The sequence below is a fragment of the Girardinichthys multiradiatus genome, chromosome 8 (genome assembly GCF_021462225.1).
Source record: "Girardinichthys multiradiatus isolate DD_20200921_A chromosome 8, DD_fGirMul_XY1, whole genome shotgun sequence".
Taxonomy (NCBI): domain Eukaryota; kingdom Metazoa; phylum Chordata; class Actinopteri; order Cyprinodontiformes; family Goodeidae; genus Girardinichthys; species Girardinichthys multiradiatus.
Window position 1 is genome coordinate 18280452 of NC_061801.1, and position 113420 is coordinate 18393871.

At 39.1% G+C, this 113420-nt stretch overlaps 6 protein-coding genes across 12 annotated transcripts in view; 4 read left to right on the forward strand and 2 right to left on the reverse strand.

Moving 5' to 3' along the window:
* Nucleotides 1-4647, forward strand: part of LOC124872045 (lysosome membrane protein 2-like) — a 38574-nt gene extending 33927 nt beyond the window's left edge. The window contains exons 9-13 of one of the 2 annotated variants that reach the window (XM_047371695.1): nt 310-383; nt 484-535; nt 1678-1830; nt 1983-2024; nt 4339-4647. In XM_047371695.1, the coding sequence (XP_047227651.1) occupies nt 310-383; nt 484-535; nt 1678-1830; nt 1983-2024; nt 4339-4449 (432 nt within the window). In that variant the 3' untranslated portion in view covers nt 4450-4647. The remainder of the gene's footprint in view (nt 1-309; nt 384-483; nt 536-1677; nt 1831-1982; nt 2025-4338) is intronic. The other variant, XM_047371696.1, reaches the window with a different exon arrangement.
* A 6770-nt stretch (nt 4648-11417) lies between these two features.
* nup54 (nucleoporin 54) lies at nt 11418-23294 on the forward strand. Of its 5 annotated transcripts, none has more exons than XM_047373361.1 (15): nt 11418-11548; nt 11970-12068; nt 13404-13484; nt 13658-13822; nt 14172-14255; nt 19029-19187; nt 19374-19603; nt 20106-20293; nt 20409-20605; nt 20687-20741; nt 20977-21070; nt 21667-21774; nt 22069-22188; nt 22511-22621; nt 22795-23294. In XM_047373361.1, the coding sequence occupies exons 1-15, from the start codon at nt 11506-11508 to the stop codon at nt 22921-22923; spliced, it is 1863 nt and encodes a 620-aa protein (XP_047229317.1). In that variant the 5' UTR covers nt 11418-11505; the 3' UTR covers nt 22924-23294. The 5 variants fall into 5 exon arrangements, with proteins under 5 accessions (XP_047229317.1, XP_047229318.1, XP_047229320.1 ...); XM_047373362.1 differs by having other exon boundaries at nt 19377-19603; XM_047373364.1 differs by lacking the exon at nt 13658-13822.
* Nucleotides 23295-24717: 1423 nt separating this feature from the next.
* LOC124872263 (serine/threonine-protein phosphatase with EF-hands 2-like) lies at nt 24718-35474 on the reverse strand. The gene is made up of 19 exons (XM_047372042.1): nt 35245-35474; nt 34874-34943; nt 34751-34768; nt 34629-34637; nt 34259-34386; nt 33237-33291; nt 32894-33069; nt 32657-32771; nt 32498-32544; nt 32257-32423; nt 30589-30625; nt 30359-30508; nt 29920-30267; nt 27506-27691; nt 27257-27399; nt 26655-26761; nt 26404-26567; nt 26207-26294; nt 24718-25196 (listed from the first exon to the last, which is right to left on the reverse strand). Exons 2-19 carry the CDS (start codon nt 34923-34925, stop codon nt 25012-25014), a joined length of 2175 nt encoding a protein of 724 aa, XP_047227998.1. The 5' UTR covers nt 34926-34943; nt 35245-35474; the 3' UTR covers nt 24718-25011.
* Nucleotides 35475-47911: 12437 nt separating this feature from the next.
* Nucleotides 47912-49848, forward strand: gsdf (gonadal somatic cell derived factor). The gene is made up of 5 exons (XM_047371983.1): nt 47912-48165; nt 48511-48668; nt 48772-48858; nt 48934-49064; nt 49337-49848. The coding sequence occupies exons 1-5, from the start codon at nt 48044-48046 to the stop codon at nt 49484-49486; spliced, it is 648 nt and encodes a 215-aa protein (XP_047227939.1). The 5' UTR covers nt 47912-48043; the 3' UTR covers nt 49487-49848.
* A 6176-nt stretch (nt 49849-56024) lies between these two features.
* On the forward strand, nt 56025-80655 carry aff1 (AF4/FMR2 family, member 1). Of its 2 annotated transcripts, none has more exons than XM_047373055.1 (19): nt 56025-56378; nt 61905-62025; nt 65254-66069; nt 67043-67084; nt 67924-68007; nt 68597-68630; nt 69036-69093; nt 69711-69828; nt 69929-70831; nt 70923-71011; nt 71097-71307; nt 71397-71491; nt 72591-72654; nt 72738-72874; nt 73077-73148; nt 73300-73393; nt 73469-73509; nt 73595-73815; nt 78393-80655. In XM_047373055.1, the coding sequence occupies exons 1-19, from the start codon at nt 56362-56364 to the stop codon at nt 78512-78514; spliced, it is 3339 nt and encodes a 1112-aa protein (XP_047229011.1). In that variant the 5' UTR covers nt 56025-56361; the 3' UTR covers nt 78515-80655. The 2 variants fall into 2 exon arrangements, with proteins under 2 accessions (XP_047229011.1, XP_047229012.1); XM_047373056.1 differs by lacking the exon at nt 56025-56378 and adding an exon at nt 56658-56885.
* A 2289-nt stretch (nt 80656-82944) lies between these two features.
* LOC124872068 (macrophage mannose receptor 1) lies at nt 82945-111053 on the reverse strand. The gene is made up of 50 exons (XM_047371728.1): nt 110806-111053; nt 107222-107367; nt 107027-107139; nt 106773-106906; nt 105003-105226; nt 104802-104905; nt 104600-104718; nt 104353-104488; nt 101688-101770; nt 101447-101566; nt 101264-101365; nt 101029-101187; nt 99517-99599; nt 99264-99405; nt 99139-99183; nt 98878-99045; nt 97281-97400; nt 97091-97201; nt 96984-97016; nt 96754-96888; nt 96477-96623; nt 96179-96313; nt 95879-96036; nt 95379-95523; nt 95224-95278; nt 95073-95139; nt 94838-94971; nt 94711-94754; nt 94448-94621; nt 94218-94372; nt 94030-94143; nt 93791-93906; nt 93500-93654; nt 93210-93415; nt 92948-93125; nt 92643-92867; nt 92366-92535; nt 92205-92275; nt 90559-90659; nt 90349-90468; nt 89935-90072; nt 89696-89850; nt 89516-89615; nt 89193-89428; nt 87595-87778; nt 87261-87509; nt 86974-87156; nt 86797-86853; nt 83340-83485; nt 82945-83240 (listed from the first exon to the last, which is right to left on the reverse strand). The coding sequence occupies exons 1-50, from the start codon at nt 110858-110860 to the stop codon at nt 83196-83198; spliced, it is 6495 nt and encodes a 2164-aa protein (XP_047227684.1). The 5' UTR covers nt 110861-111053; the 3' UTR covers nt 82945-83195.
* Between the last annotated feature and the right edge of the window lie 2367 nt (nt 111054-113420).

Genomic DNA, 113420 nt, shown 5'->3' on the forward strand with positions numbered 1-113420 from the left:
CAAGTCAGCAGTCTTCCCCAAGAATTATACAAATCCATTTTTTAGTCTGGTTTTTATGTTAGAATGAAATTTTCTGAGAAACTGTATATTGGGATTTCAGTAAACCGCAATAATCTAAATTAACAAAAAAAAAACACTTCAGTCTATGATTGTGTGTAATGACTCCAAATAACATATAGTTTTAGAAATTTTACTTTTTGAATTACTGAAATATTTTCACTTTTGTTTAATTTTCTAATTTATTGAGATGTCCCTCAGCATTTGTTGGACATAATATATTGGTTCTAAATGTAAATATCTTTCTGACAGACAACTGGAGTGATTGTGCGTGCAAACAAAAGAGCACAGGTTAACATCTTGATTGGCAAAGTTGGTGGATACCCGTGAGTGTCTGCATTCCATCACAGGCTAAACGCTACAATCTTTTTGCCCCTTTGTATTATTTATGTGATATGATGATATGTTTACTTTTTTATCAAACAGAGACACTAGAACCCTGAATGAAACAGTCTTCCCTGTTATGTTCCTGAACGAGGTGAGAAATAATACATACACAAGCACAGTCATTTTGGATTTAGTACATATCAGCATAGAGGATCTAGTTGTGGGATCTGGTGCTTTTGTGTGTTTTTTCTACTTTCACAGTCCAATAAAACAGTGACTCTTATTTGACCAGAATCAGGGAATGGGTCTTATTATTTTGTTTGTCTCTGTGTTAAGCAGTCCTTTTTAACTTGATTTTATACTAGTGCCTCCAAAAATATTTGCTCTGCTTGAACTTTTTTCAAATTTTTTCACATAACAACCACAAATTTCAAAACATTTTATTGGGTAGCCCAACACAAAATTGTAATAATTTTGAAGTGGAAGAATACTTAAAAATATTTAGCAAATAAAATTTAAAAGTTGTAGCATGCATTTGTATTCAGTCCCCTTTACTCTGAGACCCCTTAAATTTGGGCACAGCAAACACATGGAAAGAAGGTTCTCTGGTCAAAAGATATCTTGCAAAATGCAATGTGTAGCGAAAACACTGACACTGCATATCATCCTGAACAGAAAATCCTATGTTGAAAAGTGGAGGTGGTAGTATCATGTGGGGATACTTTTCATCAGCACGGAGAGGGAAGCTCGTCAGAGGTGATGCATAAATAGATAAAACCAAACACAGGGCAATCATAGAAGAAATCAGGTTAGAAGCTGCAAAATCTCGAGAGTGTGGTTGCGGCTCAACTTTTAGCAAAACAACAACCCTAAACAAAAAGCCCGAGCTAATACATTCGGATTTTTTTATTTTGAAATATGCGTATATTGGAAAAAATGAAACTCTGCATACTTGCAAAAATGTTTATCCTAAACTAGGTAATGGTGTTATTATACTTTGGGACCTTTTAGCTACATGGATGGGCTCCTGACACTAATAAAACTGTGTATTCTGAATTATCAAAAGATTTTGCAAAAAAAGTAGTAAACTTTTATGCTCATCTGACTCTTGGTTTAAAAAGGTCGTAGGGCAAAGCCACAACCAAACGATCTCAAATCATTCTTGAATATAAAACAATTGTTATTTATTGCAAAGAGATTTTCTATGAATAACCAATAATTTTGCTTCCACTGTTACTTTTACCATATTTGACTTGTCATCTAAATACGGTTTAATGCTGTGCCTTGACTCAGAGTGTGGTGATTGATGATGCATCTGCAGCGAGAGTGCACAAGCTGCTGATGATTGTCAATGTGGTATCCAACTTCCCGCTTATTATCGTGGGACTGGGCGGGATCATGCTCATTGTCTTCATCATCCTTCTGATCAGGGCCCATCAACAGAAGGTACAACTCCTCTTCCTTAACCAAGCTTCATTCTAACTTCTTACAGTTTGCCTGATCCTAAAAGTAATTTGTGGTAATTCTTGTTAATTTCATTTCTTAACCCTTCACCAATGCCACTGCGCATGTGTTTATCACCATGCATCTCTATGCAGAAGGAAGTTAAGCAGAATGTGTTTACCAAGGCTGCCTATGCTGTAAGTCTTGCTGCTTTGTTTTAATTAATTAAATTCTCTGTCTTATTACTTATTCCCTAAATCACAGGTGTCAAACTTCAGTCCTCGAGGGCCGGTAATCTGCAACTTTTAGATGTTCCTCTGCTTCAACACGCCTCACTCAAATAATTAGGTCATTAGCGGGACTCTGGAGAACTTGACTGCATACTGAGGAGGAAATGCAGCCATTTGTTTAAGGTGTGTTGGACTGGGGACACATCTAAAAGTTGCAGGACACTGGCCCTCGAGGACTGGAGTTTGACACCCCTGGCCTAAATGCATCACTTACAGTTCAAGTGAGAAGTTGGCCTGTACTCACTGTCGGAATGAATTTCCTATTAATTTTATGCTTTAAATTTTTCGTGAAGCCTTTTATGTTTTTCAAACTAAACTGATAAAAAAACATGCAACATCAATGAGTTTTAGAAACAAGAAATGGCTACACAGGTTTGAATTCTTTGGTGGATTTTCCTCACAGGTTCAAAATTATAAATACAGGCTCAAATATATACATACACCCATGCTAACATTTTGTGAAATATCCCTTAGCAACTTGCACTTTGACTGCACTCTTTTTAAGCTTCTGACATATTTCTGACTGGATATTTGAACAATCATCTTGGCAGAATTGATAGAGATACGTTTAAATGATGGGATCCCTGGCCCTCGACCAAGCATTTAAGCATAGGTTGCATGATAGTGGTTGTTATGGCTTTCCAAAAGCTTAATGTTAATGTGTTTTATCCTGCTGGCAGACCGTTGTCAATTGCCACAGGAAAGTTTAACATTAACATAGACCAAGAAGCCCCTGCTCTAAAATCTTCAGGCTCCACTTCAGCTTGTTGCTGCCCACATGGGTAAACCTATTGAGTTAGGGTTAGTGTGTGTTGGCAGTCAAGTTGAGACTTTGGATCTTAAGAACACTGGGAAGCATAGTGGTAGTAGCATTATGATGCAGGGCTATTTTGTTGCCAGTAGAGCTGGTGCATTGCTGAAGTGGGTGGACTAATGAAGACTGGGGACTACCTCCAACTTTCTTAATTTCACTTCAGATCAACAACTGGCCAGTTAAAATAATGATAAAGATCTCACATCAAAACTGGTTTTGGAATGAATAAAGCAGACTAACAATTAGTATTTCAAATGTTCTGTCCTCAAATTAATCGTTAATTAATTAAAACGCTTAATCGTTTTTATTATGCTTAATAGCTCCTTGCTTGTCACTAAACAAAGCGAATTAAAGTAAATCTACCAATTGTACTTACAATGTTGGAGTAAAACACCAAAAACAAGAAAAACTTCAGGAAATTGTTTCTCTATACCGCTCACACGGACACACTCAGGACACACAACCATGCATGCACACTGTAAAAACTGACAGCCCCCGTAGGATAAATGCATTTATTTTATCTCTTAAACTCCACTCGTTTTCATGAGGTTTTCGCACAGAACGTAAGATTATGTGTTTTACAATGTTAACTTATAGTTGTGATTGTCCTGACTGTTCTTAAGCATGTCAGAGTTGAGACTAAGCAAATCTAACAGTTGACTTTGCTTTATGGTTTAAGGCAGCTTTCGAACTTTCATTTCTAAGTTAAGAGACATTAAATTACTTGTAAGGGCAATTTAGACAGATTAATTAACCTAGCTGGCATATCTGTGGACAAGGAGAACATGCAATATCCATAAATAAAGAACCCAGGCTGAGATTCAACCCCTTTCTACAAAGCGACAGTGCTAAAAACTATGCCAGCATACAGCCGTATAATTATACAAATAAATGAAACAAATGAAACTTTTTTAAAGATACTAAAGTCATTGGGGTCCAGTGAGGTGGCCAGCAAATTTATAAGGGTAATGATTGTCTCCCGGGGTCCCCTTGGTGGTGCCATTATTAGACTTATGCAAAAAGTTTGCTAATAGCCACAAAAAGCATGTGGTCAAGGTGCAAAACGCTGAGGGACTTAATCAAATAATAGTTAAAATTGGTTATTTGAGCCTATATGTAAATAGAGAAAATCCAGGAAAAAAAAAGTTTTAAATAAACAGAACAGAATTCTAATAAGATTTCTGGCCATGACGAGTGATCATAAACTCCTCAGTGGAACTGCATTTCATTCTTCATTACACAGCACAGTCCTGGTTTTAACACTTTAACACAGCTTGGTTGTGCTGAAACTTTACAAGAACTGTTAAATGCTTATCAGTGCCAATGTAAAGGGGAAAATCAACACTCCTATTCACAGACATAAAAACCTAAAAACAAAAGAACATTTTTTTTTCATCCCTAATGCAGACCTCAACTGAAGACAGCTCCCTTTATACACCAGTCAACGTCACGGAGAAGGACGATGGACAAAATGGAAACTACATTGGTCTGATGGCTAAAACAGACCAACAAGCTTGAGGAGGAAGGATGGGATGGGGCTGTGTGGCATCCTTTAATTTTAAGCACAATCTATACAATTTTCTTGGTTAAACACATGCCACCTACAGTGCCTTGCGAAAGTATTCGGCCCCCTTGAACTTTTCAACCTCTTGCCACATTTCAAGCTTCGAACATAAAGATAAAAAATTAAAATTTTTTGTGAACAATCAACAACAAGTGGGACACAATCGTGAAGTGGAATGAAATTTATTGGATGTGTCAAACTTTTTTAACAAATAAAAAACTGAAAAGTGCGGCGTGCAATATTATTTGGCCCCTTTGCGTTAATACTTTGTAGCGCCACCCTTTGCTGCAATTACAGCTGCAAGTCGCTTGGGGTATGTCTCTTATCAGTTTTGTACATCGAGAGACTGAAATTCTTGCCCATTCTTCCTTGCAAAACAGCTCGAGCTCAGTGAGGTTGGATGGAGAGCTTTCATGAACAGCAGTCTTCAGCTCTTTCCACAGATTCTCGATTGGATTCAGGTCTGGACTTTGACTTGGCCATACCAACACCTGGATACGTTTATTTGTGAACCATTCCATTGTAGATTTGGCTTTATGTTTTGGATCATTGTCTTGTTGAAAGATAAATCTCCATCCCAGTCTCAGGTCTCTTGCAGACTCCAACAGGTTTTCTTCCAGAATGGTCCTGTATTTGGCCCCATCCATCTTTCCATCAATTTTGACCATCTTCTCTGTCCCTCCTGACAAAAAGCAGGCCCAAACCATGATGCTGCCACCACCATGTTTGACAATGGGGATGGTGTGTTCAGGGTGATGAGCTGTGTTGCTTTTACGCCAAACATATCATTTTGCATTGTGGCCAAACAGTTTAATTTTGGTTTCATCTGACCAGAGCACCTTCTTCCACATGTTTGGTGTGTCTCCCAGGTGGCTTGTGGCAAACTTTAAACAAGACTTTTTATGGATATCTTTGAGAAATGGCTTTCTTATTGCCACTCTTCCATAAAGGCCAGATTTGTGCAGTGTACGGCTGATTGTTGTCCTATGGACAGACTCTCCCACCTCAGCTGTAGATCTCTGACGTTCATCCAGAGTGATCATGGGCCTCTTGGCTGCATCTCTGATCAGTCTTCTCCTTGTTCAAGATGAAAGTTTAGAGGGACAGCCGGGGTCTTGGTAGATTTGCAGTGGTCTGATACTCCTTCCATTTCAATATGATTGCTTGCACAGTGCTCCTTGGAATGTTTAAAGCTTGGGAAATCTTTTTGTATCCAAATCCGGTTTTAAACTTCTCCACAACAGTATCTCGGACCTGCCTGGTGTGTTCCTTGGTCTTCATGATGCTCTCTGCGCTTTGAACAGAACCCTGAGACTATCACAGAGCAGGTGCATTTATACGGAGACTTGATTAGACACAGGTGGATTCTATTTATCATCATCAGTCATTTGGGACAACATTGGATCATTCAGAGATCCTCACTGAACTTCTGGAGTGAGTTTGCTGCACTGAAAGTAAAGGAGCCAAATAATATTGCACGCCCAACTTTTCAGTTTTTTATTTGTTAAAAACGTTTGACACATCCAATAAATTTCATTCCACTTCACGATTGTGTCCCACTTGTTGATTCTTCACAAAAAATTAGAATTTTATATCTTTATGTTTGAAGCCTGAAATGTTTAAAGAGGTTGAAAAGTTCAAGGGGGCCGAATACTTTTGCAAGGCACTGTATAGTCCAGGTATAGCTGTCAGAGTCATTAAATTACCTTTCTAGGTTATGTGCCACCAATCTGGTTTTAACGGGCTGGTTTCTTGTCTTGCTCTGAGCTCAGTGTTGTGAGATTATAAAGTACTCATGATCTGAGCACCAGGTGTTATTTAGGCAAACAGTGCATTGGCATCTATAAATATAGTATTTGTAAGTCAGAGTCATCACTCTCAGGGGGTCTCCTGCCAAGACGCTGTCAAACATTCTTAAAGCAGGACAGAGCAGAAGTAAGCTCTCTTTTTTAAGACATTTCAATCATTTCAGTATTATTTTGTCTAATCTGCCTTTCAGCCCTAACTCAGTGTTGGAAAACGTATTATTTTGCATGTAAGCTATCCATTAAGGACCACATCATGATGTGAAATCTTCGGAGTTTTATGTATAGATTGTGGGAGTTGAAAAAAAGTATCTGTTGTTAGCGTGTGAAATGGTATAACGCTTAAACAAAATATTTTGTATTTGGATAGTTACGTTTGGCAAAATTAGGCATTTGTTGCAGTTTTCTAGTAAATGTTAATGTAGAAATCTTTGAATTTAGAATACCTTAAGCACTTAAAGTGATAGGTCAGGATTTTTGCAGCAACATTTTGCCTAAAGGTCACAGCCAATATCTTATCTACAGTACGTTACCCCCCTTAGGTCTTTTTTTAGTATAAATCCAGACTAGTTCATACCAGAAACAGAAGGTAGCAGTTAGTCCAATAAACTCCCATCTCAGAAATGTCATAGCAGGTTATGTACACTGTTTCTTGTTTGGATAAGAACATTTTTTACAGAAAAATGTATCATTAGTGTTTGACAACAAATGGACATAGGAGTCTGTGCGCCACCAATGATCTTCTTGTGTGAAACAAGATGTAAGAACAGAACATGTAGAGCTTTTTTGACAAAGTAACTGTGAATAGAAAAGTCAGGCAGTTTGAAAATCAATAAAATAGGGTTCACCTAAATCCTAAATATATTTTTGATTTGAACAGTTCTTTTATACTTTTATAAGAGATGGTTTATCTGAACCTTTACATAGTACATGTTTTATGCAGAAAGATCATTGTTGCCAGAGTGCCTCTGACCTCTTTTATTCCTCTTATTATCGTCCTGTCAAGACAGACAGGATTTGGCATGTGCGTTTTGCTTTGTCTTTTAAACTGTCACTGTCAAATGCAAAGTCATACTAAATAACTGCCAGATACTAAAAGTTGAAGCCATCTTGAAAAAACTAGCATTGCACTTTTTTGGCAGTTCTGCCTCCATTAAATCTGAATAAATATAGGTTACATTTTGAGTTTTTTAAGGCAGTAGAAATCGCTCTGGTCTTGGCCCCTCTCAAGCTAGCTGTTAGCTTCACCCTCCAGTACCTCTAAACTGGAGTACTAAATGACAACGCAGTGAGAGTTATCTACTGCTAGAACTTCTCTTCAAACATCCTGAACTATATCTTTAATATGAAAGGATTTATATAACCCACACAATTGCTTTCACTAACCAATATGTTACTCAGAAAATGTTAACTGCTGTAGTTGTGCGTTTTAAAAGATCAGGATTGATGCATGCCTTCAATTGTATTTTTTATAAATGGAGTGTTACGCCATATTAATTTATCATCTTCTTCCAGCAACCAACACAAACAGAACAAATGACTTTTTGTATTGAAATCAGAGACACAATGTTGTTTTTATCTAATGTGATTTTTGATGCAATCTTGAAAATGCTGTGGAATGATTCAAGTGAAACTGTGATGAGCCCCAGCTGTGATGACTGCTCCTAAAACATGTCAGGAAGTATTTTCACTGCAGTTCCTTATGCACACAAATTAAAAATCTCAATGTACATATCACACAACAGAAGAGAGATCATGCCTTCTACATTAGATTTTATTATTTATCTTTAAAGTATAGATTAACGCAGTTACACACAATAAAAAAGATAAATCGAGCTTTAATGCTATTGTGATTTTTATTTCATGAGAGCAATACATTTGTAGATAGAAATGTTGTTGTTTTTTGAATGAAAAATAAGCAATATTTTACAATAGAAATCTGGCAGAAGTCTTAAAGAGGGTGAATTATTTTTGTTACACTTACCAAACCAAAACACTAACACTGTAGATGTTACACTGGGATATGCTGTGCCAAATGTTGATGAAGTTCTGTTCTGTGAAATTATTGTTACTGCTGCAACCACATATTCTTCTGATTGTCAGCTTTTGAAATGTTGACTGTTAGTAATGTTTTTACTGTGTTCACAATAATAAAGAGTAGTTTCAGTAGATATGTCTCCTTTCTTTACATCACTCATGTAAACTCACAGTTTAGCAACGTTTCAAACATCATGAGTTTTCCATATTTGAAGGGCGATACTGAGAGAGAAATTGAATGGATGGATGGATGGATGGATGGATGGATGGATGGATAGCCCTATAGCTGCAAGAACATGGTTTTTAATTACTACCTATATCCTATTCAGCTACATGAAGATGGACGTTACAACTAGGCAAAGCTAGACCTGAGGCCCCAAAAACTCATACTCTTACTGGATGATTTTCTTATCTTAATTGGTGCGGACCCTGGGTCGCTGGAACCAGATTCCGGGCTTGGCCTGCGAGACTGGAGATGGCAGTGTGGCTGAGTCGCAGAGCTAGGTGCCCTACGTCTCACCCTGTGCTTCTTTGACTTGGGCACTGACCTAATTTAGTCGGGCTTTGTCAGCCTTCCAGAGCAGAGTTCACCTGTCCTTTGCTGCTCTTAGGTGCTCTGTGTTGCAGGCTTTCTACCGTTCTCGCCACTCTCACAACTGTGGACCTTCAGGTGACAAACTCGCTCACATACATCCACACAACACAAACACACTTATTTCTACACATACGCATACCTACCTATGCACAAACATACACACACCCATGCATCGACACACAAATAATCCAAATGGTTGAAGGTCATACAAACACAACTTACTTACAGCAATGTGGCCTTCCTTCTTCGATGCTGGATCCATTCTTGATTTAACAAAGTCAATCATGCAAGTAGTATTCCGACTTGAGATATGCTTTTGTAGAGCAACACAGCCCTCGAACAGGTAGGCAGTGAGCTTTTCTTTATGGTATGCCTGAAAGGCCAAGACACGACACTCTGGGTTTTACCTTGGGATGCTGTATAAATGAATCTCTCTGATGACAGTGCATTGGCTTTGGTTGTATTTTCATAATTATATTCTAATGTACACTGCTCAAAACATTTAAGGAACAGTCAGAGTATAACATCAAGTCAGTTAAACTTCTGGAATATTGATCTGGTCTGTTTAGTAGAGGGGGTTGTAAATCAGTGTCAGATGTTTTGGTGTTAATAAAATTACCAACAGGTGCACTAAATGGGCAAAAATGTGACAGACCCAAAAACAGAAATGATTTTGCAGTTGGAATGACACATACATTTTTCAATCCTTTTTTTGTTGAGTGCTTTTTCTGTAGTTTTGCATTTGACAGGATCAGTGTCACTACCTCTAGCATTCGGTGATACCTAGACCATACAGAGGTTTCACAGGCAGTCCAACTTCACCAGGTTGACTCGTCAATTCATGCCATTGCCTGCTGAACATTGTAGACGGAGGTCATTAACCCATCAGCAGGACTGGTAATCTGCTCCTTTGTTCCAGGAGGGACAGGGTGAGTACTGCCAGAGCCCTACAAAGTGACCTCCAGCCACTGGTGTGAATGTCTCTAGCCAAACCATCGGAAGCAGACTTCACGAGGGTGGCCTGAGGGCCCAACTTTTTTTACCAGGGACTGTGCTCAATGCCCAGCACCATGGAGCTCGACTAGCATTTTCCAGAGAACACCAGAATTGGCAGGTTCAGCACTGTTCTATTCAGAGATGAAAGCAGGTTCACTCTAAGCTCATGTGACATGAAAGGGTCTGGTGAAGCTGCAGTTAACATTATGCTGTCTGCAATATTATTTTGCATGATCAGTTTGGTGGTGGGTGAGTGTTGGTCTGGGGAGGCATATAAATGGATGCACAGACCGGTAAAGAATAAATGATGGCACCCTGACTGCCATTAGGTATTGGGACAAAATCCTGAGATCCATTCTTTGACCCACCTTCACTGGAGCAGTGGGCCCTGGGTTCCTCCTGGTGCATGATAACGCACAACCTCAAGTGGCAAGGCTATGCAGGCAGTTCCTGGAGGGTGAAGCAATTGATACCATTGACTGTCCTCCACTGTCCCTTGATCTAAATCCAATGGAACATCTGTGGGACATCATGTTTAGGTCCATCTGATGCCACCAGGTTGCATCTCAGACTGTCCAGGAGCTCACTGATGCACTGGTCAGGATCTGGGAGTAGTTAACACACGACACCATCCATTATCTCAGTAGAATCCCCCAACGTTTTCAGGCATGCATACAAGCATACATACAAACCAAGGCTTGTGCAAACTCCTTAGTACCATTTACAGGTGCTGCAAAGACATTTCAGCAAATTGGGCTAGCTTGCTGCATCAGTTTTTCAATTAAAATTTCTCTGTAACCACAGATTAAGCCCTCTGTGGGTTGATAATTAGCATTTTTAACAATTTATGTGGCATCCTTTTATTCCTAATACATTACCCATTCCATCTTAGTATAGATATCAACCAGGATTTTTTTTCCAATTGAGTTTTCCTTCCTAATTCTTTTGAGCAGTGTGTTTTAAGAATCAAACAAAAGAGATGTATCAGAAATCAGCAAACACAAAAATATAATGATGAATTTTACAATACCTTAACAAATACTGACTCACAAATAAGAGATAATAAATTGTCCCCAACACAACTATGACTTTTATTAAGAAATATTTTGCAGTATCTATGTAATAATTGTAGTGAGTCACAGGATTTTGTGGACTGTTGTCAGTGGAACCACCTCCAAATCAGTGTTGCAAACCCACCGCATTAACCCTGGTGAATATCCAGGAAATGGACACAGTGAGATGGTGGACATTCAGGAGTACATTGACATTTGACATTACTCCTCATTAAATTACATTACATTGATGTCTCTATTTTAATTTATTGTTACTTATTTTATGTGCTTTGTGTCCTTAAATTTGCCTGTCACTTTGTTGCTATTACAATGAGCTTCCCCACTCAGGGATAAATAAAGGATTATTCTATTCTATTCTATTCTTGCTTGTCTAGTCAAATCCTATTTGTAAAGCAGTAGCAACCAGAATTCTGAACACCAGGTGGCGGTATTGTCCCGCTGTGCCGCGTAGTTGCTGACTGGAGAAGAAGGCGAAGAAGAGCGCTTGCGGTGACAGTCGTCAACATGGCGTTCAGTTTTGGCGGTGCTGCGCCTAATACAGTAGCAGGTACGAGTGATATTTACCTAGGTATTGAGTTTCAGTGAAAATAAATATATGACACACATGTGTTACCAAATGAGGTTTGCTGTGATATGAATTTATAACTTATATGTAACTGGTTGGCAGAACGTCTCAGCTAACTTGCCGCTAACTCGGTCTCTAGCAGTGTGGTAATCGAGCTAACGAAGAACTTACTGGGGTTGGCTTGTAGCTTTTACACGCAGGACATGGGAAAGGTATAATGTGTAATTAAACATATAATAACATCTACTGCTGCTTAAGCAGGTTCCGATAAGCCTCCGTTGTAATTAGATACGTACTAAGCTTTCCCTCTTTTGCTAGTTTTCCAGGCAAGGTCTTTTTCGTAAAATTAAGCTAATCAGAAGGTACTTAACTCTAACTATGAGCTCTATACGTTCTTCTGAAGGAACGTCCGGGTTTTCTTTTGGTGCCAAAATGACAGCTTCGACGGCGTTTGGTTTTAACCCGACAGCTACCACCACCACCGCCTCTTCAGGGTTTGGCAGTAAGTCCTCACAGCTCCTGAATTTTATTCAGAGATCATCTTTCTCAACACTGAAAACCACAACGCATTGGTTCTGGGTTGCATTAGCTCAGCCAGGCCATCCATCAGCTTTCCAAGTACAGTGTCTTGCTAATGTATACATACCTCTTAAACTTCTTTATGTTTTGTCATGTTACAAACACCGTGTTCAATGCATTTTTATGTTACCGCTGCTTTAAGGTGAACCTCAGTCCCAGTGTTAAGTCTTTTTCAGTCAACAGCTTTGCCTTCTGAATTCCTCTTTTTTAACTCCATATATTTTCTCATTAACTTTGAACAGCTTTTCTGTCTGTGGTTAAAGACAAACATGCCCACAGCATGATGCTGCCACCACCATGGTTCATTATGGGAATAATATGTTCAGGGCGATGCACATTGTCAGTTTTCCACCAAACGTGCATTCAGGCTTTAGTTTTATGTAACCAGATCACGTTTTTCATAACTGTAAACAGGAGTTCTTATGGTTTTCTTCTTTTTACTCTTTCATATAGGCCAGATTTATGGATTTCAAAACCAATAGCTGTGCTTTTAATAGATTCTTCTACCTGAAATGCGGATCTCTACAGCTCCTCAAGACTTACCATGGGCCTCTTGGCTGCTTCACTGGTTAATGCTCTTCTTGCCTGGTCTGTCAGTTTTAGTGTCTTAATCTGGCAGTTATTCTACGCTCTTTCCATTTTCAGAGACTAGATTGTGACATGTTTTTAAAACTAGATCCTGCTTTTAATTACTCCACAACATTATCTCTGACTGTCTGCTGTGCTCCTAGGGCTTTGTGATGTTGTTTCCTCACCAATATTCTCCAACAAACCTCTGAGGCCTTTACAAAACATCTTGGTTGATACTGAGATTAGAATTACATAACGGTGCAGTCTATGTGATCATTAGGTTACTTCTAACAGCAGTTAGTTTCACTGGATCTTTTAGGGTTTGCTAAGTAGAACTGGCTGAATAAAAATGTTTTTTTTGCAGATTGTTGTATCTATTACTTGTTCTACTTCACAATTAGACACTGCCTTGTGTTGGTCTTTCACAAAATCGTAATAAAATACATTAAAACATATGCTTCTGACGTGGCAAAACGTGTAAAAGTTTAAATGGTGTGACTACTTTTGCAAAGCACTGTACTTCATGTTAGTCCAGTCAGGCCAACTAACAGGTTGTCACACAGTGACTGGAGCTGCCAATGTTTGTTATCCTGACGGAACATTAACAGGAAGTAATTAATCTTTGTCTTATTGTTTTGTATTTACATCTGTGTCTCATTTTAAGCAACGACCTGTTTGAACCTTACAGGTCTGACAGCTCCTGCTTTTGGCGCTGCCACGACCACAGCTGCACCAGCCACAGGATTTAGTTTTGGCGCCTCCAACACTGGTAAGAAAAATATTCTATTTAAAGCATGTAACGTGTATTGTTTCTTTAGATCACCCTCCTTATAGGCATATGGAGGATGTTAATAATACAGAGCGATTGCAAGCTCTGGCATTGTCATTTATTTCCTCCATGTTACTCTCTCTTTCTTCGCTGCCTGCCTGCTTTGGCTGCAGGATTTGGGGGGCTTGGAGCTGGAAACACAACAGCTGGTGGGTTTAGTTTTGGGGGGTTTGGTTTAAATGCAAACCCAGCAACAATCAGCTTGAGTGCAGGTTGCTTTGGTCCAGCAACCACAACTGGCTCTTTTTTCAATTTTGGTAATAGCCTGGCTAGTACAGGTAGAGGATTTTTATGATTCAGTTTATTTTGTGCCTGTAAATCATGCATTACTGTTTAGTTTTTCCACCTTGGTGTGGTGCTGTGATTTTTTTTTTCTTAACTCATCTCACTTTCAGATTCTCAATTGTAATATTTGCATGAAAAGTGTTGAATTAATCACCCATCCTTGTTTTATGGAAATAATTAAATGGGAATCATTTGTCAAATTCTTTTCCAATTATTTTCAAAGGTTTGTCATGATTATGCTTTTCTGCTATAAATCAAACACATACAGATTTTGTTATCTTTTATTTCATCCCCTTTCCCTTATTTCTTTCATCAAACGTCGTCATTCACGTTGTTTCACAGGTGCCTTTGGTGGCTTTGGGACAACTACTACAACTGCTGCTGCACCGGGATCCAGTTTCAACTTTGCCACCTCCAACACAACAGGTCAATCACAGAGTTCAAACCATCCAGTTTTATATTTTCCAAATGTACATTTGTAAGTTTTTAAATACAGTTTTCTTTAATCGTTATCGATCCTTGCAAATTGTGTCAGGATTGCCATGGTCACTGCTGTTTGTTGAGCATATAACCGTGATCAGTACATTTAGGTTGTTGAGAAAAGTTTCCTACAATGCCTTATACAAAGTGGTCACTGCAGAGCCAGTTGAAAGTAATGTGTTGTATTTTAACCTGCAGGGGTCCCACTGAGCAATAAATATGATTTCACTGTTTAGGCCACACATAAACTTCATTTTGTTGTGATGCTGTGGGCCTGTTTGTCTTCTGAAGGCCCTGGAACCTTAGTCAAACTGTTAGGCAGCATTAACTCGTGGAAATAATTGGAGATTTTAAATATAGATCATGGCATTTGAAAATGGGTCATAACTGGATATTACAGCAGGATAACAATCTAAAACACTGAATCTACACAGGAATGGTGCACCTGGCACAAAATTCAACCTTCTTCCAAGGCTATCTCAGCCTACACACCTAAATCCTGTAAAGACCTGTGGGAGTTTTCAACAGAGTGCCTAAGAGACAAACCAGGGCTCTGGATGATTGCACAAAGATCCCCCTCTACATATGCTCCAACCTTGTAAAATGACATAGGAGAAGGCTGTGTTGATCATCCCTAGCCGCTATTACATAATTAGAACTGTATAATCAAATGAAAAACAGATGTTTGACACTAACCTACCAGAGGATGGCGCCCAGTGTCTCCCAGAACATAAGACTGAACGTAAAGTTATGCATATAACTACTGTTCCCTGAAGGAGAGTAACGAAGTACAACACATAAGTATGGGATATCACGCCCCGCGTGTCCTGGCTGAAGCCACCTCTAATCACTCCTCCTAGGCAAATGATGTGATGACGACAGGTGACAGGCCCCGCCTGCACTATATACCTGTTCGCCATCGTCGTCATTACTCAGTTCGATAGCCGCTATTCACCGAGCCCTGCTGAGCAGCGGGGCAGCAATGTGTTGTACTTTGTTACTCTCCTTCAGGGAACAGTAGTTATATGCATAACTTTACGTTCCCTGAAGGAGAGTAACGAAGTACAACACATGAGTATGGGACAGACCCAGCAGAAAGAACAGAGTGAGCCACAGAAGGGGTTGTCACATCCAAACGATAAAACTTTACAAATGTGTGCAGCGAAGACCAGCTGGCTGCAGCACAAATGTCACTCATGGGCACCCCTCTAAATAGGGCCCAGGAGGTCGCTATGCCCCTGGTGGAGTGAGCCCTCACACCACGTGGCATTGGAAGACCCCTGTTGCTGTAAGCTAGAGAAATAGCCTCCACAATCCAGTGAGAGAGTCTTTGTCTGGACAGAACTTTCCCCCTTGCTGGGTTAGCAATACACACAAACAGCTGATCACACAACCTCACAGTCTGAGTACGGTCAACGTAACTGCGCAGTGCATGTAAAGGGCACAGGAAGTGTAACCTCCTTTGTTCCTCAGATGCAAAAGGATGTGGACAAAAACTAGAAAGCTCCATTGTCATGGAGCTGTAGTCCGAAGGTATAACCTTAGGAAGATAAGCTGCATTGGGTCGCAAGGTGACCTTGGAACCATCAGGCGAAAAGTGTATGCAGGTAAGATTTACAGACAAAGCATGGAGGTCTCCAACCCGCTTTGCAGTTGTCAGAGCAAGAAGCAGAGCAACCTTATATGAAAGGAACTTCACATCTACTGACTCCAAAGGTTCAAATGGAGGGTCACAAAGAGCTTCTAGTACCAATGTGAGATCCCAGGAAGGAAAACTGGGTTTCAGGTCTGAGTCTACGAACCCCCTTTAAGAAGCGTACAGCCAGAGGATGAGCACCTGGTGTGACTCCATTAAAACCAATATGGTAGGCAGAAATGGCAGCCAAGTAGACCTTAATTGTGGAAAAGGAAAGACCTTTATCCAGCAGATCCTGCAAAAACACCATTGAGCACTGAAATGGAACAATGTGCTTGTCCTCACACCACTGCTCAAAAGCCCGCCATTTATAAGCGTATAAGCCTCTAGTGGAGGATGCTCTTGCATTCTGGATTGGTGCCACCACATCAGGGGGGAGGGCTTTGGCTAATAAGCTGGACCTCTCAGCAGGTAGGCATGCAGCTTCCACAGCTCTGGGTGTGGATGAAATATCTTCCCCCTTGCCTGAGTGAGGAGATCCCGGCAAACGGGGAGTTGCCACGGCTCTGCTGCCAGCAGGCTGATTATCTCGGAATACCATGATTTTGCAGGACAACGGGGTGCTACCAAAATTAGGGACACACCCTGTTTGAACAGCCTCTAGTACAGGTAGTATTATTTCCACTAGGTGGAATGCATACAGGAGATAGGAATTTTGGGTTTTCATGAACTGTATGCCAAAATCATCCATATTAAGACAATAAAAGACCTGAAATATTTCAGTTAGTGTGCAATGAATCTAAAATATATGACTGTTAAATTTTCATCATTACATTATAGAAAATAATGAACTTTATCACAATATGCTAATTTTTTGAGAAGGACCTGTAGAACAACTGCAGTGCTCAGAAAAACATTCAACGCTCCCAAACTGGGGGCTTTTAGTGCAAATGCATTTGTGGGGAAATTGTGCCTGGGAGACTGTGTGGGGGAAACGCAAAACATCTTTTGGGTGGCAGCCGCCAACAACTGACAAACATGTCTCCCTGCTCCTGAAACCCCTGAATCTCGAGTCCCACAGCTAGGAGGACTGTCTTCTTCTTCCGGGACGTCGAGGACCCCTGCTCCATGTCGTCTTTCGGGGTACTTGGCCGTGGTTCTGTGGTTGTCTGAGGGCTCAAGCTCACAGGCTGCATCATCCTCTTTGGTGGGGGTGGCGGTACAGCTGGTTTGTGAGTGCCCGAGCTGGATTTGGGTTTCACATCTCGCCTGGGGATGATACTGCGCAGTGGTTCGGTCTGCTTTTTCTTCAGCTCGAATTTCACCTGTATAGTGTCTAGAGATTACCCAAACAGCCCGTTGGCTACCACCGGTTCATCCAGGTAGACTGCTCTATCCCTATCCGGGATGTCGGAGAGCATCAGCCACAGGTGCCTTTGTTCAACCACCATCAATGCCATCCCTCTGCCCAGGGGCAGCGATGCACAGTGGGAGACACGGAGGATGTAGTCAGCGGTGATTCTCACCTCAATCAAGAGCAGCATCACAGGGCTCTCCGACGGTGTTGCGGCTCCAAGCTCCGCCAAGCGCATAGCTTGGTATGTTTGCAGCATGGTAATGTAGCTCAAGGCACGAGCAGTGGTCGCTTGAGCCCTGTAGATTTTTTCCAATTGAGCAGCGGAGAACCTACAGTGCTTAGACGGAACCAATGTTGGACCACCGACACCATGATTTTGGGACGGGGCCAGATATGCTGCCAAAGACGGTTCCATAAGCGGAATATTCACCAGTCCAGCTTTTGTGGCACCTTCCAGTTCCAGATACTGTCCATAACCCGGTACCGTGACGGGGTGGACAGTGGTTTGTTCCATGAAGACGTCAACTCAGAGACAAAGTCTGGGAACATGATGGTAGATGATGCTTGACTGCGGCCGGCTTGACTGCGGCTTGACTGCGGCCGGCTCCGAGGGGAGATAAATCCCCGCGAATTGCGATGGCTTCTCCGCAGGAGGTGGGGATGGCCATTCCACGTCCAGGGTATCAGCTGCACGGCGGCAAAGAGAGAAAAAAGACGTGTCGCCCGGGTCTGCTGGCGCAGCAGCGGCAGCCTGACTCGGTAGAGACTCATCCTCATCATCGGACAGACCATGAACATCCAAACCGATGTCCAGTACGTCCTCCTCTCTCTGAATGGGTTCTAGTTGAAGCTGAGACCGAGCAGCTGCTTTATCGGCTAACCCATCAACATACTCCATATGGTCTGCCCAGCTGGAAGCGGGGACTTTGACCGAAAAGCTGTCCCCGTCAGAATCGGACGAAACTGGGTTTCCCGACTCTGAGAGCAATGGGTCTCGCCATAAGACAGCAGCCTCTCCCAGCACCTTCTCGAGGAACTTAACCCGCCTCTCCAGGGTCGAGCGACGAAGCTGGCGACAGAATGCACATGCTTCAGGCTCTGCCAACGCTCTGCGAGCGTGAACGATCCCGAGACAGACGGGACAAGCCTCATGCTGGTCCTTCTCATGAAGCAAGAAGCCGCACCCCTGAGGACAGGGACGAATAGAAGACTTCTGCTTCGCTTGCGTTAGCTTTGTGCTCATCCCGAACCACAAAGTAAGACTGGACTGCTTAAAATAACGCTTTGTGGGCAGACACACTTACCAGCAGGCAGCAGTGATTGACTCCAACAAAAGCAGTTGAACTAATTCCAAGTAGCCTTTAGAAAGAGACACAGAGCTAACCAGCAGCAGCTAGCTAGTCTGACCCAAAGAGGTGTTCTTCGCGAGGTGATGAGCGTAAGAACTGAGTAATGACGACGATGACTGACAGGTTTATAGTGCAGGCGGGGCCTGTCACTTGTCGTCATCACATCATTTACCGAGGAGGCGTGATTAGAGGTGGCTTCAGCCAGGACATGCGGGCGTGATATCCCATACTCATGTGTTGTACTGAGTGAATCGACTGAAAGGGAACCTTAACTTCGGGAGTGGTCCTTCTGCAAAACTGGCGTCATGTTTTCTAAATACTCTGAACTTAATAGGTTGTTTTCTTGCAGGTCATAATGTCTTAATATTCTTTATCAGGAGGCCTATTTGGTAACACACAGAACAAAGCATTTGGGTTCCCTTCTGGACTTGGAACTGGTACCACTACTGGAGCAACAGGCTTTGGAGCTGGATTAGGAACAACTGGCCTTGGTGGATTTGGAGGTTTTAATATCCAGCCGACACAGCAGCAACAAGGTCAGCAAATGTTTTTTTGTTTTTTTATTGGTTATATGCAAAGTTTGGAGAATAAATAAAATGATTTTTTTTTTTTTTACTAAATAAATATAAAATAAATATAGTTGCTTAGCACATAAATGTCACCATGACGATCTGTTTAATTCCACTTTTCGTAAAAATATTCCTGTTTTTCTTGACTGTAAGCAGGAGGCTTGTTTGGCCAGCCGGCCCAGCAGCAGGGTCAGACTCAGCCGACCCAACTTTACCAGCAGGTCACCGCTCTGTCAGCCCCCACCCTTTTAGGAGATGAACGGGACTCCATACTTGCTAAGTGGAACCAGTTGCAGGCCTTCTGGGGAACAGGGAAGGGCTACTATGCTAACAACAACCCATCTGTGGATTTCACTCAGGAGAACCCTTTCTGCAGGTTCAAGGTAAATGGGGATAGTTGGTTCTTTCAGTTGGCACATTTATTTTTAATATTAAAGTAAATTTTTATATTCATACACAGTTTGGAAAAATCTAAGATTTAAATATTTTCCAGGTCTGGATAAGTATGAAAAAAATACTTGAATTTCCAGCCTCATTCGATAGTCTAAAAAGTTTTATCCATCTATTCATTCTTCCCCCACCCAAATATTCATCCATCTATCAGTCTATGGATCCATCCATACTGGTCCATCCATCCAAGCATCCATTCATATTGGTCCGTCCATCTATTCATGTTTGTCCAGCCATCCATCCTACTGTCTGGTGTTTTGGAGCTCCCATATTTAACCTCTGACCTCTGTAGAAATATCTTCCTTTCATTCATAGCAAACTTCTGTATTTCTGCTAAAATATGCTAAAATTATTGTGAGCTCTTAAAATCTAATTCTAATGTTGACATGAAAAATATGCTAGAAGGCTGAATTCATCTGTGTTTTCCTATTGCAGGCAGTAGGATATAGCTGTGTCCCAGTAAGCAAGGATGAAGATGGGTTAGTGGTGCTGATTCTGAATAGGAAGGAACCTGATGTACGTGCTCAGCAGCAGCAGCTGGTTGAGTCACTGCACAGGGTTCTGGGTAGCAACCAAACTCTGACCGTCAATGTAGAGGGTGTTAAAGCTCTGCCCAATGATCAGTAAGTTTCCTTAACTTTACATTCAAACACAGTTTCCCAATTCTTTCTAAGCAGATGGTTTGAAGGCTACAAAACAACTCTTGAGTAATTCATTCTTGCTTTATGTGTTGTTCAGGACAGAGGTGATCATTTATGTCGTCGAACGTTCCCCCAATGGCACCTCCAAGAAGATCCCAGCTTCCACCCTCTTCAGCTTTCTGGAGCAGGCTAACATTAAGATTCAGGTCACCCAGATTGGAGTGGTCATGTCAGTGACACGCACAGAGCTGTCCCCAGCACAGCTGAAGCAGCTGCTGCAAAACGCTCCTGCAGGTAAATATGTTTCCCAGCAGCTCAGTTATTTTGCTGTTAAAGTCAGCTAACAATGTTTTTCCCCCCACTCACCATCACCAGGAGTGGATCCCATCATTTGGGAACAAGCTAAGGTGGACAACCCTGACCCAGAGAAGTAAGCTGGAATGTGTTTTTTTTTTTTTTACTTTTTTCTTGCTTCTATCTTCTAAAGAGCCCATAAATCTTCCTAGACTATGCCCCTTTGTAATATTTAGAGTCTAATCTATCTAGTTTGGCCTTAACTGTCCCTTTTTTAGAGCCATCACACCACTTATAATCACAGTTAACAGCAATACAAAATAATTGATGCATTACATTTCCTTCTAGGGCTAATTCTTGTTTTCCTCCAGGTTAATCCCTGTACCCATGGTTGGTTTTAAGGAGCTGCTCCGCAGATTGCAGATCCAGGAGCAGATGACCAAGCAACATCAGACCAGAGTGGATGTGAATAAAAATTATATTCAGCTTTTGTTTCTACATTTAGCAAATTTTAGGGAAATGGAGACAGGGCCACCTGGTTATCAGAGAAGGAATTCGGAGGCAGATATTTGTGGGTGTCAAGGACGGTGTGCAGATGTCTGGTCAATGCTCACTGCCAAAAACTTGTTTTCATCTGGAATTATTAGAAATACCTGAGCAATCAGCAGGAGAAAAAGTATTTCAGAAAATGTTTCATATTGAAGACTTTAAATGAAAGACTTGATTAACCTTGACTCTTCCATTTGTAACAAAAGTGGTTTAATTTGAAAGTGACTTTATGGGAAGACCTGTGAAGTTAGGTTTGGTTAAAGAAGATTAGGAGTTTTTTCTCATCTAGAAACATGATTTGGAACTGAACAACATTCAGAAACAGCTGCATGGACATTACTAAAAACATTTAGGGCTTTTAGCCAAATCTAAGGGCTTTTCGCTCTACACAACCAACATCTTACCATGGTTTATTAGTGTAGTAGTCAACATGGATCAAGACCAAAAAAAGCGCTTTATATATTTATATATGTAATCCTTGTTCTTCTTTTATCCATTTTGTGCACTTTTAGATAATCTCCAATGACATCAGTGAGCTGCAGAAGAACCAGGCAACAACTGTAGCCAAGATAGCTCAATACAAGAGGAAGCTGATGGATCTGTCTCACAGGGTGCTGCAGGTATTTCAATTTAATTAGCCGGTATGTCTCAGTTGTCCCATAAAGAATAACAGAGCTGTGAATGACACAAGGCCAACGTTTAAACAGCTCAACTCCACTGCTGCATATTCTGTCTGCGTTCACTGGGATTTCATATCTCTGTTCTTTTTCTTCCACGAATAGCAAAACAGTGCAGAGTACCATGTGTATATTTAATCAGGTTCGAATGTGCTGGCGCCGTCCGCACCTCTCCCTGCTCTGTAAATTCCTCTCGGTAATCCTGCCATATTAATCATTGCCGTGTTTTCCTGAAAGGTACTGATTAAACAGGAGATTCAAAGAAAAAGCGGCTACGCGATCCAAGTGGATGAGGAGCATCTCAGGGTGCAGCTGGACACGATTCAGTCAGAACTCAATGCACCCACACAGTTCAAGGCAAGTGTTTACATGAACTGGATCAGCCTGTCAAGAAAAAGGCCTTATTTTTTTCATGTATTTCACCTAAACTTAACAGAACACTGTTGATTTGTACCTGGATATTTGAAGGTTTTAGTTTATAAATGAAACATTTTTTAACTAGTTGAATAGATCAAATGAATGTTAAGTAGTGTGTTACTCTTTCTAACTTTGGGATCAAACTTTTATTGTAATTTTTGTCATACCAGAGCCCTGGTTTCGTTCTTAGGCGTTTCCCCCACACTCCCACAGGTTTTTATTTTCAGTGTTTGATTTCAGTGTTTTCTTTTATCCTATTCAGGGTCGATTGAATGAACTGATGTCCCAAATTCGAATGCAGAACCACTTTGGAGCCGTGAGATCAGAAGAGCGCTACAATGTTGATGCAGACCTCCTCAGAGAGATCAAACAAGTAAGATTCAATATTATCTCTATATTTATAAATCTATGGTTTTTACTCATCAGATTTGTAAGCATTATTCAGGAATCATTTTGGTTTTCTCTCACTGACTGCATTATAGCAGGAGAAAACACTAGATAGGATGTTTTTTTCTAACAAACTGTTTTCTTGCTTCACGCTTTCAGCACTTAAAGCAGCAACAAGATGGTTTAAGTCACCTGATCAGCGTCATCAAAGATGATTTGGAAGACATCAAACTCATAGAACATGGACTAAATGACGGCAGCCACATGAGAGGGGGCATCCTGAGCTGAGGGCACCCCTCCAACCTCAACATTGGAAGTTTTCAGTCTGAAAAGGGACAGACCTACCCAGACCACATGATTTCATCATCGGAGGATATTATAATCTCATGTCTTTTGCAGGTTTGACTATTAAATGTTTGGATCAGAGGTTCTTCTCTGTTGTCTGGACTGATTTAGACAGCTTAAAGGAAACTCAACGTTGTCTAATAAAAGCCGGCTACCCTCATGTTCAATCAGATTATGTATATGGGGCCATAAATGTGTCTGACAAGTAAACAAGCTGCGGGCGTGTGCACCATGATTTAAAACGCTGTAAATACATCTTTGTATTTCTTTTTTTTATGCTAGTAGAATATTAATAAATTTCGTTTGAATTTAAAGAACTATATCTCCTTGTATTTATGCATGCAGTAGAAGCAGTTTTTTGGGGGGTTGTGGGGCGGGTCATTTCTAGGCTGCTTTCCTGTCTTGTATGTTTGCATCTTACTATTTGCATTGGTATTGTAATAATATGGGTCATTTCCTGTTTACCTTTTTAGATTAGTGCTTTCCTACATCTCATCAAAGCAGGGCTTCAGTTGATAGGATTTATCTCCTGGATTTGCATCCCTTACTGGAATGAAAAGGCTGATTGGCAGTTGAACTTACTAGGCAGCTTCAAACCGATTAGATCCCCTCGTGCAACAGGGTCACCCAAATCCCAAGGGTCTGTAGTGGTACCCAGAGCACAGGTAGAAGTAAACATCTTTGCACATGTGTAGAAGAAGTAAGAAATAACTATAGAAAGCCTTTGACCTTAATGAGTAGAAACAAGAAATATAAATATTTACAGAAATAGATTAATAATGAATACCTCCATGGACAAAATGACCCTAAGAAAATGGATATTTCCAACAAAAAGCTTTTGCCTATGAAAATTACATTACAGATGAGAAAAGGGTGAATTCTGCAGGGTTTTGTTTTAATGATTTGTCATTGAAAAGTTTTACAGGTAGCAGATTTGATATTCCAATAGTGATGAGGTAGTCTGTTCTGGTCCTTGAGGGTCAGAGTCCTGGACGTTATGTTGGATATACACTGCACAGCACTGATGCTGGAAAATCCAAAATGGCAGAAAATTCCATAAAGTCTACAATTTATCAATCCTGAAATTCTTAGGATATGGCAAAAAGTATTACATGTGTTTGATACCCATAATAAGGTTTTGAAAATAACCTTGGGTCCTTCCTATGCCCTTCGTCCCAATATATTTAATGGGACTTAAGATCAGATAGTAAGATGGTCATGGAGGGTTAACTTTGTTGAACCATTTCTGTGTTGATTTGATAAAATGTTCTGGAATGTTGCCTTACTGAGAGACGCACTAACAACCCATCTTCCAGTTTTCTAGCAGAGACGACTGATTTTTATTTAAATTTCCCTTGTATTTTAAAGAGTTAATGATGCCACGCACCCTAATAAGGTTCCCAGGGGTATTTGGAGGAAAAACAAGCCCATAGCATTACAGATCCTCCACTGTGCTTAATGATTGGTCAGAGATGTTTCTTTTTTTACTTTATGAATAACTATGTGAGCAGCTATTTTCTTGTCATTTCCTGACTTATAAAGCTCAACACACCAGCATAAAGAGAATGGCATGTTCTCTTGTCATAGACCTCTGTGTTATGTCCCATTTTTACTCCAGGGAAACAGGGAATTATGGATTATTAATCAAATATTTGTAGAAAGCATGTACAACCTAAAGAAAGTATTTCATTTGGAACAACTGCAGTAATTGAGTCATATTAGGCATCAAGCATTATATGATGGTTGATCAGAGAATTTTTTTATTTTCTTTCACCAACTAAATAGGTTAAGTATAAAATTGTGGTAGAAAATCACAATAAAACTATAGAAGGTAGGAAAAACCTGTGAAACATCTGAATAAATAATAATGCACTCGGATAATCTATCCACACAATGCAGTCAGTTTAGAAAGTGTGGGTCCAGATGACCTAACCAGACTAAGACTATTAAATGTCCAGTTTATTTATGTAGCACATTTAAAAACAAACTAAGGTTGACGATCCAACCTGCTGCAACTTCTGCTCCAGTCCATTAGGCATGTGTGGAGAGGTCCACCAGGCGAAAGGCCTCCATGAACTCATTGATATCTATACTGCCGTCCTTGTTGAAGTCCATGCTCTGGGCCAGGTCCGTGATGGCCTTGTCCCCAATTTCCATTTTAAGATGAGAGCTCAGGAGTTTCCAAGTCTGACGGAACTCCTCAAAAGAGATCAAGCCTGTAAGAATGGGATAATTTAACTTTTGTTCTGAACATGCTGGTGTTGTTAATTTGTATGAGTTTACCAGATGCTCCGTAAAAAGAACATCACCCATTAGCAGAGGTTGAGGCTGAATAGTGACACCTCGTTGAAAAGGGATTCAGTTAAAGTCCTAGATGATGACTATTGTGGGCAAAACGTACCACAATCTAAACAATAGTTTTTTGGAAACACAGGGCGCAATAGTTTAATGATAATATAAATATGTCAGAATTTAAGTAAACACCAATCTATCTACATATTTTCAGTATCCTGGTATTTAATCATTTCATGGTTCTTTTTCTGCAGGGAGGAGAATTTAAAACGTGCCACAATTCAGTAAATAAATGCAAAATTAAATGGTAACTTTAATTCATTATTAAAATTTTTTTTAGAATTGGAAACGAATACACAATTCGTTACATTTATAATTGAATATGTCATAAAAGGAAATTTATAATCAACAATTATTTCACTCATTTCATTAAGAATTTTATTCTCATGGCTAGTTATAGATGATCTTAAATTATAATGAATTCAGAATGTCAATGATTTAAGTATAAAATTGCGTATTCAATATATTTATTCATTTAAATAACTTTATATACATTGTCAACATCATGTGGTCAGGATCTGGACCGAGGACCTCTTGCTACAGAGCGACAGTACTTCAACTGTGTCACTGTGCAGCCGTCAAGGTTTATATATAGTTCACACAATTTCATAGGGCCTTGCAGCACAGAAACCACTGAATAATTAGTTAAACATGATTTGAATGACCCTTACATTTTAATTAATTAACTTTAATATTAAATTTTGGATTCAGTAAACTGACAGATGTAAATTAATAATTATACATTTATTTATTTAATACATTTATTTCCTATTTCTTTTAGTTATGAAAAATCTAAGAATTTTATTATTTATTTACTTCTTACATTGTAGCCCCTTTGGCCCTCCATGACGGGTATGTTAGCTGTGTCACCCACCTGAGTGATCCGTGTCTATAATGCGGAAGATGGTTTCCAGGTTAGAGTGGTTTTTGTACATCGTCTCCATGATACTGGTGTCTGACACCTGCCAGGGATTCGTAATTATTTTTTTAGGTTTCAGATAATGATGATGTTCAAACATTTAGAACAGAGTGAGTGAGCAGCAGGTGGAAGATGTTAAAAAAAAGGTCCACCTCTGGTTTGGGTTCAGTGATGGAGAGCTCTCTAATCCACTGCTGGTAGTCCACCATACCATGCTGGGCTCTGCTGACAAGCTGAGGGCGCAGCATCCTCCAAGGCAGACCCAGCTGCAGTACACTCTCTGTAGCTGTCGCCCAGTGGCGTAGAGAGATCACCCCTGAGATCAAAGGCACACAAGAGTTGCTTTTTTGGGGGGCTACTTTCACATTAATAGATGTTAAGAGGCGTCCTACTCTTCCTGTACCTGTGTTGTTTGGGTCAAACTCCTGGAAGGCACCGATGAGATCCGACTTGTGTACAAACAGTTGCTGCCTTAGAGCTCGCAGGGCAGATCTCTCTGTCCAGCCGATACTGGTGGAAAAACAGCCGAAATCCATCAAAATACTATTTCAGTTTAAAAACAACATTTTCAACCTAAAATAGCAATTTAAGCAAAAATAATTGGGTTGGACTCGTGATCCATTTGCTCCAGATATTGTAATGCGTTTATACCGAAGAAATCATGTTAAATCTCAAATCCATGGATACTGCCTTGCTGTCAGTCAAGAGGATTGTACCGCTGATATTTATTAGTAATATTATAATTAAACACAGAATTTCAGTTGAACCCTTTTTGCTTTTACATACAATTTTACCAAGCAACTTTATTTTATCACAGCAAGTCAACAGTTTTTCAAACTTAGATAATGAAATAAAAAGTAGGCCGATCTTTTTTAACTATAAAATTCTCTCTCTAAATTCATTTTTGTCTTTACTCTCTGTTCAGCATATTCACAAATTTAACTGTGGTGAGCCTGATTGGTGTTCTCTGGCTAATAATTGCTTTGTAACTTTCAAACTGTGCACCTTTGTCTCAGGGTCAACTCCCTGCTTGTGCTGCTGGCCTGGTACTGAACAAAGTGAGGGACCAGATCAGGGCCCATTCTGATGTAGGCTCCTCTGTTGCTGCCCATCTCGTAATAATTAGAGGCTGAAAATATGGTCAGCACCTGTTTGTAACATTTGAGAAAAATATCCCCACTGTGAACACTTTTTTTTTTTTTGCCCTTCAGGAGTTGTGCTTTTTTATTTTACTATGTATCATTCTGAGCTCACCCTGCGATTGTGGCAGAACTCATAGCCATCCTGTTTGCACTCGTGGGATCGGATGAGGAGCTGGAGGTTGTGTCTTCTCAGCACCTCCTCGGTTACATCTGAACCCCAGTAGCAGCCTCCACCTCGCACCTCGTTGGGAATGCAGCCATTCTGTGGCATTGGATCGCTCCATAGAAGGTCCACTATCTGAGGAATTCATTACTTGTTAGGACAAACACAGTCATATTAAAAAATGTTAGGACACCCTATGTCTATTTTTCTGACCTAATAAGATTAAACAATAAAAACGGAAGAAAATACCTTTTGAAATTTTCTGTAAAATTAAGTAAAATACATTTTCTGGTAAGGAATAGATTAGGAGACCACCACAGTTAATAGTGTCAATATTAATTAAAATGGCTACAATTAAACACAGGCATTTTATATCAAGTGCAAATGATGAGAACCTCATCACTTAGGATTTTGATGCAGGTTTGACCTGTCAAAACCTCAGGTTGGTGTCCTCCTGAGTGTTAAAGTGAGAGTAAACACCATGGTGGATTTGTAAGGCCTTTAGAAAGAAGATTGTAAAAGATTAAGGAGGCTGGAAAATAACACTCGATTGTATAGAAAATAATGAACGATTGAATCACATTGAAAACAACTGCCAACATACCCAGGTCTAGCTGTCCAAGCAAGTTCACTCTAAAAGCTGACTGCAAGATGATAAAAGTTTATCATGGGACCTGCAGAACGGTCACGCTACTGTTGATTGAAAGTGCATAAGTGCATAAGTATACAATCAGAAATAGACTGTCCACGTTTAATTTCAATTTGAGGTGTGCAAGGAGGAAACCTTTGCACCTGAGAAACACATAAAGGCCAGACATAAAGTTTCCCACAGAGGGTAAAGACGAAGACAAGGACATCTGGGAAAATGTTCTTTTCACATTTAAGTCTAAAACTGAATTATTTGGATACCAAAACTGAAGGCATGTTTGGCATATAGTAAACAATATTCCAGGTAAAAAGCCTCATAATAAATGTAAGCATGGAGGTGGAAGAGTCATGGTTTGGGGACCTATGTTGCAGCAGGACCGTGCCAGCTCACCATCAAATGATTTGTACCACGTATCAAAGCAGAATATTATCTTGTCCTTTGTGACTAAAACAATGTTAATCTTTGGTTTAAGTGCAATTAAATCACTTTTCTTTCCATAGAAATGAATAGATGTTTAACATGACTGTCATACATTTAGAAAGAGGTTGTACAGGGAAGGGAACAACATTCAAAACTTTTCACATCATATATTGTACTTAAATCTTACATTTATAATTAAAAGGTCCAGTGATGCAAGTTTTTAAATATATATATATATATAATAATTATAAATACTCTCAGAAAAGTTAGGGATGGGATTGTTTTAAAAATGATGAAATTCCTCTCTACAAGGAAACCAATCCTTAAAGTAAAGGCCATACTTACTGGTCATCATTATAAAACCTACAAAGTCAACCAAGAAATTGAAGCCTATTAAAATAAACCTGGTGCATTTTAAAAATTGAGATCACCTCCAGATAGGGATGAGGATTTGCTACTTTAGTACACTAGTTACAAAAAGTAGTGTAACTGGTTTTAAAATGTGATAATTTAAAACCTTCCCTCAAATGGTTTGATTTCCTTTCAATCAGACCTCAGAGAAAGTACCTGAGTCACAGGAGTTGCTCACCTGCTATATAGAGCTTAAAGAAACAGGTACCCCTCTCCTGCATGTTTCTGTGCACTGCCAGTCAGCGCACTGGAATAATGTTTACTTTCCATTTGGTTACAAGAAAGAGAAGTTGGGAAACATTTCTAATCGCAATTAATATAGAAAGTCATAGTCTGGAAACTAACGGGACTGTAACCCATCACTTTCATTAAGATAACGCTCTTTTAAAGCTACAGTTGGCAAGCTGCAAGTGTAATGTCTGTTAAGTAGGCGCAGACTGGCTGCCTGAGCAGATAGCCTCACTAATTGACCAGCTAATATCAGCCTGTTAGGCTCCTGGTATTACTACAGAAGCCATGAAAGGCAGATGAGCACAATGAAAAGAAGAGGATAATATTCTTTACAACAAAAACGTGAAGAAACAAAATATAAAACAATAATTTAATATTTGAGATTATTTTAACTAATAAATCATGTTTTACCAGCGGTTTTAGCTTTTCAGTTTTAAATAAAAGCAATCACATCATACTTTTCATTTTTTTATAAAAGAAAAATGCTGTGTAAATTTGATACAGTAAAATTGTGGTGTTTTTACTATACTACTAGTACTATACTTTACTACTCTCACATTTCTTTTAAGATGCAGAGTGTTTGAACACACACATTTGCTTAATGATCGCTTGATCTCTTTGTAGTTTAAACTATAAAACCACCTTCACTTACTTGTTTCCACTCATGGCCATGTGTTTCTGTGGGTTCTCCAAACTCTGGGTCCGAATCAGAGTCCAGTGTCTTCATTTCTCTGTAGGTCTGATCAAACCCGGCCAGCCTGCGCCTCTTCTTCAGCTCCTCCTCCACCGAGCAGTTCATCTGGTTACCGGTGGTGGGCAGGTTGTGGAGGGAACGACGTGGGACGTTGTGCCTCTGAGCCAGGGTGGAGGTGTTGGTCAGGGAGCGTACCCGGCGACGGGCTTCAGCTGGTCCTGTTGCATCTTCGTTCTTGCTGATCACTGTCCTGTTGCCATTGAGTGTGTGACGGATCATTTTAGGTGGCCGCAGGACCGACACATACTGCACAATCATAAGTTCGACAGTTTTAGCTTTTCTAGATTTGCATTGTACAAAACACACTAAGCTGTCTAAAGTTGAAGGTCTCTCTTACTCTGTGTCTGTCCATTCTGGCGACCATGTCGAGGTCTGTTGAGTCAGAGATCCCTCCATGTACAACCAGGACCTTATGGTTAATCACTGTGGCCAGGGGAAGCCAGCTGAAGATCTTTTGAAGCAGCTTTAGAATTTTCTTGCCGTGCACCTGAAATTAAGTCAAGATAAATGTAATGAAATCCACAGTTTTATCATGCTGCTAGTAAATATATAAATTTTCATACTCACCCTGTATTTTCCCAAGACTTCTTTGGTAAAACCATATCTAAAAAGAACACATTATTAATACCACACAAATATTATCAACACTAATTTTGTGTAAATTCTATATGCAACATATTCATTTGAAATATTTCAAGGAATCAATCAGATATCTTTTTTTAGGTTTATATCAGTTTTTACAGGAAGTGGGAGGCTGGCCAGGCTGCATTCCCAGTGCCCCCGCTACAAACAAGGTAGGACAATTCACAGCCCTTGTGAACAAAGGACAATGATAAATGGTTTTCAAAATGTTTTTTACAGATCAAAGTCTGAGAGTGTGCATTGTGCCTTCCTGGGTCAAAATTGTTTAGAATCAACGTTTGCTACAAATTCTGTTGTAATTTCTTTTTGGATGTGACTCAACCAACATTGCAGATCTACAGATTGCAATTTTCACAATTTGTTTTTTACTATTTTTGCCACTGATTCAAACCTTTTCAGGAGATTAACTGACCATTTTTTACACAAGAATATACTTTGATCTGGACATTTCCATTGTAGCTCTAGCTGTATGTTTAGGGTCATCTTTCTGCTGGAAGTTGAACCTCCATCTAGTCTAGGACTTTGTAGCTTCCAACAGGTTTCTCCATATGATTCTGCCATCTGGCTTCATATCAACTCTGACCACCTTCCCTGCCCCTGCTGAAGAAAGGCATCCACACACCATAATGCTGCCACTACCATGTTTTACAGTGAGGATTATGTGTTCAGGTAATGTTTTATTTTTCCACCACTAATGTTATATATTGACGTAAAAAGTTCAGTTTTAGTCTTATCTGACCAGAATACCATCTTCCACATGTTTGCTGTTTCCCCTACATGACTTGTGGTGAACTGCAAACAGGACTTGCTTTTTTCAACCATGACTTTATTCTTGCCACTCTTTAATAAAGGACAGATTTGTGAAGTATGTGATTAATATTTGTCCCATTTACAAGCTTTTTCACCAGAGCTGTGGACCTCTGTAGCTCCTCCATAGAAATCATGGGATTCATGGCTATTTTTCTGATTAATGCTTTACTTGTCCAGCCTTCAAGCTTAGGTGGATGGGCATATTCTTTCCATTTTTGAATGAGATATTGAACAGTTCTTTATGATATATTCAAAGCTTAGGCTATTGCTTTATAGTAAAACTTTATACCTGACAGGTCTTCTGTGTTTCTTAGTCTTTATGATGCTGTTTGTTCACTAATGTTCTCTAAAGCACCTCTGAGGCCTTCACAGAACAGCTTGATTAACATTAAGCAAACTCTGTTGTTTCAATCGGTGAACTTTGGAGGCTTTCAGTTGAGCTAGATTGTATTTGTGCAAATCAGAGTAAAAAGTGCTTAATACAAATGCATGCTCCACTTTTCAGAGTTTTATTTGTATAAAACCAAATTAAATATGTCATTCTTTTTCTTCCACTTCACAAATATGCATGACTTTGTGGTTGTAACATGACAAACATGAAAGGTTTAAGTGCTGTGAAGGCTTTTGCAAGGCAAAATATTATAGTATGTGTTGTATATAAAGGTGTCAGCAAGACAGTAGCAAAGCAGATCTATGTGTGTTACAAGATCACAATTAAATGTTTAAAAAGGAATGAGAATAAATACAGAAACAGCTTTTGAAAATGTAAAGTGAAGATTTTACCTCAAGTTCACAATGTGATCTTCATGGTTCCCTCTGTTCAGATGCACATCATTGGGGTAAACAAGCAGGAACCCGAACAGGATGAGCAAAATCTCTAAAGAATTCTTGCCCCGATCCACAAAGTCTCCATTGAAGATGTATGGTTTCTCACATGATGGTAAACCATTCTGGATGAATGAAAAACTAAAATAAAATGGACATCCTAATTGAAGATATGAGGACCTACATTATGTTTATATACCTTATAGAATATTAATAGCAGATCTTCAAGCTGCCCATGCAAATCTCCTGAGAATGACAAATCTTGCTTATAGCAAAATACCAAATGTTGCATAAGCAGTAAAAAGAATCTATGATAAAACATTAATGGTAAATCCAAGAAAGGCCTGCTTCAGGGTACCACATATTGTTATCTCTTTGGTGTGGCAGACAGAGATGTGATTGATATTTGGAAGGATTCGTAGAAGTCTCCAAGTTTCCCCAAGAATCTGTAGAACGTAACGAGCGTGGAGCTGCTACTGGGAGAAAAACACCTATAAATATACCGAGAAAATATTGCCAGCAACCACTTTCATCTTTTTTTCCTATCTGGGCATTTTTTTATCTACTATCTGAGTTCGTGTACTAGTGCACATACTTGTTTCAGCTTAAAAGCCTCCATTAGCTTTGACAGCCCACAGAATGTCATGGGGAAGGTTAGGTGGGGGCCACTGTAACTCTCGGGTACCTCTATGTCTTTGTAGCAAAAATACCTTTCCCAATCTGCATCATGGCAGATCTCATTCTCGCGAAAGATGTGGGATATTAGGTTTCCTTCATTGAAGACAGAGGAGAAGTCAAAAGGAAATAGATCAACAAGTAGGGAATATGAAAGCTGGTATAAATCTCTGAATGAAGAGCAGAATGTAGCCTCAGTTTAGCAGATAGATGATAAACATTAAAAGGTATAGCACAGAAGAGTTAAAGAAATATTGTCTTACTTTCACTGCTAGCTGGGGTGAAGTGGTCCATTAGGAAGCCAAAAAATTTGTACAGCTGTGAGAAAAAAACTATTTTAAATAAAAAAGACTTTTTCATTGAAGACAATATCAAAACTAAGAGTTTACTAACAAAAAGATAGTGCTAAATGTAAAGTGCAGCTTAGGCTGATTGAATTATATCTGAATTGTTGTGCTTAACAGTAAATATCAGGGGAACCAACATGTTTGCTGTGTCACCTACATGGTTCATGGCATGCAGCAAATTTTACCTTTTTATTGCCATTTTGTTTTCATAAAGGTTAGATTTCTGGAGTGGACAAACTCTAGTTGTTCTCAAAATGGATTCTTCTACCTAAGCTTTGGATCTCTGCACCTCCTCCAGAGTTACTATGGGCCTTTTGGCAGCTTCTCCCATTAATGCTTTCCTTGCCCAGGCTGTCAACTTATGTGGACAGCTATATCTTGGTAGTTTTGCAGCTGTGTCATATTCTTTCTGTTTTCTGAGGATGGACTGAACATAGTTCTGTGAGATGTTCCATGCTTGGATATTGTTTTAGAACCATATTCTGCTCTTCTACTCAACTTTATCACTGACCTGTTTGCAGTCTGTCTTAGTGTACATGATGCTCTTTGTTCAGCATTTTTCTCTACCATCCCTCTGAGGCCTTCCTAGAAGAGCTGTATTTCTCCTGGGATTACCATGTAGACAGGTGGAAACTATGATTTCTAAAGGTAACTGGGTGAGCTGGACTTTTTTAGTGAAATCCAAGTAAAAGTAGTTAATTACAAATGCAGGCCAAACATTTCAGATTTTTTGAAAACCATATATAATTTTTCTTCCACTGCACAATTCGGCATTTTGTGTTGGTCAATCATGTGAGATTTTAATAAAATAAATAAAAATGTGTGGTTGTACAGTGAAAGTGTGAAAAGGTTCACGGGGTAAATTGTTTTGCAAAGAGCTGCAGGAATATTTTAACAATACATTTTAGACTAATGTCTGTGCAAACCTTTAACCACACCTTTATCTGATCCTGCTCCCCTGCGTATTCAATAGACTGAAAGATGTTCCACGTGCACCTGCGTCTCATTTCCAGCCGAGCAACATACTGTCGATACCAACGCTGGATCAATAGAGCTGCTCTAATTGCTGTAAAGAAGAAAACGGAAAAATCGGGAACTTTACTAAATGGAATGGTTTCACAGTATTTCAGCCAAGAGGTCTTTCTTGTCCAACCAGTCGTTTAAGATATCTAAGCTCTCAGGACTGAAAAAAGTCTCTTAAATCATAATGAAGCGCCTTCAAGAGCCAAGAAGTGTTTTCTTTCCAAATACCTGGACTACTAAAACGTACAGAGTAGTAAATGTCATTCTGGATAGAAAATGACTTACCTGTGGCAGCTTTCCAGCATGCATTGAATATGGGGTTAGATTACAGCAATTAAACACAAATTGACAGGCCTAACTATGGATTTTAAGTTTTAGTAGGTTTTGGTAAAGCTAAATAAAGTTACCTGGAACTGAGATGCTCACTGAAAATGACCAAAAAACAGATATTGAGGTTTTGCATTAAAAAGAGGACTTATCTATAGTTGTGTTCAACAAATATATATATATATATTTTTTAAACTCTGCACCTCTGTCACATTTGTTCTGCTGGATTCTGGATTTTCCCATGCCGCAACCCATGACCCTTTGCTGCTTTCCCTGTTGGAAACAACGTGAGTGAGTCTCAGATATGTGACCTTGTGTTCTGCAACCTGGGAATGGTTCTGTAATAAAATATCTACATACAAAGTAGCACATTTCTCTACTATCCTTTCTTTTCTTCCAACTCATTAAACAGCTGTTGAATGAAATTTCTAAGCATGTAAGGGACAAAGATAAATGTATTCTTTAAAAATGTATTTAGTAGTATGCAGCATATTTAGAAAATTACTAATTCAGTGGGCACATTATTTCTTAATTGTATGCTTAAAACAGCCAATATGACTGACAAGAAACTCACCTGTTGTCACCCGTCTTTCATTACCTCCTCGCCCTTCCTCAGCTTTTAAACACATTCATTTTGTCAAAAACTCCCCAGCTGCACGGATACAGCCAGCAAAAATTTTTGATTAAAACGCGTTATCTCATTGTTCACATCCTCTGCAGGATCGGTGGCTGTGATATTGTACCTTTTCTCTGTTATACAGCCAAGCTGTATAATATCAGAGCCAGGTGCCTCGCACAGGCTACTGTAATCGCTCATTCAAAACAAGATGCAAATGGATTAGGATTAAACTTTACTACAGCTCACATCTACGCTGAATAAACAGATGAGGGCTCTATTAAAGGGCAGCAAGCTTTTCAAAAGGATCTTAAGTGGTCTCACGTAAGGCTGAGAGTTGTTGTGACTCATTGGACAGATCTAGGCATTGATCCCTGACTTGTCTGATATCTAAATAAAATGAATATCCTTTCCATTTGATATTTTATTAAAAAAGAACAATGCAAATGAAGTATTAGTTTTCAGTCATAAATTATGAAAATGTGCATCTTGAAGTTTAAAGTTCCATTAAATACATTTGTTTTTTTTAAATGTAATGCACTTGCGAATGGCTACATTTTCCCACATAATTGCATTGCACTGATGAAGATGAACCATCCTACAACAGGAGCAATTAATGCTCTTCTCATTGTGAATGCGCTGAAATACATTTTGAAAATGTCCTCTGTTCAACGTATACCTATATTTATTCTGTAAAACACTCATCTGCCCAAAAAGGCTCTCTGTGATCCCAGACAACAGCAGCTGGCAGTGCTGAGACTCCCGGCTACAACAACGTTTTGGTGGGAGGCGTCTGGCCCTCAAGGACTTCTTTCATTCATGGAAGGTTGCAACAGGCCCAAAGGTGCATTATTCCACAAAGACATGCAGTGAGCTGGTGTCTATTTGTGTGTGGGCGCTCGTTTCCCAACTCTGAAGAGGCTGATGTATTGCGGATGGCTTGTTTTCCTTATGTGGTCAAAAAAGCAAATACTAAGTAGACAATAATCAAGACTAATTCAAAGTTTATTGTAGCAAATTAAAAAAAGTAATGTATGAAATATATAGTGCCAGAATTATTTGTGCACCTTGAACCTTTCACATTTTATCACATTACAACAGACCTCAGTTTATTTTATTAGGATGTTAAGTGGTAGACGACACAAAGTAGTGCAGAATTGTGAAATGGAAGGAAACAGATAGATTGTTTTAAAAATATTTTACTAATTAAAAGTGTAGGGTGCTTTTTTATTGAAACCCCTCCAACCTGGTGCCCCTAAGAAATACGAAGTGCAAACAGATCGCTTCAGAAGTTGCCTAATTAAAGGCAGCTATGTATAAATTAATGTTTGTATAACAAATGCTTTTCTGTGAAGGCTTAAGATGTTTGTTGAATAATATAAGTGAACAACCAGCTTGTGAAGACCAAGGAGCAAAGCAGACAGGGACAAAGTTGTGAGTTTAAGGCAAGGTTTGATTATAAAACAATATCCCAAGCTTTGAATGCCTCACAGAGCTCTGTTCAATCCATCATCTTAAAATGAAAACAGTGTTGCGGCAGTGGCACAGGAGTGCGAGTAAACGTGCGACCCATGTATGGAGGCCTTGGTCTTTGACGCACTTGTCACGGATTTGAGTCCTGGCCAGTTGACGTTTGCTGCATGTCTTTCCTCTCTCTCCGACACATTTCCTGTCAGTTAACTTTTAAACATTTTGTGAAAAATAAAGAACTATAATATGAAATACAGTACGACACAATCAAAAACCAATTAAGACCGAGGCCATCTATCAAGGAAAGCTGAGAAGCAGCAAAGAGGCCCATTGTAACTCTAGGACGGCTGCAGAGATCCCTCTCTGAGGTGTCTTTTGACAGATAATTATTCAATGTATGAACTTTTCAGTAATATTCTAATTTACAGAGATGCACCTGGACAAAGTGCACTGAGTGGAGCAAAACTAATGCTCCTCATCATCCTGAACACACCATCCTCGCCTATCAAGATGTGGAAACTCCTTTCTTCAGCATGGACAAAGAAGCTGGTCAGAGTTGATGGGAAAATGGATGAAGCTAAATCCTGGAAGAAAATCTGTTTTGCAAAAAACTAAACATACAGCCAGAGCTACAATGGAGTGGTTTAGATCAAATCATATTCACGAGTTAGAATGGCTCAGTCAAAGTCCAGACATAAATCCAAAAGAGACTCTGTTGCAGATTTGAAAACTGCTGTTCCCAGAAGCTCTAAATCTAGATTGCGCTTGAACTTTTCTGCCAAGAAGAATGTGAAAAATTTCTATCTCTGAATATGCAAAGCTGATAGAGACGTAGCTGGAAGCACTTGCAGCGAGAGGTGGTTATACAAAATAATGGCTCAGGGGGTCTGAAGAGTAATTCACACCACATTTTTATAGTTTTATTTTTTTTTAAACGTGATTTTCCTTCGACCTTACAATTATGCATAATTTTGTGTTGGTCTATCACATAAAATCCGAGTGAAGTACACTGTTTGTGGTTGTAAGATGACAACATTAAAAAATAAGCTACAGAATATTATATTGTATGGCACCAATAGCCCATTACCGGTTAAATAATTACCCGTGCTTGTCAGAAGGCTGGCTGCTGGATTTTGAACATCTTGCAGGCACCAAAGTGACTACAGGTCAAGAACAGGATAGAAAGACCAATAACAATCTGAACAAGATGTAATACAGGCATGAATTACTGTCTTAAAGTCATGCAATGGAATGTGGGCCTTAACCTTACTAAAGAGAGTTATATAAAAAGTTCATCTTGACAACATCTTGTCAACCAAAAATGATTTCAAGGTTCATGCAAACTGGTAAAAAAAGAAGAGGAATTAAATGGGCCTGGGTTGGACTGGTTAAACAAAATCCGTTTTGTTTTTGTTCCCATTAATGATGTTTATGTGCATCCATATTTGTTCATGTACTCCAAACAATCTAACAAAGCCTGTAGAAGAATCTCTGTTATCTCTGAATCTCTGTTCTAAATAAGCAAATAAATCTATAGACTAGTTAATAACAAAAGCTAATATTATGCTTTTTAAAAATACATCTTAAATGACATAAAATAGAAGAGAAGGAGACCTAATATGAAGCCTTAAAGTACCCCCATGGCTAAGTGGGCACTACAGTTTAATGTGTGGCAAAATAAGTTTTTACTGTTACAAAGTTTATTACATTTTAAAATAAACTCTAATTATTATTACTTTATCATAAAATATAGAACTGATGATTTTTAGGATTGTTTAATGTATGTCAAGAGTGTTCAAGAGTGCCACTATATTGATCTAAGAAACATGAGTGTTACATCAGTGTTACAGACAAAAGTTGTGAGAAACACGTTGCACTTAAAATGGACATTGACCACCCCTGTGCCTACAGACATGCAAATTCAATGCAGAAATGTCCATGTACGGGTTTCGAACCCAGCACCTTCTCGCTGCAAAACAAAGGTGCAAATAACCGCTTGGACAAGCTCAGAACATGCATAATTATTGCAGGAGCCGGTTATAATTTATCACTTGTAGAATCAGTTTTCAGCCTTCAGGGTTTCTTATCCAAAAACATTCACAGTTCAAGAAGCACATGTAAACACAGAAGAACATTGGAGTCAGCCAGGTGAAAAACAAAACAAACGTTAATTACTACCTCACAGAACTGAACGAAAGACGCTGCAAGGCAGGAACTTTAGAAGCATAGGTCCGTCAGGAAGAGTAGCACGAACTTACATTATTACCATATCATTTATTAATAATACTGCAAAACCTCACATTGAAGCTTTGAAAAATATAGGAATAACACAGACAGGGCCACACAAAACAAAGATCAATGGAGGCCTCAGTTGATGGAAGGACATACTGCACTGGTAAAGAGTATTTTAGCGCTTTTGATATAAATGAAATACAAATCACAAATGCTTATTTGTAGCATTATTCATTTAGAGTTTGGGGGTTACTATGAAGTAGATTGGCAATGCAGATTAGGTCAAATACATATTTTTACGTGTGTGTGTGTTAACATACATAGAGCGTTAATCGTGTCAGACAGTCATGCCACCACCAAGAAAAGCTCAGACCTGCAGATAATGGGACATAATAGGACCTGTGATTGAGATCTCAGCAGTGTTGCTGAGATATGTCAAACATCTCCTGCATAACCCCACAAAATATGTTTATTATAGCTCCAAAACCATGCAAAAAATGTAGCATGATAAAAGATAAAACAGCCCTTACAGAAGGATTTAAGCCCTTTAGATGTGAGAAATGGCAATACAGCAACTTACAAAATATTTTTCTCAAGGTAAACACCAAAAACTGAACTGCAGTAAATACATATGTGTAGGTAATAGATCATATGACAGATATCTCAACTGTTCCAAGCTTTACAAATTACAAAATTTGATTTAATATATACTTTTTATATATGAAAATATTTTATATAAAACATCTTTTGTCTTCATATTTATATTTATAATTATGAATATTTTGTCATGATTTGAATGTGTTTGAGGTTTTTTTCTATCATGATTGTTTATGTTTTTCAGATTTAGTGATTTAGTTCATTCCTTTAGGCTTAGTTTCTTGCTTGTTCTGGTTATAGTTCTGGCATTTTAGTTCAGTTACTGCAAGATTTATCCTTTGGTTTCATTGTCATAGTTTCTGTGTTCGGTTCCAATCATGTTTTGTTCCCCTTTCAGCCACTGCCACCATTATCAGCCTTGTTTAATCCACCTGTTTCATGTCAATCAGTCTTCTTGTTTTCATGATCTGCTGTCTATCGTCTGCTGTTCTGTTTACTCCTCGCTGGTTCATACTGTTTGTCATGCCAAGCCTGTCCATGACTGTTTGTTTATGCCAAGCCAAGCCTGTTCATGTCCTCAACTGTTGCCATGCCAAGCCTATATATGTTCATGCCTCCATCTGCTACATTCAGCCAGCTGTGTTTTTGTTGGTTTTTAATTAAAACCTTTTTTCATCTCATTGTGCTTCTCCTGCCCGCATTTGGGTCCACTCCAAGAACCACACCACTGACATATTTGCAATAAAAGTGCATCAATACATTTATGTTAATACTTCAATTGTCATGATCCCATTGAGTTTTCTGATTACTTTTGCTTGAGTTCTGTGTTTTGGGATGTTCCTGTATTTTCTATTTTTAGCTTTTTGTAATGGATTCTTATTCTTGTTATTCCATGTTTCTGTGTCATTAGCCTAATCTTCTCAGTCTCTTGGCCTTGCTCCCCACTCAGCTGCCATTAATACTCACCTGGTTTCCATGTCACATTCACACCTCCACAGTATTTACGTTTCCTGGTTTTCATTGTTCTTTGCAGGTTTCTACAGTTGTTTTTGCCCTGATTCTTGCATTGTTTTTTCTTGTGTCTTTTAATAAGTTCCTACGTTTTCCAGTATTCAATCCATCACTCCACACGGCATGGTGCGTCCTGTTTGCATTTGGGTCCTCATCAGCAACCTCCAAACATGACATCAATGTCTTTTATTGGGATTTTATTTAATAGACCAACACAAGGTAGTCCATATATTTGTGAAGTGTGGTAGAATGATATGTTTCATATATATTTGTTTTATAAAAAACAGTTCAAAAAAGTGTGGCACGCATATAAAACTGGCACCACCTTTGTAGAACCACTTTTGTACTGCAGTTACATCTGCAATTATTTGGAGATATGTCTCAATCAGCTTTGCATCTCTAAACACTGATTTTTATTTTTTTTTTACTTGTTCCTCTTTGCAGATTAGTTCAAGCTTCTGCTCCAGACATAGAAGACAAATAAAAGTTTATGTTTGTAACTTCACAAAATCTGTACGTTTACAGATTATGAACACTTGAACTATTGCACAAATGTTAAAGGTTTTGCTGGTTTTATTTCTGTAGGTCCGTAAATCACATGTAACAGACTACATTGAGCATGATCTTCACAAAATTCCTCTGATCGTTTTAGTTGTAGACTGAAAGAAAACAGGATGGCAGGTCTTGTTTCTGCTTGTAGTAGACATTCCTCTGGCTTGCTGGATGAAATATGGTTTGATATCCAGTGCACCTGATAAGATGCCCCGTTTCAAGCCTCATGAGAAAGTTTTTGCTTTTGCTCAGTTTTTGGCAAGAGGATCCTATTTGAGGGCACCAAAGGACAAAGAGCTACTTTGTATGGAAACTTCATGAAGCATTTTTTCCAACCATCTGGCTTCCAGATAGCAACATTATCTGAAGCATTTTTTTGGATTTGTTGTTACATTTCTACAGTGTCCTTGGTAAACAACTGCAGAGGAACTACGCCCTTATTGTGTTTTTCAGGGTAGATAACTCGCTGTTATGCCAAGCCAATAAATGACAGATGCATGAAAGCTGATAATAAACCATATGCAAAAATGAATGGTCTCTTTATGGCCTACAGCTTGGTGGTCTGGCAGTCCTTTACAAAATATAAATCTAGATTGCATCCATTACAACATTATTTCTTACTATTGCTTTAAACCAAAAAATATACTAGGAGAATAAATCTGTATTTTTATACTGATCCATTAAAAATAAGAGTACCCTGCAGACAACCCCACTGATGGAGGTACAGCTGCTCCTTAGCCTCCATAACCTGTTGTCTCCTGTCCAAGTCTTGCTCAAGTTTGACCCTGGTTAAACTCTGAGATAACACAAGCTTAAACATGTTCTGAGTGGTGTGGCTATCATCAACACAACATGGTAGATCTCAGACTGGAAAATTATAGAAAAACAGAACAAAGCAGTTTTGCTCACCGCATAGTCGCTGATATTTCCTTCCAGTTGTTTTTTTTTTTTTTTTATAAAATTGTGTTTTTATATATTATTAACCTGACAGCCTGACAGCTCGTAATGACATAGGCAATACATAATCCTACATTATGTATTCTTTATTATATGCATTGCATGTACAGATAGCAGTGATTTATTCCTCTTTTAGGTACAATTTCACTGAAAGTACTTGGACTAATCTCACATTATATTCTCTTGCAAAGTCACTTGCGTACGGGTCTGTACATTTTAAGAAGTAATTTTTATCCCCACTATCCCAAAAGCCATTTATGCCTCTTTCATATGGACTATATTGATTCTCTGATCTAACTTTGTAATCCAAACATTTCTCTTTGATGGTAAAAGTTATTGGCATGACACGGGACTCTATTGGCAAGTGAAAGAGTTTAATATAATATAAGCTGGGCTATAAATGTTGCATGGATTTAGTGTCTTTTGAGTCAACAAGATCGCTGGCTTGGAAATTTGTAGAGTGCCTTGCAAAAGGATGTGTACTTCTTGACTCTTCCACATTTTGTCAAGTTATCACAAACAGCAGTTTATTTTATAGTGCAGATCCATTTCCCTCCTGAAGAAAAGCATCACCATGCTTTACCATAGGGGTGGTGTTTACAGCAAGATGTGCAGAATACATGTATAATCTCTCTTCCACTTCACAATTATGCTTTACTTTGTGTAAACCTGTCACATAAGATTTAAATGAAAATATTTTACATGTATGTCTCTATGTTAATTAAATGTGAAAACATTAAGGGGTGTGAATGATTTTAAAAGGCAAAATGTTTCTGGCAATAAGTCAAAGTAACTGAGAATGAAGAATAAGCTAAATATTTATTTTACAATAAAAAAAACATAGCAGCCTTTTCAATTGTAAATTTACAGAAAAGTCTGAGGTGAGGAGGTTAACATGGCACCCAACAATCTGTCCATTCTTCTGCCCAGCTTTCTTCCCACTTTGATTTTTATACCAGTCAAGTTTGTATTTTCCACATTGAAATTCTGACTTCTGTCGAAATATCTACTTGAACGTTATAGAGAACCTTTTGTGTTTATACTTATACTATATACCATCAGTAAAAATGTATGCAAAAATGTGCAGGGACACCGGTTCAAGGTTCAGGTTTCAGAATCAGAATGTGCTTTATTGCCAAGGAATTTGGCTCCGGTGCACTTTGCTCTCAGTGAAGAATTTTATTTTTATAATACTGAAGAGCAATTTTTAAAAGATAGAAAACATAGGAACAGTTGACCAAATTCAGACTATTTCATTTGATTCATTTCATTTATTGATTCACACACTGTTTTAAAACATCCAAACAAGAAGACCAAATTGCATAACAATAAAATCATAAAAACACTCAAATGGATCACATAAAACAAAATTATTCAGCTAAAAAGGAATGTACTAAGGAACTTGAAAGCCATTCTGAGCAAATGTCTCTTCAATGTGCTTTTGAAAAGGCCAGATTCGGTGATTTCACAGAGGTCCAAAGGAAGTTGGTTCCAGAGCGTGGGTGCCACCACCGGTCTGGTCACCTCAGCGTTTAAGCTTAGTGCTTGAAACTTCCAATAAAAACTGACCTCAAGGACCTACCACACACACAAATACTTAATGGTTCAGATACATAAGGGGGTGCAAAGCCATTAGATTTAAAAAAGGAATAATAAAAGAACGGGAAGCCACTGTAAAGAATATAAAACAGGGATAATGTGCACACATTGGGAGGCATTAGTTAAAAGGTGGGAGGCTGCATTCTGGACAAGCTGGCAGCAATTTAGGCTCAACAGGGAGACACTGACATAAAGAGCATTACAATAGTCAAGTCTGGAACTAATTAACGCATAAATTGCCTTTTCCAGGTCAAGATTTAAAAATGGCTTAACTTTAGCCAAAAGGCGCTGCTGAAAAAAGCTTATCCTGACTGCAGAGTCAATTTGATTTTTATGTAAAAGCCTTTCTCAAATATTACTCCTAAATTTCAAGTTTTCTTTTGATTAAAAGTCAAAGTACTGACATCTGTAGTCATGTTGCCACCAAATAAAATACATTCAGTCTTTTGTTAATTTTAAAGAAGATGATCTGGCCAAACCACTCTTTAACAGCAGTAATGCAATCCAGTAGAGAGTAGAGAGCATTACGGGAACCTGGCTTCAGGGACAAGTAGATCTGCATGGCATCTGTATAGCAGTGGAAAGATAACTGGTACTGAGTAATAAAAGCTTCAAGGGGCAACATATAAAAGAAAATGGAAGAGGGACAAGAATTGAGCCTTGTGGGATCCCACATGAAAAAGGAGCATTAAAGGGGGTAATTGTTAATTATGACAGAAAAGGTTCTATCTGTCAGTTAAGACATGACCCACTTCACTGCTGTTTCACAGATAATGATATGGTGTCAAAATAATGATCCACTTTGTCAAAGGCTGCTGTGAGGTCCAACAAAACCTGAACCACAGGGGACTTTTGACAGAGCTATATCATTATGAACTTTGACTAACAGGGTCTCTGTACTATGCCCTGATCTAAAGCCAGACCGGAATTGTTCGAAGATGCCATTGCACTTTAAAAAAGGTTGAGTTGAATAAAAACATTTTTTCCAAGAAAAGACAAATTAGAAATTGGTCTACAATTTAATAAAACCAAGGGATCAAGCTGTTTTAAGAAGTGGGCCTAACAACAGCATGTTTAATTAAAACCAATTGGCATAGTTCCTAACCTGAAACAAAAGTTATTTAATTGAGGAAAACAGGCCAACAGTAATAAAAAAACTCAAGGTAGGAAAATACTGGGTTAAACGTCTGGTCAGATGAGGCCAAACTCTTTTGTTGTCATCTCACAACATGTTTGGGGAAATAACTATTCTGTACATTACCCTAAAACACCATGCAAAAAAGTGATGTTTGGAGGTGGGAACATCATGGTTTGTACTGTCTTACAAAAAACACAAACCTACCAAGACAAAACCATACACCTAAACTGACAGGCCTCCATTAAAGATTAGCAGGAAGAGAGGCATTGTTGAAACAAAGACATAAGAAGTCCAGTTTGCCACAACTCCAGTCGAGGGCACAGCAAACATATGGAAGTAGATGCTTTGTTTAGATGAGACCAAAATTAAACTGTCTGTGCTAAATGCAAAACTGTATGAGCGCTGGAAAATCCTGCATATCCCTATTCCTGCATTGAAACTTGGTGATATCAGTGCCCTGCTGCAGGGATGCTTGTTATCAGCATGGACAGTGAGACAGGTCAAAGTTGATAGGAAGATGGATAGAGGGCAGTGACCCTGAACATACAGCCAGAACTATAATGGAATGGTTCAGATTCAATTCAATTCAGTTTATTTATATAGCGCCAATTCACAACACATGTTGTCTCAAGGCACTTCACAACAGTCAGGTACATACATTCCAATTAATCTTAATCATTGAACAGTGCAGTCAGATTCTGTTATTTATTCAAATTGGATAAAACGTTTTTCTGTCTAAGGAAACCCAGCAGATTGCATCCAGTCAGTGACTTGTAGCATTCACTCCTCCTGGATGAGCATGTAGAGACAGTGGACAGTCACTGGCGTTGACTTTGCAGCAATCCCTCATACTGAGCATGCATGTGGCGACAGTGGAGAGGAAAAACTCCCTTTTAACAGGAAGAAACCTCCAGCAGAACCAGGCTCAGTGTGAGCGGCCATCTGCCACGACCGACTGGGGGTTTGAGAGAACAGAGCAGAGACACAAAAAGAACACAGAAGCACTGATTCAGGAGTCCTTTCTATGGGAAGGAAAAGTAAATGTTAATGGATGTAGCTCCTTTAGTCGTTTCACCTAGAAAGAAAGAACAGATAAACTCTGAGCCAGTTTTCAAGGTTAGAGTCTGAAAGAGAGCACATAGAGTTAGTTACAGTAAAAGCTCAGTCAATCGCCATGTCTAGGAGAGAGAAAGGGTTAAACACTAAAAGACAGGGCTATGTGGATCATCTGTAGAAGGTGAGCATTAACTTGTTGCCAGCAGAAGCTCGGACGATTCCCCTCTCCAGAAAGGTGTCACAGGTAGACACAGAGTCAGGCCAGGTGTAGCTTCTAGGAAGAGAAAACAGAGAACAAGGTTAAAAGCTGAAATAACAGCAAATAATGCAAAATTGGAGAGTAGTGTGAGAATGTAGCGAAGAGGGTGAAAGTGGTCGTTATGTCCTCCAGCAGCCTAAGCCTATAGCAGCATAACTACACAGATAGTTTCAGTTCAGATTATTTAGTTAAACGGCGCTTATTTACAACAATGTTGTCTCAAGGAACCCCACAAAGGGTCCCACTGATGGTCATTGTTTTACTAAAAACCACAATGATTGGGATACCTCTCTCTGTCAGACTGATTATAACCATTGGAAAAGAGAAGGGGTCATACAGGTAGCAGAAATGGAGGGTGTGTTTGCACCTCAACCATAACTGAGCCAGTTTAGGCTGAACCTGACTACCCCTTACTCCATCCAACAGGGAGGGAGAAAGACGGAGGTAAAAAATAAGGAAGATACCTCAGGATAACCTAAGCCACTCTAACTATAAGCTTTATCAAAAAGGAAAGTTTTAAGCCTAGCCTTAAAAGTAGACAGGGTGTCTGCCTCACGGACTAAAGCTGGGAGCTGGTTCCACAGGAGAGGAGCCTGATAACTAAAGGATCTGCCTCCCATTCTACTTTTAGAGACTCTAGGAACCACCAGTAAACTACTTTTAGAGACTCTAGGAACCACCAGTAAACCTGCAGTCTGAGAACGAAGTGCTCTGTTAGGAACATATGGAACAATCAGATCTCTGATGTATGATGGAGTTAGATCATTAAGGGCTTCATATGTGAGGAGGAGAATTTTAAATTCTATTCTGGATTTAACAGAGAGCCAATGAAGGGAAGCTAAAATAGGAGAAATATGATCTCTCTTTTTAATTTTCATCAACTCTTGCTGCAGCATTTTGAATCAGCTGAAGGTTTTAACTGCATTTTGTGGACATTCTGATAGTAAAGAATTACAATAGTCCAGCCTTGAAGTAACAAATGCATGGAATGCATCAAAGTATAATCATTTGTTAGAATGGCATAGTCAAAGTCCAGACCTAAAATCCAGTTTGTAATCCTGGCAAGACTTAAAGTTTCCTGTTTACAGAAGCTCTCCACCCAGTCAGATGTAGCTTGAGTTATTTTGCAAAGAGCAAAAGCCTCTAGATGTGCTAAGTTAGTAGAGATATACCAACGGGACCTGGAACTGTGATTGCAGCAAAGGTGGTTCTACAAAGTGTTAAAAACAAAATCGCCCCACACATTTTTATTTTTTAAATAAAAACAATGTAGTATTATTCTTTCGCTTTATAATCATGTGCTACTTTGTGTTGGGGTGTAGCATAGAATGAAGCTTGTGGTTGTATTATGACAAATGGTTTTTTAAAAAAGGCTCAAAGGGTGTGAATACTTTTGAAAGGCACTGTAATTACACTCTAGTTTTAGCAAAATGACCTCCAAAATAACATCAAAAGAGCATTGCCTTTAAACTTGGATTCTGGAGGTCAGCTTGTACTAAGTCACTAAAGTCTCTACAGTCTGTGCTCTGTCCTGTGTAATTTTTGTACTTTTCAGCTAATATTGCAGCATGTGTGGCTTTGTTAATTTTGTCTCCATCCCACCTTTCATTCCGGACTGTTTGTCTTGAGTCTATTAGTCTTCCTCTATTGGACCATCCTCCTTGCACTTTTTCACACAAAGCAGGGGACAAGACAACAATGTTAAGTATCTCAAGGCCACACTAGGTTGTAAGAAGATAAAAACTCAGGTTCCCAGGCCCTGACTAACAGTCCCTTGTATCGCATCTTCATCTCCACACTGTGATAGCCTCTTCCAAGAAGACGTACGTGAAGAACTGCCATCTTTGTTGTTTTGGAACCTTTCTTGGCCTCACTGTTCATCCACCATGTCTTTTACATTCATTGGTATAATGATGCTTCTTCAATCTTCAGTGGCAATTGCATTTGTCTTGCATTCATCCAATGAGGAGCCTGCAGCCTCTGCTGATTCTCAGTTTGCCCATCAAAGGTCAGTTTCTGCACATTTTTTGCATCCAATACGTCTTTGTGGTAGTACTTCTTAGTGCATGTGTGTAGTCTTTCTGTAATTTGTGTGCAGGAAACATTTTGTAAATGTTTACCATAATAGATTATGGCGGAATAATAGATTCTCTGTGTGATTTAGGGTAATTTTTTATATCTGTGCAAACACTTTCTCTTTAAGCATCAGCCCTCTATCACAAAACCCTTCACCACGCCTCTGTCAACCATCTGTGCAGTGCCATTTTGTTTGATTTATAGCATAAACACAATACAGTTCACACAGTGGATACATTAATTTCAATCAAATATAATGTGAACGATTGTGATTCAGGTGCCAGAATGAGTCATTGCAATCTATCAGGAAGGGTCTCCTGAGGGCTCTCAACATGCAGACTGAGCCACAGCTGCCTGCTGGTGCAATAGAGAGTGTCCGTGAGCAATGGCAGAGAACATTCAGCATCTTTCCTCAAAGTGTCAAGAATACAGCTGGTAAATTGGATCTATAATACAAAGAATCAAGTCAAGATGTTCAGATCTAATCCTGTGTGACAGTAGCTTGTACCCAAAGCTGACAATGTCCCTCTTTCTCCAGCACCCACTGACTATTCTGTATTGCATGACAGTGGAAACAAAACAGGCCTGAAGTGTTGCTCTGCATCCTTTGAGATCTTCATGAAAGGTACCAAACAATGAGTAAAAAGTACTTTTTTTTTTCTGTAATTTGATTGTAAAAATCCCATTTTGTGCCTTCCAGATCTGGGCTGGGACAGCTGGGTGATTCATCCTTTGAGCCTGACCATTGTTCAGTGTGCTCTGTGCAATCCTGCATATGGCACCATGCAATGTCCATCATACTCCTCCAGCGTCCAGGAAGCCAACTCGCAAGTATGCATCCTAAAGAAATTTATAAAGCTGCTGATTGTCTGTTCAGTTTAAATGTTTTAATTGTGCGTTGTAATGAAATCTTAGGACACCTTTTTTAACCCCGAATTGTCTTTATTTTCCTTTTTGTGGATACCTTTTTTATTTTAGTGCACCATTATTATTGCAAGTTTTCCTGACATGTTGTAAAATCAAATTGTAACTTCTATAAAACTGTATTAAGTATTATGTGCTCCAAGGGCATTGACTGACTTTTGATCCCCTTGCACATTTAGGACCATTTGCCATGTTGCCAGCCCTCCTTGCAGGAAACACTGAATCTCGTCTACATGGATGAAACTGGCACAATTCTCATCTCCGCAGTGGAGCTGACCCGCAGCTGTGGCTGTGGACCTGGGAATGCCCAGCAGCCCAGCCCAAAGTAGGCTGAGTTCTGTCCTGCAGTCTCTGGCATAACATCCGAGCCACCTGGCATATCCAAAATATCTTTATACACAGGCCCGTCTTCTCAGATGTTAAATAACCCACCTGTACTGCTGTCTGTTTCTCTATCTTAAATTGTTATGCAGTGTACTCAGCTCTGATCATGGGAACCAAAGCAATGTCTCAGTTTTGAATTCCTGCTGCTTCCTTGTACCAAAAACAGATTTGTTGAGCCTGCAAGTCATGAAAATTAGGCTCTGCTTCTGCACACCATATATATATATATAAATCAGGGTCCATCACGTGGACCCTGATTTCTTTTTTAATTAACATATATATATATATACATATATATATATGCATATATATATATATATATATATATATATATATATATATATATATATATATATATATGCATATATATATATATATATATGTATATGTATATATATATGTATATATATGTTAATCAAAAAAGATTAGCTTAGACGGGCTTAGAAGAAATAATTTCTTTTTTATTTTTTTTTATTTTAAATTAGATAATTAGCTGGAAAAGAACTTAGGCTCAGATGACAACTATGTGGTTAATGCCCTGGGGTACAGATCATTTATTTATAGCTGCTAGCAGTTACTCAGTGTTCCCTCTAAAAATGTGAGAGCGGGTCATGCCAAATAGTCGACAGGCCAGTTTTTTTCCCTCACTGATTTGTGAGGCCACCATGTACTCTTATGGGAAAGATTTCAGTTTGTTCTCAGCAGGAAAACCAGGGTCAGAAAAATAAGAATGTAAATTTTATAATGCCTTGTAGTCATTTAAAGTGAAGGCTGAATTTAAAGTCTCCAGGACCCCAAAGCTTCCAGATGCATTCATCTCGAAACCTCATGAAATGAAGAGTCTTGGTCTTTTTGGAGACACTTGGAAATAAAATAACTGAATTTGTATCAACAGCACACAATAATGGGTTAAAAATTAAATTAAATAAAAACAAATGTAATTTCTTAACAACTAAACCCATAAAGATTACGGATTAAATAAATGCACTATAAAATGAACCACAATTATCTTGTTTTTCTAGTTAAGTTGCAGCTTTTTTAATCCTAATGACAACAAAAGCAAATTATCCCTTTTTTCAGTAAGTTACTGGTGATCTCTTCAAGGCATGCAGCTTTTAAGGAGTTCACCACTTATATTTTTAGAATAATTATAGTGAGGTGACGGTACTTCCAGGATCTTTACAGACCCTGCAATTAAAACCTGGTGTAAGTTTCACTTGGATCCTAACATGTAAGACAGTCTCTCCACTGGCAATGCACCATTCCAGGTCTAAACTACCTAAAGAACACCTCGCAGCAAATCCAAGGGACTTTAAATCCAGTTAAGTGTGCTGTTAAACAGCTCATTAGTCAGTTAGACGTCTTGACCATTGTTGCATGAGTTAGGATTTGGTTTCATTTTTAATTATTAAAACCTCTGAGCATGTCAGAACTGGAAAGTCAGTCCTTTCCCTGTTTTCAGATATATTAAAAACACTTGTTTTAATTTGTAGTATATATTCGGTGTTTTTAGATGAATTTGGAGTTTTCTTCTGTGTATTTTAAATAATTTCTTGAGTGATGACAGTTCTCAATTCTGAATCTGTATTATTATTTTTTTTTTAATACTTTTATAGTATTTTTGTACTAACTTCACCAAGTTACCTCAAGTTTAAGTTTTAACGTTTTTTTTTCCAAGGTGTGCACTCACTCAGCTTAAAAACACATTTAGATCCTAGGTTTAGGACACTGCTTTGCTCTTGTAATCATTTGTATCAATTCTTTAATTTCTTGCTCTTAATTATTTGAATAAAGATGATTGAAATGCTTTTAAACTGCTCTCGGTTTTTATTTCTTGAGTTTTATTATATATGGCTTTAATTTCCTTTTTTTTTAAATATAGGATTTATGTTATGAAAGCCTTCCTCAAGCCTGCATGCTTGACGAGCAGAAATTTTTAAAGTAAAGCCAAGAGGGAGGGAAATCTGAGCTGAAGAAATGTTGGCTGTGTGTTTCAAAATATCAGGTGCTGTTGAGAGGACAAGTGATACGCTGCAGTCCTTTTGAGAAGCTACTGATGTTTTCACTTGTGCTGCAGGCATTTGTACATAGTTTCTGAATATTACGGTCCATTAGGACCCGGGCCCACAGCTACTGCCAGCTGTATTCTTTTAAGATAGCTGGTGAAGAGAATGACAGGATATTTCACCATATGGGTGTCCTTTGGCTTGCTGTCCCAGTTTTTGCTATCTATTGGGGCAGCTAAGTGCTCAGAGAAAGAAACGCTGCTGATGCCGAAGCCTAGCTCCATGAAACTACCAACGGACTGCTTGATAGAGTGCAGTTCAATGACATATGATAAAAAACTGCAACTTCAGGACAATCACAACATACGGATAACAGACTCCACAGAAGGTAAGAAGCCACAAAGTGATTCCAGCAGAGTTTGACACCAAAATAGATCTCAAGCTGATTCATTAACCTCAATTAAATGCAGAAACAATATGAAACTAACACCTGTCAATACATCTCTTTCTGATATATATATATATACTTTCTTCTTAATCTGCAAGAAATCTAATTTTAGCTGGCATTTTAAAATATTGTTGTTGAATAATGCCAATTTATTTCATTCGTTTTACTGTGATCCATATGGTTATGCACCTATAATTATCCATAGTAAACCATAAAATTGATAAAAAGCTAAAGCTTCTGCAAGCCAACATTGTATACTGACTTCTCTAACATTATTAAATTTCATTATTTTGATTAATTCAACAGTAATTGATCATGGTTGTATAAATCTGGACTTCATTATCCCTGGAGCTGAAATGTTTCTGCTGTCCCACCTAGTGAGGTTTCTGGTTTATCTTAAATAAACTAATTGACCAAGTTGTTTTTTTTTTGTCTCTCTTTTTTTTTTTACAGAGATATTGTTTAAAAAATCACAGTATATAACTAATTTGTTAGCTACCTACATCAGGTGTTAATATTTACAACCTTTGCATTTAAATTGAGTTATGCAAAGATTTCAATCCTTCATCATCTCATTCCTCCATAAACAGGAGATCCCGGGGAATACTGCTGGTCTTCCAAACTGAAGTGCCTCACAGGAGAGAGCTTCACGAATGCATATGTGGTGTTGCCTGTGGACGCATCAGCAGTGGGCAATGAGCAGCTGGAAGTCAAAACCACAGGTCCCATTGTCACACCGCTGCACACGAACAACAGCCCAACCACAATCGCAGAGAGCTGTGGACTTATTTACGAAGTAACGTCACATTTCACCATGCCGAGCACACAGACATCGTTCTGTGTGCAAGTTGTTACCCAAGAAAATGAACTGGGGGACAGGTTTCTCACTTGTCCTCCCTTTATGATCACCTTTTGGCAGAGAAATCCAAACCAACCCAGCCAACAAGATCTTGGATAAAACTTAACAAACAAAAACAACTTTTCACTTGCATAGTGATGATAATGTTGTCCAATTTAACTGTACAAACAATATGTAAATATTTAATTAAGACATTATTATGAAGGTAGTAAGGAGAAATCGTCAAATATAGCACAGACAGCTTCATTTTGTAAATAAAATATATTGCTGTAGATGATCAAGAAAAGCCTAGGATGACCACTCGGCTCGCAGATCAGTGAAGAAAGCTGTTCTGCTTGGATGAGTCTTTAGGTTCAGTTCAGATTGGGTCAGCAAACAATAGACCGAAACAAACAGTTCTAATCAAAAAGTCACACAAAGTTTGAGGCCAGAAAAAGCCACAGAAGTAACTTTTGCAAAAAACCAAAGACTATGTTTGGTTTTACATGTCATTTAGAATGTGCTTTAACTGTTTAAAAAACCCTTGTACCCTCCATCCAAAAATGCAGGGCTGTGCAAGCCTTTTACATGTATACAAATTACATAGTTTTAAAGGGTAATGAGCAATACGAGTAAATCATATTTGCTGTTCAGTTCAATTTATAAAACTCAATGTGATTATTATTGAGATATTAACCAGACAATAAGGTCTCTCAAACTTTACCGTGTACATAAATAAGCTGCCATTTGAATGCTACATGTTGATGATGTTTATCTGCCAACAGTGAAAGCATTTTATTGACTTATTGCAATCAGTTGCTTTGGCTTTGTATGTTTTTATTTTTATTCTTCAAAGAATGAATCCATCAAAAGAGTCAGTTTATTGTTTTCATGCTAAGCCTCTCAGTAAAATATGCGAGAATCAGAATGCAATCGTATCCGTCTTAATATTTGCTTGGTGATATTTTAAGTCTTATTTTCTTTTTTTTAAAGTCTATAATTGCATTTTTGCATTGATGTGAAAAGAGGCTCTGATGCTTCTATTAATCAAGTTGCTAAACAACACATATGTTTGTGGTCTTTTTTGAATTTATTTAAAGAAATCAAAAAAAACACTGAAGTATGACTCCATGACTCTTTTGTACATTGATGGGTTTGGTGCTCTGCAAGCAATTGTTTCACTTTCAGCTTAATCGGCTGCAGTGTTTGGCTGTTTTAATGAGGTTCATTGCAAACATCATTACAGTAAATTTGGTGATTAAAAAAAAAACAACCATTAGGTGCTCAGACAGACATAATTTTCTATATTTGTGACATTATTAAACGGTTCTCTGGGGGTGCATATCGGGGTTTGTCCAGTTAACTATGATTTTTTTTTTTTTTTTTGCCTGCTAGTTCAATATACTTCAGTCTATTGCAGAATGCACACAGGCCTTTCATTTGCTGGCGTATTCTGCTGCTTTGTATGTCAACACAGGCAAGAAAAGAGTGCCACCTGCTGGGCAAACGCCAAGCTACCACTGGATGAAAGGGATGTTACAAAATAGTACAACTTGATATCGTGTATTTTGTACAATTAAAAAAGACACAGTGGAGACAAAATGTTGTGTTAAGGAAACCTTTCCTTTATTTTTAAATGCTCAGTGGCAAATATATATATATATATATATATAAACTGCCCTGCAAATGTTTCCATACCACATGAAATTTTCCACATTTTCTTGTGTTAAAACTACAAACATCATTTTATTGGCATTTTTCTGTAACATATCAACACAAAGTAGTGCATAACTGTGCAAGGTCTTTCAGGGTGCATCTCTACCAGATTTGTACATCTTGAGACATTTTTGTCCGTTGTTTAGTCAGATTCAATGGAGAGCCCAAGTCACAGATTCTCAAGTGGATTTGGGTCTGGACTTTTACCAAACCATTCCAATGCATGAATGTGCTCTGATCTAAACCATTTCATTGCAGCTCTTACTCTATGTGTAGTGTTGTCCTGCTTGAAGATGAACCCACTCTAAAATCTTTGCCTAAAATTTCTACTAGGTTTTCTTCCAGGATTGCCCTGTAGTTAGCTCCATCCCTCTCCGATTCAACCTGACCAGCTGAGGAAAAACTCTCCCACAGCATGGTGCTGCCACCCCCATGTTTCACTGTAGAGATGGTGTGTTCAGGGTGAGGTGAATCATTCATTTCCTGCCATACACAGTGTTTTGCATGTAAGCAAAAATGTTCCATTTTGATTTCATCTGACTAGAGCACGGTGAACTACATGGCTTGTGGAAAAGCACAAATGCATTCATATGAATCTTTCAACAATGGGTTTCTTGTAACCAGATTTGTAGAGAGCAAAATTTGAGATATTATTTTTATAACTTGTTTTTAACACCTCCATAACTTTATCCTTGACATGTCTGGAGTGCTTCTTTGTCTTTGTCATGCTGTTTCATCAATAATGTTCTCCAACACACCTTCACAGAACAGTTGTATTTACACTTGTGGACTCTATTTGCTAATTGAATGCCTTAGGAGGGAAATTAGTTGATCTGGGTTTTATTGAGGGGTTGAATACTTGTTGATATGGTCAATTGGGGATGTCACAAGCACCACATAAAATAAAGTTATATAAGTCTTGCTATGCTCATTTGCACGACTGATTGGGGGATTTGGGGGGGATGGGAGCAGAGGGGCGTGGTGGAGTAGAAGGAGGTGCACAGGACAGAAATCATGCAAAAATCTAAGGTCACATGATGTGAAAAATAAGGAGGAGTATGAATACTTTTGCAAATATTCTGGTAAACCTTGCATAGACTTCCATGCAGGGTTCCCTTTAACAGACATTCATTAATGTAAGTTACTCATTCATTCATTTATCTATTAATTGATTTACTGTTAAGATCTTCATGAGGAATAAAGCCATTTTGTCTTTCAATGTTAAACCATCAAATTTGATTCTATTTGGTAAAGGTTTAAATTCCCATTGCTGCAAATTATTTCTTGTTTTTAGGGTTTCTGATCTTTCTGACATTATTTGTTTTCCGCTCACAATAAATTGTGACGTTTTGAACTGACTGAGCATAAACACAGATGGCAGTACCATGTTTTGTCGCGTAGGGGTAATGTCCAAAAGTTTACATAAACTGCAGCGAATGAGCGAAAAAAGTCCCTAACACAGCCCCAATTGGACTCGGCTGTTTTTATTATTCATTTTATTTTGTGCTTACAGGAAAACACAGTAAAACAGCTGCTTAGTGAGTGTTTCTCGGTAACATTAGCGTGTATAAAACCTGAGCCTGGTCCCCGGGCGGCTGGGAAGGGTAGAATAGTCCAGTAGGCAGACGGGCTGGGCTGAACCCAAAACACGCTCAGTTAGCTGATAACTACAGAACCACCTCGCAGCTAAAAACAATTCAATTTAGTTCACCGGTAAACAATGTGACCAAGCGTGGAGACCCCCTTCGGTGAGGACTCTCTGGAAAAACGCATGACAACGAACTTTGGTCGCTGCGAGAGGCGGACTGCACCATGGCATCCCAGCCGAGGTAGGCAGAACCTTCCGCGGCTAACGGGTAGCAGCTATCCCCGCTTAGCCGATGGTTAAACCCAGTTAATGTCGCTCAGCTGGGGGGCGGTCCACTTGCCCGGTGGCAGCGCTTCGGACCCGGTGCAGTTTTTTAAGTGAAACTTTATGCGAGTATAATAGAGGGAGTGAACGTCGATTTGATGATTGAATATGGAGGCGTTAAACTAACTTGGAGACGTGCGAGGTTTCAGGTCGACGGGGAGGTGGAGGTGGTGGTGGTGGTGGTGGTGAAATCAGCTGGAAACCGCAGGCTGATGTGACTTTTACCAGCTGTGAGGTTTCTACGTCTTATTTAAATTGACATCAACCTGTCAGATCATTATTTGGTCACACGCTCCTCTTTGCCTTCGTGTTTGACAAACTTGGCTTTAGTTGGATAATAACAGCCCCTTTAACTCGGTCTCCATTACTGCCAACTAGCAGTGTTTCGCTTCCTAAAGTCAGGAACAGGGAATGGCGTTCAGCAGTAAGTAAATTACTTATCACAATCATCAGTTTCCCTTGTGTCAAAGAGGCAGGCATTTTATGAAAACAACTAAATGCAGCCAACTGGGTGAGGTTTTTTAAAAAAAACATTTCTTTATTTACATTTAATATAAGTTCAGTTCAGTTTTTTTTTTTTACATATCACAAATTCACCACAAATGTCATCTTAAGGCTTTTTGCAAGAAAACTAGTAAAAATTAGTGTTCACCTATGTAGAGTCCAGTTCAAAACAATCCAGTTTATTCATTTACAGTCCAATTGTATAGTAAGATCCAGATCCTGTGAATTACAGTTCAATTCAGTCCAAATTATAGGACTGTACAGTCAAATTTACAGGGTTCCTACACAGTCTGGAAAAGTATGGAATTTAATCCAGGATTTCCCATGTCTGAATAAATACGGAAAAATACTTATACTTCCTGACTTTACCCCCAGTCTCTCCTTCCTTCCTTCCTTCCTTACCTGTGTCCGTTGTCCTTCCTTCCTTGTTTGTTTCTTTCCTTTTTTGTTTCCTTCATTCCTTGTTTCTTTATTTTCTTCCTACCTTGGGCCCTCCTTGCTTCTTTCCTATCGGTCTTATGTTATTCTCTTCTTCCTTGTGCCCTTGCTTCTTTCTATCCTTTATGTGTCCTTTCTATCTTATGTCCTAGCCTGCTTTACGTCCTTGTCCTTCTTTTCTTCCTCTCTTGTCATTATTTCTTTCTTACATGCTCCCCTTCTCCTCTTTCTTTAATTCCTTCATTTGTTGTATCCTTCTTTCCTTCCTTTTGTCCGCCCGTGCTGTAGGGACTTTAGCAGACATTGCCACAAAAACTAATGCTTTTTAAATTATTCCAGGATGTAATTTCAGCGCTGGCAGAGAGTTGATAGTATCCTGATCAGTTTTTCACTCAAATGTGTTAGAGATCTACAAATAACATAACCTAAAGATATTGAGTCTAGTAGGACGTACAGAGAGATGTATAATCCCTAGTGATGCATCATTTAATCGGCCAGAGATCAGAATCTTCTTTTCTTCACCAAAAAGGTTTCATGGTGAAACATCTGATTTTGGTTCTCTGTTAATTAAATGCATTAAAAGTTAAAACTCACACGTTTTTAGTCTGAAAATAAATCAACAAATATATTCTTTGCTTTGGAGTTTAGTAAAAAAAAATTAGATCAAGATTGGGGACGTATTCGATGGGATAAATTTGGATTTACTTCATTTTCTGTTGGATTCCAACCTGCAGTGCCCGTCAGTAAACGGGCAGCATATATTTTCTTCTTATATGGTAAATGTTTGCCATATTTGATTGTTGAATTAAAGCAAACTTTACACACAAGAGTGTGTATGTGTTAAAATCTTTAAAGCAAAAAACTAAATTTAGACACCACAAAGACCAAAGTGAATAGTTCACCGTTTTTCTTTAATTTGTTGCCTTGTTCAGACGATCATCATACACGCACCCCGGAGTGTCCCTGCTGTACATACAGCAACCCTTTGCAGCAATCACACAAAAAAACCAAAGTCTGATTTGTCAAGAAGTATGTTTTGAGTCATTTCTATCGTAAAACACAGTGATGACTCAATGCTTTACGGGACTCATTGCAGCTGCTGGTGGAATGCTGTTTCAACAAAATAATAATTTCTTTAAAGCGTGTTAGGGGTGGCTTTTATTTGGCCAAATCAAAAGAAAACTGTTCTTAAGGAGCTACATTGGAGTTGTGTGTACATAGTCAACATTGACCATGTTGTTTCCAAAGCAATGCTGGTGCTGATGCTGGTATTTGAACAAACAAAATCTGATATTATTACGTCAATGTAGGCAGTAGGATTCAGATATTCAGTATGAGAAAAGCAATTCACCAGGATGGCTCCCAATCCTTTGGAGGATTTCCAGGCAATTCACACGGGGGGTGACCGCCTAGGCAGATCCAGAACTCTCTGGAGGGACTGGGAACTCATTGGGATGACCATGAATTGGCTGGGAGAGGGAAATCTGGGTTCCCTCCTGGACCGCTTAATGTTGCAATGCAAATTCAGATAAGCGTAAAACAATAAATTGATGGATAAAAATCCATTTGCTTACTCTCATAAGATAGCCTAAGAGAAGAAAAGGGTTTTGTGTTAGTAAGTTCCTCGCTTTCTAGACTGTTTATTAGTTGAGGCAGAGTTGTTGCTGTTGCACGTTCACTGAATGTTACAGGTCCAGTCTGGCTTGCATTTATGAAGTATTAGTCAGTAAGCCATAACATTTGGACCAACAGCCTAACGTCAAGTAGATTCCCTGGAATATCTGTTGTTCATTTGGATACGTGCTTATGTAGACCTCTGAAGGTCTGCTGTTGAATTTGGCACCAGGTTGCTAGTAGCAGATGCCTTGTGTGCTGTTGGGTGGGAGCTTTAAGGGTCAGACAGTTTTACTCCTTAACATCACACTGAGTCAAATTAAGCACCTAAACTAGTATTGTGGCATTGTGGCGGGCTACATTATCCTCTTGAAACAGCCACCAGGCATCTAGGAAAATTAACGCTTGAAGGGTTGCACATTTTGAAGAACAATAGTTATGTTTCCCAGCAGAATATTTCCTGAACACCCAAAGGCTACCTTTGCTCTCCAGGAAAACCTTGACTCTCCAATGACCCTGTTGCTGGTCTGCTGTTTTTTTGTGTTTTTATGTTTTTTTTCCTTGGATGAAATGAATCAGGTTGTGCCCAAGGCAGACAGGAGACAACTCTCAAGAGCTGCTGGAACTTAAAAGCTAGAACCGAGCCATGTTGCTAAAATGAACTGGCCTTTCAGTTCATCCGTCGTCTGTACCTGCTTAAACCTGCAAGGTGATAGACACCAATTTTGCATTTATAAATCTAAACAAAGATCACTTGTGGGGGTTCCTTCGGGCTTCGTTCTTGGGCCACCTGATGAAGTGTTACAACATTACTTGCCATTCAAGGGCTGGTGAGACCCAATTATATATTTTTGTGTCACCACATGACCACAGTTCTTATAAAGTCTCTAAGTGAATGTGTTCATCATAGCAGTGAGTGTATGGGTTTAAATCTCTATCGTAATGCAGGAAAAAACCCATCAGTTTTTGGCCTTAGAAATGCAAGGTTAGAGACTGGTTATTCTTTCAGTTTTAAATTATTTATAATGTAATTTTTCTATTACTTTTGCTCCTTTTTTCCTACAAAGCACTTTGACTTACCTTGTCCATTTATTGGGCTACACAAATAAACTCGCCATTCCTTGTCTTGCCTAAATAGACTTGGTTATTCTTGTGGATTTTGATGTTCTAAATAGGATCATTTTACAAGATTTTTCATTTTTCTTCTGATAAATTACACCAGCAGTTAGTGGCCTGACAGCAGCTGTAAAAGCTACTTAAAATGTGAAGATTGCAATTGTCTACAATGTTTAACAAGGCTGGTGTATGGTTCCTATCTGTCATTTTATGGGAGTGACACGAGTCCTTAGTGTTTATAGGTTTCTTCTGATGTTGCCTCAATTTCCTCGGTTACAGTTGTCAGTGTGGTTTTTCTTTGCTTTGTATTTTTTTAATTAAGATTTTTACTTTTCTGTTTTCATCCTGAGAAAATTACACCTTGCAGGATTTACTTGTAAGGAGTTGCATCTTTTATTAAACTCGCAAGAGTAGGGCAGCATTGTTGGTGCTTTCTCACTGCTTATTATGTGCACAAGTTCTGTTGGTATCGTCAAAACTTGTTCCAAATTTCCTCCTATATTTAAGATCGTTCACGGAGATTACAAATTAAACCCAGAGCAAGAAATACTCTCCATCTTTATGACCAGTGCAAGTTCCTACAATAAGTAAATACAGTGTCAGATGAACAGCACATGTCACACCATGTCTGTGTTTACATAAAATCCTAGAAAAAGCATTGTTAGGAAGACTTTCCAAGAGAAATTCTGGAGAACAGAGAGGGTAGCACCGTTTAGGTTGCCTTGCAGATAAAAGCTCTTTGCAAAGATGAGACCAAAGTCTAATGTTTGATACAAAAGCACATCATCACATTTTGCAAATCAAGCACATATGGTGGAGAAATTATGGTCTGCCAATAGAACCTGACATCTTGAAGATATTCATCTACAGCTGAATGTCATGAGCAAAAGCTTTTCTAATTTGTGTCCTGCAACACTACAGTGCATCAGCAGGTCTGCAACAGACCACAAGAAAAATAAAAGAATCCATGTGTTGCAATGCTCCCGGTCAAAGTCCGGACCACAGGCAGATTAAAATACTGTGGCAGGACCTAAAGAACCTTGACATGATTTTCTTTCATGGTTATCTCAAAGTTATCTTGTGTAAATCTAAAAAACACCTGTTGTGTTGTTCACCCCTGGGTGTTTAGCTTGTGGCTGGGCAGTGCCAGTTCTTGCTGTCCTTGGAGTTCAGCAAACCTATCTGCTGCATTAATGAGGGGGAGCTCATCTGTTTGGCTTGGTCCCAAATCTTTGCTGCTCCTCTTATTGCCATGGCAGCATCCTGCTGGGACTGTTGTCAGTGAGAATGATTAGCACAGTGTTTTTAGGGAAATCGGTGTGAAACCTGATAATGAAGGGTTCAAAACGAATAGCAGGGCATGGTCCGAATTATTATAATTTATAACAGTTAATGGGCTCCTATAAATTCAAATATATCGTCTTTGGGGAGTTGGCCGAATTGATGTGAATGATGCGTAGTGACTCCTCCTCGCTTGCACCTGTGGGTCAGTTAATACCTGTCTGCAGATTAAATCTCATCTGACGCTGCTGCTTTTCCCCTGGGTTTAACAGGTCTGCGAAAAGACATCATGCATTTGCAGTCTTTTTGTTTTTGTTTTTTTTTTGGCAGACATTTGGTGATAGCTTATGGTTTCTGGATCAGACAATTTTAATTGTAGTTCCTAATATTATAAAATAAAAAAACTAACAAAAAATAATCCTTTATAATCTGTAGTCTTCTAATAAAAGGGGTGTTAATTTAGCTTTTGTATGTCTTTGTAATTTTCCAGCGGACAGAATGAAGAGAGAAACCTTCTTCGCCGCCGAGCATGGGAACAAAGAATCCAAGAAACCAGCCAAACCAAAGAACATAATCCTGAAAATGTGCCACTCTTTCCAGAACCGTACAAGGTGAGAACTGACTTTAGAGGGAACAAAATGTTCAAAAGACAACAGTGGCTTTCATCAGTTCAGGTAATCCTGGCTTTGTACATATAAAGAGAAGTGCAGCCACTAGTAGGGCTATTTACTTCTGTTTTCTATAAATAACAATGTGGTCATCTTAGCTTTGCTCAAAAACGTAAAAGTTCAAGATGAAAACAGTGGTGGTTTAAGCACAGCTGTCTGTACTTAATGCCTTAATCACAGTGTTTCAGTTTGATATATATGTATACAATTTAAAAGGAGCAGCAATAAAAAAAAAAAGACAGTTTTTATTAACCTTTTTTAATGGAATCTTCAAAAGAAAATTCTCAACTATCAATGGAAAAATCTTTATTGGTATTACCGCAATCAAGCCCTTCTTATAGTTACTGATCAACTTTTTGCATGTTTCTGCTGTATTCATCATTTATTTTGGGCAATGAGCTCCAAGTCTTTTGAGGTTGGATAGCCTCCTTGTCATAAATCTAATCTTGAGCTCTCTCCACCGATTTGTATCAGATTCAAGTCAGGACTCTGGCTTGGCCACTCACAAACTGTAATATGACTTCCAGTTCAGTCAGAAGAAACAATTTAGTCAAGTTAAAAGATTACTTTATGCCTACATATGTACACTGAACAAAAATATAAACACAACTCACCTTTGCCTCACGTGTGGCATACCAAGATGCTGATTAGATAGCATGATTATTGCATGGCACAGGGGTGCCTTGGGCTGACCACAATAAAAGGCCACTTTAAAATGTGCGGCTTTATCACACAGCACAACGCCACCGTTCTGAGGGAGCGTGTAGTCGGCATGCTGACTGCAGGATTGTCCACCAGCGCTGTTGCCTGTGAATTGAATGTTCGTTTCTCTACCATAAGCTGTTTTGGAGAGAATTTGGCAGTACATCCAACCGGCCTCACATTCGCTTCCAGCATATTCACCTCCAAGATCGTCTGAGACCAGCCACCCGGACAGCTGCTGAAACAGTCGGTTTTTGCAGTCGGGTTGCATTTTGAATGCAGAGAATTGCCATGACGAGATCCCGTTGTTGTGCCGTTCCTCCACAACCTTCACCTCATGTTTCAGCATGGTAATGCATGGCCCCATGTGCACAGTTCCTGGAACCTGAAAACACCCCAGTTCTTGCATGGCCAGCATACTCACAGGACATATCACCCATTGAGCATGTTTGGGATGCTCTGGATTGTCGTATACGACGGCGTGTTCCAGTTCCTGCCAATAGCCAGCAACTTCACACACACAGCCTTTGAAGAGGAGTGGAGCGACAGGCCACAATCAACAACTTGATCAACTCTATCCGAAGGAGATATTCTGGTCACATCAGATACTGACTTGTTTTTGGACCCTGTCGTACCCTCCAGACACAATACAATAGAACTGCACATTTTAGAGTGGTCGTTTATTGTGGCCAGCCTAAGGCAAGGCACACCTAAGGTACACATGTTTCTTAGATAGATTTGTGAACAATAGTTGAGGAAAAATAGGCTTTCTGTACGTAGAAAAAGTCTTAGATCTTTGAGTTCAGCCTAGTATATGTACATATTTACAAACTGTATTGTGCAGGTTATTGTGCCAAGTATTATACATTTTTTGTTGTTCTGCTCTTTACAGACCAAGAATAACTTATATTAGCGGACAAATTAGTTGGGTTATCTGCTTGGGTAGCCAGCCTGGAGTCGACCGATTAACGGACATGCTGCTAAAAGCACACCAGAAGTTATTTAAAACCGGCATCACCTTACTAAAACGTGTTGGGTGTCATTCCTCTTGGTTTGCTGTCTGGGTCTGAAGAGAAATATTGTAAAAGGGCAAACTTTGGTCTTTCTTGTAAGTAAGGAAAAACTGTAGGAGCATTCTTTCAGCCAGCTGACAGGCCTGGCCTGCGCTGCGCTACTTTATCCTCCATACATGCAGAGAAGATCTTTGGTCACGACAGCACTTTACTGTTTATTGACCGATGCATATGCATAAGGAGAACTTAACCATGAAATATGATGGATAGGTTGTTGAATCTCTATAAAATGGTGATTGAAATGTGTTAACTTGACGGATTTCAGCTTTGGGTAGTGTCTACCTTCCTCCTCTGACCCTGCTAATGACCTTAATAACCTCTGTAACTAAAATAGCTCAGCCTCTGGGGCAAACCATTGTGGCCTTAAGGTCAGTGAAACACCAGCTAGTGTTTCATAGAGGATTTATTTTGTGAGGACACAATAACAATTGAACAAGACTCTGATACACTTGTCAATCTTTTCAGTTTGAATTTGAATGCAACTGAAGGAGGCCTGGCTTAGGTCAGTTTTACTGACTAAATCAAGCATTAAATGGTGAATGATGGCGAGACAAAATTTAGTAAGTAAATTAAATTAATAGCCTTAAATTTCTTTTTAAACTATGTTTTTTGTTAGTAACCTTTGCAAACTTGTGTCTGACCACATTCTGTGATGCGTTGCTTACAGATAAACTACAGCCTGTCAGGAAAAAAAAAAAAAAAACAGTGATGCTGTCTGTCCTACAATTTGACAGTATACAAATATGTGGAAAATGCCCATATGTTACCAATACTGAGAAATTCAAGTATTATAAGAAATAAACCAAAATAGAAGAAAATACCATTTTAAATTAAAGATGTCATTAAAAAGAGAATTTTTGGTAGGAATAAATTAGCACATCCCCACATTTATTCACACCTAAACATTTCTGAAATTGCACACAGGCGTATTGTATTAATTTCACATGATTACAACATCACTATTCAGCATTTTAAGGGAGGTTTGCTCTATTTAAACCTTTAGACATTTAGTTTACTGTGTCCCTGGCCATTGAAGTGGGAGTGAACACCACGGTAAGATCAGAAGAGCTCTCTGTGGCCTTCAGAAGATTGTAGCGGCTTGTGAGTCTTTAAAGAATAAAATGGGTCTCAAAAGAATATTAAAGGCCCTATTCCACTATACAAAAATATTGTGCAGAGGTTAGTGGAGGACTACCATGCTGATCGGGCCATGCAAGCAAGTTTATTAAGAGACTAGACAAGTTTAACTGTCATGTGCATGGAGGAAACACTCTAATCCTTATTAAGAATAACAAGAGAGCCAGACTGATGTATGAAGGTAGAAGCTATTAATATCTCTATATTTAATGTGGTGTCCTACTTTTTTCACGATTTCTTTCCCCCTTTCTTTTTGCAGACAAACAAAGGGGATGAGCTCTCTGATCGAATCCAAAGGATGCTGGGCAGTTACGAAGATGTGAATAATCCCGTGCCTTTTTCACTTGAGGCTTTACCCATGCCTTCCTTCTCACAGTCAGACCAGAACCAGCCAGTTGCAGATCAGTCAAACAAAACTCTTTTCCACAATCAGGACCTTTACAAGTCTACCCAAAGCCAGAAAAGGACATCTAATAGCAGTTGCTCCTCATCCACCTCTGCCTCATCTCCAAACCAACAAGGACATTCATCCAAATTTTTTGCTACTTCTTTGACCCACAGTCAGTTCAGTCGCTCAGGACATCATGACAAGGAGAGTGAAGTCTTCCCAGATCTCAGGGGGGGCATTAGCCTTTCCCAGGAAATGTCCGCCCCCTCTCCAGATGCTAAGCCTCTTCCTGTCTTACATTCCTGTGACCAAAGCATTGACATGGACACCAGGGACACTTTCAATAGGCATCAGCTCCAAGGGTCCCCAGATATTTCCTCAGGGTCAGCCAGCAGCGTGACGGTTTGCACACTGAACATGAAGCTTTCACCAATAAATCCACCGCCACCCCACGCCAAGAGTAACAACCTGCCCTCCCAGACCTTCCCTTCACTGCTATCATCCAAGCAGGCGGGGATAGTCATGACCCAGAAGCCGACAGCCTATGTGCGGCCCATGGATGGTCAGGACCAGGTGGTCCACAAATCACCTGAGCTAAAGCCATCACCAGAGCATTACGCACCTTTACCGGAGCTGATCAACAAAACTGACTGTACCAAAACAAAGATAACGCCTAAATTCTTGGAGGTAAAGTATTTTTTTCTTTCATAATGTAAGATATTGCAACTGTACTATAAAATGTTATTTAATATCTAGTAGATATTTGAATTTGCGAGGAGAATAATTGAGTAAGATGGAAATATTTGAGCCGATTGTATCCCTTTTTATGCTGTACTCCATCTGGGCAAACACAAACTCACGAATGCAGTCTGCTCTTACACAGACTTGATTGTTGTAGGGTCCTAAAGTCATTGCAGTAGCTGTAAACAACCCAGGACTGTGACAGAGGCTTAATATTTTCAATTTAATGTTTGGTATTTGACCGAAGGTGAATGGGAACTTCTAGCAACTAAGGACTTACACGCCTTAAACCCAGAGTGCTTTCAGTTCAATCTATTTTCACTGTCATTAGTGCAGCATTAGTGCACTTTTTCCTTCACTGGTACTTTCCTTTCCACTTAGGGATCTCCTATAGCATTTCACAAGGTTGGACCATACAAAGAGAGGGATCTTGGATCATTCCTCTCTGTCGCCATCTCCCTAGGTCAATATATTGTGGTATTTAATACAATAACTATAAAATTTGTGATAAACAGTTTTTAAAAGCATCACTGCATGTAGTCAGAACTTCATACAAAACAAAATCTGCTCTAGAAATATAAAAGCTAGTCACAAATGTTGCTTCAGAACACTGCTTTCATTAGGTAGTGCAACTGTACCTCTAAACGGCACACAATAATGGTATTCAGTCATATTTTCAAATGTACTGTTTATTGACAGTCTCATGGAACCAAATGGTGGGAAAAAAACTTTCAAAGAACAAAAGTAATAACCCCAACAATTACGTCACTGTCATCATCGATTTATTGTTATTTGATAAATTACTTATTCATTGTCCTGATTTTTAATTTGGCAATGCTGCTGTTAGGACATTTATTTTTATCTGGGTACTGACAAAGAAATATCTATCTATAATATTCTTCTCCTTACTGTTTTAAAGTCAACATCTGATGAAGTTCTATGTGTGGAAGACATCTTGAGGGTAAGTGCAGCCATTTATGTCCACATTTATATTTTAAAGTGAATGGAGTATTTTATTCAAATAATACATTTTGTATTAAGTTGGCCTAAGATGGTCTGAATTTACTTAGAACAAATTGAGGTTGAAGTGCAAAAAGAGTTTTTTTTTCTTCTTCTTTTGTATTTAACTTTGATCTACTTATGTTTGTTGGGGGTTTTTGGTGGGTCATGGAGAGGGGGAAAAACGTCTCAATTGGGCCATCTCTAACCTGTGCTACTTAACCTAAACAGTTCTGCTTAATCCAATCTGTAGTCGGCTCATTGTTCTGATTCTTACCAGTTCTTGGAAACACTGGCAGCTGTTTTTTACCAAGGATGACTTGTTAGGTTGGGTTTAGGGGGCGATTGCTTTTTCACACAGGAACAGAGTGGCTTTGATATCTTTTTCTCTTAATAAATAAAATCTCCATTAGAAAATGGCTTGTTGTATTTACCCAGGCTTTCTGTGTCTGATATTAAAATTTGCTTGAGGATCTTAAGCATTTAAATGTGACCAAAGAACTGATAACACATGAAATATGTCAGAAGACAAATGCTTTTTCACTGCACTGTACTGATGCTTTTTTGTCACAGCTAATTCTTGTTGTGAAATGTACATAAAAACAATAAATGGTGTGTTGTCAAATGTATAAAGATTCAAATGTTATGTTGAATGTCTTCATCTTAAAACAAGCTGCTTTGTTGGTGCTTTCTGTATTATAGACTTGAATTGAAGCCTTTTTTCCAGTTTTAGTTCACTGAACAGATGAACTTGTGCTTATTTTATTGTTGAATCCACCATGTTTTGGTTTGTCTTGACAGGAAATGACTCACTCATGGCCCCCTGTGCTCACAGCTATACATACGCCAACCTCTGAACCATCCCGTTCTCCAATCCCAGCCAAGGTCAAACCTCAAAGCTCATTTGTCAGTTTTGTCACGTTTACCATCATTATCTTCTTGCATCAACATTTTCTAGCAAAATAAATTTTTCATTCTAACTACACCGTTGTCTATAGTCTGCAAGAGGAGCAAGGCTCATGTCCAAACTCGGGTTATAGAAATAGTGATTATTCTTAACAGCTAAAATGTTTTCATTTCAACTTCATGTTTGGTGCGTTGGAGGGAGACTTATGTTCTGCTTATAAAACTATCCAGATGAGACATCAAAAATGAGTTTTAACAGATTATCATTAAACGTGTTAACATTTATTAAACCAAGGATTATCATCTGTACACCTTGGATTTGAAAAACCCAAATTGACACATTTTTTATAATTTATTTAAAGTGAAAGGTTGCAGCTAAAAACACATTTTGTCTTCTTAGCCTAAGGTGCCTTCTAAACAGAAACACAGATACATTTATGCTCTTTAAGATCATATTGGTTTGGAAAAATAACAGATTTGCTTCTAAAACAGTTATCATTTCAGTGGAGAAACACACAAGTGTGCAGATGAGTAATAACATTTGTATTTATATTTTCCACCCTTGCAGGAAGCAGAACAAGTCTCCTCTTGTTTAGAAGAAAGTGAGTAACATTCAGTGTGTTTTGGGCTATCAGCCAAGCTATTTGAACCTATTATATCTGAAGTTGTGACGAGTAGAAGTTTAGGCTAACAAGAAAATTAAGAGTAAATTATAAATTATTGTTGGATGATAAAAGATACATACTGTATGTTAACATAATGAATATAAAGAAACATTGCTGTTTTTGTTTTTTTCTTTTACTATTTTTACTTTCATAGGTTCTTTCAGTTTGTAAGTTTAAGTAAAAGTCATGACTTTAATACCTTATCTAGTCATCTTTAGCACCACAAAGATGAATTGCATTCTCCATGTTATTACCACTCACATTGTCACTGATCGGTCACTTTTAGTTAAACCAAATCCCACAGTCAAAGTAAATGTGTCGCTCTCTGTTGTTTCTTTTCAGAAAACATTGAATTCTCCAATAAAGGTCTGTCTCGTTACAGCCAGCAGATCTCCTCAAAGTAAGTTTCTAGACCTTTCATGACAGCTTTCACATCTCTCTCTCTCTGTTCTGGAGCACATTTAACACCAAAAGTCTGTCTCTGAGACACAGAACTTGTCTCCTTCATTAACAGTATGACGGCCGGACATTCCCGTGCATTTATACCTGTATACTTGCATATAATTGTTTGAACAGACAATTGTAGCACCTACAGGCTTCTGGAAATTGTACCAGACTTGTGGAGGTCCAAAATACTCTTCCTGAATCCGTGGTTGTTTTCTTTAGATTTTTCTGATGAAGTCACTCATGGAAGCAGTGTCTTTAAAATGTCGTCTGAATAACATCCACAGGTTTGCTTCTTTTTAGTTCGGATGAGGTAACTAATCAACTTCACTTAATGTAGGTAAACTTCTGACCGAAGAAAGTAACATGATTTTCTGGCGTTTAGCAAATTTAGGTGATCTTTTTTGACCTAAAACAGGACAAGTTTAGTCTGATTTTTAAAAACTAGTAGCAAGGGAAAAACTGTTATGTCTCTTATTATTCAGTGTATGGAAATATCTGGTTTCAGCAGTATGTATTGTTGATTACTAATGAGTACTTTTTAATGCTAATATGTGTGCATTTCTGTTTTAGCTCCTTTGAAGCCGCACCGTCCAGTGATGCAGAGACGACGAACTCCAGCGAGTCAGAGAGTAGCTTAGAGTCAGATAGTGACTCTAAACCTCCAGAAAGCAAACTAGTTAAAATTGAGGTCTTGCATTATTTATGACATTTTCATTATCATATAATAAATGTCTCACATTCTCATGCTTATTTTGTTTAAAACGCAAATGTTTATGTTCTTTTTATAGCCTGATGCTCGATCAGCGAGCCATCGTGATTGGCAACTGGGAGAGTGGTTAAAGTCCCGTCAGCAGAACTCCAGCACTGATGCTCAAACCTCCAAGCAGACCAGTGCAGACACCCGAGAGGAATCAAAGTCCTTATCTCGGCAAAGAGAGCTCACAGATACCGTGGCTGTTACTCAGCAGAGAGGTGAACGCATCCAGGACGGTTGTTTCAGCCAGAATAATTGCAAAAAAAGCCTCTCTGATGGTGAGAGCCGCTGCAGCAGTTCCAGGAAGCTCTCAAAACCTTCAGCGGCAGGTTGCCCAGACCGCACTGAAACAGTGCTCAGTGTTAAGTCTGAGGAACTTTTAACCCCAGAAACAACAGAGCAACATTTCACAGACAATCCCAAAGTAAAGTCAAAAACAGGGCATCACAAAAAGGACAGCACTGACAGTAAAAGAGATTCCAGAAGGACTAAACACACTAAACATCATAAGAAGTCTGGATCTGAAGTCACGTTTATGCTCTATGGTCACTGTCCATCCTGTGATGTTCAGTTTCCTAACCCCTGCTGCTGCTCAGCCCAGAGTCTTGCTCAGCCTGACCACCTGTCTTCTGTTTCTCCAGTCAGAGTCAGCTGTCCAAAAAGCAATACAGAAACCAAGTTGCCTCATAAACCAATCCACAAGCACTCGCACAAGGCCCTCCAGGCAGCAAAGGGTTCGTGGGAACATTACCAACCTCCTAAATCCCTGCTGGTGAAGATTGATCTCAGTCTGCTCGCAAGAGTCCCCCAGGAGTCCAGTAATAAAGGGATTCCCAGCAACACAAAAAGACCAGCACTGGTCAAAGAAAAGGATGAAGCAAGCAAAGAGTCTTCTAAAGCACACAAACCTGGAAAAACCAATAAAAAGTCTCAAAACGTAAGGAATTTGTGGAGCATGGAGGAATGCTTTAGCTGGTACTTATGCTTATCAGGAGAAGTTACTTTAATGTCCGTTATTTTTATTTTAGGTCAGGGTAGAGACTAAAAGCCCTCCCAAGAAGAAAGCCAAGTTGGAAAACAAGGATACCTCACTAAGTCGTGCTTCTGTGAAAGTAGAGTACGTCCACTAAAGCAAAGAGATATCTGATAATTCATTTATGGTCAGCATATTAGTCATGCACTAATGGTATTATGTCCTACAGGAGTTCCAACAAACCAGGCAAGGAGCAAAAGAAGGCTAAGAAAACATCTCAGGACCCTGCAACATCCAAAAATTCTACTAAAGCTTCAAAGGTACCGAATCACTGCTCTGCAAAGGTACTGGAGACCAGTAAGGAGAAAGTCATGGATAAGGACTCCCAGAAGCACAAGAAGATCAAAGGAAAACACCCAAATCCCTCCCTCCAGAAAAAGGCATTGTTCTAACACTGCTATATATCTGGTACTATATATGAGAAAAATAACTGCATCCAGTTTTCAACCTAATGTGTCTAAAATGTCAGGTAAAGACCCCAAAGAGCACTCTTGGTCTGCCATCAATGTCACAGACCCAACGAGAAGCTGTGGGCAACAGATCCTTGCTAAGATTTGACAAGAGGTACGATTCCTTTTTTCCACAAAATAAAACAGGTTTTCCTTATTCACATAGCCTCGAAAAAAGATTCTTACCCATTTTTTTAATTGAAAGGATAATGCACAACTATTATCCCTTCAAACCAAGGGTGTCAAACTCCAGTTCTTGAGGGCCGAAGTCCATCAACTGTTATGTATCCCTGGTTCAACACACCTGACTCAAATGGCTAAACCTGCAGCATGCAGTCCAGCTTGGAAAAGTCCAGCCACTGAGCTAATGATTAGATTCAGATGTGCTGAATTGACGAGGCATATAAATGTTTCAGGACTCCATCCCTCGAGGACTGGAGTTCTACATCCCTGATATAAACTGACTGGCCAAGAAGGGAGAGCATTTATCAGAGGAAAGGATATATCTGTAGATGTTGGGTCCACTGCTCAGGCAGGTGAATACAAATGCCTTTCAAATTCCTATATTAAAAAGTTGAATGCACATTTTTGTGTTGGTGTATCACATAAAATCCGTATAAAATACTTTTGAAGTTTTTTGTGGCAATTTTGAAAAGTTCAAAGGGCGTAAATACTTTTGCAATGGACTGTATGTTTTTTTTCCATTCCTTTACTCAGGAGGTCCTGACATCTTTCGTAACATTTGGAAATTTAAAAAAACAACTCATAGTTAATGGTTCTATTAAGATTTTGATACTTAAAAAATACATGTAGGCTATTGCTTGTCTTTTTGCCCCCATGATGGCAGCTTTATTGGTGGATTTTAAGAGTAATTTAACCCACTACTGCAATACTGCTGAAACAATGCAGTCAAGTTCAGTTTATCATTCAAATAGCTAAAAAGGTTTTCCATCTAAGAAAACCTAACAGATTTCATGGAGTCATTGACTTGCAGCATTCACTCCTCCTGGATGTATGTAGCAACAGCTGGCAGTTGCTTGCATTGTGTTTACTTTTCAGTAATCCCCTTTTTAAAGTGAAAAAGATTATTGGTATTGTTTAATGCCTTTTGTTGTTTTCCTATAAGGCAACAATTTGTTGTAAAAAAATAAAAATGCACCAATTTGTGGATGTGATGTGAATTTCTATTCTTAAAGGGTTTTCTTGTTTTACAGACAGTATCCAGTGAACCATTACATAAAGGAGGCTAAAAAACTGAAGCACAAGGCAGATGCTGACGTAAGTTTGCATTATTTTAACTGCACCACACAGCAGTGCATGTGGCTGCCTTATTACTCTCATATTCTGTTATGTTTGTGTAGCCAGATAAGCTTAGTAAAGCTTTCACCTACTTGGAAGCAGCCATGTTCTTTGTTGAGAGCGGCATTGCCATGGAGAATGATCCCCAGATTTCAATGTCTTCCTATACGATGTTTGCAGAGACAGTGGAGCTTCTCAAGTAAGACATCATACTTATGCAACACTTTTTTTAGAGGCTTTGGGGTATATTACACATGGAGGAAAACTTCATCACAATCTGCAGATTCCCAATATTTTTCACTGGGCCATGAAATCTTCTTGCAGATGTGAACGAATTTCCAGCCATAGTATGATAAATATTATCTCTTATTCATGCGTGTGTTTATCTATCATTCTCCCAGATTTGTACTGAAACTTAAAAGCCCAGTGGACTCACCTGCTGTACCCACAGAAAAGGACTTTATAGCTTTATGGTAAGGTGTGAAGCTTTATCTCCTGTTGGCTATGCTAAATAGCATTGCAAGATATGGTTAAACTGAGCTGCAGAAACGCCATGTCAGCGCCTTACGCTTTTCTTGTTGTTTTCTGACAGTTTTTTGAGTAACTGTTGTATCTTGCTTGTAGTTTGAAGTGCCAGTCTGTCCTGCAGATGGCCATGTTTCGCCACAAACAAAAAACTGCAATAAAGTTTTCAAAAACTCTTACAGATCACTTTCATGTAAGTAATAATCATTTTATTATCATTTCTGCTTGCGTTGTTATCATATAAAATGTTAGTCATTTTATCTTTCAGAACTTTGCTCAGGGGTCACAAAAACCACTCTCTTCATCAAAGTAAGCAATGTTTTCCCCAAAAGAAACAATATGGAATGTTTGTAACACCATACATGATTTCAGCTTCTAATATTTCACCCGTTAGGATGGCAGAAAACCCATCCCCCAGCATGCCATCTCCAGCCAGCACCAGCTCAGGTCCCAGTTCGAACCACAGTGGATCCGGTATCACTGCAGTTGGCACCACGGTGGTGATTCCTCAAGACATAGAACAAGTGGCCTTTTCTTATGTCAACATCACTACATTATTTCTAAGTGCTCATGACATCTGGGAGCAGGCAGAGGAACTGGCACTAAAAGGCAGCGGTGAGAATGGAAAATCCATCCATCTAGTTGGCTAGCTAGCTAGCTAGCATCTGACTCCGATATTAACTTCACTGGACAACCTTTAGGTCTTTATTTCTGCTTCACTTTAGCATTACAAAACAAAAAGACCTCAACTGTTAAAACAAATGTAAGTTGCAGTTTCACAACATAAAATGCTTTTTTTACTGCAGAAACAGAGTAACAAGAATAGTATGGTACCAGTTTTGGTAAAATTGTCACTTAAATATAGCCAGGGATGCTTAATTACAATTTCTCCAGTTTAAAAAATCAGTACTTAAAACATTAACAGTGATATTTGACCTGTAGGTGTAAAAAAACAAAACAAATTGGCAACATCAATAGACAACTAAGGATGTGATACTAGATGACTGGCAAGATGTTCTCCAGGGGCTCTGCATTTTTGTCAGTTGGCCATGTGTGTTTGAAGACATTTTTAGTAAACGTACACTGGTACGCCAGTGGGTGGCAATGTACGGCGCAACACGAGAGATGAGTGAAGTAGCTTACCAGCAAGCATACCATCAACAACTACATACAACCTCAGAAAATGGCTTTTAAATAGCTCTCCACTGTACAGGGTCCCTGTGTTGTCTGGATAAATATGGAATTTTATTTCAGTTGTTTCCAGGTCTGAAAAAGGTTTGGAAAAAGAAAAATAGGATAATGGAAAAAAATTTCCATTTGGATTTTATTCCCTATCCTGTTGAGATGCTGTGACTTTCCTTTTCAGTTAATATGCAAGGAATCTACACAAAACCATGTAATTAACTGTATTTGCAATGGCTTAAGAGTTGCAGTTAATATATTACAGATGAATATAGTCAACTGTCAATGTCAGCAATTGTGGGTAACTAATCAAAACATGTAAATTATTTGTAAATTTAGTCTCAAAAAATCAGCTCTGTGAAATTAAATTCTCTGATCACTTTTGTTTTTGTATGTCTCTATGACAACAATGACAACCTGTGGTTTTCTCCTTTGCTGCTCGTTTAAATAGATTTAGGTAAGGTAAGTTTATTTATATAGCGCTTTTCAGTAACGAGACACTCAAAGCGCTGTACATACAATACAATACAATCACAAAGAAAATAAACACAGATATAGACACAGAAAAAACAAATCAAATGATACTACAATCATTCTAAGAAATCTATGAATCCTTCTGGGAAATCTAATAGTCTCATCATTCCACTGAATTCTAACTAGGGAAGCTGAGTCACTGGTACAAAACAGCTTTAATCCACATTTTCAGGTGCTAATAATATATTACTTTTACTGGTATTGAAGTTGAACTAAGTAATAACAGTCCATTGTAGTCTAATTAAGAAAGCTGGGTCATTGGTGTAAGAGCAGATAAAGTCCAAATTACTAATAATATTTGGTTTTCACTGGTAATCCTTCTGATAAAACTAAAAATCAATGAAAAAGTAATTAAATCACACATTTAGGTTAAGTAAGATAGGGGGAAAAACAAAATCGTATTTCAGACTCTATTCTTAGCAGAATAGAGTCTGAAATAGTACAAAAAACCTCAGCAGGGGTAAGCAACACACACATAAGTAAAGATTTAGCAAGGGTACGGTGGAATCTTGAGGGTGCGAATATATATAAGTCTGAGTGTGTTTGCAGGAATTAGATTGTCAGCACTGATAGAAGCGCCATTCTCCTTGAGAAGAGAGGTGGAAGTTTTATCAATCGGCCGCATAGTCCTATCAGCACACAGCTGGTAGGGGAGTGCTGGGGAAGAACGTCGTGTTTATATAACATCCAGGAGATATTTTGTCGATAGCCAGTTAGCAGAAGTTGCCATGGCCACATTGGGGCGCCAGATTTAGAAAAACAATAAATGTTGTGGTTCAGGCAGTTGTGAATTTCCAACTAGCTTAAGAGTTTTACTGGTATGTCTCAATTGCGAATCCAAATAGCCAAATTTCTGGTACTTTCCGCAGATTTGGAGCGTACAACTTCTCCAAGATTACAGGTCCTTCTCAAAATATTAGCATATTGTGATAAAGTTCATTATTTTCCATAATGTCATGATGAAAATTTAACATTCATATATTTTAGATTCATTGCACACTAACTGAAATATTTCAGGTCTTTTATTGTCTTAATACGGATGATTTTGGCATACAGCTCATGAAAACCCAAAATTTCTATCTCACAAAATTAGCATATCATTAAAAGGGTCTCTAAACGAGCTATGAACCTAATCATCTGAATCAACGAGTTAACTCTAAACACCTGCAAAAGATTCCTGAGGCCTTTAAAACTCCCAGCCTGGTTCATCACTCAAAACCCCAATCATGGGTAAGACTGCCGACCTGACTGCTGTCCAGAAGGCCACTATTGACACCCTCAAGCAAGAGGGTAAGACACAGAAAGACATTTCTGAACGAATAGGCTGTTCCCAGAATGCTGTATCAAGACACCTCAGTGGGAAGTCTGTGGGAAGGAAAAAGTGTGGCAGAAAACGCTGCACAACGAGAAGAGGTGACCGGACCCTGAGGAAGATTGTGGAGAAGGGCCGATTCCAGACCTTGGGGGACCTGCGGAAGCAGTGGACTGAGTCTGGAGTAGAAACATCCAGAGCCACCGTGCACAGGCGTGTGCAGGAAATGGGCTACAGGTGCCGCATTCCCCAGGTCAAGCCACTTTTGAACCAGTAACAGCGGCAGAAGCGCCTGACCTGGGCTACAGAGAAGCAGCACTGGACTGTTGCTCAGTGGTCCAAAGTACTTTTTTCGGATGAAAGCAAATTCTGCATGTCATTCGGAAATCAAGGTGCCAGAGTCTGGAGGAAGACTGGGGAGAAGGAAATGCCAGAAGTCCAGTGTCAAGTACCCACAGTCAGTGATGGTCTGGGGTGCCGTGTCAGCTGCTGGTGTTGGTCCACTGTGTTTTATCAAGGGCAGGGTCAATGCAGCTAGCTATCAGGAGATTTTGGAGCACTTCATGCTTCCATCTGCTGAAAAGCTTTATGGAGATGAAGATTTCATTTTTCAGCACGACCTGGCACCTGCTCACAGTGCCAAAACCACTGGTGAATGGTTTACTGACCATGGTATCACTGTGCTCAATTGGCCTGCCAACTCTCCTGACCTGAACCCCATAGAGAATCTGTGGGATATTGTGAAGAGAACGTTGAGAGACTCAAGACCCAACACTCTGGATGAGCTAAAGGCCGCTATCGAAGCATCCTGGGCCTCCATAAGACCTCAGCAGTGCCACAGGCTGATTGCCTCCATGCCACGCCGCATTGAAGCAGTAATTTTTGCAAAAGGATTCCCGACCAAGCATTGAGTGCATAACTGTACATGATTATTTGAAGGTTGACGTTTTTTGTATTAAAAACACTTTTCTTTTATTGGTCGGATGAAATATGCTAATTTTGTGAGATAGGAATTTTGGGTTTTCATGAGCTGTATGCCAAAATCATCTGTATTAAGACAATAAAAGACCTGAAATATTTCAGTTAGTGTGCAATGAATCTAAAATATATGAATGTTAAATTTTCATCATGACATTATGGAAAATAATGAACTTTATCACAATATGCTAATATTTTGAGAAGGACCTGTATATCCTTTAACCTCTGAGTCCAACTGCTGCCAGGCTGCGATTCTGTTCAAGAATCGTGTCCAGCTTGCGATTCTGCTCTCTTAACATTCCAGTCTGAGTGTTGATCGTTCTACAGACTCCATCCAACATCGCAGGAAGCTTTGGAACGCTTTGAACAGCCGCCCACGTTTTGCAAATCACTCGATAAGCCAGGTAACCACCAACTCCAAAAAGCAGAAATCCTGTTATCAAAAGTCCAAATATGTACACGTTCTATGTCCTCGACCGACATCGTAGTCAGGCACACAATCTTCCACTGCTGCCAAGAATCCATTGTGTATCCAGAGAAGAACGTCCCGTCTGGACAAGAGGATCTCCTTTACCCTGTCTTCCCGTAGGAAAAAAAAAAATTGGTCAATTACGAGAGTCCAGCTGACCAAATCCATAATTTAAAAGTTTGGAGGATATGCAAAGCGAGGCTCTGAGAAAAATACAGACAAAATGCAGAAGCAGGGATCAGCAGGGAGGGAGGGAGAGAAAACACCTGTGTCTTCCACCAAGAGCAAGAGAAGAAAGCACCACAAAAAATAATTCTGAAGATTTTAAATGTTTTTAAACCCAAATACCAGCAGCTGTAGAATTAATACATAACATAAAGACGTGATGTTGTGCGAAGGCAGGTTTTTTGAATAAAATGCATGACATTGTATTTTAATCAGAGCTTGAGCCACAAATGGCAAATTATGCATCTGCAGCCAGTACATGTAATGATTACTATACTCTGAATGGGATGTTTGAGGAAGCTGCAATGTTTGGATATTATTTTTTTATTTTTTTTTTTTAAACACATTCTACATGATTTGTTGTTGCATAGTGTTAATGTGTCTGTTTGTGGTTAAATTCAGCATTGAAACCATAAACCTTGTATAAAAAATATCTCTATGCACCCAACAATGGTTTTTGGATATTCAGTCTCCAATACATCTGTGTTTCAGGCATGTTGGCAGAGCTGGACGCTGTCATGGGTCCTCTGAGCCTGATTTCAAGAATGAGCTTCATGATCCGCTACATCAGACAAGGGGTCAACTGGTTAAAGCTGGACAGCCAGAAGCTATGATCCTGGAGACCTACACTTAAATGTCTCTCAGACTTATCTGCATGTTTATGTCTCAGACATCATGACAAAGTCGATTCCAGAGGATTGTTTGTGAATACCCTACTATGGAAAATTCATTTAAAACTTTTTGTTTTTCTCACTGAGACAAAGACATCTGCTCTCATTTACAGCCTCTGTGTATTATTATTTTTTTTAATTAATGGAAGGAAGCAAATCATATTACCAATAGTGCCATTTTGAGGCTCTGTTAATCTGCCCTCTTAAACATGTGCTTGTGGTCCAAATGTTGTGAGCCTGATTGCTCCTTTTTCACAACTTTTGTTGGTATTATAATCTCTGAAAAGACAATAATCAGGAAACCATGGCACTTAAATCGTATTCAGGCTGTTGACCCTGCAGTTCTGTGTCTGCTAGCTTCATGTTTTTTGTTTGATTATAAAACATCAGTTTGACCTGATAATCTCTGTATTCTAAGGAAGTTTGTTGCAACAGTGCAACACACAAACATGAATTTATTTAGTTTATTATTTTTTGCTAACTTTTGTTGGGTTTTGCATTTCCTTTATGTGCAATAATCACACATGATGGATAATTTTGTGTCTTACTAGGAAGTTGAATTGGAGGACATTTGCCTGTAGTTTGGCCCTTGTCGGACACTGTAAGATGCAGAAAATAGTGTGGATCAATGCAGCTGGAGCTTGAATGGTGTCGAGGTGTAAACCAACTCTTCTTTTTGTGTCTTACTTTTTTATGCTTCTTTAAAACGTTGGTTATGAAGCGTTATAAAGGTTATGTCTCCTCTGATCTGGTTGATGGTGATCCTCCTGATGTGCTGTTGCTCGTTAAGGACAGGTTCATCAGACCAGCGCTGAAGAAGGCTGCACTTGTGCTCTCTAGAGAAAATAATTATTTATGAAGAACTTCTTGTCCTTGTTGTTGTTCCTCCTGTCGGCACAGGCTAGGAACAGGTCCTTACAGTTGAACTGTTGGAACCAGAAGATTAAAGTTCAGCAAAAACTCGGCTTTTCTTAGTAGCTGTGTTAGTTCCTCTTGTCAAATCACATCTGTTGGGATCAAATTTTAACAAGCTTGGCAGTGCTGTTTATAAATCCTGCTTCTGCTCTCAGAACCAGTTTTTTCTCCAAGTTCTTGGTATACCACCTTACTGTAAATGATGGACGATTAACATTCTCATTCGCTTTAGTTGAACTTTAACAGAGTGTTTTGGGATTTTGAACAGCAAACTTTCATAAGTTGCTTTTATAGCCTGACGGAACAAGGAAGGATTTTTACATCTGCTCAGACTATCTGATCTGTAGAGGTAATTATTAGTGTTGTTATATTTTCATAGTGATGGGCATTAGTCTGCCCCCTGCTGCAGTCATTTCCCATTGCTTATTTTTTGCTTTATCCATGCCTGTTCTCTCATATTCTAAGGAGCTGGAATATCCCACCTAACTCCATGAGAGTTTAGGATACAATATAGGAAATAATGCAGTTTGTTTTCAACATTTTAGTCATTTAACTTAAGTATATTAGTGTGGCAAAGACCATGCAAAACTGGCTGGACTGTGCTTGTATGACTCCAAGCAATAAGACGTTTTGTTGATATCTGAACTTTTTATTTATATACGGGGGGAGGGGTAAATGTTTTTGGTGTGAAATGCCAATGGAGAAGGTCTAGACTAGTGCAGGAAGAGCACTGGGCTTTTGTCAAAATGAAAGTGCTGAACAAGGATCAGAAATTGTTCCTAGCTTTTTTTTTTCCAACAATAAAAGGGATATTTTTTAAGTAAGGACTGAGTGCCATGGAATTGGGAATTATTTTGATGTAAGAACCTTCAGCAGGATGTCGTTAAAATACTCTTTTGATAGAATTTGTTAGGATGGATGTCTACACTCCACATGATGGGAAAACTGCAACGTTCATTACTCTGCTGTTTATATCCTGTGGCTCTAATTTCATCATTTGTTTTTGCTGCTTAATTTATTCTGTTGTAACTAATTGTCTAATTATGTTTTGACTGGAAAAATATGTTTAGAACAGTTTTTGAAAAAAAGTTTCTTTTTCATTTTTGTGAAAATATGTAAAACTGTGTGCTGCAGTGTACGAAGATGAATAAACACTGGAAACTAAATTAGTGGAGGGGGGGTTGCTCAAATTTATCTTCAATAAAATAGTTATATAAGTTTAGAGGTTGCACTAAAAGTTGCAGAGTAACATTTTCATAGATACCCTATGCACCAAGAAATCGGCCTGTGACCAGAATCAGACGATTTTCCTTTCTTTTTTCAGCTTGACCGACCCTGGATAGTCACTGCCTACTTTCAAACTCAAAATTTCCATATTTTTACAGTAAGTAAACATAACATTCCTAAGGTCTAACAGCTTGGACCAACCACAACCCTCTTCGATGTGGAAGTTGATACTGAGGGAAGAAGACTCAAAAGTGGGGTATATTCGGTATGAGCAGGGGTGCATCCAGTAATTTTGGGCCCCATGACAAAAAATCTAATTGGACCTCCCCATGCAGCTGCTGTCACCACATCTCTAAGATCTAACCAATTGAAAGCTTTACATAACTAGCTTTAAAAGCTTGCAACTGGCTTACTTCCTGTAGTTCAATACTAGAACTAGCACAATATTTACTGTTAGTGAATTATACATGCAACAGTCTGCAATTCGCTGTTTTATGCTAGATTCAAAGCAGGCAAAAAAATGCACTAAAGGCCATATTTTACAGTCTGCATTTTTTATTGTGAAAATTCAAAATGAAAAATTCATTCTTATAAAATAAAAAAATGTTTTTGCAGTAAAACATAAAATTATACTGTATAACATGTATAACCTTTGAATCAAAATACATTAAAATATATTAACATCACCTCAAAATAGTGAAAACAGCAGATTTTTGAACAAGAAACTGGAAACCCAATTTGTTTTTCCTATATAAGCCATCTGACAGCTACCGTTGCCCTTGCTCACCATTTCATGCAGATATAGGAGGTTGATAGGGCAATATGGATGTCTACTTTATCGTCTGTGTGTTGGGACATTTAACTTTTACTGCCAAAAACAGACATTAACTTTATTATGTGCACTTTTATGCTTGATTATGTTCATTAATCTTGACCAAATTTTTTTGGCCCGTCAGTTCCTAACTCCCCCCCCCATGAATGAGGTGTTTAGAAATGACTCTGCCAAAATGTGGATGCAGTAGTTTACAATAGCTTTTAAAAGTATTCATACCCCTTAAACTTTTCCACATATTGCCAGGTTACAACCACAAACATAAATATATTTTATTGGAATTTTATGTGAAAGACCAACAAAGTGGCATACAATTGTGAGGGGAATGAAAATTATAAATTATTTTTTTTTACAAATAAACTGTAAAGGGCATTGTGCAAAAGTATTCAGCCCCCCTGAGTTATTACTTTGTGGAACCACCTTTTGCTGCAATCACAGCTGCAAATCTTTTAGGGTATGTCTCTACCCGCTTTGCACATCTAGTGACTGAAATTTTTGCCCATTCTTGTTTGCAAAACAGCTCAAGCTCAGGCAGATTAGATTTCACATCTTGCCACAGATTCTCAATTGGGTTTAGGTCTGGACTTGGACTGGGCCATTCTGACACATTAATATGTTTTGTTTTAAACCATTCCATTGTAGCCCTGGCCTTATGTTTAGGGTCGCTGCCCTGTTGGAAGGAGAATCTCTGCCCCAGTCTCGCGTCTTTTGCAGACTCAAACAGGTTTTCTTCCAAGATTTCCCTGTATTTGGCCCAATCCATCTTCCCATCAACTCTGACCACCTTCTCTGTCCCTGCTGAAGATAAGCACCCCCAAAGCATGATGCTGCCACCGCCTTATTTGACAGCGGGGATGGTGTGTTCAGAGTGATGTGAAGTGTTAGTTCTCCGCCATACATAGCGTTTCGCATTTTGGCCTCGTCTGACCAAAGTACCTTCTTCCACATGTTTGCTGTGTCTCCAATATGGCCGCGTGGCTGCATATCTGATCAGTGCTCTCAGAGTATAGCGGGCTGAATAATTTTGCACACTGCACTTTTAAGTTTTTTATTTGTAAAAGTTGTAAATCATGTATAATTTTCTGTTCACTATACAATTGTATACCACTTTGTGTTGGTCTTTCACATAAAATTCCAATAAAATATATTTATGTTTGTAATGTGACAATATGTGAACATTTCAAGTGGTGTTAATACTTTTATAAGCCACTGTAAGTTACCACATTTAATATCTCTTTGGCATCAAACTATTTTACTAAATAAATGGAAATCAAAAGAGGCAACAAAACTTGTAAGAGGTTGTTTAAAAGGAAACCTTTTTTTTTTTAAAATACGTGTGGACTTGTTGGCAGGTTTGGATAAGAGTCCACATTGTAGGGAACAGAATTGGCCACAGAACTCTGTTGCATCTGTACATTTATTATGGAGTTTAATGGAGTCACAAAATTGAGGTTTTAAACATTACAAATATTTTTTCATCACTTAAAAGGGGTACAATCTCAAATAGTTTTATTTTTCCAGCTGTACTGAAGTATACACAATTCCTAATCGTACAAAACATTATGCTTGTCAGAAGCTTTAAACCATTAAACCAGTACAACTATTAAAAAAATATTTCCTCATTGATGTACTCTACAGAAACGGGAGGGTTTACGTGTCTGATTCGCCTATGAAGTTGGGGTTGCTGAAAGCCGGCTGAGACAGAAGGGAAAAAAAGAGACAATCCAACATTAGATCCATACAAATTCAACCAGATTATCTTACCCATCACTACCAGGCTGATTAATAACCTACCACATCGACATTTGTAGTTGTTCTCGTCGGGAAGCTCAAACTGCTCAGTTTATATCCCTGCACTCTGAAGACATAGTACAGCAGTCCAACTATCAAGGAGAAGAAGATGATGGCGCCGATGATGGCGCCGACTATCACACCAGCATCTGTAGAGACGCAGCAGGTATGTCAATTTCTGCTGTGCAGCTTTTAAAAATAAGGTACAGGTACAATGTTTTTTTTTTTGTCCCTCATTTCAAAAAGTGAAAGCCGTTTATATTTATTCAACTTAATGACATATTTTAAGCCTTTATTTCTTGTTATTTTTGATTAAAACTAGAATGCGAAAGAGTTAAATATTGGAAACTCACCATGTCATTCACTCAAAACACCTGCAAAGGTTTCCTGAGTCTCTAAATGGCCTTTCATTCTGGACCAGTAACCTACAGAATCATGGGAAAGACTGCTGACTTGACAGATGTTCAGAAGACAGTCATTGATAGCTTTAACAAGGAGGGTAATCCACAAAAAGTTATTTCTCAAGAAGCTGGAGCTGCATCCAAGCATATTCATAGAGAGTTGAGTGGAAGGAAAAATTGTGGTAGGAACAGGTGCAGCAACAGGGATAAAAACCCATTCAAGAATTTTGGGGAGCTTTACAAAGAGGCTGAAAGTAAGGCTGAAATCAGTGCATCAAGAGCCACTACGCACAGAAGAATCCTACACATGGGCTACGAATGTGACAGTCTTTGTGTCAAACCATTCCTGAACCAGAAACACCAGAAGCATCCTCTGTGTTTTCTGAGTTTAACAGTCAGTGCAGCTATCTACCAGGAAGGTTTAGAGCACTTCATGCTTCCTTCTGCTAACAAACTTTATGGAGATGCTGATTTCATTTTCTAGCAGGACTTGGCACCTGCCCACACTATCAAAGGTAACAATGACCATGGTTTTCCGGTACTTGATTGTCCAGCAAACTGGCCTGGTCTGTAGTCCTTAAAGAATCTATGGGTTATTGACAAGATGAAGATTAAAGACACCAGACCCAACAATGCAGATGACTTAAAGACGCCATCAAAGCATCCTGGGCTTCCTTTACAACTTAGCAGAGCCACAGGATGATCACCTCCATCCCACACCGCATTGATGGAAAAAAAAGGAAAACCAACTATTACCCAATTTACCAAGTATTAAGGGCATAGAAATGAACATACAGGTCCTTCTCAAAATATTAGCATATTGTGATAAAGTTCATTATTTTCCATAATGTCATGATGAAAATGTAACATTCATATATTTTAGATTCATTGCACACTAACTGAAATATTTCAGGTCTTTTATTGTCTTAATACGGATGATTTTGGCATACAGCTCATGAAAACCCAAAATTCCTATCTCACAAAATTAGCATATCATTAAAAGGGTCTCTAAACGAGCTATGAACCTAATCATCTGAATCAACGAGTTAATTCTAAACACCTGCAAAAGATTCCTGAGGCCTTTAAAACTCCCAGCCTGGTTCATCACTCAAAACCCCAATCATGGGTAAGACTGCCGACCTGACTGCTGTCCAGAAGGCCACTATTGACACCCTCAAGCAAGAGGGTAAGACACAGAAAGAAATTTCTGAACGAATAGGCTGTTCCCAGAGTGCTGTATCAAGGCACCTCAGTGGGAAGTCTGTGGGAAGGAAAAGATGTGGCAGAAAACGCTGCACAACGAGAAGAGGTGACCGGACCCTGAGGAAGATTTTGGAGAAGGGCCGATTCCAGACCTTGGGGGACCTGCGGAAGCAGTGGACTGAGTCTGGAGTAGAAACATCCAGAGCCACCGTGCACAGGCGTGTGCAGGAAATGGGCTACAGGTGCCGCATTCCCCAGACCTGGGCTACAGAGAAGCAGCACTGGACTGTTGCTCAGTGGTCCAAAGTACTTTTTTCGGATGAAAGCAAATTCTGAATGTCATTCGGAAATCAAGGTGCCAGAGTCTGGAGGAAGACTGGGGAGAAGGAAATGCCAAAATGCCAGAAGTCCAGTGTCAAGTACCCACAGTCAGTGATGGTCTGGGGTGCCGTGTCAGCTGCTGGTGTTGGTCCACTGTGTTTTATCAAGGGCAGGGTCAATGCAGCTAGCTATCAGGAGATTTTGGAGCACTTCATGCTTCCATCTGCTGAAAAGCTTTTTGGAGATGAAGATTTCATTTTTCAGCACGACCTGGCACCTGCTCACAGTGCCAAAACCACTGGTAAATGGTTTACTGACCATGGTATCACTGTGCTCAATTGGCCTGCCAACTCTCCTGACCTGAACCCCATAGAGAATCTGTGGGATATTGTGAAGAGAACGTTGAGAGACTCAAGACCCAACACTCTGGATGAGCTAAAGGCCGCTATCGAAGCATCCTGGGCCTCCATAAGACCTCAGCAGTGCCACAGGCTGATTGCCTCCATGCCACGCCGCATTGAAGCAGTCATTTCTGCAAAAGGATTCCCGACCAAGTATTGAGTGCATAACTGTACATGATTATTTGAAGGTTGACGTTTTTTGTATTAAAAACACTTTTCTTTTATTGGTCGGATGAAATATGCTAATTTTGTGAGATAGGAATTTTGGGTTTTCATGAGCTGTATGCCAAAATCATCCGTATTAAGACAATAAAAGACCTGAAATATTTCAGTTAGTGGGCAATGAATCTAAAATATATGAATGTTAAATTTTCATTATGACATTATGGAAAATAATGAACTTTATCACAATATGCTAATATTTTGAGAAGGACCTGTACATTTTAAGAAGCCTGACATTCCTTTTTTTATGTTTTTATTTTTTTTTGCTGCACTAGCAGCTTTTACTTTTGTGATTTTTCTAAAGTAGTTAGACATATATAATATACAAGTTTCACTTTCTGAAATGAGTGACAAAAAGTATTGCACTTTTTCATGATATTCAAATTTAATTTAAAATAAATTTTCATATGTACCTGTAAGCATTCTGCCTTATCATTAAATGTGCTACAGTCTCAGTTAAAGCAATGGAATTCATTGAGGCATGTGCTTCCTTAACGGTATTATTGTTCAGGTTTCACCATTGTTGTATATCAAAGAATTCAAGCTGTCAGAATAAGGTGTACACCAAAAAGATTATGTGAGCTGTGCTGCCTCTGAGGGCTTAAAGGGGTCATCACACCTAATAACTGTTCTTTTATTTCAATAGCATAGGGTTGTATTTAATAGGCATTTACTGGAAAAGCACTGTTTAATCTGAGGACTACAAAAATATCAGAAATGTGCAAATATGTTTCATTAGCCTTTAAAGTTAAAAATTTGTTAAGAATGAAAAAAAAAAAAGGCTAAAAATACATGTTTGGGCCTCAAGGCTTAATGTTAAGGTGTTACTCAGTTTCTTCAGGAGATCAGAATGTCTTGACATGCAACACTATGATATTCAAAGAATCATGCATCATCCATTTTATTACTTACGTGCACCTGGACTGTCAGTGGGGAAGATAGGATTTTTGTTATCATCTGTTGTGTAATCTGAAAGAGAAGTTTACACAGAAACTGTTAATCCCATCACGTCCAAATTGGAAAAGAGGATGCAAAACATTTTCAAAGTTTCAAATAAAAAACACAGAAACCATACGAGGAACGCCTTACACTGGCGATGGCGACAAACAAAGCCTCTCTTCTGGAGGCAGTTGTTGTCATTCCAGCGCCCGTCAAGATACATCTCCACGCAGTTCTCTTCGGCAATATCCCCGGGATGAAAGGCCGAATTAGGCTCACCTTGAGCCCAGTTAAGAAATGCCAATGGTGTCTTGTCTGTCCAGCCCCAACCAACTAAGGGGCAAAACATGCCATATATATAGGTGAGCTGTTTGCAGGGATTCAACCCCACAAAGAGAATGATTACTGTTGCTGTTTCTGCTTATTCCTCAACTCACAGTTTCTGTCCCGGGTCAGGCCGATCCAGAGGTTGTGGTTCTTGGTGTTGTTTAAGCTCCTGATGAACTCTAACTCTGCTCTGCTGTGAATGGAGGCCAGCTCTGTCCTTACCGACTGGCAGTAGTGTCGGGCATCATTCCATGAGAAGCCCTCCTTTCCATCGTACACAAGGTAACAGTATCGGCCGTAGGGAACCCAGAAAGACAAACACTTCCCATCACCGGGGCTGGGAGTTGGAGGTGGTTTTACTGAGGACATTAACAACAATGTTTCAAGACTTATTCCCATTATTAGTTGCAAAATAAGTATATGCTCAGCTCTGCTTTGTTTTACCTGAGGAGATCTTGCAGATGTAGGGCTTAGCCTGGTCGCATTTGGTGTCGTTCCAGGTCCCGTGGAACAAGATCGAAGCATGCATGCTGACGCAGCCCTCATCCTTGATATTACTGGGCTCTCCCGGACCCCAAGCAGTGAAGAAAACTGGCCAATTGTCTGTCCACATGTAGGAGCCCTCCTCCTGCATTACAACACAGCTATGGATTTCTCTTTTAGACTTAATTCATAATGTTGTTCTGCTTTAGGAGTATTGTGAATATATATATACATATATATTTATACACACCTTGAACTGAACTTTTGAACATTTTGTCATTTTACATACACAAACAGCCTTCTATGCCTTCAGAGATCACCTAATAAGTAAACCAAGTTCAAACATGTACAATTTCAATGTCAGTATATATGTAACCACAATTTCTATGAATTTGGATGTTGTGTAAAACGTAAATAAAAACAGAATACAATGATTTGCAAATCCTGTTCAACCTATATGCAACTGAATACACTAGTAAAACAAGATGTTTAATGTTCAACCTGATAAACTTTAAAGTTTTGTTGCAAATATTTACTCATTTTATATTTGGTGCTCGCATCACGTTCTAAAAAAGCTGGGACAGGGCCATGTTTATCCCAGTGTTACATCACCTTTTCTTTCAACAACACCCAATAAGCGTTTGGGAACTGACACTAATTGTTGAAGCTTTGTAGGAGGAACTCTTTCTCATTCTTGCAACAGTCTGGGGTCTCCATTGTCATATTTTGCACTTCATAATGTGTCACACACACACATTTCAATGACAGACAGGTCTGGACTGCAGGTAGACCTAGTACCTGCACTCTTATTTACTATGAAGCCACGCTGCTGTAACACGTGCAAAATGTGGCTAGGCATCGTCTCGTTAAAATAAACAGGGACGTCCTTGAAAAAGACGTTGTTTGGATGGCAGCATATGTTGCTCCAAAACCTGTATGTACCTTCTAGCATTAATGGTGCCTTCACAGAGGTACAAGTTACCCATGCCATGGGCACCAACATACCCCCATACCATCACAGATGCTGGGTTTGGAACTTTGCCTTGATGGCAATCAGGATACTCCTTTTCCTCTTTGGCCCGGAGGAAGAGGTCCCTGTTGAGTTTGCCATGTAGGGGACATAGTAAATGTGGAAGTAGGTGCTCTGGTCAAATGAGATCGAAATGTAACTTTTGCAAAAGAAAAAAAAAAAAAAGAATGAACATAACCCAAAAAGACTGCTCCTGAAACATGGTGGTGGCAGTATCATGATGTGGAGGATGCAAAGCTGTTGGAGACATGCCTCAAAGACATGGGGCTTCTAACTACAGTAGAAGGTGTTTCTATGGGGTATTGACCAAGGGGGGCTTTATATAAATGCATGCCACACTTTTCAGATTTGAGCCATTTGTCTAAACCATTTATAATTTACTTCCACTTTTTACTACTTTATATTGGTCTTTCACATCAAATTCCAATAAAACACATTAAAGTTTGTGGTTGTAATTTCACCAAATGTTAAGTTCAAGGGGTAAAAGCACTTGTAAAAAGAACTGTAGGTAAAATTATGTGCTGTGGACCTTGCGCCTTAATCCGATCCAGGCATCTGCCTTTCCTTGCAGGACGACCCCGGCCACAAAGGCCTGATCGTAGCTCATATCAATGCTGGCCAAGTTGCCGCCCTGCTTTTCGCAGGCTGCCCGAGCTGCATCCCAGGTAGCCGGATCCTCAACCAGCTTGTAGCAGTTCTGGTACCAGGAGATGTAGTCAGCTGGGCAGGGGCTCTTGGTGGGAGGAGGAGGTTGGATGCTGCTTGCTGATCAGGAGCCAGACACAATGTTTAGCTGCAGCTTCAAACTGTTTGAAATGAATTCTAAAATGAAAGTACCTTTATCTGACTTACATTTCTTTCTATAGCAGACAAAGCTATGATGTTTGTGACAGGCGTCATCGTTCCATTTGCCAGTAGTGTGAGTACCATGGGTCAAGGCAACACAGTGTTCCTGTTGAGTTGAACAATAAAGATTATAAACAAGTTTCATGGAAAACTCTAAAATCCTCAACGTTCAAAAGCATGCCTTACCGCCCCTCCTGCATTGTTGGGCTCATGTTCATTCCAGTTGGTGTACAGCACTGGACTGAACCCGTCACTCCAGGCGTACTGATTCTCCACTAAGAGATCTGACAGACCGATCCAAGTGGGGAGCTCCAGGTCTTTGAGGTAACTAGCTACAAAGTCTTGAGGAGAAAAGTGAAGAATGAGCAGCCAGACTAATTTATCTTTTTTTGCTGGTTGTGGCAATGTTTCTCCATGGGGCTTACCATTCTCATACTGGTTATCAATAATCGCCAACTCTCCTCCTTGATCTTTGCACCAGCTTCGAGCATGAGACCAGTTCGCTTTGATTTCGTGTTTCTTCCCTTTGAACATGAAGCACTTGTCCTTAAAACGCAACCATCCTGAAAGATGAAAAGATGGACATGAGAGAAGAAAAACCTGCATTCTGACCTCTTTGACCTTTCTCTCATTTATTTCTACCAATCTTTAATCACAACCCACAATAAATGGTTATTTTTCCCAAAGGAAGCAAAGAAATTGCTTTATAATAGAACAGTGGATCTGATGGAAAAGAGTTTAAATCCAATTAAGATCCATGAACATTTTGAGCTCTAACGAAGGACGCTATAAAGGCAGAACACTTTCCTAATGTTAAATTTGTATATGACAGGTGTTACCTGCAGGACAGTTGCCCTCCCAGGGTTGTGTAGGAGGAGGAGGTGTGTGGACGTCTCCAGGGAACTTCTTACAAACATAACCTGCTCCGGCTCGGCCGCAGTTTGCATCATTCCATCCACCTTCACAAGCCAGAGATCATTGTCCAGTGAGTCAGAATGGGGGTGTGCTTTGTAAGGTTTCACAATGAAGAAAAAGAACAGTCCCACTACCTTGATGTCGGTTCATCTGGACACATTGCTCCTCCCCGTTGGCGTTGTTTGGCTCACCTGGAGCCCAGTGGGTGTACGTTACAGGGGACAAGTCTACCCATCTGAGGAGAGAAAACAACAAATCTTCTTAGTCCTTTTCCATCTATCTTGTTTTCTGCAAAGCAATTCTTATATTCCCAGTCTTCCTGGAAAAGGTTTACTTTAGGGTGTTTGAAAGGGAGATTTTTGACTGAAACAGTGTGGCATGCATCCTGGCTGTAGAACCATGGACCAGATCTATACATATGTGTTTTTATCTGGAGAATGCTTACAGCCATGGGGTATTTTGCGAGGAGAGGTCATGAAACATAGCTAATCCAAAATAAGTCCTGCTCTCAATTTACTGATCTGTTTATGTTCCAGCCTTCATCTGTGGTAATGTCCATCATGATTGAAAGAACAAAATCCTGGATATTAGAGACTGAACGAGCTTTCTCCAGAAGGCAGGGGTTCAAGCAACAGCCCAGGTTGCTCCCAGGATGCCTTCTGTTGTCATAGAACCTGTGACAGACACAGAAGTCTTTCAAGGGACTATATATATACCAGTATAGCATATATACACTATATTCTATATATATATATATACTGTATATATATATATATATATATATATATATATATATATATATATATATATATATATATACATATATATACAGTATATATATATATATATATATATAGTACATAGCACTATATACTACATTATATAATATATTCCATTCCTTTTCACTCTGTACACCTCAGACTTCCAGTACAAGACAGACTCCTGTCACCTGCAGAAATACTCGGATGATTCTGCAGTTGTGGGGTGGATCAGAGATGGACAAGAAGCTGAGTACAGGAAGGCGGTGGACCGCTTTGTGGCATGGTGTGGAAACAATCATCTCATTTTGAACGTGATTAAAACAAAGGAGATGATGGGAGAAGAAGTGGAGGTAGTGGAGGAGTATAAATACCTTGGTGTTCATCTGGGCAACAGACTGGACTGGAGATGCAACTGTGAAGCCATCTACAAGAAGGGACAGAGTAGACTGTACTTCTTGAGGAAGCTTAGGTCTTTTGTTGTTTGCAGCAAGATGCTGCATATCTTCTATAAGTCTGTTGTGGAAAGTGTGATCTCTTCTGCCATCATCTGCTGGGGAAGCAGCATCAGAGCCAGAGACTTGAAAAAGCTCAACAAGATAATAAAGAAGACTGGTTCTGTTCTGGGGACTCCTCTGGAACCTCTGGAGATCATTGTACAAAGAAGGATTCTTCATAAAAATGAAGAACATTATGGAGAACCCTGAGCATCCTCTTCATGAGACTGTCCTACAACAACAGAGTGTCTTCAGTCAGAGGCTTCTTCAGATCTGCCCACAGCAATATGACCATCTATCCTACCACTCGATCTGGGGTAAGCTGAGGACAATGGTTGGTTGGACGGACGGACGGATGGGAAACCCAAGGCTTTTTGATTACAATAAATTTATGGATTACCATATGTTAGCTCTCAGTATATTTTGTTATTTAATACATCATCGTTACAATTGCGTGGTAAATAATTTTTTATTTTACTTTCACCAAATACTAATCTATGCAATCGTTCCTTGTAGTCTACATACATGTACTGTCCATTTGCAATGCCAACCATCCTCATTCCGATCCAAGATGCAACCACCTTCCCTGTGCCCACCTGAAGGAGCAGTAAAACATCAAATCAACACATTTATTTTTATTTTTCACAGCAAATCCCATCCACAGAAGCCAAAGAAACAAGGCGTACCATGCTGTTAACATATGCCTGTTCATCTTTGTTGAGGATGGACACAAGCATGGCCTTCTCTGCGAAGCAGCGTGTCATTGCTGTATGGAAGTCAATTACATCTGTGTCATTGTAGTAGTAACAGATGTTGTTGTTCTTCCTCCAGCCAGGGTTGGAGCCACAGTCGGGAGCTGGAAGGTGAAGGATGCGTGAAAACAAATATGTCTTGAGAGGTTATTCATTTGGATAATTTTCCTTTGGAGGCTGGAGCCACTGGTGCATCATGAGGACAGCTTACCTGGGACAGGAGATGGAGGCACTGGTGGAATGGTTGGGGTTTTTCCTTTGGAAATCATGCATATCCAGTCCTGATGAGCGTCACAGTTCAGGTCGTTCCACCAGGAAATGGTTCCGTTAGTGCTGCTCACCATCTCCACACAGTCCTCGCGGTCCTCATGGTTATTTGGCTCCCCGTGGCCCCAGTTTGTGTGTGACAATGGCGTTCCATCACTCCAGGAATAACCTATGATACATGAAGAGTCATTAGGTTGTCTTCTTATGTTCCTTTTTTATAATTCCTACATAAACACCTTTTATAGTCACCTCCTTCTGTAGGGTTGTGCTTGAGGCCGATCCACTTAGTGCTGTCTTTGCTGTACAGAGACAAAAACTCTTCCTCCTCCTGACTGTGGATACTGACCAGATTAGCTCCTCTGGATATGCAGTCCTCGTATGCTGCTTCCCAGCTCTTCTTCTGAGACCAGTCCACATTGTGGAAAAGCTGCATCAGAGAGGAACAAGAAAATCAGTCTCTTGCCTGGCTGAAGTTTAGATTTCTTTATTTCTGTTTTACTTCCATTATTACCCTGTAGCAGTTCCTGAAGTGGGGCAAAGCAGTCCAGCCGTCAGCACAGCCTTGTGAAGGAGGAGGAGTTGGAGCCTTTGTAGGTGGAGTGATGTCAGTTCTGGACTTTTCACAGATGAAAGCGTACTCCTCTGAGCACTGTTTGTCATCCCAGAAACCGCCAATCTGACCTGTTGTCATAGCCACGCAGGTACCATCCTCATTATCTAAATAAAAAAGACAGAATGGTGGTTTCCTATTTTGATACGTGTTTTCCTTTCAGTCGCGGTTACAGTTCCCAATTTTAGTACCAGGCTGGTCTTTGTCCCAGTGAGTGAAGGTCAAAGGTAAGCCATTGTCCCAGACGTAGTCGACCCCTCCGCTCGAGTCTCCATGGGCGCGCAGCCCCATCCACCAGAAACCAGTCCTTCCTGTCAGGGCTACTGTAAAATGGGACTGCTCGTAGCTGCAGTGAAACATGAAAGACATCATGTTAGGATCTGAATAATCACCTCTCAGGGGTTTTAGGTGATAGACCAACACAAGGCAGAGCACAATCATTCATTTCTCTGCTATTTGAAAGACTACACTTTTATCCTCACATGTTTCCGATGTGCAACAAGAAGGCGCCCTTCTCCTTACAGAAGGCTTTAGCATCCGACCAACTCCTGGCCATCTCTTCCATCCAGTAGCATGAGTACCCATATGCGTCCCAACCCTGACATACAGCAAGAGAACATCTCTCATTTAAATGTCTTGCTGCTGTTCGTCTGCATGCATTAAAATACAAAGTAAAACTCAAAGAGATAACAGGAAAAGAGTAATATCTGGACGGTCCTACCTGAGGACATCCATACACAGTGGGTTTGACAGAGGGGACTGGATAATGTGCTTTGGGCATTTTGCATATGTAGTTGTTAAGCTCTGTGCAGGACACATCATTCCATCTGCCAGTCTGGAAAAAAATGTATCCCAATTACTTGCAAAGAATACAAACATTTCCCAATGGTTGAATGTAAGAGGTCTCACCTGGTGTAACATTTCAACACAGTCCTCACTGAAGCCATCATGATTGTTGGGTTCTCCTGGAGCCCAATAGGTGAAGGTTACTAAATGTTCATCAGACCACATGAACATACCAGGCACAACCAGGTCATTCAGACCAGTCCACACGTCACTGGTGGCTGCAGAGGAACAATCACAAATTTAAGGCATGTTTTCTGATCTCCAGCTCTAAGTCTTTTCATCCACATCCATACCCATGTACAGGTAGCTTTCCACCCAGCTCTGTTCCTTCATGGACTGGATGGAAACAAGCTCAGCGCCCAGATTCCTGCATGTGATCCGAGCGCCATGCCAAGTCTTTTTGTCTCCGAAAGGTTTGTAGCAGAAATCTCCAAACTCAAACCAGTCAGGTCCAGAGCATCTCAGCTCTGAGGGAAGAAAAAAGTAAAAGGATTCAGCCTAAAGTATGCAGTATACTGGAAATAATTAAACGGATTATAAATAAATCTTTACTCACCCCCATCTGAAAAAGTGTATGACACATTATAGTTTCCATTAAATCTGCAGAAAAGTAAATTTAAACAAAATGGTTGGCTGTCAGTTTTCATAAACGGAGAATTAAAACATAAAACTAACTGACTCACTGTCTGGAGGTAATGCCGTTCCTGGTAGAACCAGGATAAAAGTTTTGTCCCGGAGCTTTCAATAAAGTGCAGTCTCCTCCGATCTCGTTGAGGACAACTCCAGCATGGATGGCCGCCGCACAGATGTTTGAGTCCTGTTCCAGAAGATGGTGCCAAACAACAGATTAAAAAAGGATAGATTCACTGACACACCAAATACGTTAAGTGACATAGATAATAGGACATATTTACATACCCCACGATATACTGATGTGCCATACACTAGGTAATCTGAATTAGCACAGCCTGCTGGACAGTGCACCCTAAAAAATGCAGAAAGATTATAGTATAAATTTTAGAGATCCAAGTGCTACAGCAAGAATGGACAATTTATTTTCTTCACTCACTTCATTTGATCGTTGGCAAAATTTAAGTTGGGCTTGTTGGCACATGTGATTGCATCTGTTAAACCACAGTCATTTTAGACGAACATTTTTCAAATTAGAAATAAAGACAGCATTTGGAGTTATCTTGGGAATTAAAATTGTCTTGGCTTCCTTACAGTCAGGGGTGCATCCCAAGACTTCAAACCGGAGGCCCGCCTGGCTGCTAAAATCCCGTGGAAGGAGGCGGACGTACTGAGCTGACACAGGAGTGCCCAGCATCTGAGTATCAGGGGTGTTTCTGTCTGTTGAGCCTAGGAAAAACTGGGAATGAGGGAGAAAAACACAAAATAATTATTATAAATATTTTAAAAACATTTTTTTTTTTTATCCTTCAAACTGGAAGGACTTTAATTAATTAAATTACATATTTTACCCAACTCAGATTTGCAGTACTCAGTCTATTTGTTTTCCATTTTTATGTACAAACCTAAATGTTTATAATTTTATGACAAATATTCCTCCAGCAAGCCAGCTTCAAAAATGGAGACTGCGAAAAATGGATAGATAGATGGATGGATAGATGCTACTTTTAAATAATATGAGATACAGTCTGGAAATACACATTTTTTTCTGCACTTTTCAAAAGCAGACTGCGTAGGAACCCTGCTTTACTCACATCTCCATCACCTGAGTAGTCAGTCCACCTTGCTCCATCCATACTATGCTGCAATTTAAATTTAGTGACCCAGTAGTCATTGTGAGGACAACCCTGGATTACAATACCAGTTACTTTCCGGGTCTGACCAAGGTTCACTTGGATCCAGCTTGACATTGCTGAAAGAGGATACACAAGACATCATGTTAAACCTGGAAATCAACCCATCATGCCACTTCCCTGGAAATTTAGAATAATAAAAAGGGTCACTGTCAGAGAAATTATATTTAACATTCAGATTCTTCAGAAAATAATCCGTACCGCTTCCTGAGGGCATCCAACAGGAATTTCCATTCAAACGGGCTTTGTTGGCAGTAAAGGAACCGATAGAAGAAGAAGCAGAGAGCTGGAAGTCTGTGATGTTTCCGTCCTCAACACCCAAGCCATGCAGACACACTATCAGAAAAGCAACCTTTTTTTAATTATATTAAGGGTGATCATAATGACACTGCATTTGAAATAAAAAATATACCAACAGTATGTCAGTATTTTATTTTCATATATCAATATAAAGTGATTATTCTCAAAAAGAATACAAAAATGAGGATAAAGATATCACCTTTTTGTTCACAACTATAGACAATCTCCAGATATTTATAGACAGAAGGACAGGGGTCTTCTTCAGTGTGGGCGTACGCAAAGCAGAAAGCACGGTTATCACATGCCTTTCTGTACTGAGGAAGAACTCCTTCGACTGTACAGCTGCCTGCAAAACAGGTAAACATTACATCCATATTTAGTTATTAAATGGCATTAATTACACGGCCTGAGGACATGGAGTTGTGTAGCAGTGACGCTTTGCATTTTCATCTGCAGTGACAAATATGCAGCAGGACCTTCTGATCCCTCAAAGTGTGGGCAGATGTCACTGCTCTTTCGGCCATAGAAAGCAGACTGGATGTTTATCACACTTTCCGGTGGACAGTGAAGGACAGCAGCAGAGTCTTGGCACACGATTGCCGTCAAAAAACCTGAAACAAAAAACAAGTTTCAACACCAGGGCTATTTAATTAGATTTGATGGTAAATCATGTTTGAACTGAGCAGTACGGAGATCTCTTCTTTACCATCATGCGGTGGAGGAGGTTTAGGTGTTTTTCCTGAAAAGAAGAAGCTCATGTTTAACTCTCTGTTGACCCAGTTTTAAGGCAGCAGTGTAAGCAAGATTTCTCACCTCTACGCTTGCAGATGTATCCTCTCTTGTTCTGGCAGTTGTCGTCATTCCAGTAGCCATTATTAATAAGTATCGACAGGCAGTCTTCACCAAAATAATCATCTGGGTTACCTGTGAGAGAACATCAATCCTGCTGTCTGATAATTGTTGTTTTTCAGTAATAAGTCAGAGTATTCAGCCTCGTATGAACCTGCATTCCAGCGGATGTATCTGAACGGAGAGCCGTCTGTCCACTCCCAGCCACCCTCTGTGACGGAGTCATGACCTCCCATCCAAAGGGAGATCCCAGTGGGACTCTGCTGGATCAGGCCTGAGTGTAAACAAGAACATTTCAATAAGCTGCTTTTCACTGCAATCTGTTAAAGTGTTTGGTCTGTATGGCAATGGGCACTATACGTGCTTCATTTGGTCAACTGTGACAGTAAAGGTGTCTGAGCATCATGCAACACTGTGCACCTGGATCTCCTTGTAAAGATACTGTGTAGTAACAATAAAAATTTATCATGAATACTAGTTACAGTACACTTCTGTAAACAGCTTATTTTTCTCTTTCCTACAAAATAGACATAACACTTTCAAATATATAGTGAGAAAAAGGTTTTAAAGTAGCCTATTTAAATGTTGACATGCAGATCAAAAATACAAAAGAAGGATATCCTGACTATGACAAAATATTCTTACATAAAAAAATTCTTAGTTTTTTTTCACACTGGTTGCCATTTTCTCAAACCTAATTTTCACAAGTTTAATGTTTGATGGCTACAGAGTCAGGACAAAGTGAGGCATAGAAAATTAAAAATATATATATCTTCACTGTTGTGGTTTTTAGAAAAAGCAATAGTAAGCATCAGTTCTATGCCTAAAACTATTGCTGTTGTTGTTTTAAATCTTCTGACAGGCTTGTTATTATAAAATATGTTTTTCTTCTTAAAATGCTACTTTTTGTACATTGCATGTGCACAAGTGGGGTAAATGCTTAAGAACAGGGAATTTATTTATTACGTTTTTTTGCAATCATGGACCAAATACATTATCATTAATAAATTTAAAATTGAACCTGGTTTTTAAAGATGATCTCAAGCCCAAATCACTGTGAAGTGTTAATTTGTTGGATTTTTGTATAAATAACCGACAATGTTGTCATAGACACAAACCTAGCTCTCAACCCCAAGCACGTCAGATGTATATTAATAAGGACAAAGCCTAAAAATCTTTCCAGGTGTATCTAACAATTCATCTATTGTAATTTGAGTACAAGCTTATGAGAACAGGGAACCAAAACTGGCTCTAACCCAGAGGTGCACATCTGCCCAAATCCGGCCCTGCCTGGGGGCAACAGAAAAAATTGTTACTCAGGCTGCTTTAAAGTTTCTGTATATTTTTAAAAAAATTATCAGACCTGAATTTATTTAATAAATAAAATGTTTATATTTTTATTATTAATATTGTTACAAACGAGTCATCTTAATGTTACCTGATTACTGTTTATTGCATAACTGTTCTAAAAACTTATCTTAATAACTTGCAGGTTATTATAATATTTAAGAAATTATTTTTCAGAGGCTTGCTTATGTAGCAACCCAAATAACCACACTGATAAAATAATAAAAGATGAACGCTCTAGAAAACTGAAAATAAACGAGGATTATGCACTTCACCATGACTAGAAGTATAGTCTAAAACCCCAATAAAAGCAATCCAAACCCCACTTTGATATTTGTCTTTTTAGTTTTGTGTCACTGCTAACAGACAATCGACAATAACAGGGAAAAAAAAGCTTTTTTTACCTTGTATGAAGGCCTGCTCAAAGGGTTCAGTGATACTGAGAAGGTCCCCTCCCTGGTTGACACAGTCGGCTCGGGCCTCTGCCCAAGTCCTCATTGACAGGTAGTTAAAAAGGTAGCAGTAGTCATTGAAAGGGTCAGAGGTCCATGAGCCACATTTCTCATTCCATCCTGCAACAAACACAACAACTCAAATATTCACATGCATGGAAGCACATGTTATTATCAGTTTCAGGTCTAAGAACAGTGTAACATGAGGTTAACCTGGTCCAGATGTTGGAGGTTGAGGTAGAGATCCTTGACCCTTTGCTATGATGAGAGAAAACAAGGATTTACTACAAACAGAGAAGGGAGACTATAGGAGGTACAGATGTATAAGAGCATCCCACCTTTTTTGCAGACAAATTCCTTTGTGGCAGTGCATTTGTCGTCATTAAGCTTCCCAGGGTCGGTGTGAGTCATTCCAGTCAGGTGAACGCAGTCCTCGTTCTCCCAGTTGTCTGGCTGGTTGAGTGCCCACGGAAGGAAGGTCTGAGATCATCGACAAAAAGCAGCAAAAACTGAGATGCAGCTCAGACGTTACAGTCAGCATCTTCATCCTCAAATGAGACAGCTGATAATACTCATGGTTTTGCTACTTACTGCAGCTGATCCGTCAGTGTACACAAACTCGTTTTCAACACTGATGTCATTCAAACCCACCCAGGCTTCTGCTGGCATGTGAGCTTTAGAAAAAGACACATTACAGCAAATCAATATACAGTGTATTGCAAAAGTATCCAGACCCCTTAGACCTTTTGTCATGTAACAACCACAAAATTCAGTGTGGTACTTATGCAGATTGTACATACAAGACCGACAAGTAGTGCATAAATTTGAAGTGCAATTAAAATCATACAGGGTTGGGGCGTGGCACTGGTGGTTTAGGGGTAAAGCGCGCGACCACATACAGAGGCTATACTCCTCGAAGCGGCCGTCACGGGTTCGAGTGCCGGACCCGGCGACCTTTGCCGAATGTCTCCCTCTCTCTTTGCCCCTCCTTCCTGTCTGCCTACTGTCAAAAATAAAGGCCTCTAGTGCTGAAAAAATTCTAAGAAAAATAATAATAATAAAAAAAAATCATACAGGGTTTTCAAGCTTATTGCAAATGAAAATCTAAACAATATGGGGTACATTTGTATTCAGTCCCCTTTGGTCTCATACCCCTAGATAAAAATCAGTGCAATTAACTATAATTGCAGTGTAATTTATTCAGTTGTTCTGTGAAGGTTTTAGAGGTTTGTTAGAAGAAGCATTTGAGTGACAGAGAGAGACAGAAGGCCCTTGGTAACTCTGGAGGTACTGCAGAGATACACAGCTACATGGAATAATCAGTTGACCAGAGAACAATTAGCTGTGCATTCCACAACTCTTGTAATAATGGAAGAGTGGTCAGAAGAAAGCCACAGGAAGTCCGATTTGCAGGTGCCACAAGCCATGTAGGAGACAAAAAAAAGATATGGAAGAATGGGCACTGGTCAGAAGAGACCAAAACTGAAATTTGTATCTACACTAAGCTGCACTATGTGTGGTAGAAAGGTTACAGATCAGCACCCCGATAGCCCCATTCTCAACATCAAACATGGTGGTAGCAGCACCATGCTGTGGGGGTGGTTTTCTTAAACACTTGATGGGAGATTGGATGGCACTAAATACAGGTGCAACAATGGTAGAAAACCTTCTAGAGGCAGCACCAGACTAGTGACTGCAGCTGATGTTTACCTTTTAGCAGGACAATAATCCTAGCATATAGCCAGAGCTGCTTTTGAATGATTTAGATCAAATCATATTCATGTGTTAGAATTGCCTAGTCAAAGACTAGATGTAAAACCAGATGAAAATCTCTGGCAAGCCTTGAAAAATTCTGTAAACATATGGTAAGGGGACTGAACACAAATGCACACCACACTTTTCAGTTTTTTACATGGAAGAACATTTTGAAAACAATGTATAATTTGCCTTTCATGTCACAATTATGCACCATATTTTGTTAGTGTATCACATGAAACCCCACTAAAATATATTGAAGTTTGCAACTGTAGCAAGGTGTATGAATATACGTGTAAGGCACTATATTTACTTAAACCACAGTGATTTTATGTCATAGCTGCTCACCGGTAAGGAAACTGAGGTCTTCCTCTGAGCTAAAGCTGACCAGATGACCCTGCTCTTTGGTACAGTGAGCCTCGGCATCTTGCCAGTTTTTCACCTGCTCGGTCTCAAAGTGATAGCAGAAGTCCTTATACAGCAAGTATCCACGGTCACAGTGGCCATCTGAAACAAACACAACAGTCACTGGTAGAGCTGGCACTGTAAAGTGTATAAGGAGGGAGCGCAAAAACCCACTGACCAGGCGATGCAGTTGGTTGAGGGTTCAGTCCACCTGTCATCTCACAGATGTAACCCAGGCTCTTAAAGCAGTTGGTTGTTTCCCATTTGCCTTCATAGTTCCCTGAGAAGTAAAAGGGGTCATTCAGCAATCTAACGAGAGGAACTGTTTATTATGTGCGGAGTGGTGAAGGGTGGGTCCCACCTGTGAAGATCTGACCACAGTCCCACATATTTGCTGTGTTTCTGGGCCAACCAGCACCGTAATTTGAGAACTGGATTTTGCTTTTATCCTCCCATTTAAAGTCTCCATCCTGGTACATATCTGGTGGCAGAAAAAGAAGGAAAATAAACAGAAGGCCATATTAGAACTGCATTTTATGAACCAAAAAAGCACTTTTTATTCAATTCAGAAAAAAGAGATATAATCAAAATCTGCAGATAACCTGATAAGCCAATCCAGATGTCAGGAATGTCCACTTGGTGAAAGTCTGGAAGTTTCCCGTTTATGAAAAACTGCTCCTCTTGACTTTGTGATAATTAAAGACAAAGAGAATGATGTTTCTCATATATATGTATGCAATAATGACAACCAAACTGCTTAAGAAAGTTGATAGGTATATTCTTTTCATGTTTTTTTTTTCTTTACTGTCAACAACAAAAAGAGATGTACTGAAAATCCTCTATTGGTTACCACTTCTACAATGGAAACAAGACACAGTATCAGGTTTTAGGAGCAGAACTTTTTATTTAAAGTGCATCATTATTAAGTGAAAAGATTTAGCATTTTGTTTATGCAGCTATATAAGTCTTTGCATATACCTGGAACATTAGCAAACAGACGGTAAAATAAAGAGTTAAACTCTTTTGGTTAGGTAGGGGCCGGTTGCCTGCATCAAAGTTTTAAAAGAGTACTCTTTCAAAACCGCAACTGTGCCTACAGCTTAAAGTTCCTTAAGTGAGATAGCAGAGAAAGTGCTGAAGTGATCAGAATTTTCTAAAGCATCTTGAAGCATAAAGTAATTATACCCTTTCCTGACCTGTACTGAACACTGCTGGTCAGCTGATTGACTTTTCCTTCACTTACATGAAAGACACATTTTGTTGTTTGGAAATACAGGGGTTGGACAATGAAACTGAAACACCTGTTATTTTAGTGTGGGAGGTTTCATGGCTAAATTGGACCAGCCTGGTAGCCAGTCTTCATTGATTGCACATTGCACCAGTAAGAGCAGAGTGTGAAGGTTCAATTAGCAGGGTAAGAGCACAGTTTTGCTCAAAATATTGAAATGCACACAACATTATGGGTGACATACCAGAGTTCAAAAGAGGACAAATTGTTGGTGCACGTCTTGCTGGCGCATCTGTGACCAAGACAGCAAGTCTTTATGATGTATCAAGAGCCACGGTATCCAGGGTAATGTCAGCATACCACCAAGAAGGACGAACCACATCCAACAAGATTAAATGTGGACGCAAGAGGAAGCTGTCTGAAAGGGATGTTCGGGTGCTAACACGGATTGTATCCAAAAAACATAAAACCACGAATGTCCAAATCACGGCAGAATTAAATGTGCACCTCAACTCTCCTGTTTCCACCAGAACTGTCCGTCTGGAGCTCCACAGGGTCAATATACACGGCTGCTATAGCCAAACCTTTGGTCACTCATGCCAATGCCAAACGTTGGTTTCAATGGTGCACGGAGTGCAAATCTTGGGCTGTGGACAATGTGAAACATGTATTGTTCTCTGATGAGTCCACCTTTACTGTTTTCCCCACATCCGGGAGAGTTACGGTGTGGAGAAGCCCCAAAGAAGCGTACCACCCAGACTGTTGCATGCCCAGAGTGAAGCATGGGGGTGGATCAGTGATGGTTTGGGCTGCCATATCATAGCATTCCCATGGCCCTACTACTTGTGCTAGATGGGCGCGTCACTGCCAAGGACTACCGAACCATTCTTGAGGACCATGTGCATCCAATGATTCAAACATTGTATCCTGAAGGTGGTGCCGTGTATCAGGATGACAATGCACCAATACACACAGCAAGACTGGTGAAAGATTGGTTTGATGAACATGAAAGTGAAGTTGAACATCTCCCATGGCCTGCACAGTCACCAGATCTAAATATTATTGAGCCACTTTGGGGTGTTTTGGAGGAGCGAGTCAGGAAACGTTTTCCTCCACCAGTATCACGTAGTGACCTGGCCACTATCCTGCAAGAAGAATGGCTTAAAATCCCTCTGACCACTGTGCAGGACTTGTATATGTCATTCCCAAGAAGAATTGATGCTGTATTGGCCGCAAAAGGAGGCCCTACACCATACTAATAAATTATTGTGGTCTAAAACCAGGTGTTTCAGTTTCATTGTCCAACCCCTGTATATCCTGCTGCAAATTACACAAACCATTATGATGTGAAAATAAAGAGATAACCAGCCTTCAGTCTTATTAAGGTAACACTGTTTTACAAAGACAGTTGACAAGCTAAACGCGCCGTGTTTTTGACACACCCGACAGCAACCCAGTAAACCATGTAATATCAGACTATTATACTTTGAAGCCTGTATAGGATAAGATAGCCAAAAAATACAATATTTGTGCAATAGGCAAGTACACTTCAAAACAACTATTAAATTAACTGTTTATTCTTTTTTTGCTAAGTTTGTGTATCATAATCCACATAACAATGAATGAACATCAGACATAACATTAGTAGAACTCTAAAACTACTACTTTTTTAGTTTGAAATCTTTGTACTAACACCACATGGTGTCTTCACTGGTAACTGATCATAGCCGAACATCATATCGGCTCATGCCTAGTGTGAACCCACACTGGTTGGCTTTATGTTCTCCAGCAAAGGACTTCCTCCAGCATGTTGAAATTTTATCACAGACAAAGCTAAATATATTTGAATTTTCTTACATCAGTTGTTTCTGTAATTGCTTTGAGGTTGTTGTTGTACTTTTTTTGTGTCCAAGCTAACAGTTTTCAACTCTTCTTGCATGTAATAGTGATACAGCCATGTCTGTGATACTAACCCACATAGACAACAGTCACATTTCTGACAAATTGTTAAATGAAAGTGGAAGTTTTTAATCCTCTACCTGTTTATGAACAGCAGGTGAGCACTTATATCAGAGCACTTGGTTACAGCTTCATACCAGGTGGTCAACAGATTGGTATTACTGACCATCCAGTAACAGCTGCCATTAAAGCTCTGCCAACCCGGAAGACAGATGGCTGGATGTGAGGTTGAAAAAGAGACGTCAGGAAAAGGAATTCACAATCCAAACAGTATGAGTGGACTTTCTACAACATTATCACAATGGAAAGACAAAATGCTGGGCTTACTGCTGATTAGACGTTTGCATATGTAGGGGCGCTCATATCTGCACAAATGGGACCTCCACTTTCCATATGCTTCTGATGTATCTTTGATTAACGCAGCACACCCGCCAACCTGTGGGTCACTGTTAGAGAATGAGAGCTTCAACCCAGATTTATCAAATTTTTACAAAAAGAAGGTCAAATTTGTTCTGATAAAGGATCTTACACTGAAGGTGCACCATCCCAGTTGGTATAGTCCAACTGCATTGCATCAGACCAGGCAAAGTTGCTGTTCCCAGGATCAACCTGACATGAAATCCTGTTGCATTTCTGGAGAGACAAAGCTCATCTTTACATTCGTATACTCAGCATTGATCATTTTAAACAGACAGGTGAACCTCTCAATGCATCAACATGTTCATCTCACCAGTGTGGACAGCCCAATCCAGAAATCCAGATGCGTTAACGACAATGTTCCCATCACAAACGTGTTTTCCTGCACTGAGGTTATGGAAACCAGGTCTCCTCCCTCCTGCAGACAGTCATGCCTGGCTGCTGACCAGCTCTTCATCGATTCTGACTTAAACTTGTAGCAGTTGGAGCCGTGCTGCCTCCAGCCGCTGGCTAAGTCACACTGTGGGGCCGGGTTTGCTGCAAAGCAGAAAGAAAAAGGAAACTTTTAAGTGTTGAAAGCGATTTCCTGATCAAGGCATTATTGAATTAAATGATCGGTATTGAAGTTGCTGACTAAACTCAACTTCTGATTCCTGTTGTTGGTATACTATCTGTGTTTTAAGATCACCACACCAGTCATTATATTTTACAAAATTCAAGGAAAATTGCTAAGTTTATGAAGTAGGAGAACATCATTTTCTGTACATTTTTTCTGCAAAGTTTTCAACCGGATTAACTGGAACTGCAATGAGATATGCAATGAGCCAAATTATCAACAGGTCATATCAAAACATAGAAACATGATAGCAGTAGCCTGCGACATTCAGCAAACTGCTCCACCTGAAAACATCATCAGTAGTAACAAAGCATGAGTTGATGACAGAACCTAGCTTTATCTTTAGAAACAAATGATTTTTAGGTGACATGCCAAAAACTCAAAGTAACTTTCTGTCACTGTTCAGAAAAGCAAGAGCCTGCTGCATCTTTCACTTCATTGGTGTGTGAGTTGAGTGGGATACAACCACAGTAATAATGTGGACCAAATATTACTGATGAAATGTGTCTGTTACTTTACTGCACTTTAAAAGTAAAACATTTAAAAGCATATGAAAACAGCTTTTATTTTATTCACTTTAATGTAGTATTGGATTTAGACTCAAATGTGTAAAATTTTGATTACTCTGTTGTGAATACGGGATAAAAGACGGGATCATTGGAATACCTCTAGTTCTTATTACCCAAAGTACTAATAGTTAGTTAGCTAGTATGAAAAAAATTAAATTAAGTTAGTTTATAATAAAATTAATTTCAGGTAATTTTGATTTTGGTTGCTAAATGAATTTTAATCTGAAAATTATACAGAAATCACCTCGTTTCCTTAAACGTGGAGATTTATATACATCAATATGGTTTACCTTATCATATCAATGCTAAATTAGTTTATGAGCATACTTGTTACATCGTGCACCTCCCTGAGAGTTAACAACCTTTATTTTTGTAGAAAAAGTGTAGTCCCAGTTAGCCTGCAAGGACAATAGCCTACATGCAGATATTAAAGACAGATGCAAGGATTTTGTTTATTAAACTATCATCAAATAAGATTGGAATCTTATTTTTAAAACACCTATTACAAAGTAATGAATGGAGTCCTTAAGAGAACTGGACAGCCACGTAAACAAGTAAAAAAAAAATACAAACAAAGGAAATCCAAAATGAAAAATCCAGAAAATTATGCTGAACTGATTTAATATTTTAGCTAGGATGTATTTTTTCAAACAAAATTATGTTCCAACACGTTTATGGTCATAACTATTTAGGTTTTGCATCACATTAACATGGATCTTCCTGTGGAAACATTTGATCAGCAACAAACATCAAGAAGTTGGTCAAGATATGAAATCTAATCAGTTAAAAACTGTTGAAGCCTTTGCCTGAATTCACAACATCTAAAATAATAAATAAATATTCTTTGTCCTCCTGTGGCAAGAAATTGGAAATAGAGCTAGCATCAAAGTGTCCTCACTGTTAATGTATTTGCAGATATATTTCCTCTTATTATTGCAGTTCTCATCGTTCCAGTGTCCAGAGTTGGACCCAACCAACTGACCACAGTCCTCAGCATCATTCCAGTTATCAGGTTGGCCTGACATCCAGAACCTGAATCAGAGGGAATGGTGTTCTTATCTAGAAATCTTCAGAAATAAAATCCTATATCCTTTAATGAGTAAAATTAAACAAATTAGGCTTCAAAGCTGCAGTAGTAATTTATATACATACGATAAATATTCTATAAAAGGCTTCCCATCACTCCACTCCCAAACACCTTCTACGATCTTGTCATTTAAACCAATCCAGAAGATCTCTGTGCCGATTTGTGTTCTCACCCACAACTAGAAAGGGAAACAGAAAAACATAGGGCTTAAACGGGAACTTGACGCTAATTTTGCTCGCATCTCTGTTTGCACTCCTCACCCTCTCATGAATGTTCTGAATGCTCATCAGGTTGGTGTTCTGCTCTAGGCAGTACGCATTCGCCTCCGTCCACGACTTGGTGTCAGTTGAAAAGAAGTAACATTTACCATCATACTCCCTCCAACCTTCCCGACACTGGCTGTGGGCTAAAGGGAGAAAAAGAAATAAAATGTGAGAGGGTGGAGGCACACCACCCTCCTCCTCACTTTATGAATGTTGGTTGATTCTGGTATCAAATCTTGTAGTGACCTTTAACCTAGAAAAAGACAGGAGAGACTGTATTTTTTAAAAACTAGCATGTCACAAGCTGATGTCACAATTGATATTTTATTTTAGGAAACATTTGGATTGATCAGAAGGTAAATGAGGCCATCTGACTCTATGGTTTACCCAGAGTTAAAGGCTCCAAATAAAGTGAAGAATTAAATTTTTGGTGCCTGAAGATTTAAACAAAGCACAGTATGTAAAGACGAGATCTTACTATTGTGTTGTTGCTGCATCTGTCTCATAAAATCCTTATAAGTCTCAGTAAACCAATGAAGACAAGCTTAATGGTCTGGTAAATGCATGTGAAATTAAAATGCTTTCAAATCATATCCAACATGTCAAATAATCTCATAAAATAGAAACATTAACTAGATCACAGATCACCAACCATTTTTTGCCCTCGCTGCTTCCAAACAAAGTGTGTTTAGAGTTTTGAAAACCTACTTAATCACTGGAAAAAAGATGATTTATTAATAAATAAAAATTAAATGAAAAATTTTTGGTTTTACTGTGGAATTATAGAAAACACAATTCATTTAATTGTCAAATTTAAGAACAAAGAGAAGGATTTAATTTGCACAGTGATGGAAGAAAGACATTTTTCTATGTACAACAAGGCCAATTGAGTCCTTTTCATATTTAGGAAATTTTTTTTAAAGTAATAGTAATAGTAAGGGCTCAACTCCCGGCCTGGGGTCTTACTGCAAGGAGTTTGCATGTTCTCCCTGTGCATGCGCAGGTTCTCTCCGGGTACTCTGGCTTCCTCCCACAGTCCAAAAAGATGACTGTTAGGTTAATGGGTCTCTCTAAATTGCCCTTAGGTGTGAATGAGTGTGTGCATGGTTGTTTGTCCTGTGTGTGTATGTGTTGTCCTGCGATGGACTGGCGACCTGTCAAGGGTGTACCCTGCCCATAGACCGTGCTGGAGCACCAGCTTCCCCACAACCCCCTATGGAAGAAGCAGTAGAAAATGAATGACTGAGGTTGACCACTTAATCAACAAAGCCCATAATCCCAAATGTATCTTTTGTACTACAAGTGTCTTTCTGTCAGGGTTCCAAGGTATCTTTCAGAATTACATATTTTTCAAACTCGAAATTTCTCATTTCTTGAGCAGTTTAAAGCACATTTATATACATACAAACGTTCGATTTAAATGTACACCAAACATTTTTACCAAAGTCAACTTTTAAACTTAAGCTAAGGTCAAAAACCAAAGAAAGTGGTGCCTTTTTATATGGTCAATGGTTTGCAGTTGCTCAGGGCAGCATTAATTTCGGATGTGCACGAGCAACAGATAAACAATGAGCCTTTTTATTCCTTGGTTGCATCCTGAATGAGTTTTGCATTACTTATTCGCATGCTTGATTGGTTTTTTTGTTGTTGTAGTTTAGAACCAGGCAAGAACTGCCAATCCCTGCAACTAAGGACATAAATAAAACAGGAACAATCAACACTCCCCCCTCGCTGTTTCCCCAATGAATTTATGGTCTAAAAATATTAGAGCTCACCGTCTTCTTTATCTGGTCTATCACCTAAGTACCTGACAGTATCTGTCAATGAAAAATCTACAGGTGTTTGAATGGTTTCCAAGATTGTTATGTCTAAACTTGACACAGTAAATTAAAATGCAGACATTGTGATAATCTTGCCCAAGGTAGAAGTAAGAATCTGAGGTGTAATCTGTTTGGAACAACTTATTTTTGGGAATTTCAGGTATTTAATGAAAAATATAAATATCTTTCCATGCTGCCTTCTTTTTCAATATTTAAGAAAGCATATATTCCATAAAAAACAGATTTAAAAAAACTGATAAAACTAGTCTTTCCTTTTGTCTTTATATTTAAAAAAATAGGTCACTTCCATTTATTTTAACAATGTTTTTAAAAGCCATTGTAGAAGATCTTAAGAGTGTTGTTTCAACAGGTTGGCTAAATCAATGTTAGTTTACTAATACTCTGATTACTCTAAATGCTGCACATAATAGTCTCAGAAAAGCCAGTAATTTTTTTTTAATGCTCATCAATCATAAAAGTCTCATGACTGCCTGGCATTTACAGACCGTGTCAAGCAACTTTGGATTCTCACACAAATCGTTAGGTGAATGTTTGACAAATTTAGATAATATAGTAGAATCACATGTTTTTCACCAGACTTTACCTGGTTGAAAAGCCACCTTGGAAAATTGTTGAAGAGGAAGCGTAAGCTCACTGTTTTATTTCTTTAATCAGCTGTTGACCATTTAAGTTGGTTATTGGCCTGAAAAAAAGTCCTGTCATGTAATGTTTGCTTCATGTACACATTATAAGTGAGTGGTGGGATATATCCTGGACAGGTTTCAAATCAATCACAGGGTAACAAAAACACACAGCTAAGAGTACTTCAGAGTAATTAATCTAATGGTCCCGGGCCGGATTTAAACCCAACCAAATGCTGCAAGGCATGGCGCTAACAACCACTCCACTGTGCAGAGATAAAAAGAGTAAAGCAAAAATATTTAGCAATTGTCTTCCTTAACAACCAACATTTCCCTGTAAATTAATAAGTAAACCATTTTTCAAAGATAATTTAAAATGACTCACAAAAAAGGATTATAAGGCGAAAAATGTCATTGTTCAGAAAATCACATGTACATTATTGTTAAAACAAATCTTAAGATGTTATTATTATAAACAGATAAAAAAATGATTTTTCAGACAAATTGTAATCACTAAGAGCCTTTCCATCAAGGGTTCGGGCATCTATGCTGTAGTTTTGTTAACGTTTTTAATGCATATTATTTTTGTCAGTCAGTCAGTTATTTTCTACCGCTTATTCCATAGTGGGTCGCAGGGAAGCTGGTGCTTATCTCCAGCAGTCTATAGGCAGGAGGCAGGGTACATCCTGGACAGGTCACCAGTTCATCGCAGGGCAACACATACACACACAGGACAAACAACCACGCACACACTCATTCACCCCTAAGGGCAATGTAAAGAAGCCAGTTAACCTAACAGTCATGTTTTTGGACTGTGGGAGAAAGCCGGAGTACCTGGAGAGAACCCCTGCATGCACGGGGAGAACATGCAAACTCTATGCAGAAACCCAGGACCTTCTTGCTGCAAGGCAACAGTGCTAACAATTGTGTCACTGTGCATCCCTATTATTTTTGTTTTATATTAAATAGTTCTGTTTTGAATATGCAGAACCAAAGTGAAAAATGTAATCCATTTCTCTATTCACCTGACTTTCAGATTTAAAAGTTTTGAATCACATAGAAACTACAAATATCTAAATATTTTTGCACATTTTATCAAAAGGAGGGAAAGTATACTCACCACAAGCAAGAAAAGAAGCAAAGATGAGCAGTGTCAGAAGAACACGTCTGTCCATTTTTATATTTTTATGTTTGACTTTCAAGGTGTTTTCCTGCGCATCCTAGTATTGAGAAGGTTTTCTTATTTTTGGTTGTTTTGAACCTCCCTGAGTATGTCAGTGTGTGATGTGCTGGATCTCTTAGTGTTCAGACTTCTGAGCATCTTCTCTTATGTTCTCCTCTTTTCAGTGTTTGCCCAGAGTCCAAAGACTGAAAGCAATAAAACAGGGATAAAAACAAGGCAGTGTGCAAAGATATACTCTCATTAAAACTTCACAGATTAAGCATAAATTGATTTGAAATTCCAAGTATTTATTTAGTTCTGTAAACAAATCCCTTAGAATTCAAATATCAGCCAATCAGGAGAAAAACTTACACTTTTATCAAATACATTTCTGTAATATACTCTTTATATATATATATATATAATGATACACTAACCTTATATATGGAGGTACGTCTAAAACAATTTTAGTATTGCGTAAAAGTGCAATATATTTTGCCAGTCATTTCAGAAAGTGAAAGATTATTTTACAGAGATTCATCCAACATAGAGTAAAATATTTCAAGCTTTTATTCCTTGTAATTTTGATGATTATGGCTTACAGGTAAAGAAAACCCAAAATTCTGTGTCTCAGAAAATTAGAATATCACATTAGACTAATCAAAAAAGGATGTTTTAAGCACAAATGTCAGGCCTCTAAAAAGTATGCCCATTTCTATGCACTGAACACTTGGCTGGGCGTCCTCTTGCACGAATTACTGCATCAATGCGCCGTGGTACAGAGGCGATCAGCCTGTAGCACTGTGTATGTGTAATGGAAGCCCAGATTGCTCTGATAGCTGCCTTTAGGTCATTTGCCTCGTTGGGTCTGGTGTCCCACGGGAAAATAAAATCAGCATCTCCATAAGCTTGTCAGCAGAGGGAAGCATGAAGTGCTCTAGAAGTTCCTGGTAGTTGGCTGCATTGACTGTGGACTTTGGAAAACACAGTGGACCCACATCAGCAGATGACATGACACCCCAACCCATCACTGACTGTAGAAAATTCATGCAGGAATTCAAGCACTGTGGATTCTGTGCCTCTCCACTCTTCCTCCGGACTCTGGGACCTTGATTTCTAAATGAAATGCAGAATTTACATCTAAAAACAGGACTTTGGACCAATGAGTAACAGTCCAGTTCCTTTTCTCCTTAGCTTCTGACGTCTCTGGTTCAGGACTGGCTTGACACAAGGAATGTGACATTTGTAGCCCACGTCTAGTATTTGGCTGTGTGTGCTGGTTCTTGATGCACCGACTCCACCCTCATTCCACTCCTTATGAATCTCCCCCAAATTCTTTTGCTAGATCATCTCAAAGCTGCGGTTCTCTCTGTCGTTGCTGGTGCACCTTTTCCTACCACACTTCTTCCTTCCACGCAATTTTCTATTAATATGACTGGATACAGAACAACCAGCTTCTTCAGCAATGACCTTTTGTGGCTTACCTTCCTTGTGGAGGTTTTCAATGACCGTCTTCTGGACATCTGTCAAGTCAGCAGTCTTCCCCATAATTGTGTAGCCTATGACCCAGATAGAGAGACCAAATAAAGGCTCAGGAAACCTTTGCAGGTGTTTTGAGTTAATTAGCTGATTACAGTGTGACACCACAAGTGTCCAATAATTAACTTTTTCCCAGTTTTCAAATTGTCTGAGAAACTGAATTTTGGGTTTCTTTACCTGTAAGCCGTAATTATCAAAATTACAAGAAACAAGGGCTTGGACTATTTCACTCTATGTGTAATGATTCTATATAATATATGAGTTTCACTTTCTGAGATGATAGGCAAAAAATATTGCACTTTTACACAATATTCAATTTTTTTAGAGGAACTGTATACCAAAATAGTTACACATATTTCATCTGATACAAATACTGTCCACCATTTTGTTTTTTACAAATTGCTGAAAAGTGGTAGAAAATGGCTCAATTACAGCAACCTAAAGTGTTAACAGCAAGTTAAAAAAAAGATGCAATTTTAAACTTCTAGGAAGTAAAATAAATCCTTCTCCTCAAAATTCCCTAACTTTTAGTGTATGTAAACAAATTATAAAAACACATTACACAATGAAACTGTAATTACAGGCTAATTGTAGGACTGTACACAACACTTGACAGCTGACAGCAAACCCCAAAGTCCAGAAGACACAGTTTACAACAACCACACGTTAGATGCCAATAAATTTAAACTGCTCAGATTGGCTTCAAACTGTTCCTTAACCAGGCTTCATAGGATGTTACAAACCCTTTAAAATGAAATTCTCATGCATACTTCTACATGCAACTTCACTTAGTAAATTTGTATCTTATTTATTAGCAAGGAAAATAACTTTTCCAGAAAACAGACATATCTGATTTATTTGACTCTTTGTTTTTGGCTTTTATGTAGGTGGGTCTGACACCAAGTATAATTTATTCGACCACTTCTCTTATGAGAAATTACAGAGCTAATTTAACTTGGCTGACTTCGTGGTAAGATTGTGCTTTTAACTATTGATCAAAAATTCTCAGCAGGGTTGAGATCACAAGCCTTATT

What these genes read in the sequence shown, in the direction of transcription:
- LOC124872068 (XM_047371728.1), bottom strand. Translation starts at nt 110,860, where the DNA reads ATGGACAGACGTGTTCTTCTGACACTGCTCATCTTTGCTTCTTTTCTT. An exon ending in TATCTGCAAATACATTAACA is followed by an intron (nt 105,227 to 106,772) that starts GTGAGGACACTT and finishes TCTGCTTTGCAG; the next exon opens with CAAACCCGGCCCCACAGTGT. An exon ending in GGATCGGATTAAGGCGCAAG is followed by an intron (nt 87,779 to 89,192) that starts GTCCACAGCACA and finishes GTTGTAATGCAG; the next exon opens with GAGGAGGGCTCCTACATGTG.
- nup54 (XM_047373361.1), top strand. Translation starts at nt 11,506, where the DNA reads ATGGCGTTCAGTTTTGGCGGTGCTGCGCCTAATACAGTAGCAG. An exon ending in TGCGCCTAATACAGTAGCAG is followed by an intron (nt 11,549 to 11,969) that starts GTACGAGTGATA and finishes GTTCTTCTGAAG; the next exon opens with GAACGTCCGGGTTTTCTTTT. An exon ending in TTTTGGCGCCTCCAACACTG is followed by an intron (nt 13,485 to 13,657) that starts GTAAGAAAAATA and finishes CTTTGGCTGCAG; the next exon opens with GATTTGGGGGGCTTGGAGCT.
- gsdf (XM_047371983.1), top strand. Translation starts at nt 48,044, where the DNA reads ATGTCTTTTACATTCATTGGTATAATGATGCTTCTTCAATCTTCAGTG. An exon ending in TCTCAGTTTGCCCATCAAAG is followed by an intron (nt 48,166 to 48,510) that starts GTCAGTTTCTGC and finishes ATTGTGATTCAG; the next exon opens with GTGCCAGAATGAGTCATTGC. An exon ending in AAGTGTCAAGAATACAGCTG is followed by an intron (nt 48,669 to 48,771) that starts GTAAATTGGATC and finishes CTCTTTCTCCAG; the next exon opens with CACCCACTGACTATTCTGTA.
- LOC124872263 (XM_047372042.1), bottom strand. Translation starts at nt 34,925, where the DNA reads ATGGGTTGCGGCATGGGAAAATCCAGAATCCAGCAGAACAAATGTGAC. An exon ending in AGGCTTTTAAGCTGAAACAA is followed by an intron (nt 32,772 to 32,893) that starts GTATGTGCACTA and finishes TTCTCCCAGTAG; the next exon opens with CAGCTCCACGCTCGTTACGT. An exon ending in CCAGAATGGACAGACACAGA is followed by an intron (nt 30,268 to 30,358) that starts GTAAGAGAGACC and finishes ATGATTGTGCAG; the next exon opens with TATGTGTCGGTCCTGCGGCC.
- aff1 (XM_047373055.1), top strand. An exon ending in GTTCTCCAATCCCAGCCAAG is followed by an intron (nt 68,008 to 68,596) that starts GTCAAACCTCAA and finishes CCACCCTTGCAG; the next exon opens with GAAGCAGAACAAGTCTCCTC. An exon ending in CTCTTACAGATCACTTTCAT is followed by an intron (nt 73,394 to 73,468) that starts GTAAGTAATAAT and finishes TTTATCTTTCAG; the next exon opens with AACTTTGCTCAGGGGTCACA.